This window comes from Pinus tabuliformis, chromosome 4_1 (genome assembly GCF_031772625.1).
Source record: "Pinus tabuliformis cultivar Carrire ecotype Pingquan chromosome 4_1, CPIR1, whole genome shotgun sequence".
NCBI classification, from domain to species: Eukaryota; Viridiplantae; Streptophyta; class Pinopsida; order Pinales; family Pinaceae; genus Pinus; species Pinus tabuliformis.
The window spans coordinates 445,664,070-445,808,248 of record NC_142303.1 but is presented as its reverse complement, the minus strand read 5'-3'; the positions used below and the strand labels follow the sequence as shown (position 1 = coordinate 445,808,248).

At 38.1% G+C, this 144,179-nt stretch overlaps 1 protein-coding gene across 1 annotated transcript; it reads right to left on the bottom strand.

The window, feature by feature from the left end:
- Positions 1-80,400: 80,400 nt before the first annotated feature.
- Positions 80,401-81,012, bottom strand: LOC149176248 (ethylene-responsive transcription factor ERF017-like). The gene has a single exon (XM_089421402.1). The coding sequence runs from the start codon at positions 81,010-81,012 to the stop codon at positions 80,401-80,403; it is 612 nt and encodes a 203-aa protein (XP_089277528.1).
- Positions 81,013-144,179: the final 63,167 nt, after the last annotated feature.

Here is a 144,179-nt window from a genome sequence, read left to right as displayed (position 1 = left end):
GGAGGAACCTTGCTTCCTTTATTGGTTTTAATTTTGTTCTGCATTCTTCACTATAAGAAGCAATTGATTGGTGGAGTAACGAGAAAGCAATCTGGAGACCTATTCCACAACTAGTTTTTTGGTCAATCTGGAAATGGAGGAATAACACTTTGTTCCAAAACAGAAAGGAATTTTTTAGGTCTTTTTTTGAGAACATTATCACTCTTTATAACTCTATTCCTCCCAAGATTTCACAGCATAAAAAGGAAAAATCAAAGGAGCAAACAACAAGTCACATGAACTTTCCAAGAGCCTATTTTGATGGGGCGGCACAAGATGGTATATGTGCTTGTGGGGCCTACAGAGCCATGGAAGAAGATCCGCAGTTTGCCATCCACTGGAATGGGGGAAAAGGAACAAACAATAAAGCCAAGGCAATGGTTCTATCAAGGTTTCTTTACTTTAGCTTATTCCTAAATATTCAGTCCCTGTAGATCTATGGTGACTCTAAAATCATAATAGATCATGTCACAGCCAAGGGTTCTATAAAAAATCAACACCTTTCAGGTTGGATGAACAGAATTGAGACACTCTGGATGAGGAGGAAGGATTATACTATACATCATGTCAACAGTGATCCAGGTGGATATTGGTGGCCACCTGCCAAGTCCACCTGGACCCCCACCATTGTCTTTCTCAGCATTTTCAGTTTCCTTAATTGTAGCACAACTTACTATTTTTAGCAGTTTTTCGGTTCCTGAACTTCCGGAGCCGTTTTGAGGCCCTAAACGACGTTTTTTGGGGAATCCGGGGGCAACATGGGTCCATGGAATGGACCGATGTTGCCTGTTCCAACAATGATAGTGCTCGGATAGATCTTTCTAATGAGCTATTGTACGCGTCAAACGGAGATCATATGCCAAAGTTACGACCCCGGGAAGTTGATGTACCAATTTACCCCAAACGGGGCCCACAGTTTGGCGTTTCATCTCCTAGGGTTAGGTTTTGGAATGTTAAGGGTTTTCCATTGTTTCTCAACAATAAATAGGCCTTCGAGCCTCATTGTAACACAGTTCAGAGGCATGTAGCCATCACATCTCTTCTCAGAGATAAGCTACCATCGCCCTAGCTGGTTTATTTCCATTTCTGGTTGTAAGCATATTTCAGTATTTTCCATTAATGAAATGAAGTATTATTTCCGCTGCATCTTTGTGTATATGGTTATCTCTGTAATTTGTTGCGTTCCTGTTTAAATCCGGATCAGTGGTATCAGAGCGGTCTGCTTTTTTCTCTGTTTTTCTTTGCATGTCCCCAACAAGGTCGGGATATAAGGAGTTAGGGCTTGAACTGGTTGAACCTTTGCAAGACCAGCCTCGCAAATCCCGACGGCCTCCCATGGCGGACGAGAAGAAAGACGAGGGGGCAGGAGATCCCATCAAAATCTTGCTCGAAGAAGCCCTCGAGCGACAACGGAACGCGATGATGGACAGCTTTGCCCAGATCCTTCAGCGGCTACCCAGAAGCAACGCATCGGCTTCCCGCAGCTACTTTGGAAACGCCACACCCTTTAAGGTACAAGTTAATTTTGAAATCCCCATATTCGAGGGTCAGATAGACGCAGATGCCGTAGATAAATGGTTAAATCTGCTAGAGGGTTATTTTTCTGTTCATGAATTTTCGAGTCGGGAAAAGATTGTTTTTGCTCTTCTCAAAGCAGCCCCCCACGTCAAGGACTGGTGGGAAACCTACTGCGAGCAGAAGGATGAAAGTACTGGCTCACTATTTTCAGCCGCACCCACCTGGGATTCGTTCCGGGATGCCATCAAGGAGCAGTACTACCCTGTCGGAAGCTATGAGGATGAATACATAAAGTGGACCACGCTGCGGCAGGGAAGGGACCAAGACGTGCCGGAGTTCACCAATCTTTTCCATACCCTTCGCACAAAGTTGGGTATCAAGGATTCAGAGCAACATTTGATACTCAAATACCGTGGCTGCCTGCACAAGTACATCCAGGAAGAAATACAATTCCTAAACATCCCCTCGCTCGGCGCAGCATACCGATACGCCGTCAAGGTCGAGCAGAAGTTTAAACAAAAGAAGCGAGACTTTGGATCTGCGAATCCAAAGGGGAAAGGTGCCCCTAAACCACAAAACAAAGGACAAAGCCAAGGCAGGACAACCCAAGACAACCAGCCGAAGCTGCAAGCAAAGAACAGCGCCGCGAAGCCGAGAAAGGACACTGGAAAATGGTGCGAGTTCCATAAGAGCTCCACTCACAACACAAGTGAGTGTCGGGCCAAGCAGTCACTGGTGGTTGAGCTAAAGGTTTCAGAATCAGATGCATGTTCCGACTCTGAGTCAGAACCCGATAAGGGGTATGAAAAAGGGAAGCAGATCATTGATGCGGATCCCAGCGCCACTGTTTCTACCGCAAAGATCCAGAAAAATGAACCCGAAGATCCAGAGGAGGAGGAGCGTCTCTTCCACTCCCAGATGTGGGTAAAGGGCTCCCCGATACAGTTCATTGTTGATAGCGGGAGTCAAAAGAACCTCATTTCGGCAGAGGTCGTGAAGCGGTTGGGCTTACCGACCACAGCACATCCACAACCATACACCATTGGGTGGCTTCACCAAGGACGAGATCTTCGCGTGAGCCAGCAGTGTCGCCTTCCATACAACATCAAGCCCTTCACGGATGAGGTATTGTGTGACATTGCTCCCCTTGAAGTTTGTGATGTATTACTAGGACAACCATACTTGTGGAAGCGACATGATGTGTATGAATCAAGGCCCCGTGCTGTTATTATTACATTGGGAAATAAGTTGTTCAGGATACCAGAGGTAGCACCACCTGCCGCCATCTCTTTGATTACTGCAAAACAATGCAGTAAGATCATTTCCAAAACCAAGAAATTTGTTTTCCTGATGATACGCCCTCAAGGAAAGAAGAAGACAGTGGCTGCGGCCTCCAAACGGGGTCCCTCTGCACGACAACTACAGATGGACAAGATTGTGGAGGAGTACGAGGACATCTTCACCTCCCCGGCAGGGGTTCCTCTGCACTGTCAAGTCAAGCACTCCATTGATCTGACCCCAGGTGCACCGCTACCCAATGGACCAATTTATCGGCGCTCCGTTCTGGAGAACGATGAAATCAAGAGGCAGATTCAGGAGCTCCTGCAGAAAGGTCACATCCGTCCGAGTTCATCGCCCTGTGGGAGTCCGATCGTGTTGGTACAGAAGAAGGATGGGACGTGGAGACTCTGTATTGACTATCGGGCGCTGAACAAGATCACTGTCCGTAATAGGTACCCGATCCCGCGGATTGATGACCTCCTAGACCAACTAAAGGGGGTGAAATATTTCAGCAAGATCGATCTGAAGTCAGGATATCACCAGGTACCAATCGAACCCTCCGATGTGTGGAAGACTGCCTTCAAATCCAAGGAGGGCCTCTTCGAATGGTTGGTCATGCCTTTCGGATTGACGAATGCTCCTGCAACCTTTATGAGGCTAATGGATGACATCTTGCGGCCATTCACCAACTCCTTTGTAGTAGTATACTTGGATGACATTCTGATCTTCAGCCAGAGTTGGGAAGAGCACCTCCACCACATCCGACAGGTTCTCCAAACACTTCGGCAACACAAGCTATGTGCCAATTTGGAGAAATGCACTTTTGGCATGACCCAGGTTCAGTATCTGGGATACATCATTGATGAACAGGGGGTGCATGTCGATCCAGCCAAGATCCAAGTCATTCGGGATTGGCCCTCTCCAACCACTCTAACAGAGCTCCGCAGCTTTCTAGGTCTTGCCAACTTCTACCGCAGGTTTGTGTTGGGGTTTTCTCATATTTCTTGGCCCTTGAGTCAAGTCACCAAGGGCGGGGCGAAAGCAAAATTCTTTTGGTCTGAATCTCAACAGAAGGCATTCAGGGAGTTGAAGGATCGCCTCTGCACGGCACCAGTGCTCACGTTACTAGATTTACAACAACCATTTGAGGTCGAGACAGATGCCTCTGACTATGCTATTGGGGCAGTCCTTACTCAACATGGACATCCAGTGGCATATCACAGTGAAACACTTTCAGACACAGTCCGGAAGTACCCCACTTATGATAAAGAGATGTATTCCATTGTACAGGCCTGCCGACAATGGAAGCATTACATTTTGGGGAGGAAACGGTCATCCACACAGACCACCGACCTCTGCAGTTCATACAGACCCAAGGGAAATTGCAGAATGATCGCCATCAGAAGTGGTCTACATACCTGCAACAGTTTCACTTGAATATCAAGTATAAAAAGGGCAGCACCAATAATGTTGCAGATTGCCTCAGTCGACCACCGATCATGGTGCTAACCACCGTGCTCAACTCTTGTGGGCACGAGACTTCTGATTGGCCACTTCTCTACAAAAGCGACCCAGAATTCGGCCACACATACCAGACACTCTTGGAGGGTCGGCATGTTGCAGATTTTCACCTCCAGGATGCCCTATTATGCCACCTCGGTCACCTTTTTGTTCCTTCAAGCGAGCGTGCCAAGATGATTTGGGAAGCACACTACAGTCGGGCTGCTGGGCATTTCGGGGTCGAGAAAACAGTGGCAGTACTGCAAAATTATTTCTATTGGCCGAATCTTCGACAGGATGTTGGGAAGTACATCCGATCATGTACTGCCTGTGCCATTGCCAAACCGACCATTAAGAAGCACGGCCTCTATACCCCGTTGCCTACCCCTAGTCGACCTTGGGAATCCATCTCCATGGATTACATGTCAGGCCTTCCTTCCACTAAACATGGAAATGACTGTGTTTTTGTGGTCGTCGACAGGTTCTCGAAAATGGCCATTATGATGGCTTGCAAGAAGAATATCACAGCAGAAGCCACTGCTAAACTCTTCTTTGAACGAGTGTGGGTGCACTTTGGGATCCCACAGTCTATCATCTCAGATCGGGACAGTCGGTTTCTCAGCACATTTTGGTCCAGTCTCTGGTCAATGCTGGACACCAAACTCACGAAGTCCATGGCCTTCCATCCTCAAACTGATGGCCAGACAGAGGTTGTCAATAGGATGATTGTGCACATTCTGCGCATGTATAACTCAAAGCATCCACGCACATGGGACGAGAGCCTCCCCTATGTTCAACACAGCTACAACCGAGCTCTTCACAGCTCCACTGGCCATAGCCCTTTTCAGGTGGGTTTGGGATTCCAGCCACTATGCCCCATTGATGTGGCCATGCCACTTGCAGCTACTCACATGAATTCAGCTCATGTCCAGTCCGAAACAGATAAGGCCACCAGCTTCATTGAGTGCATCCAACATATTCGCCAGCAGGTCCATGACATTCTTGAGAAATCAAATGCCAAGTACAAGCAGCGACATGATCAACATCGGGTGCCACACAAGTTTCAGGTGGGCGACAAAGTCTGGTTGCATTTGCAAAAGGAACGCCTTACTGGAGCCTATCGGAAATTGAGACCACTCCGATATGGTCCTTACACCATTACTAAGGCCATGGGAGACAATGCATTTGAGCTCAGCATTCCCCCATTCCTTGGCCTGCACCCAGTGTTCAATGTGGACCGCCTTCGGCCATACTTTCCACCATTACTAGACACATCCGACATTGCAGAACAACTCAAACCCACAGAATTAAATCTAGATTGCATGGAACAAGCTGCAACTGATCGAATCATGGACACAGAGATCAAGAACACTCGCCAACAGAATATCCAACTGTATCGAGTTGTCAAAGAAGGCCAACTCCTTCAGCAGGGCAAGTGGCTCACCAGGGAACAAGTTCAGCAGAAGTTTCCTCATCTCATGGAGGAGCTCAACGCAATGGGGACCATTGCTTCCTAAGGGGGGAGGAATGATCCAGGTGGATATTGGTGGCCACCTGCCAGGTCCACCTGGACCCCCACCATTGTCTTTCTCAGCATTTTCAGTTTCCTTAATTGTAGCACAACTTACTATTTTTAGCAGTTTTTCGGGTCCTGAACTTCCGGAGCCATTTTGAGGCCCTAAACGATGTTTTTTGGGGAATCCGGGGGCAACATGGGTCCATGGAATGGACTGATGTTGCCCGTTCCAACAATGATAGTGCTCGGATAGATCTTTCTAATGAGCTATTGTACGCGTCAAACGGACATCATATGCCAAAGTTACAACCCCGGGAAGTTGATGTACCAATTTACCCCAAACGGGGCCCACAGTTTGGCGTTTCATCTCCTAGGGTTAGGTTTTGGAATGTTAAGGGTTTTCCATTGTTTCTCAACAATAAATAGGCCTTCGAGCCTCATTGTAACACAGTTCAGAGGCATGTAGCCATCACATCTCTTCTCAGAGATAAGCTACCATCGCCCTAGCTTGTTTATTTCCATTTCTGGTTGTAAGCATATTTCAGTATTTTCCATTAATGAAATGAAGTATTATATCCGCTGCATCTTTGTGTATATGGTTATCTCTGTAATTTGTTGCGTTCTTGTTTAAATCCGGATCAAACAGATCTCAAAATACTCAAGCAGATGAATTTTCGAAGAAAGGGCTCCTAACTCAAATGGGAAAATGGAAAATTGACATAAAAATGGAAGCCGAAACGTACTCGATTCAGGATTTTTCTCTACCTGACTCATAATTTTACTTGTTCATATCAATTTCCCAGGTATGTTCCCTGCAACTGTTTTTTCTTGCTCATATTGCATACTTTATCCCCGCTGGCAGATGACGCTCCCAAAAGGGGTTTTTACCTATCTAGGCAATCTACAACTGTTTTTTCTTGCTCATATTGCATACTTTTTGCCAACTAGTAGATGACGCTCCCAAAAGGGGTTTTTACCTATCTAGGCAATCTATCTGGTAAAAGTTTTGTTTTTCCTCAGGTATACCGCACATATACATCTTTTCTTTTTCTGGTACCTTTTGGTATAATAGTCTTTCAGACATTTTTGCATTACACTGTTCCCCTACAGTGTGTATTGTCAAGGAATCTCTCTCATTTCAGTCTATAAAGATGTATTGGGCATTATCTGATTTTAATACAATAAAGCTTTTTTCGTATTGAAAAAAAAAAAAAAAAAAAGATTGATTGTAAATGGTTACCCCAGTTGGAAATAATTGACTTTCAAGCCCCAAATGTACTGTGCCTTGGATATTTATTAGATTTATAGAAAGATCAATTATTCCTAAACATCAATCCTGAATAAGTAGTTCTGGATATTGAAAAGTTCTAAAGTTGGCAATCCATGAATATCAAAACAAAAGAATCAATATCCACGCACAATTATCACACTTTCAATATTTAAAAAAAAAATCTAACATTTTCGTAATTGGCAACTAAATATTCGCAATGAATATTAAATTGGATCTAAACATTGGAATAAATTCGTTACAAACGTGGTAAAGAAATTTTCAGATGGTATATTTGACGGTAATTAGCAAACATATTTCGACATATCAGGCAAGATTTACAATAATAATAACAACTCAAACAAAAACATATTTTAGCATCTCAAACAAGATTTACAATAGCAACTCAAACAAAAATAACTCAGAAATATGTTCTTCTGCATGTAGAGAACAACAATATTGCAAAATATTTCAAATTTCATGAAAAAAATTACAGGTAAACTCAATAACAACACATAATCTAGAACCTTAACATAGGAGATTAGCCATGTGAACAAAAATTAGTAATTTTGTCAAATATTGATTCCTTTGAGTGCAAAGGTAAAAAATAATGTAACTATGACAAAAACCACACACTTCATGGAATTACATGGCAGTTACATACACGTTATCCATGGTCAAGATGGATGTTAAGCTAAATTACGGGATAGTGTACTAATTATTATTATTATTTTTTCTTGAAAAAAAAACAATGCCAATTAGGGCAATGGCGTACATTAAATGTATTCCTTGTTTACTGAAACCATGTATGGGTCTGCAATTTTGATTAGATTATACATGCAACCTCATTCAGTTCTAGAGTGTTCATTTATGTGTGCACATTATCTAAGTTAATTCATATAACTATACTAGTATAATAATATAATTCATATAACTATACTAGTATAGTTATAACTATACTAGTATAATAATATTTGAAATTTTCCTCGATGGGGTGTTACTATTGTGGTGATAAATTTATAGCAAGATGTGCCTTCCTCCTTCTAAGCATACCATTTTCATTAAAGAGGCGTTTTTCATTGGAGATGCTAGACGATGGATGTATGCAGGGTTACAATTGGTGTAGTCTCCTTTAAGTGGCATTTCCAAGATTATTTTTTACATATGAAGTGGTGAGGGTGAATGGAGGTGAGGGCAGGGCCTTAGCCTCCCTCTGTTGGTTTTTCTTTGTTGGATTGTAATCTTTACTAATATGAAGAATCATTGTTGAGGAATAGTTTTTTTGTTGGTCTATGCTTACAAGTGTGTGATTTCAGTCTTAGTCCTATTATGGTGAGAAAGATAGTGCCCGTTTCTTATATAATTTTTCAATTTCTAGTCTTGAGATATTATTTTAATGGGTCTGCTCAATTTCTAAGTTTTTGGTTTGTTTTCGTGGCTCATTGCCTAGTCCTTTTGCGACTGGGTGTCCTTGAGTCCTACTTATGGCAAGTACATGAGATGTAAAGCACTTGTTGCTTTGAGCATGAGTAAGTTTGTTTTGTTGAGATATTATTGTATTTTTCTAGGTTTTGTATTATCTGGTGGTACTATAACGATGTTTCTTTGTATCTGCTTATCTAGATTTCATCAGAGCATAAGTAAATTTCATTATTTTATTAGGGTGTTGTAGAGTCTTGTCTGGTATGGTTCTCGGTTGCAGGGAGTTTGAAAATTAGGTGGATTTTGAAAGATTGAGGGAAAATATATAGGGGATCGCCCATATCATTCAGATTTTAAATTGATTGATGAAGATTTGAAATGGGTTCTTGCTCCTAGAAAATTGAAGGGTAAGATGGACATTTTCTAAATTTTATTGCTTTGCATCAATAAATGGCAACCTCTTTGCTGCTGGTCTTCAAAGACAAGCAGGTGGAAACTTGTAATGTCTTCTCCTCACTGGAGGACATTAACCACATGCTCCATATTCAAAGGTTTTGTTTAGATAATCTAAATTCTCATTTGGCTCAAGTAGAGGGCTATCTTGTGAACAATTATGCTTTTTGAGACCTCACGGATCCTCCAGTTTCTAGTTCTCAGGCACTGGCTATAATATCATCTTCTGATCATGACTAGATATGGTGAGCTTTCATGTACTTTTGAGGGTCAATTTTAGTGTGTGGTTAGTAAGACTGGTTTGTAATGTGGAGATTTGTTTCACTTGTACACTTTTTGAACATGGTGTTACACTAAAAAATGTCACCTTGACTACTTACAGTTAGTATGGCTCAAATCAACAAGTCATGCTACCCTCTTAGGCAAGTCTCATGCCTCTGTTATCCATCTCAAACTCAAAGAAGAGAGAAAGTCTTGTAAAAATCATGTTTATCTCTGGGGTCGCAGGTTCTCTCTAGCCTTACCTGCGGGGACGCTGACCATGTTCACAAAATCCGCGTCCATAGACGCTCTGTATGTTAAGGGACAGGTGCGTCCCTCTGTAAAAGGCAAAATGCGCGAGTTTTATCTTGAAAAAGTTACTTGTGGTTACTTCTAGAACATTCTAGAGGTCGGTTTGATGAAATGGATGCGCCTCCAGTTGGTTCATGTATCTCTATTAAGGGGGAACTTATCCCATCAATAAGGGAGCTATCCCACCCATAGAGGGGGATGATCCCATTGATAGTGGACCTGAATAACCTCTTTACAGCACTATAAATGAAGGCATTGAGCCAGAAGGAGAAGAGGTTGGAGCTATACATTTTCTTTGGGTAAATGCTGCAGGATTTAGGTCTTCCATTAGAGCCCTTGTGAGGAGAGATTGTCTTCACTTGATTCTACTTGGGAGAGGGTGAGCTTTGTCAAAGTAGAGGAAAACCCTTGATGGACCCTGGGAGGAACTTGCACAACACCAAGGCCAGGTTGTAAGAGTTTCTTTGTTTCGTTATTAATACAAACTGGTTTATTTTTCTCAATAGCTTGTGTTAATGAGTTATTTCATGTGTTCCTTGGTCTGCATGTTGAATATATGTTTTATTATATGAAATGCAAGTGCTTGGTAATTGTTTGATTGTTTGTGGTTGCAGGAATTGACTTGAAGGAGGAGCTCATCCGGATCGTCAAGAACGGACTTCAACAACAGCGTTTTGGAATAAGGTAAGCCTAAACACTTGTAGTTTTCATGTTGTAAAAGGTGTATTTAGAGAAAGATCACTCCATTTTGTCTTGTTTGTCATTAGAATGTCTTAGACTTCTAGGAAGGTCAGTCGTGTCCGCACCCTTGACAGATTCCGTGTGACAAATTGGCGACTCCGCTGGGGAATCCATTAATGAGAGAGTCTTTTCCTTTATATGAACTTTGCTTTGAGAAAATCATTTTTATTTTCTGGTTTTTGACTGTGAGAATTAGTATTTGGGTGGCTTAGCTGTAGCTTTAGTTGGCTTTAGTTTTTCTTCTTTTTCCAGAAAGACGCAGTCTCTGTGTGCTGCACAGTGCGTCCTTGGACGCGCTGTTGTCGACTGCACAGTGCGGGGCCGCACCTGTGACAACGGCTGGCCTGCGTCTTCCTGTAAAAGTTAAGAAAATTCCATTTTTGCCTTAAATTACTTTTAGATTTTGTTTTTTCTTAGTGTTTTCTGCCCAGATCCTTTAGTACCCTGTCAAGAATTCTCACCTGAACTCGTTTTGTGAGCTTTGAGTGTTTTAGTGGTTTTCAACGAAGTTTAGACCTAGGGTTTGATTTTTGGAAAGGCTTTGTAGTGACTTTGAGCTTAGAAAGTTGTCCAGCCTTAGATATCTCTGGTTAGTCAACCTTCTTAGAAGTTGAGCCTGCCGTAAAGTCTCCTTGTTTGAGCAACTTGTCATTTGAGTTGTTTTGGGTCAAATTTCGAATTGCTTGTTTTTAAAGTATTGATTTCCATTTTCAAAAAGGACAAAAAGATTAGAATTTTGTTTTGACTAGTTTTTGGTTCTGCAATAAGCTAGTCCTTGATTTGATTGTGATCAAGTAAAACACCTTAGAAATAATCATTGTTAGTTTTGGCCTCGTTAAGATTGCTTAGAGTAAATTTGCCTTTAGTTTGCTTATGAGTGCATTTTCATAGATTTTAAGAGTTTTAAGATTGTTTTTTTGGTTATATTAGATTTATTTGCTTTATTAAAAGAAAAATACAAAAACATCTTCTTAAAAGTCTTGTTTCAAGTAGCTTTTTGTTTTCAAAAGAAGAAAAGAGTTTTTTCGTGCATGTAAAGAGAAGTTATGTTTTTATGCTTGGAAAAGAAAAACGAATTGTTTCTTTGATTGTCTTCAATTAAGAAGTTGCTTTTATAAGGATTGCATTCTCTCAACTTTTTAGTTAAGCAATTCATCGAAAAAGTAAAGTAGTGGATAAATCATTTTAGGTGCATTTTGTAGTGGTTTCGAGTCGAGTCAACATACCACTAGTTTCACTTCCATCACCTTTTGACTTAAGAAACAACCTTAAAAGTAACGCTTAAATTAAAATCAATCTAGTAATCTTTATTTTTCTAGGGCTCTGAAGCACCAACATAGCTTAGGCTAGGGTCTTGGAGTAGGTGAGTACTTAACTCTCCAAGACTACAAAACCAAACAGATAGTCTATCTTGAGTAGAACAAATCCAATTGTTTCAGTTACATTCTGGGAAAGCTCCTCTTAAAGGAGAAACACGAGCTCGTGTCCGAACCAGTGAGGGGATCATTCCTCCCTCGTTGGGAACGACGCCAGGCAGTACGTATTACAAACGGTAAACCTCGGATTAACCATTGTCGAGGAGCCAGGGGTCACTTATCGGTAAACCTTGGATTGTTGTCAAGGAGCCGGTAAGGGGATTGGAGCTTGCTACTCTGCCCTTGCGTGCTGTCGGAGTTTAGACTGTTCCCCCAGGTGTAATTGTTGTGATTGGTAACCTTAGTGGCCATAATATCTAGGATTCTACCCAAGGTGACGGTGGAGGGAAGGTCCCACTGTACCTGGAGCAGACGTCGGTTATACTCACTTGGATTTTCTGGGGGGTTCGCTTCACTTCGAGACGGTTAAAGTGGAGGAACTTGGTCCAGTCTATTCATTAAGCAGGTTGCCGGGGTAACTGTTCCACCCACTATTTCTGTACTGAATCCTGCGAGGTTGGGCCTAATCACCAACTAGCGCTTTTGGTCCGGAAGACTACTGTTTGTGTGTGGTTTGACGCTCTAGATTATTTAGGCGTGTGCTTCAAATTTGATTGGTTCTTTAGAAGACTTTAGGTGGTTTGATTTGAAATTTTTTACTTTGATTTCGTGTGTTGTAGTTAAAATCTTTAATTGTGGCGGAATTACCGAGAAGGTCCCGTCGCATTGCGGGCCAGTCTCCTGAAGTTGTTTCTGTGGCCGAATTGTTGAGAAGATCCCGTGAACTTAGGGGTTCACCTCCTCGAGACGACCCCAGTTATTTAGAGGGTTTAAAGGTCCTTGTAACTCCTCCTAGTGGCAGTAGAGTAGGTTCACCTGAAGAAGGAGAATCTTCTTTGGTAGTCCATCCAGATTACCAAAGATTAGAAACAGGTTACAATCCCGAAGCTGTTACAGTTTCCGAGCTTGCTGGTAGTTTTTCATCTGCCAGTGAAACAGGCGAAGAACCTGAAATTTCAGAACCTGTTACTCCAACTCCTAGTGTTCCTGATTCACCAAGAATAGAAAGAATTATCACCGAAAATCTTCCTGTTGGATTAATTGCTATAGAAGAACTTGTTCCAGAGGAAGAAATAGGCGTTTCTGATTCTGAAGATCTAATTACCCTTGATCTAAGGGAGCGTGAATCCATCTTTTACAGTCCTCCTAGAAGTGAGTCTTGGTACCTTGCATTAACCAATTTTTTAGACAACTCAGTAGGTTTTTCTACACCTCGTACTCCGGTTCCACCTAGAGGAATTCATTCTCCTGTAAATATGTCTGGTCAGTCGTCTGTGTTTTCACAAAGTCCTGAATCATTTTTACATGGCGGTCCTTCTGTTCCTACTGGGTATCAGTCACTTTCTGGTACCTTTGCGGGAGCATCTCCTCAACCTGTTGATCATGGGTTATTAGTTGGAAACAGTGGTAATGTACCATTGAGTATAGGTGAAGTTTATATGATGTCAGGTTCAACTCCCATTAACCAACCTCAAGGTGGCCAATTACCGCCTGGGGGGCAACCTTCGTTAATGCCTGGGGGGCAACCTCAAGGTACTTCATTTGTGACTGGGGGGCAACCTCAAGGGTATCAACCCCAAGGGTATCAACCCCAGCCTCAATACGTACCCCAAAGTCAACCTCAGTATCAGTATCAACCTCAAGGATGGCAACCTCAAGGATGGCAACCCCAAGGGTATCAACCCCAAGGGTATCAACCTCAAGGATACCAACCTCAAGGTCAAGGTCAACCCCAGTATTCGTATTTACCTCAAGGTTATCAACCTACGGGTCAATACCCTGGTCAAGGTTATCAACCACCTCAAGGGCAATCATATGGGACTACACCTTACAGTTATCAACCCTATCCTCAATACGGCTATGGATCTCAGTATCCTCAACCTGTTACGAGTCAATACCCTGGAATGTTAACATGGGATCCGTCACAGGGTCAACAGATGTCGCAACCAAGTATACAGTCGGTACCTCAAGCAGGACAACCTGCAGTTCCTGGTCCACCCCAGCAACCGCAACCTGTCCAGTCAAGTGTTCAGACCCCTGTAACTTCTGTAGTTACTCAGCCGCCAATTGCACCGAGTACTCCACCTCACACGGCTGCAGCAACTACCGCTTCATCTACCATGCTTACATCTGGAGTATCGGCAGCTCCGGTTTCTACTGTCCCTGTAACCGCTCCTCAGACATCTGTACCGTTGTCTGGACCCACGGTTCAAACCACAGTCCAGATGCCTGCAGGTCAACCTGGTACAAGTACGGTTGTTACTACTCAACCTCAATTTGTTCAACCTCCGTACCAGGGACAGTATCAACCTGGGCAAGCTGCCCAACAACCGGTTTACCAGTATCAACCGTATCCTGGGTACAATTATCAACCACCTCAACAACCCCAGTACGGTCCGGTTAATCCTGGTTTTCCAGGAGGATATAATATCCCCAATGCGAATCCTGTTCCTAGTTATCCTGGATATCCTCCTCCTGGGGCTGGTATTGTGACTCAGAGTTTCAGAGATCCTAACCGGCAGTTACCATTTATTGCGACTTTAGATTTACCCGACTTGACGCGCCTAACGAACGATCCAATTCAATATCTTCCGTTCTGGCCGCCAATGCCAAATAAGTTGCCCAGCGATATACCCAAGTTCGAAGGTAAGTCTGGAGAGGATCCGTCTAATCACGTGATGACTTACCACCTCTGGTGTGCATCAAATTCCATCTCAGATGATTCTATCCGCTTACGTCTTTTCCAGCGTACACTCATTGGTCTCGCAGCCAAGTGGTACATTGAGTTGCCACGGGCTTCTTTTTACAACTTTAGCCAGTTAGCTACTTCATTCTTAACTCATTTTCAGTTACCAGTCAGATACGATAATGGTACGGAATTATTAACTTCGCTAAAACAATCGACATCCACGTACATTTCTGATCACATCCATGAGTGGAGACGTCGAAGGAGATTAGTGAAAGTTTTTATCCCGGACCAAATTTTAGCTGAATGGTTTGTAAAATCATTATTACCAAGAATTACTGAAGATGTAGCTAAGGCCGGCGTAGTTACTGAGGAGCAAGTCATTGCTCAGGCACAATACCTTGACTTAGTTTACACTCAGTCGGGTACGTTACACGAGAAAATTCCGGATCTTCCAAAGTCAAACCAAATCGCTGCTGCTCCTTCGGGATCTCATGCCGCTGATGGTATGATCGGTATCGTGACTACGAAGAGTAAGAAGAAGTCTTCCAAGACCTCCAATACTCCAATTATCACTTTGCCTGATTCTCCGACAGGAGAGTCTTCTCCTCCTGAACTTACCGCCGACATTCACGCTGTAGAGTCATCTACGGCCAAATCCAAAAACGGTGGAAAGAAGAAAGGAAAGAAGAAGGCTAAAGCAGACAAGGCTCCAAAGGAGAAAACGGAAAAGTCGGAAACCAATGACGAAAAGCGCAAACCTCGTTATCCTTGTCTCATTTGTGAAGAAGATCATTTTACGAGAGACTGCCCTCATCGGGCCGAGGTAGTGAAAATAGTTAAAGGTTCTCCGACTCCTGCTGTGTTAAAGAATCCATTCCCCGAGCAGGAAAATAAGATGATAGGTTCTTCTTCGAATGCCAGTGAAGAACCCATTTTGATGATGTCTCATGTCAGGATTGCGACTCGATCGCAAGATTATGGTAGTAAGGCTCCTGTTGATGGTAAAGAAGCAGAATCTTCTAACTCTAACCCATCAACCTCAGCTCCTGGTTCCGATCCACTACAGATCGAAAAACCTAACCCAGACTTAGTGATTAAGCCGCCCGCCAAGGGTGTACTTCGAAGGTCTGCTTTCAATCCACATGCGAGAGCAGCCCAGAATTACAACATTGTTGAAGACTTAGCTGTTTCACCTTCAGCAATGTCGGCACTCGAAGTGCTGCAATCATGTCCAGCGCAACGAAAATTGCTTTTGTCGGCTATTGGAGCTGTCGATGTTCAGGACCCGAACCTAATGATCTTTGATCTAGAAAGTAGTACACCGCGTCTCCCCCATCAAATGGCTTTCCAAATTCCAGTGATAGTCAAAAACAGGCCTATTCATCGGACTGTGATTGATGAGGGAGCTTCTACGTGTATTATGTCGATTCAATGTTGGAGATCGCTTGGTTCTCCTTCGTTGAACCAATCCCCCACCATCCTTAAGGCCTTTGATGGCCGTGGGTTCCGTCCGTTTGGTATTCTACAAGAATTGCCTATAGGGGTCGAAGGTAAAACCGTTAGTCTGGATGTGGAAGTGGTTGATGCCCCTCTAGACTACAACCTTCTTTTGGGTCGAAGTTGGTCATATGCTATGACAGCGGTCGTTTCATCGGTCTTCAGAGTCATTAAGTTTCCACATAACGGTAAGATCGTGACTATTGATCAGCTGACATACTTTTCATCCGACCCAACCTCTTTAGAAACTATCCAGCATGTTGGTAAAACGACAATCCCTTATAGGGACATTGGTGTAGGTTTAGTTAAGGATTCCGGTTTACTGGGAACTTTTCCTCTCCCTCCACTCAATGCAGACCCTTCGTTCGCAACAATTCATATGATCACGTCAGAAAACATTATTTATGATGATCCTTGGTATGTTCCCTCTGACTCTGAGCTAGACTCACTCGGTGATGTTATGCCGTTGAGTCCGTATGAGATTGCTTATGAAGCTCTTATGTCTTTTACCGACTTTCATTCAACCGACCAAATGAATGTGGTCAGTGAAGAGTCACTTTTCACCTCACCCTTAGAACGGATAACGTTTCCCGAAGAAGTGTCATCTGACGAACAACTTCGCGAAATCCTAAGTGTAGATGATCTACCATGGGACGATCTCCATCACAGATCTTCGTTTTTACCTAAGGATGATGCATTTGAAAATGATTTTTCATCTATCTTTACCGCTGAATATGTCAAAGACGCTCAGGATCCAACGAAACATTCTGATTCAGAGCTGAATTTAGGGAATATTTCTCGTACTATTCCCATTGATATTTCAGTGAAGCCCGGAATCAAGGAGAACATTCATATAGGTGCCGCATGTACTGACGAAGAAATTGAAACTTACAAGGCCCTATTCCAAGAATTCCGCGACGTGTTTGCCTGGTCCTACGAAGAAATGCCAGGAATCGATCCTGCCATTGTTGTTCATGAAATCAAAACCTACCCGGATGCTAAACCCATTCGGCAACGGTTGCGTCAGATTCACCCTCGAAAAGCAGCTGCAATCAAAGCCGAAGTCGAAAAGCTGTTGAAAGCAGGTTTCATTTATCCGATCCCGTTAACGGATTGGGTATCGAATATTGTTCCCGTCAATAAAAAACAAGGAACAATAAGAATCTGTATCGATTATAGGGATATCAATCGAGCTTGTCCAAAAGACAACTATCCTACGCCTTATATCGATCAAATTATTGATGATTGTGCCGGAAGTGAGATGTTTTCCTTCATGGATGGTTTCTCAGGGTATAATCAAATCAATATTCTACCTGCCGATCAACCAAAAACGGCATTCATTTGTCCATGGGGGACATTTGCTTATTGCAAATTACCTTTTGGCCTTAAGAATGCCGGTGCTACTTTTCAACGGGCCATGTCTTATGCATTTCATGACATCAAGCACATTGTGCAACCCTATCTCGATGATTTGCCTGCTCATTCTTTACACCGAGCTGATCACCTTGTCCATTTACGAGCAATCTTTATGAGGTGTAGGCATTATCGAATTCGGTTGAATCCCCACAAGTGTGTTTTCTGTATAGAAACAGGTCGATTGCTGGGATTTGTTGTTTCCAAAACCGGCATTCGCGTCGATCCCTCGAAAGTCGAGGCTATCATCAATTGCCTCCTCCTTCGAGTTTGCGCCAACTCCAAAGTTTGCAAGGGAAAGCAAACTTTTTACGCCGATTCATCCCTAACTACGCCGAGGTCACTAAAGGTTTTACACGGTTGTTGAAACAGAACGTACAATTCTTTTGGGACGAGATTGCTCAACAATCTTTTGATGCACTGAAACACGCGTTGACCCATGCACCGTTATTGCATCCTCCCAACTACAACCAGGACTACTTCTTATACCTCGCAGCTTCGCATTCCACCATTGGAATGGTGTTAGTTCAAGAAGATGAATTCAAGGCAGAGCATGTGATATATTACCTTAGCAGAACCTTAAATCCAACTGAGTTAAAATATTCGCATGTGGAGAAATTGGCCCTGGCAGCCGTTCAAGCTGTCCAGCGTTTTCGTCACTACATTCTTCTCCGCAAAACTACTGTTATTTCGGATTGCAACCCTATGATTTATATCTTGACAAAACAACTGCTAGGGGGCAAGTACTCTAAATGGATCGTCATCCTGCAAGAGTTCGACTTGGAGTTTGAGAAGTCCAAGTCTAAGAAATCTTTAGTCTTCGCGGAATTGATGTGTGATTTCCCGAGTGCTGACACAGAGACTGTGGCAGAGGAGTCCATTGCGGACGAATCTTTGTTTCTTATTAGCACTGTAGATCCGTGGTATGGGGATATAATCATCTATCTCCAAACCCAAACCTTTCGGCCTGAAACTTCCAAGGAAAACCGTCGAAAAATTCGGTTTCAATCCCAGCAATACAGAATTATTGGAGATACACTTTATCGCCTGGGGGCAGACTTAGTTTTTCGACGTTGTTTAACTCACGATGAGGCTGAGAGAGTTTTGAATGATTGTCACTCTGGAGCATGTGGCGGTCATATGTCTGGGTATGCCACAGCTCAGAAGGTGTTGCGCGCTGGCTATTTCTGGCCGTCTATGTTTAAAGATTGTATCCTTGCCGTCAGAAAATGCCACAACTGTCAAGTGTTTGATCGCAAGATGCGCGCTCCACCTGCTCCTCTCCACCCTATAATTGCCGCTGGTCCATTCGCCAAATGGGGCATTGACTTTATTACTTGTAACCCTCACTCGGCCGGGGGGCATGCGTATATCATCCTTGCGGTTGATTATTTTACTAAGTGGGCCGAGGCGATGCCTACATTCGACGCAAGCGGCAAGACAGCTGCACTTTTCGTATTCAATCATATCATAACTAGGTTTGGTGTCCCACAAGCAATCATTACGGACCATGGAAGCCATTTTCGAAATGTCATGATGACTGAACTTACAAGCCAGCTTGGTTTGCGCCACGATAGCTCTACACCTTATTATCCGCAAGCCAACGGTTTGGTTGAGTCAATCAACAAAGTTCTAGTCGTCATGATTCGACGGATCATTGGTATCCATCGAACGAATTGGCATAACATGTTATTTTCGGCACTATGGGCATATCGAACTTCAGTGAAAAATTCAACAGGTTTCACCCCTTTTCAGCTAGTTTATGGCTTAGAAGCTGTGTTACCTATTGAGTGCGAAATCCCATCACTTCAAATGGCTGTCGAATTACTTCCAGCTACTTCCGAAGAGGAGAAACGGTTGTTATACTTAGCTAAATTAGATGAGACTCGACGTGACGCTACTTTAGCTATCGAGACTCACGCGAAACGAATGAAAGCTCAGTACGATAAAAATGTAACCCCTCGAAGTTTTTCGGAAGGAGACCTAGTACTATTATATGATCAAGCGAACGATAAGCTAGGTGCTGGAAAATTCGTTCCCATGTGGCATGGGCCCTACATTGTAAAGCGAAAGCTAGCAAAAGGGGCTTATGAGTTAGTTGATTTTGATGGGGACTCTTTGGGCAAACCCAGAAATGGACTTTACCTAAAGAGGTATTATGCTTAAAATGATGGATGGAGAAATTTTTAGATAGGTTAGATTTCCTTTCTAGCTAGCAAGTGTGTTAGTTTAGTCAGTGTGCTTAGCTTAGCAAGTGTGGTTTTTCGTCATTATTTTGGCTCATCTTGGTTTTACTCTTGATATTGTAGATGTCGACGCCTCTCCAAACATACATTGGATTTGCTGATGGTGCTTGTCGTAGTACACGGAATATCTCTTCCGCAGCTTGGGTTATCTATTCGCCCTCTGACGAGTTAGTTTCTATGCATGGGGTAAGCCTCGGTCAAACAACGAATAACATTGCAGAATACAGTGCAGTGGTTGAATTATTATCCGAATCTATTTCATTTGGAATTCGACGTTTGATAGTGAGGTTAGATTCTGAACTTGTTGTATTACAGCTTAATAGAGTTTATGCCATTAGAAATCCTGTGTTATTAAGGTTGTTTTTGAGAGTGCGTCTCTTGGAACGTGAATTTGATTACATTGAATATCAACATATTCCAAGGTCTTTGAATACATTAGCAGATGCAATTGCTTCTCAAGTGTTGGACAGACATTTATAATAATCATGCAAGTAAATTTAAAGACATTTCATCATACATGTTAAACAAGATAAGCCGATAATAGTGATATATAGATATAGATAGAAGTGTGTCCAAAAATATATACATCGTCTTCGATCATAGGTTTAACACACCTTATGATCGGCAAAATGATAGTGCAAAAAGTCAAAAATGTCACATGTGACTACAAAAGTGACTAGTCAATCACTGGTGGTGCTCTCTGTACGACACCACTGCGCGGGCTATCTTGCGCAGAAATCTCCTAAACGGTCCAGGGACCGCAACCACGAAGCGCTGAAGCCTCATTGGAATATCATCCATAGTAGTCTCAGGTATATCTGCCGTGAGACGCTCTAGATCATGCTCCAAATCGGCTAGTACTTCTGCTGTCGCATCCTGTAAGGCCGGTGCCGGTGCAGCTGGATGTCGTCTGTCGTAAGGCCGGAGATTGGCTGGACGCTGTGGTCCAACATCTGCATTTTTAAAATTTTACTGTTACTTTGAGACGATATATATGAAAAATAAAAAATACATAATTAGAAAACTTGTGAAAATGAAAGTACCTCTGTCATCCCATTGTTCTCCCTGTGGAAGAACCATGTCCGGATCACCTCTGAAATCCATTCCGGCATATGGAAAGTCTTGTATCACAAAAAGCTGGCCCTCTAGCCAGTCGAAGTAACTGTCTGAGAATCGAACCACTGCAGCACCCTCGTCAGGATGCCGGGCCATCACCGCAACCCATCGAACAAGCTTTGGCTCCCGAGGACCCAAGTCATCAACAGTGAGTTGCTGAGGGATCAGCATAGGAACTCTCTCCAAGGCAAAGCTCACGACTAGAGGCCCATATCCAAAAGTCTTTAGTCGTCCGTTCTTTGCCTTGGTTAGTTGGCTCTTCATATGAGCCGACACAGCTTCGCACCAGTTGAAGATGGTGCCTTGGTAACAGTCAACTGCCATCCGCATTTGGGATCCGGAGGCAATGTGCAAGGCGGCCGCGCCACAAATCCTAGTGACCGTAAATGCAATAACTCTAAGTTCCGCCAGAGCGATGTGCTTTATCTCCACGCCTTTTTTATGGCGAGTCCCTGGTCTGCACCACTCCTCGCGGAGATCATCAAGGGATTGGCCACCCGGCCTGGTCCCCGCAAGGTTGAGTTGCTCACCTCTGTTTGGCAAGCCAGTGAGAAAGTATACATCCGAGGGCTCTATCTCGAGCTGGTGCCCTCCAATGTAAAAGCATTGATCTTGAACGTTCCATCGCTCAACTAGCCATTCCAAAAATCTTACCTGGCCCCTCATGCCCGGTATGGTCCAATATTTGTACAATCCACATGTTCTTAAGGCATCCAGAGAGGGTTGGTGGTTAATCGCAGCTTCATCGTCTTCTACGTGCTCTCTCTCTCTCCAGTCTAACATGTTTTGGGCCCTGCACATCAAAAGAGTCAATTAGAAATTAATTTGAGAAAATTTGGTGGTTTTTTGAGAGAGTTAGGGTTTTGAAATGCGCCCTTTGCGGAAGACGCACCCCGGCTTTTTAGCACAGGGCGTCCGGACGCAGCTCGCCTGAAGGCGGACTGCGTCCCCAGACCTTTTTCCCGTGTGAGAAAAAGTCGGGGGACGCGGCTCACCCGAAGGGCACCTGCGTCCGCCGAGGGGCGCATTTTGAACCCAAAACCCCCCAAAAAATGAAACAGAGACCAAAAACAAAAAACTAAACGGATAAAAATGAAGAGTGGGATGTGTAAAATACCTCGGTGAAGCGGCGTTCGATTCCGACGGTCAGATTTTCCGCAGCAACCACGGGAAGTTTCTTGTCAAAAGCTCCTTTTTCAACCTCAACAGTGAAACGGTAAAAATGACATGGTAAAAGGTCTTTTTATAGGTTTTTTGGATGAATTAGTTCATTTTTTACCATGAAAAGATGTTTTCAAATGTATTTTTGCCTATTTTAAACAGGTATGAGTAATGTGTCGCTTTTGTGCAGGACGAAGGGATTTCAAGGGAAATTGTAATTTTTCACAAACAAAATTTCAGAGTCATCTTTTAAGCCCTTTTCTGACTCCTAAAACATGAAAAGATCGCCGAGTGTTTCTTTTTCACTCGTTAAAACGGAATTAAAAGACGGTCCCCTTTTAGCTCTTTTCTGACCGCAAAATCAGGAAAAGATTGCCGGGTTTTTGTCGTTTCAAACTCGATAAGGAAATAAAACGACGTGTCTTTGATCGCTTTTTACTTTTCAGGTCAACGATACTATTATGAAAGTACTCCTTGGTCGCAAGATCAAGCGGTTCCCCCAGGTATTATTTTATACTTTTTCGGGCTTGAGGGACACAAATATACGAAAAAGTTCAACGTGGAGTTTCCTTAAGTTTTTCAGACTCTCTAAAATTGAAAAACGCCGAGTTTCTCCTATACTGGGCTCGTTAAACTTTTACAGTAAAGGACCTGTTCAATTACAAACAGGAACGAACCACTCCTTCCTAGGGTTCGCATTTAAACTAGGTTGGACTCGTCCGAAGGATGAGCTTATAATCAAGCATATGTTATCCTCCTCAAGCTTGTTAAAAATAAAGAGGTACTTGCCAGAAATGGTGGGGGAAAAAGAGAAGAATGAACCTATTTGTCACCTTTTGCCTCAGAAGAAACTTTATTACCGCTCTTGAACACGACACTTTTCATTCACCTGGGTTGGGAAATCTTTTACCTCACAGTTGACTAAATCACTTTGAAAATCTTTAACCGGGTTCAGGGATCAACTTTGAGTTATTCGTCACCAAACCATCTGTTGTGTCGTTATGTGTTCAAGAGGTCTGCAAGCAAAACTTTCATCTGCAAAATACTTGTCATCCATTGACCATCCCTGAGTCAGTCCTTACAGCAACATTTCTTCAACTTGAACAATGATTTCGTGTTGCGGGCTTGCCTGCAACGGGTCGCTTTCTATCGACATCGACACATTATCTAGAAAGATGACTTAGGAATCGACAGTACCTTGAAGTCTGCATGCATCAATGGCAGGTTTCTCGCCTTTGACGTCAGTTTACATCATTGACTTTCGATCAGAGGATTCCGTGAAGTGTTCGACATCAAAACATCTATTCACATTTCACGGGTTGTGCTTGGTACTTTGAGAACCATTGACATTACTGGTGGTTTCTCTCACGCTTGTTAACAGTTTACATCATTGACTGGTAATCAAGTGGTTTCTACCATGTTCGACATCGAATCATTTAATCACATGGCTAGAATCGTACCAATTCGGGAAGTAGAAGTGAAGACCCTGGATCTAGTTTCTACCATCCAGGCTGCGAGGAGTTTTGTATTCATTGTCTATGTAGACTTATCATAAACAGATGGCTGCGTCCATACTGTGTCTACAAAAGTCTATAAAAATGATGTACTGCAAGATCATTCCTGTATCAGAATAGTTAGTCCATTAGTTAAAGTTTTGAATCTGAGTATGGGAATGCCTACCTCAGTGATGATATAATCTTATCCATGTATTTTGTGTTGAAAATTGCAGGTTCCAACCAGGCCATCCACAAGGCAATCCTTGAAATGATAAAGCGCTTCACCCTTCCTAGAATTACAAAACCCTATTCTATTCCAGGCTTCGCACTTTAGGGGGCAATCTGTTACACTAAAAAATGTCACCTTGACTACTTACAGTTAGTATGGCTCAAATCAACAAGTCATGCTACCCTCTTAGGCAAGTCTCATGCCTCTGTTATCCATCTCAAACTCAAAGAAGAGAGAAAGTCTTGTAAAAATCATGTTTATCTCTGGGGTCGCAGGTTCTCTCTAGCCTTACCTGCGGGGACGCTGACCATGTTCACAAAATCCGCGTCCATAGACGCTCTGTATGTTAAGGGACAGGTGCGTCCCTCTGTAAAAGGCAAAATGCGCGAGTTTTATCTTGAAAAAGTTACTTGTGGTTACTTCTAGAACATTCTAGAGGTCGGTTTGATGAAATGGATGCGCCTCCAGTTGGTTCATGTATCTCTATTAAGGGGGAACTTATCCCATCAATAAGGGAGCTATCCCACCCATAGAGGGGGATGATCCCATTGATAGTGGACCTGAATAACCTCTTTACAGCACTATAAATGAAGGCATTGAGCCAGAAGGAGAAGAGGTTGGAGCTATACATTTTCTTTGGGTAAATGCTGCAGGATTTAGGTCTTCCATTAGAGCCTTTGTGAGGAGAGATTGTCTTCACTTGATTCTACTTGGGAGAGGGTGAGCTTTGTCAAAGTAGAGGAAAACCCTTGATGGACCCTGGGAGGAACTTGCACAACACCAAGGCCAGGTTGTAAGAGTTTCTTTGTTTCGTTATTAATACAAACTGGTTTATTTTTCTCAATAGCTTGTGTTAATGAGTTATTTCATGTGTTCCTTGGTCTGCATGTTGAATATATGTTTTATTATATGAAATGCAAGTGCTTGGTAATTGTTTGATTGTTTGTGGTTGCAGGAATTGACTTGAAGGAGGAGCTCATCCGGATCGTCAAGAACGGACTTCAACAACAGCGTTTTGGAATAAGGTAAGCCTAAACACTTGTAGTTTTCATGTTGTAAAAGGTGTATTTAGAGAAAGATCACTCCATTTTGTCTTGTTTGTCATTAGAATGTCTTAGACTTCTAGGAAGGTCAGTCGTGTCCGCACCCTTGACAGATTCCGTGTGACACATGGATGTGAATTTGATGATAATCCTAATGGAAATATGCAGTTATGGATGGGTCTATGTTCTTATGGTTGGTTCTGAGTTTGGGAGGCGTGGTTATTGCTCTCTCTAATGTTTCGTAATACAAATGGAGGTTAATTGCTATTATATATGGCTCTGCGCGTACATGGTTGACTTTGTGTTTTATGGTTGGCTATTTGTCCATACTATTTACTATGGATTCAAAATTTGTCAGTGGATGGTTTTATGTCTAGCTCTCTGAGAATTATGGTGTCTTCTTGCTTATTAGTTTTCGCTCTGTGTAGATTATGTTGTCTTCCATCATGAGAACTAGAGGTTTTGTTGTTCTCCAAGTTATAATCATGGACAATGATGATATATGCTCTTCGTGGCATGATCAACATTGGTTAATTGAAGATTATGTTGATTTCAATTCGATATTTCTGCATATCAGCTCTACAGCTTACAACTTTGTGATCAGAGAAGAGATGTCTTCTGTGAATCTGGTTTCATTGTGCTACTTATGTCTCTATGGCGATAATAGTCTGGTGGTGTTATGCTTTGATAATTTGGATTGAGTATTCTACTATGTGTTTTTTTGTTATACTTGGTTTTCCTAGGTTATTCAATTTTATGATATGTAACTGAAAGTAAGATCAAAAAACTCTATAATCTTGTTTCGTAAGTGAAATACAAATATTCTAATTTATAAAATTAATATATATACACACACACACACACACAAAAATATATATATCTATATATATATATATATATATAATGGATTGATGATATTACATGTTTGCTTTGAGTGGCTTAACTATACATCACAACTTTATTCGAAAAATAATATAAATAACGTGGTTCTTATTGTTTGTACCGTACTAATTATATTGTAAAATTTGGTGCAGTACTTACGTGGATATGTATAAAGATATAATGAATGTTGATATATAAAGTTATAATGAATGATGATGGTGGGAGGTTTTCTTTGAGCTGCATAAAATAAGACAAAAACGAAACATTATCATAATATTTGAGACATAACCTCGAGGATGTGGTTGTTATTGTTCGTAAGGTATTTACCTATATTGTGTGATCCAGGTGGATATTGGTGGCCACCCACCAACCCATTTGCACCCCCACAACTGTCTCTTTCAGTCTTTTCAGTTTCCTTAATTGTAGCACAGTTTACTATTTTTAGCAGCTTTTCGGGTCCTGAACTTCCGGAGCCGTTTTGAGGCCCTAAACGACGTTTTTTTGGAATTCTGGGGCGCCCGAGCCCTATGTTGCCTCCCAAAGTGGTAGTACTCGGATAGATCTTTCTAACGAGCTATCGTACGCGTCAAACGGAGATCGTATGCCAAAGTTACGACCCCGGGAAATTGATGTACCAATTTACCCAAACGGGGCCCACAATTTGGCGTTTCATCTTCTAGGGTTAGGTTTCGGGATATGAAGGGTTTTCCATTGTTTCTCAACAATAAATAGGCCTTCGAGCCTCATTGTAATACAGTTCGGAACAGTTCAGAGGCATGTAGCCGCACATCTCTTCTCAGAGATAGCTACCATCGCCCTAGCTGGTTTCTTTCCATTTCTGTTTGTAAGCATATTTCAGTATTTTACAGTAATGAAATGAAGTATTATTTCCGCTGCATCTCTGTATTTATGGTTATCGCATCTCTGTATTTATGGTTATCTCTGTAATTTGTTGCGTTCCTGTTTAAATCCGGATCATTGTGAAACTTGTTGCAGGTATTGTGTTAGAAATGTGTAATTGGTGATGATTTGTGATGATGATCTTGAACAGCAGATTGGAAATAAAATATAGATGATTTAGATATTCTTGCCATCTTGTAGTGTATATAAAAGTAGTTGAAATGGTATGATGAATCAGTGATATATTTCCAAACGTCGCTCTAAAAAGTGAAAGATACAGGAAAATTGTGTAGGCCCCTTGTTGGGGATATATTTCTTGTTAGTGGGCACTCATTTATTTGAACTCCTTAGAAGTTACACAAGTCCAGCGAGATGTACTCGTCCTGCTCATCCTGTCGAGTTAGGCATGAAGTCCAACGTCAAAATGTTGTCAATGGATGGGAAGTTCTGGAAGTTGAGGCACCCAATGCTCTCCAACTAAGACGTCGAGAAAACCCGCTCCTTTGAAATCTGCTCGCTGTTGCACCACAACTCAGTTTCTAAAACAAAAGATGATCACAAGGAGGAGGCGAGGGAGACTCCATTATTGATATTATTAATGTGTTGAGAGGGCGAAGGGGAAGGCAGTTCGTCCCAAGCATATCTAGTGGCGGCGAGCTGAATCTGTAGCCGTGAAAGAGAAAACACCGACAGAATGGAAGGCACAGAGTTGGGAACGTTGAATTTGGTGTTGGGTCCTCTCAAGCAATACACGATTGTATTGTAAGCATGGGCTACTTGCTCTACTGTTTCATAGGAGCCAAGCCATATCTTCATTCCGGTTTTGGGCATCTGGATTTCAGACCCCCAACTCCCCCATTTTTGCATCGTAATTCCCATAAACTTGGTGTGTTTTTCTCTGTCTTCATTACATGGAAGAGCATCGGTATCGTGTTACTATGAGACTTTCTCAATATCCATCAACGGAAAAAATTGTGGTACTAGCTAAAACTAGTGAGTAATTGAGGATTTCAATTTGGCAGGTCACAATTGGTGCAAATTTCTAGACAGTGTAGAGTATGTCGATTGGAAGGGTATATATAGGTGTCGGAGTGAATGCGTATCAAAAGAGCGTCTTGCTGGGGAAAATTTTATAGTGCCACGCTTAGAAGAAAGGAGACCAGGAGAGAAAGTGTGGATGCACTGATTGGATTTTTGAGTGACTAATATACAGAAAGTCAAGTCCATACGTGTCTTCAATTATATATATATATATATATATATATATATATATATATATATATATTGAAATTATAAATAAATACAATGTTATTAAATATTGTTATATAAAATATAATATAATTTATTTTACCATTTCCAATATATTTTTATTAATTTTAAAACTAATATTTAAAATATTGCTAAATTATTTTTCCATTTGGTATTAAAATTAAATTAAATTTACAAAGAATTATTATACAATCATAATTATAATAAAAATAACATAAAATCTTTTTTTTTTAAGATAGAAAAATAGTTTTATATTATAGAAATAAAAAGTACATTTGGAGAAGAATATAGACCAAACAACCAGAAAATGTAGAAATGTTGTGTCATGACAGTCTAAAAAGCTAGCAGTGTCAGGCCAGATCTAAAAAGCCTTCATAACACAAAGATGATGAAGGAAAATCAAAATAGAAGAGAAAACAATAATTAGAGGGGAATAGATTGAAGCAAAGAATAACAGAAAATAGAGTCACCCTGTCAGAGCATGATCTGCCTAGATTGAAGCATATCATCCGAGCCAAAATCTTGGAAATGGATTGAGCTCGGGGCCACGCTGCATCTTACCTTGGACAAAATGTTTGCCTCTTTGTTTTTCTCTCAGAGGATGTGAGAGAAGGAGAGCTTCCTGAAGGTTAGATACAAATCCTTAATCCTATACTACCAATTGAGGAGGGTGGGGGTCTATAAATTGCAGCTATCGTTCGCCCAATAAACTATTGATTTGGAGTCCCCAAAGATGGAAATCTCCTTCAATCCAAGTCATTTAGCTCCGAAAAGGACACCCCATAAAGCCAAAATTTCATCCCTAATATTCGAGTCAGAGGCACTATTCTAGAAAAACCTATAAAAATGGGCAGGGACCAAGTGTATCACCATACTGCTACAATAGGATCCAAAAGAGTTTGGCTTCATCAAAGAAACCAATGGGTAAGACTGACCATAGGTCCATATGTGAGCGAGGAGGTTTGGGAGACTTTTGGTTCTCAAGAGAGAATTCTTTGTAATATGCCACAATAGAAAATAAAGTATGGTTAATATCTGACATGAATGTGTCAAAGATGAGAGCATTGTGGGCCCTCAAAATGCCCCGAAGGACAAAGAAGGGGAGAGATTTGTGTGTTTGAATGTCCGCAAAGCACAATTGGAGGCAAGTGGCGATATCTATCCAGTCTGAGACAAAATTGGAGTCTAGAAGATGCATCACACCAAAGCAGACAGATCTAGAGAAAGAGAAATGTAGGAATAGGTGAGAGATGTCTTCTCCCTTATTTCTACAAAGGTTGCAACAACCCGGACCTTAGAAAACACCGTTTTATGAGTTTTTACCAAGTTAAGATTTGGTTATGAGCCACCAACCATAGGAAGCATTTGAGCTTCTAAGGGACATTCCAACACCACAACCTGGACAACTAAGAGTTATGTTCTTCTGGATCCATGACCTGATCAATAATGGAGTATGCCTCTCGAACTATGACCTGTCCTTTATGTAATGCACCATTCCACTGCAACATGTCCTCTAATTGAGAAAATGAAATATTGGCTAGCTGCAAATTTAGAATATAATATGACCATTCTTAGACAAGATGAGCTAGTAGATCTAGCATACAAGTGTCTTTCCAGCGAGTGAAGTGAGAGGATTAAGCATTTGTGACCGCAATGTCTTTAAGCACATGAATATCTAAGTTATGTAAGAAAGATATAAGAGGAAAGGAAAGGGAGTGTGTACCATCCTTCCCTGAGAAAATGTATCGAATGATTTTAGTAGTTGATCCAAAGCTAATTTTCCAAGACAATTTTCCTAGGAACCATGGTTTAGTTATGAGCATGCTCCTCCAAGATTGGGAAATCCACCTTGTGACTAAAACACTCGCACAAATCCACCCCGGAAGATCTATGTTAAAGAGGTATTTGACTTTGATGATCCTGCTCCACACACCATCACCAATTGCAACCCGACAAACGCTCTTGAGCAGTAAGGCCAAGTTGAAAACTTCTGTGTTTTTGAGGCCCCAACCACCTACGACAACATGCAATGTCAGCCTTTCCAGCTGGACAAGATGAATTTTCCTTTTCTCCACCCAAGAACAAACCCATAGAAATCGGGAAGTAGTAAGATTGATCTTGCTAATGCCACCCTTGGGCAGTTTAAAAGTGTGGATTCAATATATGGATATGCTTTGCAGGTGTGATTTGGCTAGAATAAGCCTACCATGTAATGATAACCATTTATTTGACCACAGAAAGATCCTCTTCTCCAACTTGTTTATCTTCTAGGTCCAATCCTTGTTGTCATACCATTTTGATTTCATGAAAAACCCTACGTATTTAAAATTCCCATCTGAATTAATGGACTGAATGCAAAACAATGTAGTGATATCCTTCATCTTGTCCCCATCATGGTCCAAGGAGATCAATACTGATTTATATTTATTTACGAGAAGACCAGAAACTTGTCCAAAATCTTGTAGAATTTCATAAAACACCACCTAATCCCTTATGTGGGCGTTCATGATGGCCATAAAGTCATCTAAAAACATCAGGTGGGAGAGAGAGATATCTTTTTTGATTTTGCAACTAGAAATTTCTGCCAGTAGCCTGTGCTTCCAACTGTCTTTTGTTGAGAGCATCTATTATTATGAAGAATATGAGAGGTGAGAGGGCGCATCCTTGTCGTAGGCCTCTTGAAGCTGAGAAGAAATTTGTTGTGATTCTATTGACTATAATGGCAGAATTGGCTCAAGATATTTGCATGATTTGATCCAGTCTACTATTATTAGGCCAAGACCAATCTTTTTCGAAATCATCCATAGAAATTCCCAGTCAACATAGTCAAATCTTTGTAGAGTTCTATCCTCATCAGACAAGCATCCAAACCTCTAGATTTAATGGAGTGGATGCATTCTTGAGTGATGGCTACAACATCGTGAATCTTTCACTTCTCAAGAAATCCAAACTGTTTTGATGTGATGTGTTGAGAAAGGAGGGGATTTATCTGATTAGAAATAGTTTTGGAGATGATTTTACAAAGAATGTTGCATAATGAGATTGGACAATAGTCTGAGAAGGTTTTGGGAATTAGGGTGATGAATGTTTCCTTGACCGCACCAGAAACCTAACCAAGTCTTCGAGACTCTTCCACTATCTCTATTATCTCATCGATCATGATCTCTTAGAATTGTAGAAACAATTCAATTTTCCAACCGTCTTGGCTATGATTTTTCCCCTCGCCATTTCTTTAAAGGCCTCTAGGACCTCCTCTTTGGAAACCGGGTGCTCCAAATGGATTTTGTTCCTTTCTTCGGCCATCTGAGGGTGACGAGACACGTATTCCATTGTCTTATGGAAAGGAGAATTGACACTTTCACTGAGTGATGATTGAAATTATCTGAGGCCCTCTCCCACTATATCTTGTTGGCTTCTTAAAGTTTCACCAACGGCATTCCTAATTTTCCATATAGAGTTCTTCTTTCTACAGAGGTTCACCTACCTATGAAATTATCTAGTGTTTTTATCTCCTGCGACAACCCACATGAGTTGGCTCTTATGTTGTCATTCTTCCGCGTGAAGCAATATAATCTCTTTTCTTTGATTCCATATCAACGAGCTTCTTTTTGGACAATTCATAGAAGTAGCCCATAGATCGTGGGTCCTCGAGGATCTTAATTTATGTATGAATTTGAATTAATTCTCTTACCTTTGATTTCTTCTGATTCTAGGCCCATTTCTAAACCACCTCTTTGATATTTTTTAGCTTTTTGTAGATTGTGTCCATTGAAGAGTCCCTAGAGGTAGATTTGTGTTGAAGCCAGAAGTCACAAAATAACGAGTTGAAATCTGGCTCCTTGAGCCAGAAGTGATTGAATTTAAAGGGTACATATTTCCTTTGTGTTGTGCCTTTCTAGCTCAAAAATATTGGGAAGTGGTCTAAAATTAGAAATGGAAGGTTCCACGAACACAACTTTGAGAGGTGATTTCAATAGCCTTCTTTGACAAAGAATTGGTCAAGCCTTTTCGAAATGCCATGAGAGCCCCATCAACCATTTTTCCATGTGGGGTCAATTGGATTAGGTTTGATGTCTGTGAGAGAGTTTCGATTGAAAAATTATTTTAAATATGATCCCAAAGAGTTTCGTTTTCTTTTTTCTCCCCAGAACTCGAAAGGCTCTAGAGAGAGATTGAAGTCTCCTACGATAATTAATGATTCAAGGTCAATAATACCACTATTTTCAACCTTGAGCCAATGATCTGTTATGTTTTGATATGGAGCGTATACATTGATTATCCTCAGTCTAGAAGAGGATCCTCTATGATTGCATGTAGGGAGACTACATGTTATTGAGTTAAATATTGAGTTAAATGCTTTCAAATGGAATATATATGGATTACATAATGCAACCAGACCTCCAGCGAATCCAAAGGTATTGATGGCACAAACAAACCAATCTGGGCATATTTCAAATATATGCTCCCATGACTTCTCCTTGCAGAGCATTATTTCTTGAATAAGGACAATTTGTGGGTTATGAATCTAAATAATTATTTTAAGAGATCTTCTTTTGTGGGTTGATCCCAAGACCTTGATATTTAGAGACATAATAGTCATTCTGGATAGGACTAAACATGGTCTTTGCTCTAAAGACCCGGGGCTCGAGAAGGGAAACATCAAGGTATCCAACCTTGAAATAAGAAGTCTCTGTGTCTATAGGCACATTTCCTTTCGAGGGATATTGGAAATGTTCCAAGAGTTCGAAGGAGCAATGGTGTAGTTAGATATATCTTTCAACTTGGCCCCTCTTTTTTTCCTATTGGTAATGTTAACACCCAGGTTGTTCCCTATGACACCCAAGGGAATACGGCCGGGGTAACCACTAACCAATCTTTGGATCACAGTTTCTAGCCAAACTGTAATCAGAGAGGGCTCTCTCTTTATGATTTGTCTCTGTTATGATGGTGTTTTAGGCTAGGTATTATGCTCAGGTTTTGGTTTATGTTTTGGTTGAAGGATTTCTTTCAGGGCTTAAGATGTAGTGTTTAGAGAGTAAAATATCATTGGGCAATGGAGTCTGGAGTTATGAAATGCTTTGAAATGCAAGATTGGTGGTGTTCAAACTGCAGGGCCGATTGTGTATCTCAGACAAACAAATTTAACATGAATGGTGAGGCATGTCAGCCAACAGAAAGCAATTAAGAAATTCTCTATTAAGCTGGTGAGGTGAAAATGAAACACGTTGCACAGGAGCAAACTTGAATTCCTGAGACAAAGGTCACTGTGAAAGATGTATTCTGAAAGTGCAGCAATTAAGAATTACACTTATCAAGATTACAGCTGAAGAAAACATTCATTAACAACACAGATTGAACTCAGGGTATTTCTTGAATAAATCCTGAAAGTTATTCTTTTTCCTTGTTGCTAAATATTCAAAAATTAGAAACATATATGGATTTTAACAAATCAAAAATACATAACAGAGAGAGTTACAGAGACTTATTATATTGTGTAATACATAGGAATCCAACAGTTTTCAACAGACACCAGAACGCATTCAACACTTCAGAAATCCGAGAAATTCCATCACTTTCTTTATTAACCTTTTGAAAGGATTACAACATAAGAACTTCTTCAGGAGAAATCAACAACAACCCTTGCAAAACTCATGCGAAGGGGACTTTATAGAAGTGTTTATACAAAATATCTCAGGCATTGAGTCATCTGAGAGAGAAAATATCTTCATTACTTCGTACAGAAAAGTAGAAAAGAAGTTATTACAGCTTTGAATGCAGTATAACTGCTCTTTAAGTCTGTCAGAGGATATTTTGACCTTTGGAGGTCAGTGAGTCGGTTGAACCGCTTTGCTTTAATGCTGGAAAATGTGCCTTTAAGTTTGCTGCGCTGTATTTTCTCGGCTCTGCCACCTGTGGTTTCCTACTTTTGCTTCGTTGGCCGAAATTTCTGCTGAGTTGGCTCAGCTCTAATCTTTAATGCATGCTGATTTTGTAAACTGTGCTTTACATAACAATTCATATTTTAAAAACAAAATTTGGTGAATGACTCACTGTCTATAAAATTTTCTGTATTGTATTTGTCCACCAGTCTTGTGTAGGGAGTTGATGCCTGAGAATTGCATCCATGGTCTCCTCTGCCTCTGTATACTTGTAAAAATTGGGAACCACCTCAAACAGGTGATTGATCTCATTCATTATAAAAAATAGACTTTCCACCTTGTTGTAGATAGTCTGTCCTGTAGCTGGCCCTGTTTCTTCTGAGTTGCTGGGCTTCTCATTGATTTCGTTTGTGGCAAATGCATTCACTCTTTTGGCATACTGCTCATGAATGAGCAATCTCCCTGCGCTGTTCAGTAAGCTAGGGAGTCCTCTGTTTTGTAGCACCAGGAATTTATCCATGAACCTTCTCACCTCGGTCTGCATGTCCTGGGTTCTTCTCTCCAATGTCTGCACCAAATTTCTCAATGTGAGAACCCTTTTGATCAACTGAATGGTCTCAGTTCTATTGGGAATTCCCATGTTTGCCAGCTGAGTACTTGTTCTATTATTCAGCACATTGATCATCCTGGTGGCAACTTCAGGCATGTTGCCTAGAGCAGCCCTTGACTTGTGAATTTCAGCTTGTGCTTTTGGGATGAGCTCTAGCTGCTCATGGATTGTCTCTATATACTGCCATTGGTCAGTAATAGACTGGCCAATGTTGGCCCATAGCATTGCCTTAAGCCCAGCTATAACTTTATCTAATTTGAGCTCATTTTCTAGCTCTTTTATCCTGTCTTTGAGGGCTTTCACCTCCCTGCCCTTTTCTGCCACTGCTTGCTTGGATTTATCATATCTGTCATTCACCTTGGCCAATTTATCCCTGGTCTCATTCAGCTCTGCCATTTGAGCTTCCAGGGCTTGAATCTCATTTTTTAGCTTTTGCATGTCCAAGCTAGGGGCCTGTTCTGTTGGTGGAGGTGCTGAAGTAGGTGGTGCAGCTTGATCAGTCTGTTGGGGGGGAGGAACAGTAGTTGGGGCAGCTTCTCAAGGTTTATGATTTGAGGAGGAGGCTGAGAGGTCTACCCTTCTTCTCTTTGTTTTAAGGCTGCCTGTAGTGTTGTTTTTGCAGCCTCCGATTCTCCCAGCTTTTCCTGAGTTTGGATTAGCTGCTTATACAGAGATATCAACAAGGTTGTGGCCTGTTGATCATGTCTTTGCTGGGCAACATCATCTGTTTGAGGGTGAATTGTGGCTGGGAGTTTGATCTTTCTCCTCAAGGCTGCCATGTCTGCATCCCTCAATTTTAATATCTCTTGTATGCCTTTGATATCTTTGGGATCATGCCCCATCTCTATGATGATGTCCTCTAAGGACCTTATTCTGTTGCCCTTTGCCTGGGATGATGCTCTCTCCAACTCTAGCTGAGAGGCTGTATTGTTAAGGCTATTTTGTAGCCTGTAGTTATCCAATGTTTGGTCTGCCAAGGACGCATAGACCATCTCACCCGTTTGCTTATGCAGTTCTATCTTATCCATAGGGTGGATATCCTTGGCAAGGACTTCCAGGTTAGTCCTCAAGTAGTCAGAGGCAGATTGGGGCTGCACTGCTGTTGGCATAAAATGACTCATGATCATTTTGCCTTCCTGCACATCATATGCAGACATGAGTCTTTGTTGATTGGTGGGAGCTATGTTCAACAGATGGTTATACAGCTGTATCTTGATGGGCTCATTTCTCCTCTTAATGTCGATGAACTGTTGTTTAATGCTGGGTCCACCTTCTCTTTGCTGATTTGAGGAACTTACTTCTCCTCCCATTGCTCTATCCTGTTCCTGTTGAAAGGAACTTGCTGATGCTTCCCTGCTGGGTGGGACCATACCAAAAGACTGTCCTATTGGCATTTCTTCCTCTGAGAAGGGATTAATTCTCTGTCTTTTCTCCCCATGAGATGCTGATGTTGTAAGGGGAGTCTCTCTGTCCCTTTTCCTGCTTGTGTCCTCCTTTTGTGGAGTCTGGAGGATTGATGCCTCAGCTGAAGTTTCTTGCCTTGGAGGCACAGTTTGTTCAGTGGATTTAGGGGCTTCCCCTGTTTGCTCTTGCTGGACGGGCTGTTCCTTCCTTTGTTCTTCCTGTTGTTGCTGTTCTTCTTGCTGCTGCCCTTCTCCCTGCTGTTCATCTCTTCTTGTTGCTGCACTAGTGTTTCCATTTGCTCTTCAGTCATAGGAGGTGGCTGTTCCACCTGCTTTTCTTTGCCTTTGCTGGTTGTCTGTGGAGTATTCATGGCAGCTTGCTGATGTGTGGTTGAGGATGAGGCAGCTGCTCCAAGTTGTCTTTTGTATGAGAGGGGGACCTGTCCACAAGTTTCTAAGTCAGTTTCCTTTTGAATATTTCTGGCCTCTCTTTCTAGCAGCTCTTCACTAGTGATTTCCTCTTCTAGGGTGCCCTCTTCCCAGCTCAATGCATTGGCATACTGCTCAATCTCAGGCTGCCTCACATGTGAATAGGTACCCAATTTGTATCTTATCCTCCTGAGGGAAACAAAATGATTAGGGTCATAGGGTATCCACTCAAAACTAGTTTGCAGTTTGAGAGCCTCTAGGATACTATTTGCCTCTTTCCATCCCTCTTCTTTTTTGTTATATAGGAAGGGGCCCAGCTGGCTCCTTACCTTCAACTGTGCCTTCTTGTTCTTACTTTGGAAGTGGAGGTAGTCGGCATTCCCAAATTGCCTGAAGTATTCTAGGGCAAAAAGCCTCATGGGGACATACCTTGGCAGCCTAAAAGGCTTCAACTCACAGCCATATACTCTGATGACTGTGTGGTCTCGGTAAAGGTACCAATTACCAATGCTGTAGGTTTTGTTTAGATGGAGAATTCTCCTCATGTCATCAGTTAACCTTGGAGGAGGAACACCATACAATAATGTCATAGCTGGATGTATGAATAAGTCTATGAACTCACAATATGTGTATGGTGACACAGAGGTGCAATGAAAAACAGAGGTCCAAAACACAACTGACCTTGGATTCCCCTGGGCATTAACTTGTTTTAGGGGAATGAGGAAGCTGCCTGGTTGATTAAACAAGAATAGATGATAAATGTAGGAAGTATATCTGAACAATCTTTCCCTTTGCAGATTCATCAGCTGGTCATGGATCCTATCTGCAATATATGTGGCATAGTCATAATGTACAGCTGGAGGCTTTCCAGGAGAGAATATAGACAGCATTGCCATTATAATTTCATCCACATCCTCCATTCCCTTGAACCCTAGGACATAGCTGATCAAATCCACTAGCATTCTGCCCAATTCATTTAAGTAAGCATATCCAATAGGAGGAGTTCTGATGGTTTCAGAGCCTGATTGTACAAACAACTGGTTGATTTTGATGATCTGGTCATTTGACAACTTATTCCCCTTCTTTATCAAGTTCTGCATGTAGAGGGGGGTCAATGGTTTTGCAGTGTGGAAATGCAGCATCTCATTTATGCTCTCTGGGGTGATATGGAACAGAATTGAGCCTGTAGGGCTGAGGACAGCTCTTTGGCATGGATCATAGCACTCCTGGCATCTGTGGATCAATCCAGGCATAGGATTTACCTGGGGGAGGTTGTAGATGGGCAAGTTTGAGTCCCAAATCCCTAGGATATCAGCTCCACTAAGGTGCTGGGCTTTCAACTCATTTATCATCTGAATATTATATTTAGAGCCTAATGGAAACCAGTCTAACATTTGATAATCCATATCTCCCAGAGCTTTCCATTCTAACTCCCTGTGAGGGGCATTGAGAGGCTTGATGTTCAGTGCAATTGGAGTTTCCATGGTCTATTAAGCTTCTGACTTGTAGGTGAACTGGTTGAAGTAGGCAGAACAACACAGCGGTGATTACTTGCAATAAAAGTGTGAATTTCAGGGACCAGAGGGTAAAGTGGGCATACAGCAATTGAAATACTGTTTGAATTATGAATAAGACCAATGTCTGGTCTTACTTTGTCTTTTGTGGCAGGTTTTTGATGGATTGACCAACTGTTTCACGATTGCGCGAGCAGTTTACAGTTTTTTTTATAAGAACTCGGGAAATCAAGGCTCAGCTGGTGGTTTTCGGGCTCACAGTTGTAAATGGGGGCTAGGCATCAAGATTCACCGGTGAATTTTGAGAGTTTTATGTCGCTTAAGCTCTTTCGAGGGAAATCACAGACAGAGTAGGTATATGAAGGATTTTAATGGAGAATACCTGGTAAAGAGCGAGCAATGGTCACGGATGACTGTGGAAATGGCGCGCTGGACGTCTCCAAGTTGGCTTCAGCAAAGGTGGTGTAACTTGGACGTAACAATCATGCAGAGAAAGCAACAGTTCTGGCAGCAAAAGTACGAAAAAACGCAAAAATTGGCCTAAATATGGACTTTTGGCATTTTGGCGCGTTTTCTCGGATGACGTCAGCATGACGTCATAGGGTGGGGTCAAGCTCAGATGACGTCAGCATGACATCATCGGGTGAGGTGGCGAGCTACTATTGGTCCATGGGGATGATGCGGTGGCAGACACGTTGGCACAGGGGTGGACAAGAGTAGTGATGCGATGGCAGGGTGGCGATGACGTGGGTCTGACGCGGGACCAGTGAACCGGGCGGTAAGTGACATAGCGGTTACGGTTAAGTGCCATAGCGGTTACGGTCTCCCGGAGCGGTTACGATACGGCCCTGGTTTTGTCAGAGGCCGCTCCGAGAGACCCGAGAGGGTGACGCGTGGCCGCGCCATGATGTATCCCTTCGTCATTTTCTCGGGCGCTAATCGTCTGTCGAGGGGGCCGCTCCGATATCAATGAGGGCCGTCGGATCCCACGGGTCCGATCCGACGGTGGACGGGAGGGCGATGTGATCGGTGGATACGGACGCGGGCGAAGGAATAAACAAATATTTCTTTTGGGACACGTGCTCAGCGAGAAAGGTTTAGATATGGTACTTTTCAATGTTTTCAATATATTTCGAAAAATCAAATATATGCGCCAACTTTGGTTAAGCGGCAAAAGTGGGTTTTTTGGTTTTTTTCATAATTTCAAAGGGGTTATGGGTAGGAGGGGTTTTTATAGGGTTTTTCTTTGCAAATGAAGGTTTAATGAGTGGAATGACTTGAAACAAGGGAGAGAGATGAGGTATAGGTTCATCAAAGTGACCAGATGTCATTTTGATTCCTTTTTAGAAAACATATGGCTATAATGCCAAGGGGAGGGATACTTATACAAAATTTGGGGTTTATACACCATGGTGTTAATACTAGTAGGGGAAAGGTAATATAGGGGATTTACATAGTAAAGTTAGAGTTAATATGGGGGGGAAGATGTGAATGAGGGGGGAAAATCACTAAGTTTATTTGAAACTTACTTAGTTTGGGGAGTAGATCAAAATGAAAAGAGTTTAGACAAGAAATGTGGCTTCTAAAAAGATTAAGAACCACCATGAAACCATAATCTCTTCCATGAATCTCAGCTGATGAGGGAGTGTTAGTAATGAAATGGAGAGGGGAGGAAGGGAGGTTAGACATGCTTCCTGCTTGCTGCAACTTGATGAAGAATGACACCTTCTCAATTCATTGATTTTGCTTTGGTAGACAAAGTTAGCACGCATGCAACTGATAAGAAATGGCCCTTCTGCAACCCCAACTGCCTACCCATCTATTTGCCTAGCATTTTTTATTTCTTCTTGGGGGGTGCACTTGGACTTGCAGACCCTTACTTGCCTTTTCTTTTCTTTGGCTTTTCTTTTGTTTTTCTATCTACTTCTGCCCTTATTTCTTCCAAGGTCCCAGATTAAGCTGTTGGGAGCCTTTTTTCTCTACCTAAGCTACTTGTCTGCCAAGATTAAACAGTTTGGACAGACTCCTTTCTCTATTCTACAACTGAAAATTTAAAACATGACATGGTCCAGATTAGACTGTTGGACCATCCATCAAAATTTGAGTCCATACCAAGCTTATAAGCACAACTTGTATTCTTATGGAAATATGTGATCTTTGCATCATCAAAGCAGAGCATATTTGGACCTTTTCATAGCCAATCATGAAATATGAAACCTATTGGTATAGGTAGCTAACAGTGGCTCCACATGGGGATGGTGTTTCATTTGAAAGACCAAGAACAGCAGGTCAGATTGCCTTGCTCCTTGACTGCTCTTGCCAATCTTGAAGTTTTCTGCTTTGAAATGCCAAAATTGTGTGCTTCTCTTCTTGGTAGACCTCTGATTCTATTTACCTTTTGCTGGCAGTTTTAAGAAAACTTTGAGAAATTTCATATTTACATGTTACCAGAAAGTAATATATACATTTGGGTATGTACAATGGAAGCTCATGCTCTACTTATGGGTGGTAGTCAAAATAGTGCTTCAGCATCCTACCATTCACAGGACCTTCATCCAAGTCAGTTTCAGTTAGACTTTTAAGGAAATAGGTATTGTTTTCTTGCACTGCTTGGACAGCAAATGGTCCTCTCCAAAGGGAGTCAAATTTTCCATGTTTTCCTTTATCCTCTCTTCTTTCATCCCACTTGAGGACTTTGTCACCAATGTTGAAATCTTCTGCCTTAGTTCTTCTATCAAAGGCCTTCTTTAATTTTTCTTGTAGAACTTGAACTCTGCTGAAAACTTGGTCTCTAGTTTGCTGTAAACATATGATCTGATTGATTCTTCTTTGCATATCATTTGGTTCAGCTTGGCTTTCTTGAAGAAGTTTCATAACAGGCACTCCTAGTGATGAGGGAAATTTGGCCTCTAATCCATAAACCAACTCATATGGGCTGGTCCCAATTGATCTTTTGGTTGTTAGTCTATCTGCCCATAGGGCATTCACCAGCTTCTTATGCCAATTCTTTTTGTTCTCTTCAAGTACTTTCTTTATGATATTTACCAGACTTTTATTTGATGACTCAGCAAGGCCATTTCCTTGGGGATAGTATGCAGTAGAATGGCCCAAAGTGATGTGAAATTTATGGCAGAAGTTCACCATTTTCTTGGATCTGAAAGCAGCAGCATTGTCTGTTATTATCTTGTCAGGACAGCCAAATCTAGCCAATATGTTGTTCTCCAAGAACTGAATGATAGTGGAATCATTTGCTTGTCTGCATGGAACAGCTTCAATCCACTTGGTGAAGTAGTCTGTGGCTGTTAAGATCCATCTATGTTGGCCTGAAGATGAGGGATGAATTTCCCCAATGAAGTCCAAGCCCCATTGCTGAAAAGGTCTTTCTGTTGCAATAGGCCTTAAGGGAAGTGGCAGCAACTGTCTCTTTCCCTCAAACACTTGACATTTATGACATGAGGTGGTGAATTTCTTGACATCAGAGAACATGGTGGGCCAGTAGTACCCAGCCCTTAGTATTTTATCCACAGTGGACTTCCAGTACAAGTGTCCACCACAGTCACCTGCATGAAATTCCTTTATGATTTTGTCAGTTTCATTCTCAATTAGGCAGTTTAGCAATATTCCTTCATGATTTTTCCATAATAAATTTCCATCCATAACACAAAATTTAGAAGCTTTCATTTTTAAAAACCTACATTTAGTTCTGGACAATCCTGGAGGAGCACACAGGTTTTGCAATACATAACATATATCAGAGTACCAAGGGGATTGTTCAAAGGCTACATTGATCTTTGGAGTCGCCAGCTCCTGTTCATTGTCCAGTTGGTTAATGTCTAAGGCTTGGAAATTTGCTTCTGTCATTAATTTAGCCAAGCCTTGCCCTTTTATTAGTTTTGTAGGTTTTATCTCAATGTCAAATTCCAAGATGTTGGCAATCCACTTTCCTCTTCTGCCTTCTAAATTTTCTTGGGTGAGAATTTCTTTGACAATAGGACTTGGCACATATGCTATAACATGGGAATAAAGGATGTAAATCCTAAAGTCTTTAATGGCTTTGACCAAAGCATAAGCTTGTTTTTCCATGATTTGATACTTTAAAGGTGCATCTCTAAGAGCTTTGCTAAAGAAAGCAATTGGCTTCTCATTTCCTTGGTCATCTTTTTGCAATAAAACAGCAGCAATAGTATGCTGGGAGGCAAAAGAGAAAATGATAAAGTCCCTGTCAAACTGAGGATTGGTCAACACCGGGGTTTGGGTAAGGGCCAATTTTATACCTTCAAAGGCTTGATTGGCTTCAATAGTCCATTTGACTTTTGAATCCTTTTTTAGCATGTTATTTAATAATCTGATTAGTTCTGCTAAGTTTGGGATAAACCTTCTTAAGAAATTGATTTTTCCCAAGAATCCTTGCAACTCTTTGACATTTCTTGGGTGGGGCATTTGTAGGATAGCTTGTATCCTATCTGGGTCAATTCTAATGCCATCTTTAGAAATGATGTGGCCCAACAGCTTACCTTCCTCTAAACCAAACAGGGATTTCTTGGGATTTAAGGAAATTCCATATTTTCTGCATTTAAGGAAGATCTGTCTCAAATGTTTTATATGTTCTTGGTCTGATTTTGAGAAAGGTGTAAGGTCATCTAGGTAAATGACTAAAAAGTCATGAATCTCTTTGGAAAAAGCAATGTCCATTGCTCTTTGAAAAGTTGCCCCTGCATTTTTCAATCCAAAAGGCATCTTTACATATTTGAAAGTTCCCCATGGGGTTGTAAATGTTGTTTTGTCCTGATCATCAGGGTGAACTAAGATTTGGTTGAAACCTGAGAATCCATCAAGTAGAGAAATTCTGGAAGCCCCCACTACTCTCTGCAAAATGTGATCCATCTTGGGTAAGGGGTAATTGTCTTTGAGGGATACTTGGTTCAGATTCCTCAAATCCACACACAGCCTAATTTCACCAGTCTTCTTTCTTGTAGGGACTAAGTTGGAGATCCATTCAGAGAACCTGATTGGTGCTATGATGCCTGCCTTGAACATTTTCTGCACCTCTTGTTCCATTGCTGGGAGAAGCATAGGATTGATTCTCCTCAATTTTTGTTTAAAGGGCTTTTGATCAGGCTTGAGAGGGATTGTATGCTGGATAACAGAGGTGTCATAGGATTTTAGGTCCTCATAACTCCATGCAAAGACATCCTGGAACTCTTTAAAGAGGTCAATGTATTTAGGCTTTTGGTCAGGAGGTAAAGAAGCAGACAATTTGATTATTTTGGGTTTGTCAAGTGTACCTATGTTGCATTCTTCTATGGCTGCGTTTAAGGGCTGCATTTTTGGTTTTCTGGGAATATCATTTGAGTCAAAGATGTCTTCTAGTGGAGTTAGGCCTGTTGGAAGAAAATTGTCTTTCAGCTCTATGATTTCAGTTTCAGCATTGGACACTTCCTCACAATTGATTGATTGAATTTGCTGAATGTTGTCTATGTTGAAAATAGTTGGATTTAGTATTTGTTTTGCTGTTCTGGGTGATATTGGGTGAGCCATCTGTTGAAACTGTATTTGTGATGGACTTGCTCCATCAAGTATTTGTGATTGACTTGCTGTCTCAAGTATTTGTGATTGACTTGCTGTCTCAGTGTCAATATTTAATCCTGCAAATTCTTGTTGCAGGGTTAAAAACTGGTTTATTTGCTTGTCATCCTCAAATACTTGCCAATCATTAACATTGTTTGGAATGGAGGGTCTGTGTTTTACCTCAGCTGTAAAACAATGATGGGGCTCAAAAGGCAGTTTGCAGGTACTTGCAAAGGTGGCTAAACTATGAGCATGTAGATTGTGGGTTCTAGGAATTTTAGTGATTTGGAATTCAGAGAAAAAGTTTAGTACCTCAGCAACAGCAGACCTATAAGTCCTTAGTCTTTTGTCATTGGTGACAAAGTTTCCCTTCACTTGTTGAATAACCAAATCTGAATCACCCATGATTGAAACCCTGGCAGCTTGTAAGAACTTTACTAACTTGAGGCCTAGTAAAAGAGCTTCATATTCTGCCATGTTATTAGTACATCTTAAGTTTAATCTATAGGCTCTGCCTTCTGCATGACTATTTTCTTTATTGTGTACCCAAACTCCAGCTCCTGCCCCTAATTTGTTGACTGAGCCATCAAATTCAAGGAACCATAGAATATCCTGTTGGGAAGGAGATTTAATGATCTGTTCATGGGCTGGCAATGTGAGTAGCAGTTGTGGTTTTTCCTCTAGCTTGTCTTCTAGGACAGTCTCATCGTTTGATTGGGTGTTCTTGACATTTAGAACAGCAGCAGTATCTAGTGTTTGATTGACTGTTGTCTCATAGGTGATAATTCTTTCATTTGAGTCTTCCTCTTGTATGAGTATCTTGGTGTCAACCTTACCCTTTAAGGGAGTTGTGGTGTTATTGAAGAGGATGTATGAGTCTATGTCTGAATGGACAGCATATATGGGAAAATTTTGAGGCTTTTCTTCACTGCTGACCATGTACTTCATTAGTGTTTCTCTGTACAGTCTTTTTGGTTGCCCAAAAACAGAGATGGTGGCATATGACATGTCTAATTGCAGGGAACCTTGGAGTTTAGCTCCCCATGATCTTGATAACAGCATCCCATACTTAGGTGGAATATCAGCAACTACCACATCCATTAGGATTGTCTTGTTTGGGTATTGGACCAGAGATACACATAAATCTTTTATGAGACCTAGACACTTGACTTGGCTGGAGTCAAAGGAAAACAGGTCCTTGTATGGTCTTGTTACATCTAGATTCAATCTTTCCATGACTGCTTTTGGCATGAGATTGTGAGAGGCACCTGAGTCAAACATTGCATTATGTAATATTTTATCATGAATATGTAAACTGACATAGAAAGGTAATACCCCTGTTACTACTGTTTTTCCATCCACTTCTGGGCCAAACAGGAGTTCTGGGGTGTCATCCAGCACATTGACATCATCTTTGTTGCTAGTGAGTTGAAGGGACTTCTTGATCTGTAGTTTATAGATGTCATGCTTGGCTAGTTCCAAGAGAGGAATAGCTATCTTTATTTTGCCAATTTCAGTTTCTAGATCAAAAGATTTTTCAGATTGGGTCTTGGGGTTATAGGTGACAGTCCTCTCCTTATTCATTAAATCTTCTTCTTGATTTTTATCTTGACTTTGGGACTTATCCTTTTTACTCATCTCTTGAGGAGAAATAGTTGAATAAGGATGAGAAGGGGGAGTGACCATAGGCTGCTGTTTTAAGGACAGTGGTTCAGTGATCTCCTCAACAATCACTTCTTCTGTATGTGAATTTATTTTGTCATTAGGTTCTGTGACTATGACTCTTTCAGGCTGCTGATTATCCTTTTTCTTTTCAGGCTGGTTAACATTCACAGTTCTGCTCCTCAGCTTGTATTGTTTATGGACTTCATAAACAGCAGTGTCATAGCCTTGTTTGAAGTCAAAGGATTCACCTGATTTAGTTTGGAACAGTTTGATTTCATCATCCTCATGATCTTCTTGTGTTAAGAAAACTTGACTTTCACCATCTAGACCCATCAAGTTAATCTCAGGATCTTCATTGGCCTCCATTGATGTGGAAGTTTCTGCATAATTTTCCTGGAAAGGGGGTCTTATGTCTTGGTCAGCACTGGTCTTGCCGACATTTGGGTTTTGAGTTCTCCTAAAATTTGGATTCCTAGGAGGGTTATTTTGTGGTGCTTCCCATGATGACTTTCTTTCAACCGATTCCACTCTATCACCCAATCTTTTCATTCCACTGAGAATTGCATCTAGCTTTTGATCAAAGGCAGAGGGTTCCTCTTTGAAAGCAGTCCTCTTTTCCAACCTTGCCCTGTTCCTTTTGGCAATAAGGTTGGCTTCTACTGTGACAGCAACCCTTTGGGCCTCTGCAAGGGATTGAGGATCTCTTTCCTTCAACTGATAGGCCATGTCAGGGTCAAAACCATCAGGGAATTTGTACAAAGCTAAATCAGGAGGAGGTCTTAGATTTTGTGGAATCGCGTTATATACATTGTTAAATCTTGCACAATACTCCAAAACAGTCTCTTGGGGACCTCTCTTGATAGTGTCATATTCCCCAAGTATGTGCAGAGGATCTTTCTTCTTCTCCCATCTGCTAGTAAAGGCTTGATACAGTTCATCAGGAGTTGTGATGGAGTTTGCGTTCAGGGATCTAAACCAAGTTCTTACATCCCCAGTTAGGCTTTGAACAAACATCCTCATTCTGACACTGTCATCATCTATTTCATAGGTCTCAAAATGGTCCTGCATCCTCTTAGCATGCTGGACAGCTGTCAGAGGACCATTGGAGTCAAAATATGAGATTTTGGTTTGGTAATCTTGGGGTAGAGCTGCAGCATTAGCTGGTATCTGCAGAGGTGCATATCTGTTAGCCATATTTACAGGATTTAGAGGATTAACAGGGGCAGCTGGGATAATAGGAGCAGTGGGTACCACAGGGGTGACAAGTAGGGGTGAACCTAGAGTGTTGGTAGAGGGGATATGTGCAGTGGATGAAGATGTGAGAGGAGGACTCTGAGATGTGGATGGTGAACTAGGGGAATTAGGGGTAGACCGGAAGAGGACCTTGCATGGGGTAGAGATAAGGCTAGGATGATCTGAATCTGAGGTTAAATCAGCAGGCTGCTCCTGCTTTTGCTGCCTCCTAATGTTTCTTGGGATGGTATTTGGATTATCAACAATGATGGGTGGATTAGGGTCAGGATTTGCCCTAGTGTGCCGTGGATTTTTCTTAGGAGCCAGTTTCTAACTGTTTTTTAGGATTTTATAGGAAGTTTTTATATTTGTAAGGACTGGATAAAGATTTTAGAATGGCTATATATATTTCAAACTAAGATGAAGATTCCCTAAAAAGCTCTTCCCTAAAGCTGTTAATGTGATACAGAAACAGATTAAAGGCCTCTTGACTGATTTCAGGCTTGATAGTAGCTATGGAAGATATATAGTAATTAAAAAATCTCAAGCACTCCCCAGCGGAGTCGCCAATTATGTTAACACCCAGGTTGTTCCCTATGACTCCCAAGGGAATACGGCCGGGGTAACCACTAACCAATCTTTGGATCACAGTTTCTAGCCAAACTGTAATCAGAGAGGGCTCTCTCTTTATGATTTGTCTCTGTTATGATGGTGTTTTAGGCTAGGTATTATGCTCAGGTTTTGGTTTATGTTTTGGTTGAAGGATTTCTTTCAGGGCTTAAGATGTAGTGTTTAGAGAGTAAAATATCATTGGGCAATGGAGTCTGGAGTTGTGAAATGCTTTGAAATGCAAGATTGGTGGTGTTCAAACTGCAGGGCCGATTGTGTATCTCAGACAAACAAATTTAACTTGAATGGTGAGGCATGTCAGCCAACAGAAAGCAATTAAGAAATTCTCTATTAAGCTGGTGAGGTGAAAATGAAACACGTTGCACAGGAGCAAACTTGAATTCCTGAGACAAAGGTCACTGTGAAAGATGTATTCTGAAAGTGCAGCAATTAAGAATTACACTTATCAAGATTACAGCTGAAGAAAACATTCATTAACAACACAGATTGAACTCAGGGTATTTCTTGAATAAATCCTGAAAGTTATTCTTTTTCCTTGTTGCTAAATATTCAAAAATTAGAAACATATATGGATTTTAACAAATCAAAAATACATAACAGAGAGAGTTACAGAGACTTATTATATTGTGTAATACACAGGAATCCAGCAGTTTTCAACAGACACCAGAACGCATTCAACACTTCAAAAATCCGAGAAATTCCATTACTTTCTTTATTAACCTTCTGAAAGGATTACAGCATAAGAACTTCTTCAGGAGAAATCAACAACAACCCTTGCAAAACTCATGCGAAGGGGACTTTATAGAAGTGTTTATACAAAATATCTCAGGCATTGAGTCATCTGAGAGAGAAAATATCTTCATTACTTCGTACAGAAAAGTAGAAAAGAAGTTATTACAGCTTTGAATGCAGTATAACTGCTCTTTAAGTCTGTCAGAGGATATTTTGACCTTTGGAGGTCAGTGAGTCGGTTGAACCGCTTTGCTTTAATGCTGGAAAATGTGCCTTTAAGTTTGTTGCGCTGTATTTTCTCGGCTCTGCCACCTGTGGTTTCCTACTTTTGCTTCCTTGGACGAAATTTCTGCTGAGTTGGCTCAGCTCTAATCTTTAATGCATGCTGATTTTGTAAATTGTGCTTTACATAACAATTCATATTTTAAAAACAAAATTTGGTGAATGACTCACTGTCTATAAAATTTTCTGTATTGTATTTGTCCACCAGTCTTGTGTAGGGAGTTGATGCCTGAGAATTGCATCCATGGTCTCCTCTGCCTCTGTATACTTGTAAAAATTGGGAACCACCTCAAACAGGTGATTGATCTCATTCATTATAAAAAATAGACTTTCCACCTTGTTGTAGATAGTCTGTCCTGTAGCTGGCCCTGTTTCTTCTGAGTTGCTGGGCTTCTCATTGATTTCGTTTATGGCAAATGCATTCACTCTTTTGGCATACTGCTCATGAATGAGCAGTCTCCCTGCGCTGTTCAGTAAGCTAGGGAGTCCTCTGTTTTGCAGCACCAGGAATTTATCCATGAATCTTTTCACCTCGGTCTGCATGTCCTGGGTTCTTCTCTCCAATGTCTGCACCAAATTTCTCAATGTGAGAACCCTTTTGATCAACTGAATGGTCTCAGTTCTATTGGGAATTCCCATGTTTGCCAGCTGAGTACTTGTTCTATTATTCAGCGCATTGATCATCCTGGTGGCAACTTCAGGCATGTTGCCTAGAGCAGCCCTTGACTTGTGAATTTCAGCTTGTGCTTTTGGGATGAGCTCTAGCTGCTCATGGATTGTCTCTATATACTGCCATTGGTCAGTAATAGACTGGCCAATGTTGGCCCATAGCATTGCCTTAAGCCCAGCTATAACTTTATCTAATTTGAGCTCATTTTCTAGCTCTTTTATCCTGTCTTTGAGGGCTTTCACCTCCCTGCCCTTTTCTGCCACCACTTGCTTGGATTTATCATATCTGTCATTCACCTTGGCCAATTTATCCCTGGTCTCATTCAGCTCTGCCATTTGAGCTTCCAGGGCTTGAATCTCATTTTTTAGCTTTTGCATGTCCAAGCTAGGGGCCTGTTCTGTTGGTGGAGGTGCTGAAGTAGGTGGTGCAGCTTGATCAGTCTGTTGGGGGGGAGGAACAGTAGTTGGGGCAGCTTCCTCAAGGTTTATGATTTGAGGAGGAGGCTGAGAGGTCTGCCCTTCTTCTCTTTGTTTTAAGGCTGCCTGTAGTGCTGTTTTTGCAGCCTCCGATTCTCCCAGCTTTTCCTGAGTTTGGATTAGCTGCTTATACAGAGATATCAACAAGGTTGTGGCCTGTTGATCATGTCTTTGCTGGGCAACATCATCTGTTTGAGGGTGAATTGTGGCTGGGAGTTTGATCTTTCTCCTCAATGTTGCCATGTCTGCATCCCTCAATTTTAATATCTCTTGTATGCCTTTGATATCTTTGGGATCATGCCCCATCTCTATGATGATGTCCTCTAAGGACCTTATTCTGTTGTCCTTTGCCTGGGATGATGCTCTCTCCAACTCTAGCTGAGAGGCTGTATTGTTAAGGCTATTTTGTAGCCTGTAGTTATCCAATGTTTGGTCTGCCAAGGAAGCATAGACCATCTCACCCGTTTGCTTATGCAGTTCTATCTTATCCATAGGGTGGATATCCTTGGCAAGGACTTCCAGGTTAGTCCTCAAGTAGTCAGAGGCAGATTGGGGCTGCACTGCTGTTGGCATAAAATGACTCATGATCATTTTGCCTTCCTGCACATCATATGCAGACATGAGTCTTTGTTGATTGGTGGGAGCCATGTTCAACAGATGGTTATACAGCTGTATCTTGATGGGCTCATTTCTCCTCTTAATGTCGATGAACTGTTGTTTAATGCTGGGTCCACCTTCTCTTTGCTGATTTGAGGAACTTACTTCTCCTCCCATTGCTCTATCCTATTCCTGTTGAAAGGAACTTGCTGATGCTTCCCTGCCGGGTGGGACCATAACAAAAGACTGTCCTATTGGCATTTCTTCCTCTGAGAAGGGATTAATTCTCTGTCTTTTCTCCCCATGAGATGCTGATGTTGTAAGGGGAGTCTCTCTGTCCCTTTTCCTGCTTGTGTCCTCCTTTTGTGGAGTTTGGAGGATTGATGCCTCAGCTGAAGTTTCTTACCTTGGAGGCACAGTTTGTTCAGTGGATTTAGGGGCTTCCCCTGTTTGCTCTTGCTAGACAGGCTGTTCCTGCCTTTGTTCTTCGTGTTGTTGCTGTTCTTCTTGCTGCTGCCCTTCTCCTTGCTGCTCCATCTCTTCTTGTTGCTGCACTAGTGTTTCCATTTGCTCTTCAGTCATAGGAGGTGGCTGTTCCACCTGCTTTTCTTTGCCTTTGCTGGTTGTCTGTGGAGTATTCATGGCAGCTTGCTGATGTGTGGTTGAGGATGAGGCAGCTGCTCCAAGTTGTCTTTTGTATGAGAGGGGGACCTGTCCACAAGTTTCTAAGTCAGTTTCCTTTTGAATATTTCTGGCCTCTCTTTCTAGCAGCTCTTCACTAGTGATTTCCTCTTCTAGGGTGCCCTCTTCCCAGCTCAATGCATTGGCATACTGCTCAATCTCAGGCTGCCTCACATGTGAATAGGTACCCAATTTGTATCTTATCCTCCTGAGGGAAACAAAATGATTAGGGTCATAGGGTATCCACTCAAAACTAGTTTGCAGTTTGAGAGCCTCTAGGATACTATTTGCCTCTTTCCATCCCTCTTCTTTTTTGTTATATAGGAAGGGGCCCAACTGGCTCCTTACCTTCAACTGTGCCTTCTTGTTCTTACTTTGGAAGTGGAGGTAGTCGGCATTCCCAAATTGCCTGAAGTATTCTAGGGCAAAAAGCCTCATGGGGACATACCTTGGCAGCCTAAAAGGCTTCAACTCACAGCCATATACTCTGATGACTGTGTGGTCTCGGTAAAGGTACCAATTACCAATGCTGTAGGTTTTGTTTAGATGGAGAATTCTCCTCATGTCATCAGTTAACCTTGGAGGAGGAACACCATACAATAATGTCATAGCTGGATGTATGAATAAGTCTATGAACTCACAATATGTGTATGGTGACACAGAGGTGCAATGAAAAACAGAGGTCCAAAACACAACTGACCTTGGATTCCCTTGGGCATTAACTTGTTTTAGGGGAATGAGGAAGCTGCCTGGTTGATTAAACAAGAATAGATGATAAATGTAGGAAGTATATCTGAACAGTCTTTCCCTTTGCAGATTCATCAGCTGGTCATGGATCCTATCTGCAATATATGTGGCATAGTCATAATGTACAGCTGGAGGCTTTCCAGGAGAGAATATAGACAGCATTGCCATTATAATTTCATCCACATCCTCCATTCCCTTGAACCCTAGGACATAGCCGATCAAATCCATTAGCATTCTGCCCAATTCATTTAAGTAAGCATATCCAATAGGAGGAGTTCTGATGGTTTCAGAGCCTGATTGTACAAACAACTGGTTGATTTTGATGATCTGGTCATTTGACAACTTATTCCCCTTCTTTATCAAGTTCTGCATGTAGAGGGGGGTCAATGGTTTTGCAGTGTGGAAATGCAGCATCTCATTTATGCTCTCTGGGGTGATATGGAACAGAATTGAGCCTGTAGGGCTGAGGACAGCTCTTTGGCATGGATCATAGCACTCCTGGCATCTGTGGATCAATTCAGGCATAGGATTTACCTGGGGGAGGTTGTAGATGGGCAAGTTTGAGTCCCAAATCCCTAGGATATCAGCTCCACTAAGGTGCTGGGCTTTCAACTCATTTATCATCTGAATATTATATTTAGAGCCTAATGGAAACCAGTCTAACATTTGATAGTCCATATCTCCCAGAGCTTTCCATTCTAACTCCCTGTGAGGGGCATTGAGAGGCTTGATGTTCAGTGCAATTGGAGTTTCCATGGTCTATTAAGCTTCTGACTTGTAGGTGAACTGGTTGAAGTAGGCGGAACAACACAGCGGTGATTACTTGCAATAAAAGTGTGAATTTCAGGGACCAGAGGGTAAAGTGGGCATACAGCAATTGAAATACTGTTTGAATTATGAATAAGACCAATGTCTGGTCTTACTTTGTCTTTTGTGGCAGGTTTTTGATGGATTGACCAACTGTTTCACGATTGCGCGAGCAGTTTACAGTTTTTTTTATAAAAACTCGGGAAATCAAGGCTCAGCTGGTGGTTTTCGGGCTCACAGTTGTAAATGGGGGCTAGGCATCAAGATTCACCGGTGAATTTTGAGAGTTTTATGTCGCTTAAGCTCTTTCGAGGGAAATCACAGACATAGTAGGTATATGAAGGATTTTAATGGAGAATACCTGGTAAAGAGCGAGCAATGGTCACGGATGACTGTGGAAATGGCGCGCTGGACGTCTCCAAGTTGGCTTCAGCAAAGGTGGTGTAACTTGGACGTAACAATCATGCAGAGAAAGCAACAGTTCTGGCAGCAAAAGTACGAAAAAACGCAAAAATTGGCGTAAATATGGACTTTTGGCATTTTGGCGCATTTTCTCGGATGACGTCAGCATGACGTCATAGGGTGGGGTCAAGCTCAGATGACGTCAGCATGACGTCATCGGGTGAGGTGGCGAGCTACTATTGGTCCATGGGGATGATGCGGTGGCAGACACGTTGGCACAGGGGCGGACAAGAGTACTGATGCGATGGCAGGGTGGCGATGACGTGGGTCTGACGCGGGACCAGCGAACCGGGCGGTAAGTGACATAGCGGTTACGGTTAAGTGCCATAGCGGTTACGGTCTCCCGGAGCGGTTACGATACGGCCCTGGTTTTGTCAGAGGCCGCTCCGAGAGACCCGAGAGGGTGACGCGTGGCCGCGCCATGACGTATCCCTTCGTCATTTTCTCGGGCGCTAATCGTCTGTCGAGGGGGCCGCTCCGATATCAATGAGGGCCGTCGGATCCCACGGGTCCGATCCGACGGTGGACGGGAGGGCGATGTGATCGGTGGATACGGATGCGGGCGGAGGAATAAACAAATATTTCTTTTGGGACACGTGCTCAGCGGGAAAGGTTTAGATATGGTATTTTTCAATGTTTTCAATATATTTCGAAAAATCAAATATATGCGCCAACTTTGGTTAAGCGGCAAAAGTGGGTTTTTTGGTTTTTTTCATAATTTCAAAGGGGTTATGGGTAGGAGGGGTTTTTATAGGGTTTTTCTTTGCAAATGAAGGTTTAATGAGTGGAATGACTTGAAACAAGGGAGAGAGATGAGGTATAGGTTCATCAAAGTGACCAGATGTCATTTTGATTCCTTTTTAGAAAACATATGGCTATAATGCCAAGGGGAGGGATATTTATACAAAATTTGGGGTTTATACACCATGGTGTTAATACTAGTAGGGGAAAGGTAATATAGGGGATTTACATAGTAAAGTTAGAGTTAATATGGGGGGGAAGATGTGAATGAGGGGGGAAAATCACTAAGTTTATTTGAAACTTACTTAGTTTGGGGAGTAGATCAAAATGAAAAGAGTTTAGACAAGAAATGTGGCTTCTAAAAAGATTAAGAACCACCATGAAACCATAATCTCTTCCATGAATCTCAGCTGATGAGGGAGTGTTAGTAATGAAATGGAGAGGGGAGGAAGGGAGGTTAGACATGCTTCCTGCTTGCTGCAACTTGATGAAGAATGACACCTTCTCAATTCATTGATTTTGCTTTGGTAGACAAAGTTAGCACACATGCAACTGATAAGAAATGGCCCTTCTGCAACCCCAACTGCCTACCCATCTATTTGCCTAGCATTTTTTATTTCTTCTTGGGGGTGCACTTGGACTTGCAGACCCTTACTTGCCTTTTCTTTTCTTTGGCTTTTCTTTTGTTTTTCTATCTACTTCTGCCCTTATTTCTTCCAAGGTCCCAGATTAAGCTGTTGGGAGCCTTTTTTCTCTACCTAAGCTACTTGTCTGCCAAGATTAAACAGTTTGGACAGACTACTTTCTCTATTCTACAACTGAAAATTTAAAACATGACATGGTCCAGATTAGACTGTTGGACCATCCATCAAAATTTGAGTCCATACCAAGCTTATAAGCACAGCTTGTATTCTTATGGAAATATGTGATCTTTGCATCATCAAAGCAGAGCATATTTGGACCTTTTCATAGCCAATCATGAAATATGAAACCTATTGGTATAGGTAGCTAACAGGTAACACGCTTCCTATTCATCAGGATTTTGTTAGCATTTTCATCCGCAAAGAAGGATTTCTTGGTTGATAGTGGTTTTATACTACTAATTGAAACCCTGGCTAGATCCTCGAGCTCCACATCCTCTATGAAAAAAAAGGAAGTCTTTCCCAAAGGGGCCCCAAATTTAATTGGGAACTTGTAATATTGCAGGGAAGCCTCCTCTTCTGGAGATCTTAGGACTCTTAAGTTTTGAGCTATATTTTTGTTGGAGGGGCTCTTATGGAAGATAGAGTGGAAGATATTATAGGATTTGCAACTCTGGAGAATGATTTGATTATGGGTTTGGGGTGAAGAGGAGCATAAATGGGGTAGGTGTCCAAGGTCAAGAGAGAAGCATTGGGGATTTTAAGAGATTTTAATCTGGGAGAGGTTGTAATTGTTGGTGTGGTGGGATGATTGTGTATAATATCACCACAAGAAATGATCAGAGAGGGAGAGAAGTTACCCAAATCTGTGTTGATAATTGTGTAATGGCATTAGTGCCCTTTCTGTGGTCTTCCATGTAGAATTTCCTGCAAATTCTTTACAAATCTACCTCTGAGATCTCTGTAGAAAATCTGACTGTAGATTAACTCGATAATGGAATATACCAAAGCAAAATAATATGATCTACTTTTACTATCAAACTTGCGGAAGCTTAAAGATCGAGCTGAATCAGAGCTGAACACATATAACCATAAGAAGAATCAATGCACATGAAACACATAAGAATACTTAGGGGAAAGCCTCAACTAAAAACCCCATTATCTGTATTATCATACAAGGTGGAAATACATCAAGATTACACAAAGCTTTAGCTCCCACAACTAACCAGCTCTCAGTACAATCCTCTTGGATGCTCATAGGCAAACAAGGCTTCTCACAAACCTTCTCCTTTGCCCTCCAAGCCTCCTATTTCCTTGAACATTTTCTCTTGGGTGATCCTCCTGTTACCAAGTGTAACACTAATCTCACACCCTGTAAAACTGTGCAATCCTCAAGGAACTTTGTTCCTTTTGCATGGATGAGTTTCCTTTATAGGAAATTTCCTCCAGTTGATAGTACATTGTCCCTATCTTTAATATCAACTAGGTCTTTCTTTAAATAGACATGCATGAGTTATTTATGAGAGAATCTTCAGTTATCTGGAGTACACTAGTTGGATGCATGCATGCATTAACTGACTGAACTCACAATTAGTTCCTCAAACAGTTTGGAACTAATCTAACTGGACTTAACTCAGTAAACTGAACTAACTAATTACAACTCAAATACAACTCAACCTTATCTCCTTAATTATGGAATAATCTCCTTAATTTAAGGGATAATTGTTGCATGACTTCACAAACACTTCTAACTTGAATTTCTCCAACTAATTAACTCAAGATGAATTAATTAATTATTTCTCAAGCAACAGGTGAGACTAAATTCGAATTTTAATTCAAGGACAAATTAAAATTGGAATATTTTGAATGCTATTTTTAGCATTTCTTGTTTCTATTCTCAACACTCTCTCTCAATGAGAAAGTAATTCAACTCAATCTCGATCCTGAACCTTTGGAATGTTCTGCATGCAACACTTCTCCCTTATTTTGTTGCTCCAACACTCTAGAAAGAAAAAATATACAACCTGAATTAGAATGATGCCTCTATCATCAAAATCTCTCACTTTTATTACCTCTCTTGACTGAAAACTATGCACTTCTGCTAACTCTGCCTTTCTGCACTGTTGTCAGTCCTTCTCTGCACTCTTCAGTATCTGACTGCTCTTGCCTCTATCACTTTGATCTCTGACTGCATCAATCCTACTGATTCCTCCCGTTACTATGTACGTTGGGCTCCTGTAGCAAGCTATGACCCATGAGATAAAACCTCTAAATGGACCCTGCCCAATTTCATCCTTCTTGAGACTATCACTTCACATCGCCCCACCTCACACTTGGAGGTATGGTTGCATGTGCTCCCTCTGCCCACTTGGCTCGAAATTTCCCCCTACTGGAGGTCTCTGCATGAGTGGATGTCTCCTCTAAACATCTCCAATTGTGGCTCCTCCACAATTGTCTGAGACTTCTTTTGGGTCTGCATGTTGAGAGGTAATTTACTCTCCCTCTCAACCACCAAGTCTCTAACATTTTCCTTGCTCCTCAAAGCTTTGCATGCATCTTGAACCTCAAGAGCATACAGGCTCTTGGCTAGCACATCAATTTGTTTCATCTTTCCCGCCGTCACAAAATTTTCTAGAAAAAGAGCTATTTTTAAATCAGCGATATCTCCCTCATCCGAACTCTGATTCGGCCGACTTTTTTTTTTTTTGGTATTTTTCGCAAGGAATCTAGATCTGCTATTTGTTTCTAAAAATTTTGCACAAAAATTTTCAAATCTGCTATGCAAACTCATGACCCAATTTTATTTATTTATTTATTTATTTATTTTTACTTCGAATTCTCTTCTTCGTATACTGTTCACTGCTCTAATAAACTTGGCTCTAATACCACGTAGAATTTACTACAAATTCAATACAATCTACCTCTGAGATATATGTAGAAAATCTAACTGTAGATTAACTCGATAATGCAATATACCAAAGCAAAATACTATGATCTACTTCTACTATCAAACTTGCAAAAGCTTAAAGATCGAGCTGAATCAGAGCTGAACACATATAACCAAAAGAAGAATCAATTCACATAAAACATAGAAGAATACTCAGGGGAAAGCCTCAGCTAAAATCCCCACTATCTGTGTTATCATACAAGGTGGAAATACATCAAGATTACACAAAGCCTTAGCTCCCACAACTAACCAACTCTTAGTACAATCCTCCTGGATGCTCACAGGCAAACAAGGCTTCTCACAAACCTTCTCCTCTGCCCTCCAGGCCTCCTACTTACTTGTGAAATTTCTCTTGGGTGATCCTCTTGTTACCAAGTGTAACACTGATCTCTCACACCCAGTAAAACTGCACAATCCTCAAGGAACCTTGTTCCTTCTGCATGGAGGAGTTTCCTTTATAGGGAAATTCCTCCAATTGATAGTACATTGTCCCTATCTTTAATCTCAATTGGGTCTTTCTCTGAATATACATGCATGAGTTATTTATGAGAGAATATTCAGTTATCTCGAGCACACTAGTTGAATGCATGCATGCGTTAATTGACTGAACTCACAATTAGTTCCTCAAATAGTTTGAAACTAATCTAATTGGAATTAACTCAATAAACTGAGCTAACTAATTACAACTAAAATACAACTCGAACTTATCTCCTTAATTAAGGGATAATCTCCTTAATTTAAGGGATAACTATTGCATGACTTCACAAAGACTTCTAAGTTGAATTTGTCCAACTAATTAACTTAAGATGAATTAATTAATTATTTTTCAAGCAGCTGGTGAGACTAAATTTGAATTTTAATTGAAGGACAAATTAAAATTGGAATATTCTGAATGTTATTTTTGGCATTTCTATTTTTAGCATTTCTTATTGCTATTCTCAACATTCCACCCATTTTATCCCAATGGTGCTGGCCAAGACAGTCTACCAAGAGATGACCAATTTTATGGCAACAAAGACATCAAAACATAACTCCCTAGTAGTCAACCATCTATCTTCGAGAATAAGGACCCTAGTATATGTTGATTTCTTCTAGAAGGCCCATAGTTAGATTCCTTTCAATCAGGACCCATGTTGTTCTCTTGTCAAGAACAACTATATTTCCATCATCTCGGTAATATAGTTTCCCAATTTTTCTTGCAATTGCAAAGATTTCCTCCTTTGTCCATAGTTCCAATGGTAATCCAGGTAGTTTGACCCAAAGTATGTTTCGTCATGGCTTGTCTTTAGCAGGATCAAAACCAAATTTCCACCTCTAAAAGGAGAGGAATCCCCTTCCTTTGACCTATGGTGATAGAAAGATATTTTTTGCATCTTTAGAATGAGTGAAATGAAAAGCGATCCATCCATTTTGGAGCATGCTAATCTTAGGTTTGATTTAAGAATAGGGAGCCACTGGGATTCCAGCTAGCCCTTCATTTTCTCAGCAGACATCCTACATAAGACCCACCTTCCTACCAACGCCTTTTTTTTGAATTTGTCAACCTCATCCCAATATCCCTTTGTACCTAAAACAATGCTCTAAACCTGTTCAACATATTTTATTACCTTATGACTATGGGAATGTGCCCTTCATTTTACAATAACATCGATAGTTGTGCCCTCACTATCACCTAAAAATCCTTGAGTGATAAAGTCCCGATGCACACCTGCTTTTTGAATTTTTCATGGATCATTAATCTATTCAGGTCTAATGCCCCCCTGTGGACCAGTCGTCTTTTTTGTCTATTTCTTCAGGCCTTCTAGAGAGGGACCTTGATGCATGTCACATTATGATTCAACAACAATTGTAACTTTGATGAGTTTGTCTATGTCAATGATCGTCTAAGGTTAAACAATGAACCCCCATGTCTGTAACAACCTCGGGTTAAAAATTCATGTAATAAAGTTGATAAAGGAAAAATAAGACCAAGGTCATGGGACACACATTGCAAGCCGAATGTTGGAAAAAACATCCTAGTGTGAGTGTTCATTTGGTTTATTATCGCTAATGAAATTGGAAAAGGCAATGACAAAGGCTTTGGAAAGGCATGAGGCATTAATTGACATTTTATTTATGAAAATAAAAGAAATTAGGAGAAAATGAAGGTGAAAGGTAACAGGTTGCATGTGAGGAGGAAAATGAAGGAAAATAATGGAAATTGAAGAAAATAAAGGCATCATTGATAAAAATACTTATGAGGATCATTTCACAACCTTTTTCTCAATTCATTTTTGGAGCTCTCTCTCTATTCTCTCTCTCTCATACTCTTGGACACTTAGATTTTTCTTGGAGAGTTCTTAGAGGAGTGTGGCATACTTGGGATTTGGAGCAAGAAAGAAAAGGGAAGCAAATATCAAGCAAAAAAACGTGGGATCAAGTGGCTAGAACGAGATTTCTTGTAGGTATCAAGTTGCAAGTATTATTTCCTTACTATTTTTGGCATGCATTGTGCATGCATGTGTGTTTTTCGTTCTCTTGTTGTCATTGGCATGTATTTTGCTAGGTGTGACAGTGGTTTTCATCTTTGCCTTGCCATTTTTGGATAGCCATGGTGTGATGGGGTGTCTCTTACTTGGTTGAGCTAGATTGCGATATGGTTTCGAAACTGAGTCGGGTGGTCTCAGGATGAGACACATCGCCTAGGAATCCCTTGACTAGTGAAGGTGGGATTGCAGTAAAGCTTGATTTTGTATGCCCTCATTAAGCCTAGGAATCCTCGACTAGTGAATAGAGGGATATATGCTAAAGCCTACAGGGTGGATCCTTGTTGGGCCTAAGATTCCTCAACCAATGAATGGCAAGATATACGATAAAGCCTAGAGGTGGAGATGGACAAATTCCTCACAGTTTAGGTGAAGATATCCTGAGGCATACATGCTTGTATAGGCTTAGTGATCCTTGGACTGGTATATTGTGGGATTGTGATAAATCTTGGTAGTGTGTGTTTCTTGTTTGGGCCTAGGAATCCCTTGGAGGGAGTGCAGTATAACTTGGTTTTAAAGACTAGGGCTTGGGCCCAAGAATCCCTTTGTGAATTGTAGTAAAGTCCTTGTTCAATTTTTTGCATTGGTAGCCTTATTTCAATGTTATTTATCATTTATGAAAGTTTCATGAAGTTTTAGGCAGAGGACTAACTCCTATCCTAAAACGGTGGCTCATTATCTGGGGTCGCTGACAGAGAACTGCCTCAAAAAGGCCATAGTCACATGGAGGCCTTGATGTGGGAGTGACTAGAGGGTCTAAGCCGCATGTAAGGCTTGTCACAGGAGTGACTAGGGGTATAATTCAACAAAACATCAAATTCTCTCAGGAGTTGGACACCTGGAGGGGTTGGTTGGCTCCTGAAGGTTCTCTAGCTCTCGAGGAAGGTCAGTTTGGTTTTGGTTTGTCAATTCCATTTCCTTAATTGTACTTGTGGAGTTGAATCACATCATAGTAACTCTTTGTCACATGTTTACCCCGATGGAACAGTTAGCTTAGGTAAATGTGGGAGAAGGGTGTTATAATGTCATCAGGAATGGTTGTGCCCACCTGTCTTGAACATTTTTTGAGTGGTTTATTTAGTCCATCTAGATATTGTTAGATTGGAAAGTTTTAAATTCAAGGAGAATATTATTAAGATGTTATTTTGGACCCGATCTAGGGGATCACATGCCAACCAACCAATTTCTCTAGATCCAAAACAAGTTCAGGGATTGCTTCACCAACCCAAAATCCAATCAGCGTAAGTTTCAACATCAAGAAGGAATCATCGGCTTCAGTGGGATGTCTTATTGGCTACCAGGGCACTTCCACTGTCAAGAGGAGTTGTTGCACATTGGGTTTTCTTGTGATCCAAATATGACACACAATCATTTTATGGATTACTACCTAATCAGGTGTCTCTTACATCCATTATGAGCCAATTACAATACAATTTGGTTGTTTAATGTTGTGTTGCCAATCAATTAATGATGCCCACAACTAATGTGCTCCGTCACCAGTGAATATTGGGATAATGTTTGTTAAAAGAATCTAATGTATCCTGATGTATCTACTCCAGGTGTATTTTTGTCTTTCCATGACCACCTTTCTTTAATTACTTGAGCTAATGTTTAGTTGGCTTCAATAACCAACACCAACTCTCAGCTACCAAATTAATGTCAAAGAATTTGAAATTGGGGGGATAGCATGGCTCTGTCCTTTTAGGGAATGTTCAAAAACCAACAACCATGGATTGGGGTCTAATCTAATGGATGTGTGCCTACACTGTATTGGAAGAGGAACTTCCATGTGGCCACTTTTCCTTGTCAAACCTCAATCAATCTAATGAAAATTCTTAATATCCTTCCAATAATTTGTTCGCACAACAATGTCATATTCAACACCATCATAGATTTATCTAGAGCCAACAACAATAAGAATTCCATCCAAAACATTATTTACTAATCTCTACATGATTATCAGGTAACTATTCCCCCCAAATGAGAAACATTTTGGTTATGTTACAACTTAATTATAAAATGTTTCTCACCTCATTTTGAGGCTCTGTGACTTCTTCTCTTTGTTGCTATTAGTGCATCCTGACCGAGGATAAAGAGTAAGAGAAAAGCTACTAAAATAAATCCCAACAATTGAAGGAATTATGATATGGAAAAGAGAGACATCTAGCGATCATCATGGTTCCCCTCCACCGAACTCTAAGCAATGCCAAAGCCTAATATCTGTAGCTACCCATTCGCCTTGAGATAACCTTGTAGTAGGATGCTTGACATTTATTTGCTTCCTTGATGTAATCTACAATGGCCACAATGCCATGAAAACCATTGAAAATATTGATAATAACCAATTTCCAAATTTCTATATTCTTTATTAAATATATTTTGATTATAAAATGTATTTTATAATTCATTCACCTTTATTTCAAAAGTTTTATGAAAGATGGAATAGAAAATATAACATAAAAAATTTTGAAATATTTTATTAAAAGGAAGAATAACAAGTGTAATATAAAATATTGCTACTTAATTTTTTTTATTTTTTTTTATTTTTTATTTTAAACAATTTTTAATTAATAAAAGCAAATGTTAAAAAAAAAAGGAACCTTTACCTCCCAAATATATTAGGTGTCCTTATGATATTTACTATACTAAAGATTAATATTGGAACCTTAATCATAGTTCATGAACAGTCATGTTTAACTCAATAGCTGAGAATTGGTATTAGTACTTTAACTATAGTCCAAGGAAAATCACTAATGTGTCAACCATAACCACTTAAATGATTGTTATAGATAAATATAATATAATGATTAAAGGACTAGATTATATTATGATAAGATAAGGTTGACGGGTGTGTTGATTTGAAGGGGATATATGTTTGGGTCCATATCAAAAGCGTCTATGTGGGTGGAAGATTTTATAGTTCCATGCGTCAAAAGAAAGGAGACCATGAGAGAAAATGTGGACTCACGGATTGTAGGTTTGACTGACTTATATAAAGAAAGTCCATCGTGTCTTTACCTCTTTCTAGAAAGAAAGTGATGGAGTGATGGAGTGCACGACACTATTATTTTAAAGCTTTGTTTAATTATGCAAGAATTGATGCGGTTGCACGTTGTTTGCATAGGGCTTGGGGGGGTTGGGCTACGAAAATGTCAAATTAATATTATTATGTTTTCTTGTGCATAGTACAGAGTACGTGCAGGAGAGTTGAGGTCCTTTGAGTAGTGAGAACTAGGGTCGATGTGCGGAACGTTTACTGTGCGGAGGACAAAGTATGTGCGAGAGAATATAGACCTTTTTGCATAGAGAGAATAGAGTTATTTTGAAGAATAAGTGTTGTGCAATAAAACAAATGTACATAAGGTTTTGTCTTTTTGAATTATTATTTAAGAACATTTTTCAGAAATACAAAAGTACGTGTACGAAGGTGGTTGTGTCAAGCTAGTTATTCAAAGGTATCGTGTGTGGAGTTTCGAATGTCAATTAAGGGCATTATTGAGTGCAGAAGTAGCTGTGCGGATGAAGGTTTGGAGAGGCTATTGTGCACGTGCTGACGTTATGCAAATGTTTTGTGCAAAGTTTCCTAAGATAATAAATATATAAATATTATTTTTTAATTCTTATTTAGGGACGCATTCCACAATGTATAATCATTAATTAATATCAATTTCGAATGTCAATGATTGAGGGCATTATTGAGTGTGAAAGTAGTTGCACATACGAATTTGTGCGAAGATGGTTATGCATGTGCAGATGTTATGCAGAGAACAAATGCATGTGCATAAGTGTGGAATGAGGGAAGTGCAAAGGGATCTTTTAATTGTAATGTGTTTTGATATTAGTTTTATTATTAATAGATATTTTGGGATGTAGAAGTGAATACAATAACAACTTGAAAGTATTTTGTACATAATGTACTGGCTTATTCTTAGCTAGCGTGTGTAGCAAACAAATTCTTCCTACCCACGATATCTAGGTCCCACATTTATTAATATCAGTTTCAAATGTCAATGAATGACGAAACGTCGTTGTTGAGTCCAGAGGTGGTTGCAAATAAGGGAATTTCTTTGTAATTCTACACATGTGCATTTGTGTAATGTTGAAAGTGTACGAAATTAGGTGGTGAATTGAATGCTAAAACGACTTGTATTTGCCTACATTTATGTTTTCTATTAATCAAAGGGTGGACATCGAGATGATGAAAACTATGAATGGAGGTTTTATCTTTGTACCATGATTTAGATGCAAAATAGTCGCAGGTGGTGATTTCTAAGGAAACGAGACTGCAATATTTGAAATAGCTAGTATAGTTAGGGGAGAAATGTTATTTGTAGTGATAGAGAAAACAGTGGGGCATGTAGCATTTTCTCTTTGAAAATTGCATTTAAGAGCTCAGAGTATTGCCTGAGCTTTTGTTGCCTTACATAAACTATTATCTACGAAGCTATGCTCGAACAATAATAGTAGTGTAGATATACAAAAGTTGTACAATACTACAAGCTTCTAAATCGATTTACCTTTGTCAGTTTTCTGTTTGCATTTGGAAATACTGCAAGTTTTGTTAGAAAATTATATATTACAGAGCAATGGAACACATATAATATTGCAGAAATATAAACACAGAAAATGCATAAAACAAGCGAGACACAGATATACATGGTTCACCTAGTTTGGGCTACGTCCACGGAGAAACATCCAGTCCTTCTTTTATTATGTTATCCAACAAACTGAAGAGATACAACCGACAACAAATCCGTTGTAACTCCCTCTTTGCTCTCAATCTCCTCACTTTTCCTCACTCCGAATACATATATATATAGATGCAATACAATTCCCTCATACATAGCGAGGGGTTGCCTTCTAGGGGTATACATTCGACTAAAACCTTTGAATACAAAAGATAATCAGGCTCCACACCCAACAAGTTTTGGGTTCACTAAGAATTTCTCTATATTACTATGCAATCTATGGTTTACTGTACAATATTCTGCAAGTTTTTATGTACAATACTATGAAAAATGAACGTATAAAATTATTCGTAAATCAAATTTTGTTCGGTTTTGTAGACTAATGGGGAGCAACTATCAAGTCGATTGGTCATAGAAGGTAACTTTACTATTTTTGTGGCTATTATTGATAGTTTTACGAGTTCAGTTTTATAGAGTAGTGTGGAGTATTTGTTAATTTGATTCATCATAGAAGGTAACTTTACTATTTTGTGGCTATTATTGATAATTTTATGAGTTTTAAGTTTCAGTAATTAAATTATTTTCGCGTTGGAAAAAATGAAAGATTTTAAAATTATATGCATATTTGTGGAATAATGTTTTCCCTACATCGTAAATGTGTGTCAAATTTTGCAAGAAATACCTCTGTCAGGTTATTCGTAAACCAAATTTGGTTTGGTTTCACAAAGTAGTGGGACCAACTATCAATTTGTTTGTCACAAAGAGTAGTTGAATGCATGTTGGCATAATATATATTTGTGAATGTCATTGTGCACTTTACTATTTGTAGCTATCAATGATGCCATTCTCTACGAAGGTTACAATTCTATCTAGATAACAAATTTATTTTTGGGATTAAGTTATTGGGATTAAATTGTTGAATGGGGTATGTGTGGGTTATTGTTATTGTGGGTGTTTCAATATATATATATATATATATATATATATATATATATATATATATATATATATATATATATGGTGGATATGGATTCCACACAATGAAGAATCTTTGGGGCACCAAAAATTCTGAAGCTTGACAACTTTTTTGAGGTGAATTTTTGGTATTGTTAAATTATGACATTGTTGATAGATCATGAAAACAAAGGGAATTCGAGCACATTTCTATTAAAATAAGGCGGTGTCTTTTTGTAATTCGAGGTTACAATTGTCAATTTTCATGATATTGGGTATCAATTGGGTGTAAAAAGAAGAAAACAAAATAATAAAAAAGAGGACAAGAAGAATTGGTTTGCAACGACTCTTTGTAGTGTCAGAAAATTTTCCGATGTGGTTTTGATGACGCTAAATCCATTTTCACTATTACAAAAAATGATTCAAACACTTGTGCTTTCGGGTGTTTAATAATTGAACAAAAAAAACTAATGATTTTTTACTGTGGACAAACTTACAGATTTGATAGACAATGTCTATTATTGCGCATTTTCAATTTTCATTTCTTATGACATGTATACCAATGATCTTGAAGTGGGAGAAAAGTGTGAAGTAAATGCACAAGATGCTCTTCAAATTTCGAAATTTTTTCCTACTACTCTCCACAAAATTTTTATTTTCTATCTTTAATTATTATTTATTTATAGCCCCGTTTGTAAAAAAATTTCATACGAGTAATAGTAATAGTGAGTGTTTGTGAAGAAAATAGAGAATCGAAAAGTTAAACGAGATTTGAATACGTTATTCATTGGCAAAGTTTTTTTCCCATACAAACAAAAAATGGGTAGCAAGTGAGGAAAATATATTATTTGCAATGATACAGTTAACTTGCTGAGATCGACCAACAGGTGATAATATTTGGAGTATTGTATTAGCGAATGCTGGGTGTGTTTTGGAGGTCTTTGATTTAAGAGAAATTGTTGATCTGATTGCAGATAATTTGGATTTTAGAAGGAGGGCAATTAAGATGGGAGCGATAAAGATTTCCCTTAATCCTAATGTATTGATATTTTTATTCAAGTTTCTGGAACTGAAAAACCATTTAGAATTGTACATTGCGGATAGTTTCCTAGAGGCAGAAGGGCGTGGGGTTGACATTGTTCAGGAATTCATTTGTGCAAGTTCTAAGGTTCCTTCTGATCTTTTTCTTGTAGATATTTCTTATTTAGGAAATTTTTTGGGTATTTTTGTTGGCTCTTTGCATGTGTAGTAGGGTTAGAAAGTACATCACATGTCCCAAAATGCATTTCCTATGGCTTTATGAGACATACAAAAATAATTGTATGTTTGATTTGGCTTATGCCATTTCAAATGAATTAGTTGTTCAGTTACATAGATTACCCAAGAACAATGGGTTCTTTATGATATCATATCTGATAAGACTTCTCGTATCAAGGCATCTGTTTGATGACTTTCCATGTAATCCTATATTCACTTTTTGTAAGGAACCAATGCAGTTCTGGTATCCTATATTATGGAAGCATGAAGCTTCTTTAAATTTTTTCATAATTCAAGATGTGTTTGTGAGGCAAGTATATTGCATGGTAACTAGACATGAGCCTTCTCAAATATCTGCAAATGCTGAGGCTTTTTTCCTTCACAAGGCGGAATATGGGAAAGAGAAAGTAATACGGTTATACAAATTTATGGTTTTGAAGATAGGCCATTGTTTTTGCCAATATTTTTTCTAGATAGGTATTTTGTTGCTGAACTCTATAGGAAATATTGTCTTTGGATGTCTATATTTGAACAGAAAAAGAAGAGATAATTTATTTCTTTTTTGTTTATTGTTGCAAAACTGACTATGAAGAATATGATTCACGTTTTCATTTTTGTAAAGTCTTTGGATGCTTTCAACTTAAGTGAAGCTGAAGATATTAAAGGCTTTGATAGAGGAATAGTTTTCACAAAACACCTTGAGTCGATGGGATATGGGAACTTGTTTCCGAGAAGTGGAGAGCAGGGTGAGGAAAGTCACAGTGTATCAACAAAAGATCAAAAAAAATCTTGTAGATGCTAAACAAATTGTTGAAAAAAGAGATCATATTGATGGGAGAAAGATCTAAGTAAAGAGGTGCTAACCTATAGGAAAATCTCAATCTTGCAGATGCACTGCTGGTGTGACTTCATCTGCCAGCAAAAAAGAAAAAGCACTATTAGAAGAGAAAAAGTGGTAGCTGATAGGCTATCAAGTGGTGGGGATAACTGAGGGAATACTTGTAGATTAACTTGAGAACATGATTGAATTATTTATATCCAAGAGTGCACCTAAAACATAGAGCATTGAAGAAATGGTGGACATGGAAGTTGATAGTGTTGTACTACTTGACTAGGTTATTACTTGGTCATAAGAAAATCAAAGAATAATGGAGGAAATTGTTGAAAAGGAAATTAGTTTTGATGACCATTTTGTCACATTGCAGAATGAAAATTATGACAGAGGAAGTAAGAGATTAAAGATTGAAAGGATACAACCTTTTGACAAAAACGTTGTTGATAAGAGAGAATTGAATGTTGATCTATCTTTGGTTGTAATTCCTGGGTTGATAAAATTACATAAAGTTGGTGGTGAATTTGTTGTGAATTTTGTTGGTCATCAAAAAACAAAAAATCAAAAGCTGAAGGAAAAAATAAAAGAGCTAGAAGGTGCTCTAAGTGCAGGTCTTTTGCTGAATAATCCACTAGCAATAAGGAGATCGTCATTGGAAATTTATAATAATGGCGGAACTAATAGATTTGAGAAACCTATCAATCTTCTGAGTGCAGTGAAATAATTTATCACTAATATTGTATCCAAAAGATTGCACATTATTAAATATGCATGGAAAGTTTCTTTTGATCTAAGACATTTAAAGTAGAGAACTAGGTCTTTTGTCAAATTGGTTAAAAGTGAGTTGTAGGGAAATAGGGAATTCGTGGACAATGACCTATTAACTTTTCTTCAAAAGCTTGATTCACTATCCAAACTAGAAAGAGATAAAATGATGATCAGATGAGGCCGATCAAAGCTACATGGGTTCGGAAAATGAGAACATTGGAAGACATTATTTTTGAGTGTGGAAACATAGAGAATAAAAGAGAAGATGTGTATCTCAAGGCGATAACGATTATTCATGGTTTAAATGATTCGTGTATTACATATGAATCTGGATTAATTGCAAAGGAGAGGTTGATGGTTGATTTGAAGAAGCTTAAACAATCAGAGGAAATGAAGTTCGATGATATAAATAATTTTAGTCCAGACAAAATTAGAAAATGGATAATTACTTTTGTTGGTCTCAACAATGAGTACTCTTCCTCGGTTTTGTAATTGAAAAAAGAAGCAAAAGAAATTGAGGAGGAAATATTAAATGAACGTGTTAATCAGGACATTACCATTTCTCCAATGAAAGAATTCATCGAAGCTAAAGTGGTGGAATTTGTTGTAGGAAGCCTGACTGTGAGAGATAGTTGAAGGCTAAAGAATATCAAAGTTTTCTTTTGCATATTGTAAGTATTTTAATACATTGGAACATTTTTTTATCGTCAAATCATTTTACTATTTTAAATCTTATGTGTGCGTTATGATGGAATAGTCAAACTCCTAAATGCAATTCTTTGTTACCTCTTGCAGATGACTTTTGGAGATTACAGTTGACAGGATTGCAATTACAGTTGTCGTTGAGACAAATGTGTTTAAATTTGTGATTAAAATATTAGAATTTTCATAAATTCTATATGCAACAGAGGCTATTTCCTGAACCATGGATGTGTAGTCATAACTTATTTGAATTTTGATTACTATTTTTTCTATCTCTTAGATGTTTACTAATTATGCAAACAATTGTGAGATATTGTTTGACATGGAATGTTGTATGGACCTAGGTTCTGGAACGTTATACTGAAAATAGTAATTGAACAACTATTTTCTAGCATTTTATTTGTGCTTTTATATATTCATTAATGTTCTGTAATGAATAATAATTAAAATGCATTGATGTTTACTCTTTTCTAATACTAAAAATTTTTACTAGTTATTTCAATAATTCTTAGATAATGTTTTACATGTGAAGTTGTATCTATTGCATATGTTGTGACTAGCATTTGAATCTATGTCTGAGGAAGTGAAATTAACCGTCAGACTCTCCCATGCTATGGGCATGCTAGTGTTCAGAGGTCTTTCAATGCTCCCACAACATGGCATGCCAGCATCCAGGGACTATTTTTCTCAGTATTGTACCAGCATCTTCGAGATTTGAGCCACTCTTTTAGACCCTGAGCCCAAGTCACTACCCATAATTGAATGACACCTTTAAAATATAAAGATAACAAGAAAATGATGATGAAAATTAAATTACTTAAATAAGCCCTTGAATGGACCCCTACTAGCCATGACAAGCATTTCATCAAAAATGTCACAAATATGTAATATTCAGGTGTAAACAACAGATTTAAGCACAAGTGTCTCATACTCATATGAGAATCGCTAAGAAGCATTGATGCCTCAGCATATTAGCCGCAATTTCATCTATTATGCCATAGATACATTGTTCATTCATTTACAAGTAAAAACATTATGAGAGCCATACACAACTGCTATCATAATACATGTTCATAACCAGCATAATACCAACATAAATACCAAGGAAAAAATAACCATATAATCCACATATAAATTAGTACAATACTCATGAAATAATAAGGAGAAATAACCTCATATTAATGATGCAAAGGCCAACCAGTTGTGGGACTTCCATGAACCACCTAACTGTAGACTTGGCTGAGATAAATCTCTCTTTAGCCAGTCTGGCCCCGTGCCATATTCCAAGCATGAATGTGGGATCTCATAAAACACATCAATCCAAAACCATCCAGGGTTTCTAGAGGGAAACTACCTCAACCAATCAAACAGTGATTCCACCTCACATTCGGGCATAACAAATTCATAATCAGATTGGTCTGTACCTAATCCTTCTAGGTCTCCAAATAATTTGTTCCAACCAAGGCTCCAGGGCTAGTAACTCAACCCACAACTTATACAGGGCTCCAAAGCATTTTTTCCAACTAAGGCTCCAGGAGTAGTAACCCAACCCACCAAGGGCTCTAGAGAGTTTTTCCAACCAAGGCTCTAGGACTAATAACTCAAATTAAGTTGTTGCAAGGCTCCAAGAACTAGTAACTCAACCCAAGCTAAAGGAAACATGAGAACAAACCAAAACAAAACAAAGAAATAAACCCACAATCACCATGGTTATCCAGGAAATGGCAAGCTTAGGCAAATCCATTATCAATCTAGGAAATCCTCCATGTCAGTGACAACTCATGACCAATAAGCCACATGCATATTTCATACATTCCAAAACTAGTGAGTAAAACATATATGCAACTCGGTACCTGGAAGAAAAACCCATTGTAACTATTGATCTCGATGTCCTCTTGTGCTTTCATGCTCTTTATTTGCCTTTTTTCTCCAAAACACCAAGTATGCAACACTCCTCCAAGAGTGCTACAAGAAAACTCTTAGTTTCCAAGAGTATGAGAGAGAGAGAGAATGGAAAGAGCTCCAAAACTGAACTGACAAAAGCCTGTGTATTGATCCTCATAAGCCTTTTTATTAATGAGGCCTCTATTTTCTTCATTTTTCCATTATTTTTCTTCAATTTCCTCCTCACATGCAACCTGTGACCTTTCACCTCCCTTTTCTCCTAATTTCCATTATTTTCATAAATAAATGTGATGGAAATGCCATTTTTTCTTTCCAAAGCCTTTTTTGTTACGTTTTCCAATTTCCTCAGCCATTAATCAACCACCAAGAATCCCCATCACTATGCTTTTGCCCAACATTCAGCTTGGAATAATTGTCCCATTAAACATGGTTATTATTTTTCCTTCATTAACTTTTATTACATGGAATTTTCACCAGGGCTATTACAGAACCTTGGCCCTTGGGGGAACATCATCCTCGGTGTTCAACAACACCTACAACCAATAATGTTGTTGTAAGAAAAACATACTGCCCATGGAGCTTTATAACTTACCTTGTTGCAATATTTATAATGATCATCCTGTTGAGAAGAAAACTAACATGACAACATAATAAATATAACATCATAATGACATGACACCCATATTGCTTATTGGAGATTTATAACATAGCTCATGGCGGTATTTACATCCATATACATGTGTACATATACCAAACATCACCCAAAACACATACCAAAATATATGCCAAAGAAATATACCAAAATATCTGCTCAACCAACACACAAGGAAGGATACATAGACCGCATGTGATCTCCCATGTAGCTTCATTGGGCCCAAAGTGCTTCCACTGTACTTTAACTTTCTTGATTTCTAGGTTCTGGAGCATGAGCACCTTTTTCTGCAATATACACTAAGACTCCGACTGGGATTCTCCATCTGGCTCCATCTGCAATACAAACCATTCAATCACATGATCAACATCTTTAACATTCTTCTTAAGCAATGACACATGGAAAACATCATGGGATTTCACTGTTGGAGGTAGTGAAATTCGATAGGATACTAACCCAATCCTCTCAACACCATTTTTAACAACTCACTCCAACTGATGGGAGTATTGTAACTCCACCCATAGAATGCCTCAAATAGACTCATCTTCAAAGATTCATGATACCCATTGTTGTAAGTGAACTCTACTAGTGGAAGGTACTTTTCCCATTTTCGCTGCTGATGCATCATGTACATCCTCAATATTTCCTACAATATCATGTTGACCCTCTCAATCTCCCCATCTTTCTACTGATGATAAGTTGTACTGAAGGCCAACTCTATGCCCAAACTCACAAATAACTCCTTCCAAAACTTGGAAGTGAACTTTTCACCCCTATCTGACACAATATTCCTTGTAAATCCATGCAATATAACCACATCTCTAATGAATACTTGTGCTACATTGCTAGATGAGAATGTAGGCTTCACTGGAATGAACTGCGCTACCTTTGTCAAGCTGTCCACCACTACCATGATTGAATCATGTTGTCTCACTATCCTCGACAACCCTGTGATAAAATCATGGAAATAACCTCCCATTTCCATTCAAGAATCAAAATTGGCTATCGTAATCCACCTGGATGCTTACAATCTGCCTTCAGCGCCGCCAGTGTCTTCTGATATCTTGGTTGACCTGAATATGGTTTCACATGAAACTCCCTAAAGATCACCTTCTTGAGCTCACTGCTATCTGACACATATATCCTGTCTCTAAATATAAACAATACGTATGACATGAGATGATAGTCCACATTTGATGCAACTGCATCTGTACCTGTACAACCACATGTAACTATACATGTAACTATGCCTGTACCACTACTTGAACTCTGCTACAACTTATGCACAATCTCCATATACCATACATCCTGTTGACATAACTGCAAGATCCTATCCTGTAGATACGTCCCATAGGAACTCATAGTTGTTATATGATTTACCTATATCAACCTATTAAGAGCATTTTCCACCTTGTTTTCTTTACCTTTGATATACCTGATCTCAAAATCGAACTCATTGATCGTGGCCAACCACCGAGTTTGCCTACCATTTAGATTTGGTTGTTCAAATAAATACCGCAAAGCATTGTGATCACTCATCAATACAAACCTCATGCCTAGAAGATAGTGCCTCCACATCTTCAATGCATAAATGATCGCTGCCAACTCAAGTTCATGTGTGGGGTAGTTTTGCGTTTTCTCATTCGGTTTTCGGGACTCATAGCATACCACCTGTCCATCCTGCATAATGACTCTACCAATTCCTCTCTTAAAAATATTTGTACATACTACAAACTCTTTGTCTGGATTTGCAATATTTAACATTGGTGCATGTGTCAACAACTGCTTGAGCTCCTCAAAACTAGCCACACACTCCTCTGCCCATTAAAACTCCTTACCTTTCCTCTTTAATGATGTAATAGGATAAGAAATCCGTGAGAAGTTCCTGATGAACTCCTATAGTAACCTTCCAATCCCATGAAGGATCTCACCTCATCTACATTTCTAGGAGATGCCCACTCCATGATGGCCCTTATCTTTTCTAGATCTACTGTTATTCCCTCCCTGGAAACAACATGTCCCAAGTAATGTACCTCATTCTGAAAGAAGTTGCACTTGCTGAGCTTAGCATACAACTGATTCTCTCTTGATAATATCAACATTGCTGCTAAATGCTCGACATGCGCTTCTTCATTTTTTGAATATACCAATATATCATTAATTAATATGATAACAAACTTCTCCAAATATAGACACAACACACTATTCATCAGGCACTTAAAGTTAGTTGGAGAATTAGTTAAGCCAAATGGAACTACAACAAACCAATAATGCCCATACCTGGTCCAGAAATTTGTCTTGTAGATGTCCTATTCTTTAATGCATACCTGATGATATCTAGATCTCATATCAATCTTCGAGAATACTATTGCTCCCTTTAATTGATCAAAAGTGTTGTCAATCCTCGGTAACAAGTACCTATTCTTGATGGTCACTTTGTTCAACTACCTGTAATTAATGCATAATCTGAGAATACCATCCTTCTTCTTCACAAACATTATCGGTGAACCCCAAGATGATACACTTGGCCTAATGTATCCCTTGTCCAACATTTCCATCAACTACAAATTAAACTCTACCAAATTAGGTGTGCTCATCTTGTAAGGTGCTTTTGATGTTGGAGCTACCCTTGGCACTAACTAAATAGAAAAGTCTACTTCCCTATGAGCTGGAAACTCTGAAATCAGGGAATACATCCTAAAACTATTGTAGAACTAGGTACTTTCTCAAAACATTTGCATCCTCAACTTCCTTACTTTTTTCAATAGAAATGTGCACTGCAAATAACACACACCCTTTTCTATGACTACGTTTTTCCTGCATAATTGTCACTATCCTAACTGATGTCGCTTTCTTCTTACCTTGCAAAACTCTTTGTTCCCCATTGTCATCCAAGCACTCAATGGATTTGTCATAACAATCCACCTTGGTTCTATCAAGGTACAACCAATCCATGCCCAAAAACATACTATATGATCTCAATAGTAATACATTCAAATATGTTGTGGTAGTCGTACCAGTCAAATAATATTCACAAGATCTTAACCAATCGTGAACTTGCTTCTTTGTGCATGTAGCCAACTACACTAACCAATACTTTGCGTGCACTTCTTTGTTTAAACCACTCTTATCCACCAGGTAAGGATTAACATAACTATAGTTAGATCCAGGGTTAATCAAAATAGAAACATCTTGATCACAAAGCTTAGATTCCATCTCAATGATAGATGCCTAATGGTTTTCTTGTCTGTTATCCAGTGTTGCACAGATACGAGGAACACTTTAACCAACATCCCCAATAGTCTACTCCTCCTGTGCACTATATATCTAAGGCCTACCACCCTGATATTGTGGAAAATCTCTCCTACGATGATCTCCTCCACAAGTCCAACATCGCACGGGCTCATTATTCTGCTCCTCAGGTCGAATTCTGTGTCCTTTGTCAGATACATTAAAAGTCTTAGGTGGTGCAACATTCTCTTTATTACCTGAATCTTGAGGTCATGCTCACTTCTTGTCCTATTTTCCCTTGTTCTTTGCATTACCCTTCCATTTCAGCTTAGTCTCAGACCTGCGCTTCGATTGTTCATAGAAATGTTTTAGCTTTCAGATGGCCTCCTCCAATGATTTAGGCTCATCAAACTCAATCCTGTCTTTGAATGTAATCGGTAACCGACTAGTGAATCTTTTAATCTTGGCCTTCTCCTCCTTGAGGTAAGGCACATACCTCAATAGCTCTAAGAACTTTCTAGTTTACTCCTCATATGTCATCGTTCCCAACTTTATCTCATAAAATTCTTTTGGCCTCTCATCAAAGCATCTCTCCGATAGATACTTATTCTAGAATAATCTCTCAAACTCACTCCAAGTCAATTCCTCCTCATGAATACCTCTGACATTCTTGACATCTTCCCACCAAATGTCTGCTTTACCTTTAAGACTGAGTATATCTATTATGGATTTCATGTTCTTGGAGTAATCATGCAACATGAAGAACTTTCTCATACCAAGTAGCCATGCTTCTCAATCCTATGATTTCTTCATCTCTCCATCAAATGTAGGTGCCTTTGATTTCTTAAACTCATCTGGAAAATACCCCCTATAACTCCTCTTGTAAGGATGATAGCAATGCCAATCATCATGCCTGTCAAAATCAGAACTAGAATAGTACCTATGTCTATCATCTCTCATATCCGGAGTATCCAGCAGTCTATCGTCTCTAATCGTGTCATATCTATTTGACCTGTGATTACCATGTGTGACCTATTGCCATATGCCCCATTCGTCTTTTCCTTCTACTCATGGCTGATTTGAAGTGGTCCTTATCACTGCAATTATGTCCAAATCTGAAGTATCTTTGCATTTACCTCTACTTGTTTCTCTTGTGCTTGTATGATTATGTCATTGTCTTCCTTAAAACTCCTTATTTCCTCCTTTAAGCTTCCCAATGTATCTTCCAAATCAGAAGAGTTCCCCAGACCACGTTGGTCATCTGATCCATAGGGAGAGTCTCAAGGATTGTAGTCTACCATATTACTAGTCATCAATGATATTCTTCTTGCAAGGTATATGATGTTAGATAAACCAAATCACAATAAACCAATGTACCTTAGTATATTTCAGGGAGGATACCTCGTCTGCAAGGTAAAAAAATCAGAGTAATACATGTATAACATAATCATGGAAACATATAGAAATATAGCACATAAGCATATAACTATATAACCATCATTCTAGCTAGAGTCTAGTCATCATGCATGACAATATCAATTACACATACCATGACCTCATGCATGACAACAACTACCACATCATTGTTCGCTTGACCACATGTGAGCAATAATGTGCATGAAAAAACCATAATCAACCATACACTCATGACGACAAAATCGACAACAACACCATCAACCATTTGTCAAACTTCCATGAACCACCTGATCGTAGACATGGCTGAGCCAAATATCTCTTCAACCATTCACCCCCATGCCACATTCCAGGCATGAATGTGGGATCTCATAAAACACATCAATCCAAAACCATCCAGGGCTTCCAGAGGCCAACCACCTCAACCCATCAAACAATGATTGCACCTCATGGTCGGACATCACAAAACCATCATTAGATTGGTATCTACCCAAGCCTTCTAGAGGTCCAAAGTGTTTGTTCCAACCAAGGCTCCAAGACTAGTAATTCAACCCACAACTTATATAGGCCTCCTGAGCGTTTGTTCCAACCAAGGCTCTAGGAATAATAACTTAACCCACCAAGGGCTCTAGAGAATTTTTACCACCAAGGCTCCAGGACTAATAACTCAACCCAAGTTGTTACAGAGATCCAGAGTGTTTGTCCAACCAAGGCTCCAGGAATAGGTAACTCAACCCAAGCTAAAGGAAACATGAGAACCAACCAAAACAAAAACAAAGAAATAAACCCACAATCACCATGGTTATCTAGGAAAGCCCTCCTTGTTTTCAATGAGTGTATGTGTAACAACAAGGCATATACCAGAGCTTGTACAAGGAACCAACAAATGGTACAACCATTAGTTTTACTAATTAGTCGTCTTTAAGAACCATGCCAGATAGGAAAAGTATTAAGATAATGAGGTTCATAACTCTGTCTTAGTCCCAAAGCATCATGAATATATATATATATATATATATATATATATATATATATATATATATATATATATATATATATATATATATATATATATATATATATACATATACATATACATATACATATACATATACATATATATACATATACATATACATATACATATACATATACATATATAGTGAAAAAGAAATATACAACTAGAGAGAATGAGACCATTCAGCTAAAAAATACTCCTTCATGTTACCAATTTTAAATAAGGAAGTGATGTTGTCTTTTCAGGGTGCCAATATCAAGGAGGTTTTGGTGATATTTGTTTAAGGCATGTAGGCCAACCAATTAGTGTCTACATACAACACTCATAACATACCACATTTTGTTTGATCAAATCTTATTGATTGACAATAGTGCCTACACAACCATGCAATCTTGTGTCCTGGTGCAATTAGGTATGTTAGAAACAACACATACCCAATAATACACTCATCAACGTGTGAATTAGACTAGAAAAAGGCACTAGGCTCACAAATTTCCTCCCATCCACTGAAAAACCGTCAGTAATGAAGTTGTCAACCCTAAGCAAGAGAAACATGTCCCACTGACCAGGCCACCAAATGTTTTAGGGATTCCATAGGTTTTCTTCTTTATTCAACACCTCAACCCTTATGGATTTAGATTACAAATATATTTCAGGATTCAAGGGGAGATCTTCATTCACCCAATAGCCATGATGGATTCCACAAGTTTTATTTCCTCAGCTCCACCCTTATAGACTCATCTTGCAGCCATTTTACAGGATTCTAGTGGAGCTCTTCCTCCACTCAATAGCAGTGAGGGATTCCATAGGTTTTATTTCCTCACCTCCACCCTTCTAGATTCAATTTGCATAGATATTATGGGATTCCAAAGGAGCTCTTCCTCCACCTAATAGCCACGAGGGATTCCAGAGGTATTATTTCCTCACCTCCACCCTTCTAGATTCAACTTGCAGACATATTCCATGATTCTAGGGGATATCTTCCTTCGTCCAATATCCATGAAGGATTCTAGAGGAGCTCTTCCTCCATCCAATATCCATGAGGGATTCCAGAGGTTTTATTTACGCCCTCCACCCAATAATCAGGAGGGATTCTAGAGGTACAACCTCCAGCCTCACTTGACTCCAAAACCTCAAAGAGTTAAGAAATCACTATTTGTTACACCGCATTATGACACATAATCATTTTAGGTGTGCTCATACTACACCTGCTGGAAGGTAGCTAAGGCACATATAGACCTATGAGCTACATATCCTCTAGAAGGTAAGGTCAACCATGCAATGATTTGCTGAAGAATATGCCTAGCAACTCTATAAGAGGGAAAATTTATAGAGTCCTTACCTTCCAAAGGGCAAGGGTAATCAGGTCAATAGCCTTACTGGAAGGTCACTCTACATGCAGATGGTGTAAAAACCCCCACCGCCCATTTGACATGGATATATGTGGAATAGTAGAAGATAGCGATAAAAATTCATTCTCGAGTTCTAGAAATTCATTTGCATCATGGGTCTACACCCTAGAATTGAAACTTTAGCTGGATGTGGAGAATTATGATGCAACCTTCGTTATTGATACTATTTAGTATTGTCATAGAGACTCAACTTTAATAGAGCAACCTTGACCTGCTATCCTCATGGTGTAGATCCCACAAATTCTCAAGTGTGTGTGCTTTGAGTAAAATTCCCTCGAGTTTTTTTTCCAATTCCTCTCTCGTTTTTTATCTTGTTTTCTCCTCCATTTTTTCCTCCCTTTTTCCTCCCTTCACATCTCTCCCACACTGTCCTCTCCCGCTTCTCGTTCTTGCTCTCCTTTCCAACTACTCCAAGTTAGTTAGGGCTCAACCCCTCTGGACCAACCAAATATTTCCCCTTGTCCCTATTGGTGTTGTTACTATTGTTCGGATTTGTAGGTGAACTAGTTACCTGGAATTGGCTCCTCCTTCCCTCCTCGTCTGTCACATTCCATCTTCTTAGGGCTCATTCTAGAATCACTAAGGTGTGCAAAAGGAACTTCTCCACCATGTGCCAGTATTTTATAAATATTTGTGAATGTCCCTCCATCACAATCTCCTTCACTTTCCATCCTCAAGACACCCTCTCCAATGTTTGTGCACAATTATTCCTCCAAAGAAAAAAAAATGGTCGATGATTAACACCTTCATTTAAATGACATGTTAATATGATCCAAATTCAAATGACAAGGTGCATGCTTTATACAAGGCCTTTTATAACATCCACTCCTACCTACATTAGAGGGATTGTCTCATACATGTTAGATTTAAAAGGCGGGCGTCTAGAGTTATACTAAATTTCATAAGTCGATCTACTAATCCTAACAAGTATTATAAGTAAAACACCATTTGTTAGTCATCAATCTTTAACAATATCAATATTTCAAGCTATAAGAACACCAATGCTTGCTAATAGTATCCAACATGCATTCACCAATTATAATGACTGATAAAAGGGTTGGCTTATGACACTTATTTGTCATGCACAATATAAAAGAGAAAGGTTTATTGATTTTTGCATGTTTCTCAAATAGGATCATACCCTAAATCTCCTTTTATATTGTTATCAACATTCCCCTTGTTCCTTTTTGTTTATAGTACTTCCATCATTGTAATTACAGCCACACAAAGCATAAGTACTTTTATTTTTTTTCCACATGTATATAAAGACAACTAAGGGGTATTTACAATAACTATATAAGTGAAAAGTGACCAAGATAATGTTTACATTATATATATCAATGTACCTGAGACCATTAACAATGTCTCTACATACTTTACAAGATGATCGATTCATTACAAACATTGCCCTCATACTAACTTGTAAAATGCATGTCTCAATAAAATAATGTAGTTCTACTAAAGATTAACAAGTTAGTGTTAAATTATTGATTTTATTTCAATTTCAATTTCTATATAGTTCTACTAAAGATTAGCAAGTTAGTGTTAGATTATTGATTTTGTTTCAAATTCAATTTTTATCACAAGAAAATTTAAAATAGGTACAATTTTAAAATTTATAATAATTTACATATTTATTAAATGAGATATACAAAATTTACATTATTTACTAATTATAGTTAACAATTTCAATCTACCACTTGATATTCCGTTTTGCCTAAAAGATGCATTATTGTTTTGAATTTAATTGCATTTTAAAAAATATTTTGAACTTAGATTCTCTATAATAATTTACATGTTTATTAAATGAGATATACAAAATTTACATTATTTATTGATTATAGTTAACAATTTTAATCTACCACTTGATATTCCATTTTCTTTAATAGATGTATTATTGTTTTGAATTTAAGTATATTTTAAAAAATAGTTTGATTTAAAATTTTCTATAATAATTTAAATATTTATTAATTGTGATATATAAAATGTACATTATTTATTAATTATAATTAATAATTTCAATCTACCACTTGATATTCCATTTTGTCTAAAAGATAGATTATTGTTTTGAATTTAATCGCAATTTAAAAGATATTTTGAGCTGAGATTTTCTAGCAATGCAATGTGCGGCTGGAGAGTGACCACTCTAACACGCACTTAGCTTTCACAATATGGTAGCTATGGAGCTTTGACAATCTTCTTTTATCGTTATGGAATTACGTATTGACATAGGTCAAAACACATGTTTGTATGTCAAAATATATTTTGAAGTAGTTGGCACAAGATGTTTTATAATTTTAATATTAAAAAGATTATTTATGACTAGTTGTGGAGTGAGTCAATATGTGATTAAAATATAATTTAAAATGTATTAACCTTTAATATTATTTATTTTGTTTAAATATTAATAATATATATATATTAAATTTTGGTATCTTAATAGGACTAATACTATAACAATCACTATTCCCTGCACAACCATAAATATCTCTCCCCTACCATAATCATAATCACAAAATATACTGCCAAAACGTTCCGAACTTGAAAGCGAAAGATACCAAGAAAAAAAAGTGAGTGGCCACGATTCCATTTATCTCAACTTGTCAGAAGTTCCACAAGTCGAGAGAAATGTAGCCATCCTGCTCCTCCTCCTCCTGCAAAGTCGGAATGAAGTCCAACGCAGGGGTGTCGTCAATGGACGGGAAATTCTGGAATTTAGGGCACCCACTGCTGTCGAACAGACACATCCAGAAATTTCGCTGCTCCGAAATCTGCTCGCTGTTGCTGCACAACGCCGTTTCTGAAACCAAAGATGATTGCGACGGGGAGACGAGGGAGCCGCCATTATTGTTATTATTAGTGTCTGGACAAAGGCAAGTGGATGGGAGTTCGTCCCGGGCATATTTAGCGGCCGCGACCTGAATCTGGCTGGGGCAAAGAGAAGACGCCGACGGAATGGAGGGTACAGAATCGGGAAAGTTGAATTTGGCGTCGGGCCCTCTTAGGCAATACACTGCAGCATCATAAGCGCGGGCGGCTTGTTCTGCCGTTTTGTAGGAGCCGAGCCATATCTTCGCTCTGGTTTTGGGCGTACGGATTTCGGCCCCCCAACTTCCCCATTTTCTCATTCGAACTCCCTTAAATTGGTGGCAATTTTGTCCAAGACATTTGTCTGTTGGGTATGGCGAATTGTGTTCTCGGGAGGGTTTCCCCATATTTGGCTACGCAATGCCAACGATGTCTGTGGAAGGTAAACAGTGAACCACAATTTCTATATGAGGCGTAGAGCTTGGTAATCGCTGAACTGCAAATCTCAAATGAAATGAAGATGCATTGTGGAGGCGAGTTTTTATATGTATGGTTCAAGCGCGTATGCGCGTATGGTTGTGATTCCGGGAAGAAATGCCAGAGGGGGGAGTGTCCCTGAGATATATTCAAAACGTGAGAGAGCTGTCTCTACGCACGCTGTGGCCCACCACAACTCACGAAACAACAATTCATGTTGGAAGGTGTGACGTTGACGTATATAAAGCGCAAGTCTAAATTCACAATGGCGAATGCTATTTCCAACCCTATAGCAATATAAATGCCCTCTCCCTCGTCCTTTCTCTCCACGCTCCATTCATTTGTTCACGCGCTGTCACTCAGAGGGCGAGCGCTATTTCCCTAGCATGTCAAAGGGCATTTATATTGCTATAGGGTTGGAAATAGCATTTGCCACAATATACACCGTAACATGTGACGTCAATGTAACAAGTTTACCAGATTAACCCTTTAAATACAGTAATAAAAGAAGAAGAAGAAAAAGAAACACACCAATACCTAGTAAAAATGCAAATAGTTGCAACATTGTGTTGTGGGTTCAAAGAACTTTGATAATGAGACAAGTGTGCAATAGGATACACCCACCCCCCATTGAAACTCCTTGGCAAGATAAGGTGGGTCATCCTTAGGGGTTGGCTAAAGATCCACTAACTAATAAGAATTACATAATCAATGAGATGCCACTTCTTTTCAATTGTCTTCTAAGTGAACAAAAGTATTTACCAAATTTTCCATCAATGAAGTAAAAATAAGGGAAGTGGACAAAAATTAGAAAACAAAGCAAAAAGGAAGGAGATTGGGCATAAATTACAAAATCAAACAGAAAAATAGTAACATTCTTATAAATACTATTGAAAATAAATTCCTTCAAGATCAAAAGATGAACACAACTAAAATTTAATGTTTTGAAAAATAGTAACATTCTTATAAATGTTATTGAAAATAAATTCCTTCAAGGTCAAAAGATAAACACAACTAAAATTTAATGTTTTGAAAAATAGTAACATTTTTATAAATGCTATTGAAAATAAATTCCTTCAAGGTCAAAAGATAAACATAACTAAAATTTAATGTTGTTGTTTTTGTTTTCGTTTTTTTCTGTGTGTGGTAATTGAGGGATTTCAAGTAACCACTCTACAAAAAAGAGAATTACACTTTCAAGAGGTTATTAGATAGATTATTCTCTAAAAATAAGAAATTTTAGAAACATAAAAGAATTGAGATTAAACCATATATATTAAGGTTATATTTGGAATTTTATTATATTTATATATTGTTGAGCCTACATATATTTGTCTTTTCCTTCTGCTCATGGCTTATTTGAAGTGGCCCTTATCGCTGCAATTCTGTCAAAATTTGATGTATCGTTGCATTTACCTCTACTTGTTTCTCTTGTGCTTGTATGATTTTGTCATTGTCTTCCTTAAAAATCCTTATTTATTCCTTTAAGCTTCTCAATGTATCTACCAAATCAGAAGGGTTCCCCAGGCCACGTTGGTCATCTAATCCATAGGGAGAGTCTCAGGGATTGTAGTCTACCATATTACTAGTCATCTTTGATATTCTTCTTGCAATGTATATGATGTTAGCTAAACCAAATCACAATAAACCAATGTACCTTAGTATAGTTCAGGGAGGATACCTCGCCTGCAAGGTAAAAAAATCAGAGTAATACATGTATAACATAATCATGGAAACATATAGAAATATAGCACATAAGCATATAACTATATAACCATCATTCTAGCTAGAGTCTAGTCATCATGCATGACCATATCAATTACACATACCATGACCACATGCATGACAACAACTACCACATCATTATTTGCTTGACCACATGTGAGCAATAATGTGCATGAAAAATGCATAATCAACCATACACTCATGATGACAAAATCGACAACAACACCATCAACTTCACATGGCGACATTACTAAAACCATGACCCATACCATACAAATGCAAAAAGCACATGGTATCCCAACATAAGAAACACATATGCAACTGACATGAATTCATGACCAACACACATCCCATCTAGTTTGAAGGGTGAACCATGCTCTGATATGATTTTGTAACACCCTCCTCCCACATCTACTCAAGTAACTAGCCATGTGGGGTAAACATGTGACGAGAAGTTACTATGATATGAGTCGACCTCCTAAGTCATGTTAAGAAAGTGGAATCGTTGGAAACCAACCATACAGAGCTTCCACAACAGAAACAAGGACCTCAGGAACCATCCTCACCACTCAGGTAAACACTCCCTTAGTCCCACTGAGTTTTTTGACCAATTAACCCTCGGACTCTCCCATGATATCAGCATGCTAGCATCCAAAGGGATATGGACGCTCCCACAGTATGGCATGCCAACGTCTAGGGACAATTTTGCTCAGTTCCATGCCAGCATCCCCAATATTTGAGCCACTTTTTTAGGCCCAGTGCCCAAGTCACTGCCTAGAATTGAATGACACTTTCAGAATATAAATATAACAAGGGAATGATGATGAAAATGCAGTTACTTAAACAAGCCCTTTACTGGACCCCTACTAGCCATGACAAGAATTTTGTCAGACATGTCACAAATATGTAATCTACAGGTGTAAACAACATATTTAAGCACATGGGTCTCATACGCATCTGAAAATAACTAAGAAGCATTGTTGCCTCAGCATATTAGCTGAATTTTCATCCATTAGGCCATAGATATAGTGTTCATTCATTTACAAGTAAAAACATGATGAATCCATACATAGCTACTCTCATAATGCATGTTCATAACTAGCATAATAACAAGATAAATACGAAGGAAACAACAACCATATAATCCACATATAAACCAATACAATACTCATGAAATAACGTCATATTAATGATGCAAAGGCCAACCATCTGTGGGACTTCCACGAACCACCTAATCATAGACATGGCTGAGCCAAATACCTCTTCAACCATTCACCCCCATGCCAAATTTGAGGCATGAATGTGGGTTCTCATAAAACACATCAATCCAAAACCATCTAGGGCTTCCAGAGGCCAACCACCTCAACCCATCAAACAATGATTCCACCTCATGATCAAACATCACAAAACCATCATCAGATTGGTATCTACCCAAGCCTTCTAGAGGTCCAAAGTGTTTGTTCCAACCAAGGCTCCAAGACTAGCAACTCAACCCACAACTTATATAGGCCTCTCAAGCGTTTGTTCCAACCAAGGCTCTGGGACTAGTAACTTAACCCACCAAGGGCTCTAGAGCATTTTTACAACCAAGTCTCCAGGGCTAATAACTCAACCCAAGTTGTTACAGGGCTCCAGAGTGTTTGTCCAACCAAGGCTCCAAGAATAGGTAACTCAACCAAAGCTAAAGGAAACATGAGAACCAACCAAAACAAAACAAAGAAATAAACCCACAATCACCATGGTTATCTAGAAAAGCCCTCCTTGTTTTCAATGAGTGTATATGTAACAACAAGGCATATATCAGAGCTTGTACAAGGAACCAACAAATGGTACAACCATCAATTTTACTAATTAGGTGTCTTTAAGAACCATACCAGATAGGATAAGTATTAAGATAATAAGGATCATAACTCTGTCTTAGTCCCCAAGCATCATGAATATATATATATATATATATATATATATATATATATATATATATATATATATATAGTACAAAAGCAATATACAACTAGAGAACATGAGACCATTCAGCTAAAAAATACTCCTTCATGTTACCAATTTTAAATAAGGAAGTGATGTTGTCTTTTGAGGGTGCCAATATCAAGGAGGTTTTCCTGATATTTTTTTAAGGCATGTAGGTCAACCAATTAGTGTCTACATACAACACTCATAACATACCACATTTTGTTTGATCAAATCTTATTGATTGACAATAGTGCCTACACAACCATGCAATCTTGTGTCCTGGTGCAATTAGGTATGTTAGAAACAACACATACCCAATAATACACTCATCAACGTGTGAATTAGACTGGAAAAAGGGACTAGGCTCACAAATTTCCTCCCATCCACTAAAAAACAGTCAGTAATGAAGTTGTCACCCCTAAGTAAGAGAAACATGTCCCACTGACCAGGCCACCAGATGCTTTAGGGATTCCATAGGTTTTCCTTTTTATTCCACACCTCCACCCTTATGGATTTAGATTACAAATATATTTCAGGGTTCAAGAGGAGATCTTCATTCACCCAATAGCCATTATGGATTCCACAAGTTTTATTTCCTCAACTCCACCCTTATAGACTCATCTTGCAACAATTTTACAGGATTCCAGTGGAGCTCTTCCTCCACTCAATAGTAGTGAAGGATTCCATAGGTTTTATTTCCTCGCCTCCACCCTTCTAGATTCAATTTGCATAGATATTATGGGATTCTAGAGGAGCTCTTCCTCCACCTAATAGCCACGAGGGATTCCAAAGGTATTATTTCCTCACCTCCACCCTTCTAGATTCAACTTGCAGACATATTCCAAGATTCCAGGGGATCTCTTCCTCTGTCCAATATCCATGAAGGATTCTAGAGGAGCTCTTCCTCCATCTAATATCCATGAGGGATTCCAGAGGTTTTATTTACACCCTCCACCCAATAGCCAGGAGGGATTCTAGAGGTAAAACCTCCACCCTCACTTGACTCCAAAACCTCAAAGAGTTAAGAAATCACTATTTGTTACACCGTATTATGACACATAATTATTTTAGGTGTGCTCATAGTAAACCTGCTGAAAGGTAGCTAAGGCACATATAGACCTATGAGCTACATATCCTCTAGAAGGTAAGGTCAACCATGCAATGATTTGTTGAATAATATGCCTAGAAACTCTATAAGAGGGAAAATTTATAGAGTCCTTACCTTCCAAAGGGCAAGGGTAATCAGGTCAATAGCCTTACTAGAAGGTCACTTTGCATGCAAATGATGTAAAAACCCCCACCGCCCATTTGACATGGATGTATGTGGAATAGTAGAAGATAGGGATAAAAATTCATTCTCAAGTTCTAGAAATTCAATTGCATCATGGGTCTACACCCTAAAATTGAAACTTTAGCTGGATGTGGAGAATTATGATGCAACCTTCGTTAACGATACTATTTAGTATCGTCATAGAGACTCAACTTTAATGTTGCAACCTTGACCTGCTATCCTCATGGTGTAGATCCCATGAATTCTCAAGTCTGTGTGCTTTGAGTAAAATTCCCTCGAGTTTGTTTTCCAATTCCTCTCTCGTTTCTGATCAGGTTTTCTCCTCCCTTTTTTCTCCCTTCACATCTCTCCCACACTATCCTCTCCCACTTCTTGTTCTTGCTCTCCTTTCCAACTACACCAGGTTAGTTAGGGCTCAACCCCTATGGACCAACCAAATATTTCCCCTTGTCCCTATTGGTGTTGTTACTATTGATCAGATTTGTAGGTGAACCAGTTACCTGGAATTGGCTCCTCCTTCCCTCCTCGTCTGTCATATTCCATCTTCTTAGGGCTCATTCTAGAATAACTAAGGTGTGCAAAAGGAACTTCTCCACCATGTGCCAATATTTTATAAATATTTGTGAATGTCCCTCCATCACAATCTCCTTCACTTTCCATCCTCAAAACACCCTCTCCAATGTTTGTGCACAATTCTTCCTCTAAAGAAAAAAAATGGTCGATGATTAACACCTTCATTTAAATGACAGGTTAATATGATCCAAATTCAAATGACAAGGTGCATGCTTTATACAAGGCCTTTTATAACTTCCACTCCTACTTACATTAGAGGGATTGTCTCATACATGTTAGATTTAAAAGGCGGGCCTCTACAGTTATATAAATTTCATAAGTCGATCTACTAATCCTTACAAGTATTATAAGTAAAACACCATTTGTTAGTCATATATCTTTAACAATATCAATATTTCGAGCTATAAGAATGCCAATGCTTGCTAATAGTATCCAACAAGCTTTCACCAATTATAATGTCTAATAAAAGGGTTGGCTTATGACACTTATTCGCCATGCACAATATAAAAGAGAAAGGTTTGTTGATTTTTGCGTGTTTCTCAAATAGGATCATACCCTAAATCTCCTTTTATATTGTTATCAACATTCCCCTTGTTCCTTTTTGTTTATAGTACTTCCATCATTGTAATTACAACCACACAAAGCATAAGTACTTTTATTATTTTCCACATGTATATAAAGACAACTAAGGAGGTATTTACAATAACCATATAAGTGAAAAGTGACTAAGATAATGTTTACATTATATATATGAATGTACCAGGACTCAAACCATTAACAATGTATTTACATACTTTACAAGATGATCGATTCATTACAAACATTGCCCTCATACTAACTTGTAAAATGCATGTCTCAATAAAATAATGTAGTTCTACTAAAGGTTAACAAGTTAGTGTTAAATTATTGATTTTATTTCAATTTCTATTTCTATATAGTTCTACTAAAGATTAGCAAGTTAGCGTTAGGTTATTGATTTTATTTCTATTTCAATTTCAATTTTTATCATAAGTTAAAATTTAAAATAGGTAAAATTTTAAAATTTATAATAATTTATATATTTATTAAATGAGATATACAAAATTTACATTATTTACTAATTATAGTTAACAATTTCAATCTACCACTTGATATTCTGTTTCGCCTAAAAGATGCATTATTGTTTTGAATTTAAGTGCATTTTAAAAAATATTTTGAACTGAGATTCTCTATAATAATTTACATATTTATTAAATGAGATATACAAAATTTACATTATTTATTGATTATAGTTAACAATTTTTATCTACCACTTGATATTCCATTTTCTTTAAGAGATGTATTATTGTTTTAAATTTAAGTATATTTTAAAAATAGATTCATTTAAAATTTTCTATAATAATTTAGATATTTATTAATTGTGATATACAAAATGTACATTATTTATTAACTATAGTTAATAATTTCAATGTGCCACTTGATATTCCATTTTGTCTAGAAGATGGATTATTATTTTGAATTTAAGCGCAATTTAAAAGATATTTTAAGCTGAAATTTTCTAACAATGCAATGTGCCGCTTGAAGTGACCACTCTAACACGCACTTAGCTTTCACAATCTTCGTCTAAAATAATGGTAGTTATGGAGCTTTGACAATTTTCTTTTATCGTTATGGAATTATGTATCAACATAGGCCAAAACACATGTTTGTATGTCAAAATATGTTTTGAAGTAGTTGGGACAAGATGTTTTATAATTTTAATATTAAAAAAAGACTATTTATGATTAGTTGTGGGCTCACTCAATATGTGGTTAAGACATAATTTAAAATATATTAGCACTTAATATTATTTATTTTGTTTAAATATTAATAATATATATATCAAAGTCTTGGTATCTTGATGGGACTAATACTATAACAATCACTATTCTCTGCACAACCATAAATATCTCTCCCCTGCCCATAAGCATAAAATATACTGCCAAAACATTCCAAACTTAAAAGTGAAAGATACATTTCTTAAAATATTCGAAATCACCTAGGGATCACACCAAGCCTTAGCCAGGCCACCTTAAACATGGCTAGATTTGTTGTACCACTCAGTTTCAAACCAGTGATCTTCACATAAGAAGTGCTTAGTAAAACACCTTGTTTTTAATCTTTCTATGTTGGTTTTAATAATTGAAGGAGATGGAATTTTGATACGTATGTGTGCAGGAGTCACAAGACCATTTAATATGATATCTCTAGGTGCAGCCACACATTCAACCACTACGTCAAGTTGTCCCATGGATCTAGGCTAGAAGTTCATGGAAATTGAACCTTTCCTAATGATGAAATAATATTCACCTTCCACCATTAGATCCAATAACATTGTGATATTTTACCAGCCTAGATACATCTTAACCTGGATCTATCAAGGTGTCCCATGGATCTAGGCTAGACGTTCATGCAAATTGAACCTTTCCCAATGATGAAATACTCTTCACCTTCCACCATTAGACCCAATCCCGTTGTGATATTTTACCAGCCTAGATACATTTTAACCTCGGATCTATCAAGCGTCTAAAGTGATCAAATCTCTCGAGGTGCAAATCTCTTTTTTGAGTGCTAAACTTGAGGAAAGGCTTGCACCTCGAGAGATTTGATCCCTCTCGGTGCTTGATAGATTCAAGGTCAAGATGGATCTAGGCTAGTTTAAATATTATAAACTATCAATTTTATTTAAAATTTTAAAATTGTAAAGTATAAATTTACTAAAGATTAAAACTAAATTTAATAACACTAAATCTTATGTTACCATCCATTTTTTAGAAAGAAAAAACCAAAGGTTTATTATGTAAACTTTTAAATGAGTATTTAAAAGAGAAAACCTGTGTCTAAATTAAATCCCTCATGCATGAGATCATTTATCCATTAGCTTCATAAAAGCTCATTTTACATTTTGAAGTCATGTTTTGGTAGTTTATTATTTTTACCATTTTATTTGTTGGTCACATTATTTTATTTGTTTATATTATCTATATGGGAGTAGTTGAGAAAAATATTTGATGATTTTAAAATATACTTTCTTTAGTGGAGCATTGTTAGTATAATATTACTTTAAAAAAATCCGGTTATTTCTTAATATCTCTAGTATTAAAGGAACAATATCTCTAGCCATTAAAGAAAGAGAAAGCTAATTGTCTATGTAAATAGAGTACAACATTAAAATTTAAAATTTAAATTTAAAATTCACATGGTCCATAATGGAAAAAATACAAAGATAGATCAACCTTCCAAATCGAACCTACTCTGATATATTCTTGATTGGTATTAAGCATTTTCATTCTTTCTCGGATAATGTTATTGTGAATACACTTTGAAATCTTGATTCCATAATTTATAAGGAATAAATGTCCAGAAATTTTATTATATTGACCGATATTTCAAAAGGATAACTGGATGGGAATACAAATGTCTCTCTATGGCAGGAAGAGCAGTTTTAGCACAATCAGTGCTGGCCCAGCTATCAGTGTTTTGGGCCCATCTTTTTTACATTCCGGCGAGTGTAATGCTTTTGCTGAATAGAATGACAACAAATTTTATATGGGGAGGAAATAAGGAGAAAAGTAAATATCATTTGTCAAAACTATCAGACCTTACCCTTCCAAAGAAGCATGGGAGTTGGGGAATCATGGATCTTCGGATCTTCGGGATGGCCTTGCTATGCAAGTCTCTATGGAAAGGTGTTTTTAGGGACAGCATATGGAGCAGATCCTTTAGGAAGAAGTATATGGCTAGCAGTGATATCTCTTTTTGGTATAGGAAGGGGACGATAGGGTCTCCTAAAGGCTCAGCCATCTGGATGAGTTTTCGTAAAATTGAATCATTTTTCCTCCAAAACCTTTCCTGGAGCTTTCAAACAGGTAATAAGGTAATCATAGGTCTTAACCCTATATTAGGTGGGGGAGATGGTATTAATATATCACGGCAATTAATAGAGTTCTTCCATCGGAAAGGGATTTTTACCCGGCATCAGGTCATCGCAGAATGGCAAGGCCCTTTCCCCATTTGGAAAAATGCTTCGACTTTGGGTTTAAAAGATTTTTTTAGCACAATAGTGCACACAGATTCATATGAAGGAACAGGGGCATATGTCTAACTGAAGCAGAGGATGTCCTCATCTGGAAGGGGAATAATGGAAAGGACAATGCAAGTGTAAAAGATATATATTCTCCCTTATCAGCTTTCACTCTTCTCAATCAGTTAACATATTTTCTTTATCATTATGGAAAACTAAGAGCCCTCATAAAATCATCATATTCTCCTGGTTAGTTTTCCATAACAAAAATATTACTTGGGAAAACTTGCAAAAGAGGAACTGGTCCGGACCTGGAATATGTTTAATATGTAAATCAGAGGGAGAAAATAACTTACACATGTTCTTGCAATGTATTCAAACCCTTCAGCTTTGGAGGAACCTTGATTCCTTTTTTGGTTTTAATTTTGTTCTGCATTCTTCACTAAAAGAAGCACTTGATTGGTGGAGTAATCAGAAAGCAATCTGGAGACCTATTCCACAACTAGTTTTTTGGTCAATCTGGAAATGGAGGAATAACACTTTGTTCCAAAACAGAAAGGAAGTTTTTAGGTCTGTTTTTGAGAACATTATCACTCTTTATAACTCTATTCCTCCCAAGATTTCATAGCATAAAAAGGAAAAATCAAAGGAGCAAACAACAAGTCACATGAACTTTCCAAGAGCCTATTTTGATGGGGCGGCACAAAACGATATATGTGCTTGTGGGGTCTACATAGCCATGGAAGAAGATCAACAGTTTGCCATCCACTGGAATGGGGGAAAAGGAACAAACAACAAAGCCGAGGCAATGGCTCTATCAGGGCTTCTTTACTTCAGCTTATTCCTAAATATTCGGTCCCTGCAGATCTATGGTGACTCTAAAATCATAATAGATCATGTCACAACCAAGAGTTCTATAAAAAATCAACACCTTTTAGGTTGGATGAACATAATTGACACACTTTGGAGGAGGAGGAAGGATTATACTATACATCATGTCAACAGATCTCAAAATACTCAAGCAGATGATTTGTCGAAGAAAGGGCTCCTAACTCAAATGGGCAAATGGAAAACTGACATAAAAATGGAAGCCGAAATGTACTTGATTCAGGATTTTTCTCTACCTGGTTCATAATTTTACTTGTTCATATCAATTTCCCAGGTATGCTCCCTGCAACTATTTTTTCTTTCTCATATTGCATACTTTCTCACCGCTGGCAGATGATGCTCCCATAAGGGGTTTTAACCTATCTAGGCAATCTACAATTGTTTTTTCTTGCTCATATTGCATACTTTCTTCCAACTGGCAGATGACGCTCCCAAAAGGGGTTTTTATCTATCTAGGCAATCTATCTGGTAAAAGTTTTGTTTTTCCTCAGGTATACCACACATATACATCTTTTCTTATTCTGGTACCTTTTGGTATAATAGGCTTTCAAACATTTTTGCACTACATTGTTCCCCTACAGTCTGTATTGTCAATGAATCTCTCTCATTTTAGTCTATAAAGATGTATTGGGCATTATCTGATTTTAATACAATCAAGCTTTTTTCGTACTAAAAAAAAGAAGATTGTAAATGGTTACAACAGTTGGAAATAATTGACTTTCAAGCCCCAAACGTACTGTGGCTTGGATATTTATTAGATTTATAGAAAGATAAATTATTCATAAACATCAATTGTGAATAAGTAGTTCTGGATATTGAAAAGCTCTGAAGTTGGAAATCCATGAATATCAAAACAAAAGAATCAATATCCACGCATAATTATCACACTTACAATATTTTAAAAAAAATCTAACATTTTCAAAATTGGCAACTAAATATTTGCAATGAATATTAAATTGGATCTAAACATTGGAGTAAATTCATTACAACTGTGGTAAAGAAATTTTCAGATGGTATATTTGACGGTAATTGGCAAACATATTTCAACATCTCAGGCAAGATTTACAATAATAATAGGAACTCAAACAAAAACATATTTTAGCATCTCAAACAAGATTTACAATAACAACTCAAACAAAAACAACTCAGAAATATGTTCTTGTGCATGTAGAGAACGACAATATTGAAAAATATTTCAAATTTGGTCAAAGAAATTATAGGTAAACTCAACAACAACGTATAATCTAGAACCTTAACATAGGAGATTAGCCATGTGAACAAAAATCAGTAATTTTTTCAAATGTAACTATGACAAAAACCACACACTTCATGGAATTACATGGCAATTACATACACGTTATCCATGGTCAAGATCGATGTTAAGCTAAATTACAGGATAGTGTACTAATTTTATTATTATTTTTTCTAGAAAAGAAAACAATGCCGATTAGGGCAATGGCATACATCAAATGTATTCCTTGTTTACTGAAACCATGTATAGGTCTACAATTTCGATTAGATTGTCCATGCAACCTAATTCAGTTCCAGAGTTTTCATTTCTGCATGCACATTATCTAAGTTAATTCATATAACTATACTAGTATAATAATATAATTCATATAACTATACTAATACTTATATAGTTATAACTATATTAGTATAATAGTATTTGAAATTTTCCTGGATGGGGGTGTTACTATTGTGGTGATAAATTTATAGCAAGATGTGCCTTCCTCCTTCTAAGCATATTGTTTCATTAAAGAGGCGTTGTTCATTGGAGATCCCAGACGATGGATGCATGCAGGGTTACAATTGGTGTAGTCTTCTTTAAGTGGCATTTCCAAGATTATTTTTTACATATGAAGTGGTGAGGGCAAATGAAGGTGAGGGCAGGGCCTTAGCCTCCATCTGTTGGTTTTTCTTTGTTGGATTGTAATCTTTACTAATATGAAGAATCATTGTTGAAGAATAGTTTTTCTATTGGTCTATGCTTACAAGTGTGTGATTTCAGTCTTAGTCCTATTATGGTGAGAAAGATAGTTCCTGTTTCTTATATAATTTTTCAATTTCTAGTCTTGAGATATTATTTTAATGGGTCTGCTCAATTTCTGAGTTTTTGTTTTGTTTTCATGGTTCATTCCCCAGTGCTTTTGCAAATGGGTGTCCTTGAGTCCTACTTATGGCAAGGACATGAGGTGTAAAGCACTTGTTGCTTTGATCATGAGTAAGTTTGTTCTGTTGAGATATTATTGTATTTTTCTATGTTTTGTATTATCTGGTGGTACTATAACGATGTTTCTTTGTATCTGCTTATCTATATTTCATCGAAGCATAAGTAAATTTCACTATTTTATCAGGGTGTTGTAGAGTCTTGTCTGGTATGGTTCTCGGTTGCAGGGAGTTTGAAAATTAGGTGGATTTTGAAAGATTGAGGTGGAAGATATAGGGGATCACCCATATCATTCGGATTTTAAATTGATTGATGAAGATTTGAAATGGGTTCTTGCCCCTAGAAAATTGAAGGGTAAGACGGACATTTTCTAAATTTTTTTGATTTGCATCAATAAATGGCAACCTCTTTGCGGCTGGTCTTCAAAGACAAGCAGGTGGAAACTTGCAATGTCTTCTCCTCACTGGAGGATATTAACCACATGCTCCATATTCAAAGGTTTTGTTTAGATAATCTAAATTCTCATTTGGCCCGAGTAGAGGGCTATCTTGTAAACAATTATGCTTTTGGAGACCTCACGGATCCTCCAGTTTCTAGTTCTTAGGCACTGGCTATAATATCATCTTCCGATCATGACTAGAGATGGTGGGCTTTCATGTACTTTTGAGGGTCAATTTTAGTGTGTGGTTAGTAAGACTGGTTTGTAATGTGGAGATTTGTTCCACTCATACACTTTTTGAACATGGATGTGCATTTGATGAAAATCGTGATGGAAATATGCGGTTATGGATGGGTCTATGTTCTTATGGTTGGTTCTGAGTTTGGGAGGTGTGGTTATTGCTCTCTCTTATGTTTTGTAATAAAAATGGAGGTTAATTGCTATTATATATGGCTCTGTGCGTAGATGGTTGACTTTGTGTTTTATGGTTGGCTATTTGTCCATACTGTTTACTATGGATTCAAAATTTGTCAGTGGATGGTTTTATATCTAGCTCTCTGAGAATTATGGTGTCTTCTTGCTTATTAGTTTTCAGTCTGTGCACATTATGTTGTCTTCCATCATGAGGACTAGAGGTTCTGTTGTTCTCCAGGTTATAATCATGGACAATGATGATATATGCTCTTCGCAGCGTGATCAACATTGGTTAACTGAAGATTATGTTTTATTATGTTGATTTCAATTCGATATGTCTGCATATCAGCTCCACAGTTTACAACTTTGTGATCAGAGAAGAGATGTCTTCTGTGAATCTGGTTTCATTGTGCTACTTATGTCTCTATGGCAATAATAGTCTGGTGGTGTTATGCTTTGATAATTTGGATTGAGCATTCTACTATGTGTTTTTTTGTTATACTTGGTTTTCCTAGGTTATTCAATTTTATGATATGTAACTATGAGTAAGATCAAAAAACTCTATAATCTTGTTTTGTAAATGAAATACAAATATTCTAATTTATAAAAAATATATGTAAATATAATGGATTGATGATATTACATGTTCGCTTTGAGTGGCTTAACTAGACATCACAATTTTATTCAACAAATAATATAAATGACGTGGTTCTTATTGTTTGTACCGTACTAATTATATTGTAAAATTTGGTGCAGTACTTACGTGGATATGTATACAGATATAATGAATGTTGATATATAAAGTTATAATGAATGATGATGATGGGAGGTTTTCTTTGAGCTACATAGAATAAGACAAAAACAAAACGTTATCGTAATATTTGAGAGGTAACTTCGAGGATGTGGTTGTTATTGTTTGTAAGGTATTTACCTATATTGTGAAACTTGTTGCAGGTATTGTGTTAGAAATGTGTAATTGGTGATGATTTGTGATGATGATCTTGAACAACAGATTGGAAATAAAATATAGATGATTTAATTGAGGATTTCAATTTGGCAGGTCACAATTGGTGCGATTTCTAGACAGTGTAGAGTATGTTGATTGGAAGGGTATATATAGGTGTCGGAGTGAATGCGTATCAAAAGAGCGTATTGCCGGGGAAGATTTTATAGTGCCACACTTAGAAGAAAGGAGACTAGGAGAGAAAGTGTGGACGCACTGATTAGAGTTTTGAGTGACTAATATACAAAAAGTCAAGTCCATATGTGTCTTCAATTCTATATATATATATATATATATATATCGAAATTATAAATAAATATAATGTTATTAAATATTATTATATAAAATATAATATAATTTATTTTACCATTTCCGATATATTTTTTATTAATTTTAAAACTAATATTTAAAATATTGATAAATTATTTTTCCATTTGGTATTAAAATTAAATTAAATTTACAAAGAATTATTTTACAATCATAATTATAATAAAAACAACATAAAAAGCATTTTTTTTAAGATGGAAAAATAGTTTTATATTATAGAAATAGAAAGTACATTTGGAGAAGAATATAGACCAAACAGCGAGAAAATGCAGAAATGTTGTGTCATGACGATCTAAAAGGCCAGCAGTGCCAGGGCAGATCTAAAAATTCTTCATAACACAAACATGATGAAGGAAAATCAAAATAGAAGAGAAAAACAATAATTAGAGGGGAATAGATTGAAGCAAAGAACAACAGAAAACAAAGTCACCTTGTGAGAGCATGATCTGCCCAGATCGAAGCATACCATCCGAGCCAAAATCTTGGAAATGGATTGAGCCACAGGTTGTGTTGCATCTTACCTTGGACAAAATGTTCGCCTCTTTGTTTTTCTCTGAGAGGATGTGAGAGAAGGAGAGCTTCCTGAAGGTTAGATACAAATCCTTAATCCTATGCTACCAATTGAGGAGGGTGGGGGTCTGTAAATTGCAGCGATCGTTTGCCCAATAAACTACTGACTTGGAGTCCCCAAAGATGGAAATCTCCTGTAATCCAAGCCATTTAGCTCTGAAAAGGACACCCTATAAAGCCAAAATTTCATCCCTAATATTCAAGTCAGAGTCACTATTCTAGAAAAACCTATAAAAATGGGCAGGGACCAAGTGTATCACCATACTGCTACAACAGGATCCAAAAGAGTTTGGTTTCATCAAAGAAACCAAAAGGTAAGACTGACCATAGGTCCACATGTAAGTGAGGAGGTTTGGGAGACTTTTGGTTCTCAAGAGAGAATTCTTTGTAATATGCCACAATAGAAAATAAAGTATGGTTAATATCTAACATGAATGCGTCAAAGATGAGAGCATTGTGGGCCCTCAAAATGCCTCGAAGGACAAAGAAGGGGAGAGATTTGTGTGCTTGAATGTCCGCAAAGCACAATTGGAGGCAAGTGGCAATATCTGTCCAGTCTAAGACAACATTGGAGTCTAGAAGATGCATCACACCAAACCAAATGGATCTAGAGAAAGAGAAATGTAGGAATAGGTGAGAGATGTCTTCTCCCTTATTTCTACAAAGGTTGCAACAACTTGGACCTTAGAAAAAACTGTTTGATGAGTTTTTCCCAAGTTAAGATTTGGTTATGAGCCACCAGCCATAGGAAGCATTTGAGCTTCTAAGGGACATTCCAACACCACAACCTGGACAACCAAGAGTTATGTTATTCCGGATCCATGACCTGATCAATAATGGATTATGCCTCTCGAACTATGACCCGTCCTTTATGTAGTGCACCATTCCACTACAACATGTCCTCTAATTGAGACAATGAAATATCGGCTAGCTGCAAATTTAGAATATAATTTGACCATTCTTAGACAAGATGAGCTAGTAGATCTAGCATACAAGTGCCTTTCCAGTGAGTGAAGTGAGAGGATTAAGCATTTGTGACTACAATGTCTTTAAGCGCATGAATATCTAAGTTATGTAAGAAAGATATAAGAGGAAAGGAAAGGGAGTGCGTACCATCCTTCCCTGAGAAAATGTATAGACCAATTTTAGTAGTTGATCCAAAGCTAATTTTCCAAGACAAGTTTCCTAGGAACCATGGTTTAGTTATGAGCATGCTCTTCCAAGATTGGGAAATCCACCTTGTGACTAAAAAACTCGCACAAATCCACCCTGGAAGATCCATGTCAAAGAGGTATTTGACTTTGATGATCCTGCTCCACACACCATCACCAATTGAAACTTGACAAAAACTCTTGAGCAGTAAGGCCAAGTTGAAAGCTTCTTTGTTTTTGAGGCCCCAACCACCTACGACAACATGCAATGTCAGCCTTTCCAGCTGGACAAGATGAATTTTCATTTTTTGCCCACAAGAAAAAACCCACAGAAATTAGGAAGTAGTAAGATTGATCTTTCTAATGCCACCCTTGGGCAATTTAAAAGTGCAGATTCAATATATGGATATGCTTTGCAGGTGTGATTTGGCTAGAATAAGCCTGCCACGTAATGATAACCATTTATTTGACCATAGAAAGATCCTCTTCTACAACTTGTTTATCTTCCAGGTCCAGTCCTTGTTGTCATACCATTTCGGTTTCATGAAAAACCCTACGTATTTAAAAATGTCGTTCCAAATTGATGGACTGAATGCCAAATAATGTAGTAAAATCCTTCATCTTGTCCCCATCATGGTCCAGGGGGATCAATACTAATTTATATTTCTTTATGAGAAGACTAGAAACTTGTCCAAAATCTTGTAGAATTTCATAAAACACCACCCAATCCCTTATGTAAGCATTCATGATGGCCATAAAGTCATCTACAAACATTAGGTGGGAGAGAGAGATATCTTTTTTGATTCTGCAACCAGAAATTTCTACTAGTAGCCCGTGCTTCCAACTGTCTTTTGTTGAGACCATCTATTACTATGAAGAACATGAGAGGTGAGAGGGCGCATCCTTGTCGTAGGCCTCTTGAAGCTGAGAATAATTTTTTGTGATTCTATTGACTATAACGGTAGAATTGGCCAACAATATTTGCATGATTTGATCCAGTCTACTATTATTAGGCCAAGACCGATCTTTTCCGAAATCATCCATAGAAATTCCCAGTCAACATAGTCAAAGCTTTGGAGAGTTCTATCCTCATCAGACAAGCATCCAAACCTCTAGATTTAATGGAGTGGATGCATTCTTGAGTGATGGCTACAACATCATGAATCTTTCGCTGCTCAAGAAATCCAAACTGTTTCAATGTGATGTGTTGAGAAAGGAGGGGATTTATCTGATTAGAAATAGTTTTGGAGATGATTTTACAAAGAATTTTGCATAATGAGATTGGACAATAGTCTGAGAAGGTTTTTGGAATGAGGGTGATGAATGTTTCATTTACCGCACCAGAAACCTAACCAAGTCTTCGAGACTCTTCCACTATCTCTATTATCTCATCGATCATGATATTTTAGAACTGTAGAAACAATTCCATTTTCCAACCGTCTTGGCTATGATTTTTCCCCTCTCCATTTCTTTAAGGGCCTCCGAGACCTCCTCTTTGGAAACTAGGTGCTCCAAATGGATTTTGTTCCTTTCTTCGGCCATCTGAGGGTGACGAGACACGTATTCCCTTGTATTATGGAAAGGAGAATTGACACTTTCACTGAGTGATGATTGAAATTATCTGAGGGCCTCTCCCACTATATCTTGTTGGCTACTTAAAGTTTCACCAACGCCATTCCTAATTTTCCATATAGAGTTCTTCTTTCTATAGAGGGTCGCCTACCTATGAAATTATCTAGTGTTTTTATCTCCTGTGACAACCCACATCAGTTGGCTCTTATGTTGTCATTCTTCTGCCTAAAACAATATAATCTCTTTTCTTTGATTCCATATCAATGAGTTTCTTATTGGACAATTCATAGAAGTAGCCCATAGATCGTGGGTCCTCGAGGATATTGATTTATGTATGAATTTGAATTAATTCTCTTACCTTTGATTTCTTCTGATTCTAGGCCCATTTCTAAACCACCTCTTTGATATTTTTTAGCTTTTTGTAGATTGTGTCCATTGACGAGTCCCTAGAGGTCGATTTGTGTTGAAGCCAGAAGTCACGGAATAACGAGTTGAAATCTGGCTCCTTAAGCCAGAAGTGATTGAATTTAAAGGGTACATATTTCCTTTGTGTTGTGCCTTTCTAGCTCGAAAATATTGGGAAGTGGTCTGAAATTAGAAATGGAAGGTTCCACGAACACAACTTTGAAAGGCGATTTCCAAAGCCTTCTTTGACAAAGAATTGGTCAAGCCTTTTCGAAATTCCATGGGAACCCCATCAACCATTTTTCCATGTGGGGTCAATTGGATTAGGTTTGATGTCTGTGAGAGAGTGACGATTGAAAAATTATTTTTAAATATGATCCCAAAGAGTTTGGTTTTCTTTTTTCTCCCCAGAACTCGAAAGGCTCCAGAGAGAGATTGAAGTCTCCTACGATAATTAATGATTCAAGGTCAATAATACCACCATTTTCAACCTTGAGCCAATGATCTCTTATGTTTTGATATGAAGCGTATACATTGATTATCGTCAGTCTAGAAGAGGGTCCTCTATGAGTGCATGTAAGGAGACTACATGTTATTGAGTTAAATGCTTTCAAATGGAATATATATGGATTCCATAATGTAGCTAGATCTCTAGTGAATCTAAAGGTATTTGTGGCAAAAACAAACCAATTTGGGCATATTTCAAATATATGCTCCCATGAATTCTCCTTGCAGAGCATTATTTCTTGAATAAGGATGATTTGTGGGTTATGAATCTAAATAATTATTTTAAGAGATCTTCTTTTGTGGGCTGATCCCAAGACCCTAATATTTAGAGACATAATAGTCATTCTAGATAGGACTAAACATGGGTCTCTGCTCTAAAGACCCAGGGCTCGAGAAGGGAAACATCAAGGTATCCAACCTTGAAATAAGAAGTCTCTATGTCTATAGGAACAGTTCCTTTCGAGGGATATTTGAAATGTTCTAAGAGGTTCGAAGGAGCAATGGTGTAGTTAGATATATTTTTGAACTTGGCCCCTCTTTTTTTCCTGTTGGTAACATGCTTCCTATTCATCAGTATTTTGTTAGCATTTTCATCCGCAAAGAAGGATTTCTTGGTTGATAGTGGTTCTATACTACTAATTGAAACCTTGGCTAGATCCTTGAGCTCCACATCCTCTATGAAAAAAAAGGGAATCTTTCCCAAAGGGGCCCCAAATTTAATTGGGAAGTTGTAATATTGCAGGGAGGCCTCCTCTTTCGAAGTTCTTAGGACTCTTAAGTTTTGAGCTAGATTTTTGTTGGAGGGGCTCTTATGGGAAGATAGAGTGGAAGATATTAGAGGATGTGTGACTCTGGAGGATGATTTGATTATGGGTTTGGGGTGAAGAGGAGCATAAATGGGTTAGGTGTCCAAGGTTAAGAAAGAAGCATTGGGGAATTTAAGAGATTTTATTTTGGGAGAGGTTGTAATTGTTGGTGTGGTGGGATGATCGTGTATAATATCACCACAAGAAATGATCAGAGAGGGAGAGATGTTACCCAAATCTTTGTTGAGAATTGTGTAATGGTATTGGTGCCCTTTCTGTGGTCTTCCATGTAGAATTTCCTGCAAATTCTTTACAAATCTACCTCTGAGATCTATGTAGAAAATCTAACTATAGATTAACTCGATAATGCAATATACCACAGCAAAATACTATGATCTACTTCTACTATCAAACTTGCGGAAACTTAAAGATCGAGCTGAATCAGAGTTGAACACATATAACCAGAATAAGAATCAATGCACATGAAACACAGAAGAATACTTAGGGGAAGGCCTCAGCTAAAAACCCCACTATCTGTATTATCATACAAGGTGGAAATACATCAAGATTACACAAAGCCTTAGCTCCCACAGCTAACCAGCTCTCAGTACAATCCTCCTAGATGCTCACAGGCAAACAAGGCTTCTCACAAACCTTCTCCTCTGCCCTCCAAGCCTCCTATTTCCTTGAACAATTTCTCTTGGGTGATCCTCCTGTTACCAAGTGTAACACTAATCTTTCACACTAATCTCACACCCTGTAAAACTGCACAATCCTCAAGTAACTTTGTTCCTTTTGCATGGATGAGTTTCCTTTATAAGAAAATTCCTCCAGCCGATAGTACACTGTCCCTGTCTTTAATCTCAACTGGATCTTTCTCTGAATAGACATGGATGAGTTATTTATGAGAGAATCTTCAGTTATCTAGAGTACATTAGTTGGATGCATGCATGCATTAACTGACTGAACTCACAATTAGTTCCTCAAACAGTTTGGAACTAATCTAACTAGACTTAACTTGGTAAACTGAGCTAACTAATTACAACTCAAATACAACTCAACCTTATCTCCTTAATTAAGAAATAATCTCCTTAATTTAAGGGATAATTGTTGCATGGCTTCACAAAGACTTCTAACTTGAATTTCTCCAACTAATTAACTCAAGATGAATTAATTAATTATTTTTCAAGCAGTAGGTGAGACTAAATTCGAATTTTAATTCAAGGACAAATTAAACTTGGAATATTCTGTATGTTATTTCTAGCATTTCTATTTTTAGCATTTCTATTTTTAGCATTTCTTGTTTCTATTCTCAACACTCTCTCTCAACGAGAAAGGAATTCAACTCGATCTTGATCGTGAACCTTTGGAATGTTCTGCACGCAACACTTCTCCCTTGTGTTGTTGCTCCAACAACTCTAGAAACAAAAAATATCCAACCTGAATCACAATGATGCCTCTGTCATCAAAATCTCTAACTTTTATTGCCTCTCTTGACTAAAAACTCTGTGCTTCTGCTAACTCTGCCTTTCTGCACTGTTGTCAGTCCTTCTATGCACTCTTTAGTATCTGACTGCTCTAGCCTCCATCACTTTGATCTTTGACTGTGTCAATCCTATTGATTCCTCCCACTACTATGTACTTTGGGCTCCTGTAGCAAGGTATGATCCATGAGATAAAACCTCTAAATGGACCCTGCCCAATTTCATCCTTCTTGAGACTATTACTTCACATTGCCCCACCTCACACCTGGAGGTATGGCTGCATGTGCTCACTCTGCCCACTTGGCTCGAAATTTCCCCCTACTGGAAGCCTCTGCATGAGTGGATGTCTCCACTCAGTCTCCTCTCAACATCTCCAATTGTGGCTCCTCCATAATTGTCTGAGACTTCTTCTGGGTCTGCATGTTGAGAGGTAATTTACTCTCCCTCTCAACCACCAAGTCTCTAACATTTTCCTTGATCCTCAAAGCTTTGCATGCACGTTGAACCTCAAGAGCATACAAGTTCTTGGCTAGCACACCAATTTGTTTCATCTTTCCCGCCATCACAAAATTTTCTGGAAAAAGAGCTGATTTCAAATTAGCGATATCTCCCTCATCCGAACTCCGATTTGGCCGAATATTTATTTATTTATTTTATTTTGGGTATTTTTTTGCAAGGAATCTAGATCTTCTAAAAATTTTGCATAAAAATTTTCAGATCTGCTCTACAAGCTCGCGACCCTTTTTTTTTTTTCGAATTCTCTTCTTCGTATACTGTTCACTGCTCTGATAAACTTGGCTCTGATACCATGTAGAATTTCCTACAAATTCTCTACAAATCTACCACTGAGATATATGTAGAAACTTTGACTGGAGATTAACTCGATAATGCAATATACCAAAGGAAAATACTATGATCTACTTCTACTATCAAACTTGTGGAAGCTTAAAGATCGAGCTGAATCAGAGCTGAACACATATAACCAAAAGAAGAATCAATGCACATGAAACACAAAGGAATACTCAGGGGAAAGCCTCAGCTAAAAACCCCACTATCTGTATTATCATACAAGGTGGAAATATATCAATATTACACAAAGTCTTAGCTCCCACAACTAACCAACTCTTAGTACAATCCTCCTGGATGCTCACAAGAAAACAAGGCTTCTCACAAACCTTCTCCTCTGCCCTCCAAGCCTCCTATTTACTCGTGCAGTTTCTCCTGGGTGATCCTCCTATTACCAAGTGTAACACTGATCTCTCACACCCAGTAAAATTGCGCAATCCTCAAGGAACCTTGTTTCTTCTGCATGGATGAGTTTCCTTTATAGGAAAATTCCTCCAATTGATAGTACATTGTCTCTGTCTTTAATCTCAACTAGGTCTTTCTTTGAATAGACATGCATGAGTTATTTATGAGAGAATATTTAGTTATCTCGAGTACACTAGTTGGATGCATGAATGCATTAACTGACTGAATTCACAATTAGTTCCTCAAACAGTTTGGAACTAATCTAACTAGAATTAACTTAGTAAACTGAGCTAACTAATTACAACTCAAATAAAACTCAACCTTATCTCCTTAATTAAGGGATAATCTCCTTAATTTAAGGGATAACTGCTGCATGACTTCACAAAGACTTCTAACTTGAATTTCTCCAGCTAATTAACTTAAGATGAATTAATTAATTATTTTTCAAGCAGCTGGTGAGACTAAATTCGAATTTTAATTGAAGGACAAATTAAAATTGGAATATTCTGAATGCTATTTTTAGCATTTCTTGTTGCTATTCTCAACATTCCACCCATTTTATCCCAATGGTGTTGGCCAAGACAGTCTACCAAGAGATGACCAATTTTATGGCAACAAAGACATCGAAACATAACTCCCCAGTAGTCAACCATCTATCTCCGAGAATAAGGACCCTAGTATATGTTGATTTATTCTAGAAGGTCTGTAGTTAGATTCCTTTCAATCAGGACCCATGTTGTTCTCTTTTCAAGAGCACCTATATTTCCATCATCTCGGTAATATAGTTTCCCAATTTTTCTTGCAATTGCAAAGATTTCCTCCTTTGTCCATAGCTCCAATGGTAATCTAGGTAGCTTGACCCAATGTATGTTTCGTCATGGCTTGTCTTTAGCAGGATCAAAACCAAATTTCCACCTCTAAAAGGAGAGGAATCCCCTTCCTTTGACCCATGGTGATAGAAAAATATTTTTTGCATCTTTAGAATGAGTGAAATGAAAAGTGATCCATCCATTTTGGAGCATGCTAATCTTAGGTTTGATTTAAGAATAGGGAGCCACCGGGATTCCAGCTAGCCCTTCATTTTCTCAGCAGACATCCTACATAAGACCCACCTTCCCACCAACGCCTTGTTTTTCAATCTGTCAACCTCATCCCAATATCCCTTTGTACCTAAAACAATGCTCTAAACCTGTTCAACATAATTTATTACCTTATGACTGTGGGAATGTGCCCTTCATTTTACACTAACATCGATATTTGTGCCCTCACTATCACCTAAAATCATTGAGTGACAAAGTCCCGATGCGCACCTGCTTTTTGAATTTTTCATGGATCATTAATCTATTCAGGTCTAATGCCCCCCTGTGGATCAGTCATCTTTTTTGTCTATTTCTTCTAGCCTACTAGAGAGGGACCTTGACGCATGTCACTCTATGATTCAACAACAATTGTAACTTTGAAGAGTTTGTCTAAGTCAATGAAATCGTCTAAGGTTAAACGTTGAACCCCCATGTCTGTAACAACCTCGGGTTAAAAATTCATGTAATAAAGTTAATAAAGGAAATAAGACCAAGGTCATGGGATGCGCATTGCAAGCCAAATGTTGGAAAAAACATCCTTGTGAGTGTTCATTTGGTTTATTATGGCTAAGGAAATTGGAAAAGGCAATGACAAAGGCTTTGGAAAGGCATGAGGTATTAATTGACATTTTATTTATGAAAATAAAAGAAATTAGGAGAAGATGAAGGTGAAAGGTAACAGGTTGCATGCAAGGAGGAAAATGAAGGAAAATAATGGAAATTGAAGAAAATAAAGGCATAATTGATAAAAATACTTATGAGGATCATTTCACAACCTTTTTCTCAGTTCATTTTTTGAGCTCTCTCTTTATTCTCTCTCTCATACTCTTGGACACTTAGAGTTTTCTTGGAGAGCTCTTGGAGGAGTGTGGCATACTTGGGATTTGGAGCAAGAAAGCAAAGGGAAGCAAATATCAAGCAAAAAAACGTGGGATCAAGTGGCTAGAACGAGATTACTTGTAGGTATCAAGTTGCATGTATGATTTCCTTACTATTTTTGGCATGCATTGTGCATGCATGTGTGCTTTTGGTTCTCTTGTTGTCATTGGCATGAATTTTGCCAGGTGTGACAGTGGTTTTCATCCTTGCCTTGCCATTTTTGGATAGCCATGGTGTGATGAGGTGTCTCTTACTTTGTTGAGCTGGACTGTGATATGGTTTTGAAACTGAGTCGGGTGGTCTCAGGATGAGACACATGGCCTAGGAATCCCTTGACTAGTGAGGGTGGGATTGCAGTAAATCTTGATTTTGTATGCCCTCATTAAGCCTAGGAATCCTCGACTAGTGAATAGAGGGATATATGCTAAAGCCTACAGGGTGGATCCATGTTGGGCCTAAGATTCCTCGACCAGTGAATGGCAAGATATACGATAAAGCCTAGAGGTGGAGATGGACAAATTCCTCACAGTTTAGGTGGAGATATCCAGAGGCATCCATGCTTGTATAGGCTTAGTGATCCTTGGACCGGTATATTGTGGGATTGCGATAAATCTTGATAGTGTGTGTTTCTTATTTGGGCCTAGTAATACCTTGGCGGGAATGCAGTATAACTTGGTTGTAAAGATTAGGGCTTGGGCCCAAGAATCCCTTTATGGATTGCGGTAAAGTCCTTGTTCAAATTTTTGCATTGGTAGCCTTATTTCAATGTTATTTATCATTTATGAAAGTTTCATGAAGTTTTGGGCAGAGGACTGACTCTTAGCCTAAAAAAGTGGCTCATTATCTGGGGTCACTAATAGAGAACTGCCTCAAAAAGTCCATAGTCACATGGAGGCCTTGATGTGGGAGTTACTAGAGGGTCTAAGGTGCATGTAAGGCTTGTCATGGGAGTGACTAGGGGTATAATTCAACAAAACATCAAATTCTCTCAGGAGTTGGATACCTGGAGGGGTTGGCTGGCTCTTGAAGGTTCTTTAGCTCCTGAGGAAGGTCAATTTGGTTTTGGTTTGTCAATTCCACTTCCTTAATTGTACCTAAGGAGTTGAATCACATCATAGTAACTCTTTGTCACATGTTTACCCCGATGGAACAATTAGCTTAGGTAAATGTGGCAGGAGGGTGTTATAATGTCATGAGGAATGGTTGTGCTTATTTAGTCGATCCAGATATTGTTAGATTGGAAAGTTTTAAATTCAAGGAGAATATTATTAAGATGTTATTTTGGACCCGATCTAGGGGATCACATGCCAACCAACCAATTTCTCTAGATCAAAAACAAGTTCAGGGATTGCTTCACCAAACCAAAATCCAATCAGCTTAAGTTTCAGCATCAAGAAGGAATCATCAGCTTCAGTGGGATGTTTTATTGGCTACCAGGGCACTTCCACTGTCAAGAGGAGTTGTTGCGCATTGGGTTTTCTTGTGATCCAAATATGACACACACAATCATTTTATGGATTACTACCTAATCAAGTGTATATTACTTCCATTATGAGCCAATTAAAATACAATTTGGTTGCTTAATGTTGTGCTGCAAATCAATTAATGATGCCCGCAACTAATGTGCTCTGTAACCGGTGAATATTGGGATAATGTTTGTCAAAAGAATCTAATGTATGTCGATGTATGTACTCTAGGTGTATTTTTGTCTTTCCATGACCACCTTTCTTTAATTACTTGAGCTAATGTTTAATTGGCTTCAACAACCAACAACAACTCTCAGCTACCAAATTAATGTCAAAGAATTTGAAACTGGGGAGATAGCATGGCTCTACCCTTTCAGGGAATGTTCAAAAACCAACAACCATGGATTGAGGTCTAATCCAATGGTTGTGTGCCTACACTGTATTGGAAGAGGAACTTCCATGTGCCCACTTTTCCTTGTCAACCCTCAGTCAATCTAACGAAAATTCTTAATATCCTTCCAATAATTTGTCCGCACAACAATGTTATATTCAACACCATCATAGATTTATCCAGAGCCAACAACAATAAGAATTCCATCCAAAACATTATTTACTAATCTCTACATGATTATCAGGCAATTATCCCCCCCCCAAATGAAAAACATTTTGGTTGTGTTACAACTTAATTATAAAATGTTTCTCACCTCATGTTGAGGCTCTGCGACTTCTCCTCTTTATTGCTATTAGTGCATCCTTACCGAGGATAAAGAGGAAGAGAAAAGCTACTAAAATAAATCCCAACAATTGAAGGAATTATGATATGGAAAAGAGAGACATCTAGCGATCATCATGGATGCAAGCGTTCCCCTCTACCCAACTCTGAGCAATGTCAAAGCCTAATATATGTAGCTACCCATTTGCCTTGAGATAACCTTGTAGTAGGATGCTTGACATTTATCTGCTTCCTTGATGTAATCTACAATGGCCACAATGCCATGAAAACCATTGATAATATTGATAATAACCAATTTCCAAATTTCTATATTCTTTTTTTTTTTCAGGACGAAAAAGCTAGATATTATATTATATGAGAGATATAAGAGGCAATATGTTTACATCTGTAGTTGACCCATAACATCAGCATGGAAGCATATCCAGATAACAAAACTGGTTCCTACCAGGAGAGACAGATCTGGGAGATCCCCATTGTATAAAGATCCAAAGATCATAGAGGGCGCAAATCAAAAGCAGAATCGACTATCTGAAGCAAAATATATACATGAGAAAAGACAAAGGAAGAGGATTCTGCTGAGAAAGAAATCATGAAGCAGCATCATAAAACCAAAATGATCCAAGGAGAACCTGTGAAACAAAGTTATACAACCTAGAAGTCCGGGAGAGAAAACTCTTGGATATAAAAGATTTCCCCTTCAGAAAAAACCTGCAAAAACCATAATCCTGGAGCTGATTGAAGACCCATTTTTGACAGAGAGTCGGCCTGCAAATTTTTGTCCCTACTGATATGGTGAATTGTGCCTCCAACCAAACAACCCCAGAAGAAATTGATCCTATCCATCCAGCCAATCAGGTGAGGCATTAATATATGATTTTTTCTTGAGACGAAATCTACCATTACTTTCGAATCTCCAAATACTGAGACATGCTGAATATCAAGAAAGAGGCAAAATTTTAATAGTCCAGCGAGAGCCATAGCCTCCGCTTTACTGTTGGAGCCTTTCCCCCCATTCCAGTGAATGGAAAAATGAGTGTTTTCATTAATCATAATGAGTATACCACAGCCACAAGAGCCTTTCTGCTCAGCTCCGTCGAAGAACGCCTTAGGGAAAGATGAGAGCTCCTTTGATTGATCAGTACAGGTGACCTTTTTTTGATTGATAGGCTTCTGCGGAAGGGCTTCAAAGGAAGCGACAATTTTAAAGAAGATTTCCGAGCAAGTAGATTTGATGCCATTGAATATATTGCTGTTACGCCACTTCCAAATGCTCCACAGAGAAAAGATGAAGATCCTTCTCCATGATTCCTTCTGCTCGCTGCACCATAGAAACATTTCAGAAATTGAAGCATGCGTCATATGCTGAATTCCATAACTGATCTCCAAAGCCTACCATATTTGTTGCGATTTTTTGCATTTTAAAAACAAGTGAACATTACTTTCCCCCTCTGACCTACATAATGAACATAGACCTGGCCCGTGCCATCCTCTTTTCATTAAATTTTCCCAGGTTAAATTCTTGTTGTGGAAGGTTAGCCAAGCAAAAAAGAATCATTTTTGAAGGGCAACCATCCTTCCAGAAAATTCGAGGGAAAACAGGATTGTGCGCAAGAAGCTTCGAGCCAATTAAATGCTGATATACATCTTTAACTCTTACTACGTTCATCTCTTTCGAAAGATTCCATATAAGATAATTAGAATCCACAGAACGAAAAATGCCACAGTTTCTAAGGCCCGCCCTGATGTAGTCCCATTGAAGTGCGATCGCCTGAGGCATTTCCAGAACGTCTGCATCTTTCCACAGAGGAATGGGTCCCTGCCAGCCATCTATCAAACTATCCCAATAGAAATGACCTCTTCTATGAAAGAAATTCAATAAAGACTCTGGTATATTGACCTCCTTAGCGCCACTCTTGAACTGATCCTTACCAATAAGAATCTTACTACCAGATTTAAAATGCTAGATTAAGTTCTTCAAAAAATAGTTTTCAAAATTGAAGAACCATATGAGGCACCGATATTTCCTTTTCTGAACCAGAACGGTAAGCCCTTCCTTCCTAAGTATTTCGACTGAATCATGTTACTCCATGGACCTTCACCATGAACAACTCTCCACAACGAATTGCATAAAAGGGCCTTTCCGAAGGAGCGCATATCGATCAAACCCCAACCTCCCATGCTCTTTGGTAAAGAGATACTGGCTAGCTTTGTGAGATGGTATTTCCTCCTATCCACTTGACCACCCCAAATGAAGTTAGTTGTTAATCTATTCATGCTATTAATAATACTCGCAGGAAGAAAAAATAAATGCGCCCAGTAAACCGCGAGTTGATTTAATACTGATTGCACCAGAATCACTCTTCCCACCAAAGAGAGGCATCTGAATTCCCAAGCTGAAATCCTCCTGTAGAATCTATCCAGGATCCATTTCCAATCAGTTTTTGAGTAACCATTAGCTTTTATCTGAAAACCCAAGTACTTAATACCACAACTGATAGATTGCGCATTAATTCCAAAAAGATCAGATAACCATGCAACAGCTTCTTGATTTATATCATTGTGATAGATTGTTGACTTCTCATTGTTAACTTGCAAACCTGTAGCCTTTTGGAAATTTTTTATGATTTCATAGAAGCATATCCAAGTGAACCTGCAAAACAAGCCGAATAAGATGATATCATCTACAAATAAATTGTGTGAGATTGAGATATTTCTGCAGATTTTTAGGGGGCGGCACATGTTTTCCTTGACAGCCTTATTGATATGCAGGCTAAGAGAGTTCATTGCCAGAATAAATAAAAGCGGGGAGAGGGAGCATCCTTGACGAAGACCCCTTTCTGCACGGAAGAAAGGGGATGGAATCCCATTGATGATGATCGCATAGTCCACTGGTTCAACGCAGGCCATGATCCAGTTGATCATGTTGGTTCTCAACCCAATCTTTGCGAGCAAACACCTGATGAAGCCCCAATCCAGGCAGTCGTATGCCTTCCAGAGATCGATCTTGAGAATAATCGCATCACATTTTTTTGAATGAATAGCATACAGACCCTCTTGAGTACTTGCAACTGCATCATGAATGTTTCTTCCTTTTAGAAAACCGTGCTGCTCCTTTGTTAGGAACTCTGAAAAAACTCCTTTGATTCTCTCAGCTATGATCTTCGAAACAATCTTGAAGGAGATGTTACATAGTGAAATCGGCCTAAAATCCTTGAAAGATTGAGCATCCCCCTTTTTGGGAATGAGCGCTATGTTAGTGGAGGAGATTTTTTGATTGATACTACCCGACATTCTGGTACCCTCTACCATCCTCAATAGATCAGCTTTGATGATTTCGAAGAAATGAATGAGGAACTCTATCGTCCAACCATCTGGACCAGGACTCTTGTCCCTTTTGAAGGATTTCATAGTAGCAAGCAGCTCCTCCTCTGAAACTGGCTGGAAGATTTGATCATTTAAATCACCATCAAACATCCGTGGGAACAAATCAATTCCCCATAGAATATCCTGGATTTTGCATTTATTCGATCTTTTATACTGATTTTTGAAATATGCCACCGCCTCATTTGTTATATCCTGTTGGGAATAAAGGAAGCCCCCTTTTCCGTCACTGATTTTCCATATAGAATTCTTTTCTCTTCTGGAATTGGCGAAATTATGGAAAAATTTTGAATTCCTGTCTCCTTCTTTCATCCATATCGCTCTGCTTTTTAACCTCCAGAATGCTTCTTCTTGTTTCAAAATCATCAATTTTTTCTTTTGAAGACCCTTTATTCGACATCTCATTTCAAAAGATAAGGAATTATAAGCCATGGAATCCGCAGCACTGTCTAGCTCCTTTTGAATTTCCCGGAGGTCTTTTTTATTCGCTTGCCTTTTTTGAAACTGCCACTCTTTTACAACCTTTCGGATTGATTCCATCTTATCTCTGAAAGTCATTAAAGTAGGAAAAGATTTTGAAGACGACATCTCGTTCCAAGCTTTTGAAATAATGTTATTAAACTCTGGATCTTCTAAACATTGCCTGTTGAATTTAAAAGAGTAGCCTTTTCTGAAGCCCTTATCCCTCCATCCTAGTATAATCGGTCTATGATCAGAAATGAAGACATTCTCGATTGTTGAAAAAGGCATGCCTAGGATGTCAATTAGACTGACATGAAGGATAAATCTGTCGATTCTCTTAGCAATATATGCCTTCTCGACCCTTCCATTTTCCCAAGTTGGTAGAATTTTGGGAGGGAGAATGTCAACAAAATTTCTACTTAGAAGCTCATTTTTAATCTTGTTCGCAATAGGATCCTGTTTCTTATTGATGCCCCAGATTTCGTCCATATTAAGAGTGATATTTAGGTCACCTGCAATCAATAAAGATTCAACATCAAATATTTATGAAGCAAAGAGACTTTCCGAAAAACACGATCTGTTCTTGTATGGAGAATATATATTCAGAATATTTATAGGACATTTATGCCCCCTTATCTGAGCTGAAATGAGAATGCCTGCAATGCAGCTATAAGCTTTAGCATTGATCCAGTGTGGATCCCATAACACCGCTAAACCGCCAGATAGGCCGATAGCTTCTACAACAGAAATGTGCCAGAGGGGAAACATTTTCCTGAAGTAAGACACTGTTACAGATGCTGCATGCATGGTCTCTTGTATTAATATGATTTTGGGACTTGCCGACAAAAAGAAATTCTTTAAGGCCAAAAATTTCAGGTCTGCTCCCAGACCTCTAATGTTAACCGATAAGATGAAATTCATTTCGAAAGTGATCCAGCCCTACTTGCTCTAAGAGGCCTATCATCAGACATATCAATGATTGGAATGTCGATCAGGGAAAGATTACTGATTCCTCTGCCTGTACCGTCTCCCCTCCCCCTGAAATGCCTACTGCCCCTATTATTCTTTCTCCTCACTGTGATATTACTTGCAGAATTGGGGTTGATCTTAGGAGAGCTACGATTTCCGGGTTTATGAACGGTGAGCGGCCTGAGGTCAAGAGATTTTTTCGACAAAAGGTAGTCTAGATCACTACCGATAGAGTTTGAAGGCGAAGAAATAGGGGAGTTTACAGGAGTGGGAGCAATCAATGGTTCTTTTCCTTTGCCTGTTGGAGAATCCGCCTGTTTAGGGGGCGACGATGAAGATTGAATGTGGAGGACTTCCTTGCTTATTACGGGCCGAGTAATAGGAAGAGGATTAGGGACAGCATGATCGGAGGATGGTTCCAAAGGAGATTTTGGAGGACGTGGAATCTCATAATCAGAGGCAGTCTCCAATGGGGGCATGGAAGGAGAAATTCTATACAAGGGATCCGAGACTTTGAGCGGCGGGGGAGATTTCAGATAGTCACCATCAAAATCCTCTTGATGAAAAGACCGAGATTGGCTTTTTGGAGATGCCGATTTCTCCGAATCCAAGGAAGAGGCTTTTAATCTATGAGGCATTTCCGTGAATTTGGTTAGACCATAATGTTTTCGGCCTTTTATAGGACGCCGCGGGCAATTCTTGATAAGGTGACCAGTGAGATGGCAAGCAGTGCACCTAAAGGGCACACCCCATAAGTCTAACCTCTGTCTAATATTTTGCTCATTCCAACAGATATCGATGTGCTCCGGAAAGCCTCCTCTGTAGGCTTTTTCTATCAGTATCCAGGCCATTCTTTTGTCTTTCTCCCCTAAACACCATGGATCAACATAAACACACCTGCCTATAGCATTTCCGATTTCTGTTAAAGTCTCTTTCGACCATAATTCCAGAGGCAACCCTGGAAGTTTAACCCAAATCAGGTTATTAGAAGGCGTGTTTTTTAAAGGGTTGTAACCCAAGTACCACCTATGCAAGGCCAGAAAACTACGACCATAGACCCATTGATGTTTCAGAATGGATTCCAGGTCAACCGCGCTAAGAAAGTGAAAGCAATACCACTCTTTTAATAACCTGGCCACGATTAGAACATATCCTATTAAAGGCTTCCACCACAATTCAAGCTAGTCTCTCATATGTTGGTCATCCATCTCCGGGAAATGCCACCGACCTACCAGTGCATTATCTTGAAGGCTTCCAATGCGGTCTGCCAAGTGGACGCTGTCAATTTTTATGGCAGCAGGAGGAGGTATAGATTTAACAGGCTTTTGACTCTTCTGAGATCAATCTCCAACATAAGCCTTTCCTTTTAGCTCTTTCTCGAATATATTATCCCCTTGAGGGCCCGAAGGACGAATCATCATTTCATCCAAAGTGGACTGCCAATCGTTAGACAGCTTGGCCTTTCCTTGGAGGGACTCCACCTGGATGGCCGCGTGGACCATTGCCTCCATGGCGGATGTGTCCGACAGAAACTCCATTCATAAATAGACCACCTAATCCTTATCCCATAAGTACAGGAGAAAATCCAAGGGGGATGTGAGTCGGACACTGCAAACAGACTGGACAGGGGATGTCTGAACAAAAATCCTGGAGAGAGAAAGATCAAATACTTCCCAGCTGACCAAAGTACATGCTAAAGGAAACCTCGGGAAGCAAAAGGCACATTCTCGATGGGATATATTTCAAAAACAAGGCCAGCTGTCCCCCTATTAATAGATGGATGACAGAATCATGAGCTGGATTGCGTCATGATGGAGAGATATTTGAAATATGACGGCTCCATTTGATTCAAGCATTTACTCTCGTCTTGAAATAGACTTAAATGATCTGTAAGGCAATAGATAAGCATCTTGAAAGATCTACCTGAGAAAGCCCTGAAAAGTTAAGGGAAATTCAAACCTTGAACCGAAAACCAGAAACCGGCAACCTAGGGAGAAACCAGATCGGGAAAACCAGGATGGAAGACAGGAGAGAAGTAGGAGCCGAATACTCTACTGCAGTTCATAGGACCATCGAGACATGTTCCAGAACCAAAGAAATCCAATTGCTCACCCCTAACCATGAAGAATATCCTCATGAAACCTCTTCTGGGCAAACTATACAACAACAGAAAAAATCCTCACATACACACCACCATGGTCCTAGCTTAAAACGAAAGTCAGTGCATGGCTTTGAGATGACACAAAAATTTTGAAATCTTAAGACCCGAAACCATGACCAGCAAGTGAATGGCTTTTCAGACATGAGAAGATTTTCATATAGCAGAGAAAGAAACTCATTTCCTCTATAAATGATTCTGTCTATTTGGAATAAAATTCACGTAATTCCTTAGTAATCGATAATCACTCCCTGATATTGCTAAATCATGTAAACTGTTCCTTTCCTTTTAATCCAAAGCCATTTAAAAGCAGTAAAAACATATTAAAAGATCAGAAGACCAACCTGGAGTCGCAGATGAACCGAAGCCGAGGTGCATTCAGTAAAACAAAGAGAATGTCTCAATCGAAAATAGCCGGAAGATACAACTGAGGGGATATACACACCACTGCATCTTAAGGACGCAGGGAGAAGGCAGTGAATATCAGGGAGCATATGAGAATTAAGGCAGTATATATCAGAGGACAGAAGATAAGGCACAACTGACAAGGAAATGAGAAAAGAGCTAAGTCTACGGGACGAGCTCTTTTAAGGATAGGGATGAAGGTATGCAGGTCTAGAACAGATGTCGACTGGAGAGAATGCATGAGATGGACTCCATATAAACTAAGGAGACGATTCTGGGATATTGAGCTCTTGCAAAGTTTTACGCACCTGGATAAAGATATGGCCTGTCATACCACAAAACCCAACTCTGGTTGGTTTCCATTATCGAAACACCTCCGCTCGGCCGTCGCGCTCCTTCCTCACCTACTCTTGGTTCTCCAAATCAAATTTCTATATTCTTTATGATAATATACTTTGATTATAAAATATATTTTGTAATTCATTCACCTTTATTTTGAAAAATTTATGAAAAATGGAATAGAAAATATAACATAATTTTTTTTGAAATATTTTATTAAAAAGAAGAATAACAAGTGTAATATAAAATATTGCTACTTAATTTTTGTTTTTTTGTTGTAAACAATTTTTAGTTAATAAAACCAAATGTAAAACAAAAGATGAATCTTTACCTCCCAAATATATTAGGTGTCCTTATGATATTTACTATACTGAAGATTAATATTGGAACCTTAATCATAGTTCATGAACAGTCATGTTTAACTCAATAGCTAAGAATTGGTATTAGTAATTTAACTATAGTCCAAGGAAAATCACTAATGTGTCAACCATAACCACTTAAATGTTCGTTATAGATAAATATAATATAATGATTAAAGGACTAGATTATATTATGATAAGATAAGGTTGACGGGTGTGTTGATTGGAAGGGGATATATGTCTGGGTCCGTATCAAAAGAATCTATGTCAGTGGAAGATTTTATAGTGCCACGCGTCAAAAGAAAGGAGACCATGAGAGAAAATGTGGACTCACAGATTGCAGGTTTGAGTGACTTATATAAAGAAAGTTCATCGTGTCTTTACCTCTTTCTAGAAAGAAAGTGATGGAGTGTACTAATTTTTATTTTTTATTTTTTGTTGGGTCAAAATCAACAATATGTCAGTTCCTACGAGGCACCAACTCTGAGAAGTGTGGAATTAACCCCGACGTTGATTTTATTCCTTATTCCTCCTGCCCACTTTGAGAAGTGTGGAATTAGCCCTGACGTGGATTTTGTTTTTAAATATTTAGAGGAGTTGTATTTAGAAATATGTTAAGTTGGTATTTGTATTTTGTATATTTAGAATATTAGATTTTAGGTTTTTGTGATTTATAATACTGATGTTATTAATCCGAAAGACATGCTTAATATATTTCAAATATGTATTAGTGAAATTGAAGAACATTCAAATTATTGTTTTATATTATAAAGTAGTGCAAAGTAAATGTGCTAAAAATATTTTATTTTTATTTTTAGATATAAATAAACTATTTTGATTTTCATGTTAAACAACATAATATTTTATTAATATATCAATTTTAGAAAAAAATTACATATAAAAAAATTATATTTTCATTTTTGAAAGTGAAGAAAATGTATAATAAAAAAAAAACAAAAAGGAAACATAATGTTAATCATAATAAAATATTTCAATGCTCAAATTAAAAATTAATTAGCATAGAAAGAATTGAATTAATTTATGAAGATGTGCAATTCATTTATTCTTTAATATAAAAATAATATTCAAATTGTAATTCATTTATTCTTTAATATAAAAATAAAATATAAAATGTGCATCAGTAGGTTTTGTCTTTTTAAATTATTATTTAGAAACATTTTTTGCAACTAAGGAAGTAGTTGTACGAAGATGGTCATGCGAAGCTAGCTGTTGATGCGGTTGCACAACACTATTATTTTAATGCTTTGTTTAATGATGCAAGAATTGATGCGGTTGCACGTTGTTTGCATAGGGCTCAGGGGGGTTGGGCTAAACAAATGTCAAATTAATATTATGTTTGCTTGTGCAGAGTACAAAGTATGTGCACGAGAGTTGAGGTCCTTTGAGTAGTGAGAACCAGGGTCGATGTGTGGAACGTTTATTGTGCGGAGGACAAAGGATGTGCGAGAGAATATAGGTCTTTTTGCATAGAGAGAATAAAGGTATTTTGAAGAATAAGTGTTGTGCAATAAAACAGATGTACATAAGGTTTTGTCTTTTTGAATTATTATTTAAGAACATTTTTTGAAAATACAAAAGTACTTGTACGAAGGTGGTTGTGTCAAGCTAGTTGTTCGGAGGTATCGTCTGTGGAGTTTCGAATGTCAATTAAGGGCATTATTGAGTGCAGAAGTAGCTGTGCGGACGAAGGTTTGGAGAGGTTGTTGTGCACGTGCTGACGTTATGCAAATGTTTTGTGCAAAGTTTCCTAAGATAATAAATATATAAATATTATTTTTTAATTCTTATTTAGGGACACATTCCACAACGTATAATCATTAATTAATATCAATTTCGAATGTCAATGATTGAGGGCGCTATTGAGTGTGAAAGTAGTTGTGCATATGAATTTGTGTGAAGATGATTGTGCGTGTGCAGATGTTATGCAGAGAACAAACACATGTGCATAATCTGTGTGGAATGAGGGAAGTGCAAAAGGATCTTTTAATTGTAATGTGTTTTGATATTAGTTTTATTATTAATAAATATTTTGGGATGCAAAAGTGAATACAATAACAACTTGAAAGTTTTTTGTAAATAATGTACTGTGTTATTCTTAGGTAGTGTGTGTAGCGAACAAATTCTTCCTACCCACGCTATCTAGGTCCCACATTTATTAATATCAGTTTGAAATGTCAATGAATGACGAAAGGTTGTTGTTGAGTCTAGAGGTGGTTGCACATAAGGGAATTTCTTTGTAGTTTCACACATGTGTGTTTGTGTAATGTTGAAAGTGTATGAAATTAGGTGGTGAATTGAATGCTAAAACGACTTGTATTTGTCTATAGTTATATTTTCTATTAATCAGAGGGTGGACATCGAGATGATGAAAAATATGAATGGAGGTTTTATCTTTGCACCATGATTCAGATGCAAAATAGTCGTAGGTGGTGATTTCTAAGGAAACGAGACTGCAAATATTTGAAATAGCTAGTATAGTTAGGGGAGAAATGTTATTTGTAGTGATAGAGAAAACAGTGGGGCGTGTAGCATTTTCTCTTTGAAAATTGCATTCAAGAGCTCACAGTATTGTCTATGCTTTTGTTGCCTTACATAAACTATTATCTGCGAAGCTATGCTTGAACAATAATAGTAGTGTAGAGATACAAAAGTTGTACAATACTGCAAGCTTCTAAACCGATTTACCTTTGTCAGTTTTCTGTTTGCATTTGGAAATACTGGAAGTTTTTGGTTCGCTAAGCTTTTCTCTATATTACTCTGTAATCTATGGTTTACTGTACAATATTCTGCAAGTTTTTATGTACAATACTGTGAAAAATGTACGTATAAAATTATTCGTAAATCAAATTTTGTTCAGTTTTATAGACTAGTGGGGAGCAACTGTAAAGTCGATTTGTCATAGAAGGTAACTTTGCTATTTTTGTGGCTATTATTGATAGTTTTACGAGTTCGGTTTTATAGAGTAGTGACGAGCATTTGTTAATTTGATTCGTCATAGAAGGTAACTTTACTATTTTGTGGCTATTATTGATAGTTTTATGAGTTTTAAGTTTCAGTAATTAAATTATTTTCACATTGGAAAAAATGAAAGAGTTTAAAATTATATGCGTATTTGTGGAATAATGTTTTCCCTACATCATAAATGCGTGTCAAATTTTGCAAGAAATACCTCTGTCACGTTATTCGTAAACCAAATTTGGTTTGGTTTCACAAAGTAGTGGGACTCGCTATCAATTTGTTTGTCGCAGAGAGTAGCTGAATACATGTTGGCATAATATATATTTGTGAATGTCATTGTGCACTTTACTATTTGTAGCTATCATTGATGGCATTCTCTACGAAGGCTACAATTCTATCTAGATAACAAATTTATGTTTGGGATTAAGGTATTGGGATTAAATTGTTGAACGGGGTATGTGCGGGTTATTGTTATTGTGGGTGTTTCAATCTATATATATATATATATATATATATATATATATATATATATATATATATATATATATATATATATATATATATATATATATATATATATATATATATATATATATATATATATATATATATATATATATATATATATATATATATGTGGTGGATATGGATTCAACACCATGAAGAATTTCCGGGGCACCAAAAATTCTGAAGCTTGACAACTTTTTTGAGGCGAATTTTTGATATTGTTAAATTATGACATTGATGATAGATCATCAAAACAAAGGGAATTTGAGCACATTTCTGATAAAATATGGCAGTTTTTTTTTGTAATTTGAGGTTACAACTGTCAATTTTCATGATATTGGGTATCAATTGGGTGTAAAAAGAAGAAAAAAAATAATGAAAAAAAGGACAAGAAAAATTGGTTTGCAACGATTCTTTGCAGTGTCAGCAAATTTTCCGATGTGGTTTTTGATGATGTTGAATCCATTTTCACTATTACAAAAAATGATTCAAACAATTGTGCTTTCGGGTGTTTAATAAATGAACAAAAAAATACTAATGATTTTTGGTTGTGGACGAACTTACCGGTTTGATAGACAATGTCTATTATTGTGTATTGTCAATTTTCATTTCTTACGACACATATATCAATGATATTTAAGTGGGAGAAAAGTGTGAAGTAAATGCACAAGATGCTCTTGGAATTTTGAAATTTTTTCCTACTACTCTCCGTAAAACGTGTCTTTGCTATCTTTAATTATTATTTATTTATAGCCCTGTTTGTAACAATTTTTCATACGAGTAATAGTAATAGTGAGTGTTTGTGAAGAAAATAGACAATCGTAAAGTTAAACGAGATTTGAATACGATATTCATTGGCAAAGTTTTCTTCCCCTGCAAACTAAAAATGGGTAGCAGGCAAGGAAAATATATTATTTGCAATGATATGGTTAACCTACTTGCTAAGATCGATCAACAAGTGATAATATTTGGAGTATCGGATTAGCGAATGCTGGGTGTGTTTTGGAGGCCTTTGATTTAAGAGAAATTGTTGATCTGATTGCAGATAATTTGGATTTTAGAAATAGGGGAATTAAGATGGGAGCGATAAAGATTTCCCTTAATCCAAATGTATTAATATTTTTATTCAAGTTTCTAGAACTGAAAAAGCAATTAGAATTGTACATTGCGGATAGTTTCCTAGAGGCAGAAGGGAGTTGGGTTGACATTGTTCAGGAATTCATTTGTGCAAGTTCTAAGGTTCCTTCTGATCTTTTTCTTGTAGATATTTCTTATTTATGAAATTGTTTGGGTATTTTTGTTGGCTCTTTGCATGTGTAGTAGGGTTAGAAAGTACATCACATGTCCCAAAATGCATTTTCTATGGCTTTATGAGACATACAAAAATAATTGTATGTTCTATTTGGCTTATGCCATTTCAAATGAATTAGTTGTTCAATTACATAGATTACCCAAGAACAATGGGTTCTTTATGATATCATATCTGATAACACTTCTCGTATCAAGGCATGTGTTTGATGACTTTCCATGTAATCCTATATTCACTTTTCATGAGGAACCAATGCAGTTCTAGTAGCCTATATTGTGGATGCATGAAGCTTCTTTAAATTTTTTCTTAATTCAAGATGTGTTTGTGAAGCAAGTTTATTGCATGGTAACTAGACATGATCCTTCTCAAATATCTACAAATGCGGAGGCTTTTTTACTTCACAAGGGGGAATATGAGGAAAGAGAAAGTAATACGGTTATACAATTTTATGGTTTTGAAGATAGGCCATTGTTTTGGCCAATATTTGTTCTAGATAGGTATTTTGTTGCTGAAGTCTATAGGAAATATTGTCGATGGATGTCTATATTTGAATAGAAAAAGAAGAGATAATTTATTTATTTTCTTTTTATTGTTGCAAAAGTGACCATGAAGAATACGACTCACGTTCTCATTTTTGTAAAGTCTTTGGATGCTTTCAACTTAAGTGAAGTTGAAGATATCAAATGCTTTGATAGAGGAATAATTTTCATGGAACACCTTGAGTCTATGGGATATGGGAACTTGTTTCCGAGAAGTGGAGAGTAGGGTGAGGAAAGTCACAATGTATCAACAAAAGATCAAAAAAATCTTGTAGATGCTAAACAAATTGTTGAAAAAGAGATCATATTGATGGGAGAAAGATCTATGTAAAGAGGTGCTAACCTATAGGAAAATCTCAATCTTGCAGATGCACTATTGGCGTGACTTCATCTGCTAGCAAAAAAGAAAAAGCATTATTAGAGAGAGAAAAAGTGGTAGCTGATAGGCTATCAAGTGGTGGGGATGACTGAGGGAATACTTGTAGATTAACTTGAGAACACGATTTGAATCATTTATATCCAAGAGTTCGCCTAAAACATAGAGCATTGAAGAAATGGTGGACATGGAAGCTGATAGCTTTGTGCTACTTGACTAGGTTATTACTTGGTCATAAGAAAATCAAAGAATAATGGAGGAACTTGTTGAAAAGGAAATTAGTTTTGATGACCATTTTGTCACATTGCAGAATGAAAATTATGACAGGGGAAGTAACAGATTAAAGATTGAAAGGATACAACTTTCTGACAAAAAGGTTGTTGATAAGAGAGAATTGAATGTTGATCTATCTCTGGTTGTAATTCCTGGGCTAATGAAATTACATCAAGTTGGTGGTGAAGTGCTTGTGAATTTTGTTGGTCATCAACAAACAAATAATCAAAAGCTAAAGGAAAAAATAAAAGAGCTAGAAGGTGCTCTAAGTGCGGGTCCTTTGCTGAATAATCCACTAGCAATAAGGAGATCGTCATTGGAAATTTCTGCTTATGGCGGAACTAATAGATTTGAGAAACCTGTCAATCTTCTGAGTGTAGTGAAATAGTTTATCACTAATATTGTATCCGAAAGATTGCACATTATTAAATATGCATGGAAAGTTTCTTTTGATCTACGACATTTAAAGTAGAGAACTAGGTCTTTTGTCAAACTGGTTAAAAGTGAGTTGTAGGGAAATAGGGAATTCATTGACAATGACCTATTAACTTTTTGTCAAAAGCTTGATTCACTATCCAAACTAGAAAGAGATAAAATGTTGATCGGATGAGGCTGATCAAAGATGCATGGTTTGGGAAAATGAGAACATTGGAAGACATTATTTCTGAGTGTGGAAACATAGAGAATAAAAGAGAAGATGTGTATCTCAAGGCGGTAGTGATTATTCATGGTTTAAATGGTTCGTGTATTACATATGAATCTGGATTAATTACAAAGGAGAGGTTGATGGTTGATTTGGAGAAGCTTAAACAATCACAGGAAATTAAGTTCAATGATATAAATAATTTTAGTGCAGACAAAATTAGCAAATGGATAATTACTTTTGTTGGTCTCAACAATGAGTACTCTTCCCGTTTTTGTAATTGAAAAAAGAAGCAAAAGAAATTGAGGAGGAAATATTAAATGAACGTGTTAATCAAGACATTTCCATTTCTCTGATGAAAGAATTCATTGAAGCTAAAGTGATGGAATTCGTTGCAGGAAGCCTGATTGCGAGAGATTGTTGAAGGCTGAAGAATATCAAAGTCTTGTTTTGCATATTGTAAGTATTTTAATACATTGGAATATTTTTTTATCGTCAAATCATTTTACTATTTAAATCTTATGTGTGCGCTATGATGGAATAGTCAAACTCCTAAATGCAATTCCTTGTTACCTCTTGTAGATGACTTATGGAGATTACAGTTGATGAGATTGCAATTACAGTCGTTGTTGTGACAAATGCGTTTAGATTTGTGATTAAAGTATTAGAATTTTCATAAATTCTATGTGAAACAGAGGCTATTTCCTAAACCATGGATGTCTAGTCATAACTTATTTGAATTTTCATTACTGTTTTTTCTATCTCTTAGATGTTTACTAATTATGTAAACAATTGTGAGATAATGTTTGACATGGAATGTTGTATGGACCCAAGTTCTGGAACGTTATACTAAAAATAGTAATTGAACAACTATTTTCCAACGTTTTCTTTGTGCTTTTATATATTCATTAATGTTCTATAATGAATAATAATTAAAATGCATTGATGTTTACTCTGTTCTAATATTGAAACTTTTTACTAGTTATTTCAATAATTCTTAGATAATGTTTTACATGTGAAGTTGTATCTATTGCATTTGTTGTGACTAACATTTGAATCTATGTCTGAGGAAGTGAAATTAACCCTCAGACTCTCCCATACAATGGGCATGCCAGCGTTCAAAGGGCTTTCAACGCTCCCACAGCATGGCATGCCAGCATCCAGGGACTATTTTTCTCAGTGTTGTACCAGCGTCTCCGAGATTTCAGCCACTTTTTCAGGCCCTGAGCCCAGGTCACTACCCATAATTGAATGACACCTTGAGAATATAAAGATAACAAGGGAATGATGATGAAAATTCAATTACTTAAATAAGCCCTTGAATGGACCCCTACTAGCCATGACAAGCATTTCGTCAAACATGTCACAAATATGTAATCTTCAGGTGTAAACAACAGATTTAAGGACATGTGTCTCATACTCATATGAGAATCGCTAAGAAGCATTGATGCCTCAACATATTAGCCGCAATTTCATCCATTATGCCATAGATACACTGTTCATTCATTTACAAGTAAAAACATTATGAGAGCCATACATAGCTACTATCATAATACATGTTCATAACCAGCATAATACCATCATAAATACCAAGGAAACAATAACCATATAATCCACATATAAATCAGTACAATACTCATGAAATAATAAGGAGAAATAACCTCATATTAATGATGCAATGGCCAACCAGTTGTGGGACTTCCACGAACCACCTAACTGTAGACTTGGCTGAGCTAAATCTCTCTTCAGCCAGTCTGGCCCCGTGCCATATTCCAAGCATGAATGTGGGATCTCATAAAACACATCAATCTAAAACCATCCAGGGTTTCCAGAGGGCAACCACCTCAACCAATCAAATAGTGATTCCACCTCACATTCGGACATAACAAAACCATCATCAGATTGGTCTGTACCTAAGCCTTCTAGGTCTCCAAATAATTTGTTCCAACCAAGGCTCCAGGACTAGTAACTCAACCCACAACTTATACAAGGCTCTAAAGAATTTTTTCCAACCAAGGCTCCAGGACTAATAACTCAACCCAACTTGGTGCAAGGCTCCAGAGAATTTGTCCAACCAAGGCTCTAGGAACTAGTAACTCAACCCAAGCTAAAGGAAACATGAGAACAAACCAAAATAAAACAAAGAAATAAACCCACAATCACCATGGTTATCCAGGAAATGGAAAGCTTAGGCAAATCCACTGTTAATCTAGGAAATCCTCCATGTCAGTGACAACTCATGACCAATAAGCCACATGCATATTCCATACATTCCAAAAATAGTGAGGAAAACATATATGCAACTTGGTACCTGGAAGAAAAACCCATTATAGTTGTTGATCCCAATGTCCTCTTATGCTTTCATGCTCTTTATTTGCCTTCTTTCTCCAAAATGCCAAGTATGCCACACTCCTCCAAGAGTGCTCCAAGAAAACTCTAAGTTTCCAAGAGTATGAAAGAGAGAGAATGGAGAGAGCTCCAAAACTGAACTAACAAAAGTCTGTGTATTGATCCTTGGAAGCCTTTTTATTAATGAGGCCTTTATTTTCTTCATTTTTCCATTATTTTCCTTCAATTTCCTCCTCACATGCAACCTGTGACCTTTCACCTCCCTTTTTTCTTTCCAAAGCCTTTTCCAATTTCCTTAGCCATTTATCAACCACCAGTGATCCCCATCACTATGCTTTTGCCCAACATTTAGCTTGGAATAATTGTCCCATCAAACATGGTTATTATTTTTCCTTTATTAACTTTTATTACATGGAATTTTCACTAGGGTTGTTACAGGACCTTGGCCCTTGGGGGAACATCGTCCTCAATGTTCAACAACACCTACAACCAATAATGTTGTTGTAAGAAAAACATATTGGCCATGGAGCTTTATAACTTAGCCTGTTGCAATATTTATAATGATCATCCTGTTGAGAAGAAAACTAACATGACAACATAATAAATATAACATCATAATGACATGACACCCACGTCACTTATTGGAGATTTATAACATAGCTCATGGCGGTATTTACATCCATATACATGTGTACATATACCAAACATCACCCAAAACACATACCAAAACATATGCCAAAGAAATATACCAAAATATTCTCTCAACCAACAAACAAGGAAGGATACATAGCCCACATGTGATCTTCTGTCTCCCATGTAGCTTCATTGGGTCCAACGTGCTTCCACTACACTTTAACTTTCTTGATTTCTCGGTTCTAGAGCATGAGCACCTTTTTCTGCAATATACACTAAGACTCTGACTGGGATTCTCCATCTGGCTCCATCTGCAATACAAACCATTCAATCACATGATCAACATCTTTAACATTCTTCTTAAGCAATGACACATGGCAAACATCATGGGATTTCACTGTTGGAGGCAGTGAAATTCGATAGGATACTAACCCAATCCTCTCAACACTGTTTTTAACAACTCACTCCAACTGATGGGAGTATTGCAACTCCACCCATAAAATGCCTCAAACAAACTCATCTTCAAAGATTCATGATACCCATTGTTGTAAGTGAACCCTACTAGTGGAAGATACTCTTCCCACTTTCGTTGCTGATGCATCATGTACATCTTCAACATGTCCTACAATATCCTGTTGACCCTCTCAATCTCTCCATCCTTCTACGGATGATAAGTTGTACTGAAGGCCAACTCTGTTCCCAAACCCGCAAATAACTCCCTCCAAAATTTGGAAGTGAACTTTTCACCCTTGTCTCACACAATATTCCTTGTAAATCCATGCAATCTAACCACATCTCTAATGAATACCTGTGCTACACCGCTAGATGATAATGTAGGCTTCAGTGGAATGAAGTGCGCTACCTTTGTCAACCTGTCCACCACTACCATCATGGAATCATGTCGTCTCACTGTCCTCGACAACCCTGTGATAAAATCATGGAAATAACCTCCCATTTACATTCAAGAATCACAATTGGCTATAGTAATCCATCTGGATGCTTACAGTCTGCCTTCACCCACTGACAATTAAAACACCTAGCCAAAAACTCTGCTACATCCTTCTTCAGATTCAGCCAATAATAGAATTTCTTCACCGCTGCCAATGTCTTCTGATATCTTGGTTGACCTGAATATGGTTTCACATGAAACTCCCTAAAGATTACCTTCTTGAGCTCACTGCTATCCGACGCATATATCCTGTCTCTAAATCTAACCGATACATATGACGTGAGATGATAGTCTACATTTGATGCACCTGCATCTGTACCTATACCACCACATGTAACTATACATGTACCACCACATGTAACTATGCCTGTATCACTACTTGAACTCTGTTGCAACTTATGCACAATCTCCATATACCATACATCCTGTTGACATGCCTGTAAGATCCTATCCTGTAGATATGTCCCATAGGAACTCATAGTTGTTATATGATTTACCTATATCAACCTATTAAGAGCATTTTCGACCCTATTCTATTTACCTTTGATATACCTGATCTCAAAATCGAACTCATTGATCGTGGCCAACCACCGAGCCTGCCTGCCATTTAGATTTGGTTGTTCAAATAAATACCGCAAACCACTATGATCACTCATCAATACAAACCTCATGCCTAGAAGATAGTGTCTCCACATCTTCAATGCATGTATGGTTGCTGCCAACTCAAGTGCATGTGTCAACAACTGCTTGAGCTCCTCAAAACTAGCCACACACTCCTCTGCCCATTAAAACTCCTTTCCTTTCCTCTGTAATGATGTAATAGGATAAGAAATCCGTGAGAAGTTCCTGATGAACTCCTGTAGTAACCTTCCAATCCCATGAAGGATCTCACCTCATCTACATTTCTAGGAGATGCCCACTCCATGATGGCCCTTATCTTTTCTAGATCTACTGCTATTCCCTCCCTGGAAACAACATGTCCCAAGTAATGTACCTCATTATGAAAGAAGTTGCACTTGCTGAGCTTAGCATACAACTGATTCTCTCTCAATAATCTCAACACTGCTACTAAATGCTCGACATGCTCTTCTTCATTTATTGAATATACCAATATATCATTAATGAATACGATAACAAACTTCTCCAAATACAGACATAACACACTATTCATCAGGAACTTAAAGTTAGTTGGAGAATTAGTTAAACCAAATGGAACTACAACAAACCAATAATGCCCGTACCTGGTCCAGAAAGTTGTCTTGTAGATGTCCTCTTCTTTAATGCATACCCGGTGATATCTAGATCCCATATCAATCTTCGAGAATACTATTGCTCCCTTTAATTGATCAAAAGTGTTGTCAATCCTAGGTAATGAGTACCTATTCTTGATGGTCACTTTGTTCAACTCCCTGTAGTTAATGCATAATCTGAGTGTACCATCCTTCTTCTTCAAAAACAATATTGGTGCACCCCAAGATGATACACTTGGCTTAATGTATCCCTTGTCCAACATTTCCATCAAATACAAATTAAACTCTACCAAATTAGGTGTGCTCATCTTGTAAGGTGCTTTTGATGCTGGAGCTACCCTTGGCACTAACTCAATAGAAAAGTCTACTTCCCTATCAACTGGAAACTCTGAAATCAGGGAACACATCCTAAAACTATTGTAGAACTAGGTACTTTCTCAAAACATTTGCATCCTCAACTTCCTTACTTTTTTCAATAGAAATGTGCACTGAGAATAACACACACCTTTTTCTGTGACTACATTTTTCCTGCATAATTGTCACCATCCTAACTAATGTTGCTTTCTTCTTACCTTGCAAAACTCTTTGTTCCCCATTATCATCGAAGCACTCAATGGATTTGTCATAAAAATCCACCTTGGTTCTATGAAGGTACAACCAATTCATGCACAAAAACATACTATATGATCCCAACAGTAATACATTCAAATTTGTTGCGGTAGGCATACCATTCAAATCATATGCACAAGATCTTACCCAATGGTGAACTTTCTTCTTTCTACATGTAGCCAACTACACTAACCAATACTTTGCATGCACTTCTTTGTTCAAACCAAACTTATCCACCGGGTAAGGATTAACTTAACTATAGTTAGATCCAGGGTTAATCAAAATAGAAACATCTTGATCACAAAGCTTAGATTCCATCTCAATGATAGATGCCTCATGATTTTCCTGTCTGTTATCCAGTGTTGCACTGATACGAGGAACACTCTAACCAACATCCCCAACAGTCTACTCCTCCTGTGAACTATATATATAAGGCCTACCACCCTGATACTATGGAAAATCTCTCCTACGATGATCTCCTCCACAAGTCCAACACCGCACAGGCTCGTTATTCTGCTCCTCAGGTCAAATTCTATGTCCTCTGTCAGATACATTAAAATTCTTAGGTGGTGCAACATTCTCTTTATTACCTAAATCCTGAGGTTGTGCTCGCTTCTTGTCCCATTTTCCCTTGTTCTTTGCATTACCCTTCCATTTCGGCTTAGTCTCAGACCTACGCTTCGATTGTTCATAGAAATGTTTTAGCTTTCAGATGGACTCGTCCAATGATATAGGCTCATCAGACTCAATCCTTTCTTTGAATGTAATCGGTAACTAACTAGTGAATCTTTGAATCTTGGCCTTCTCCTCCTTGAGGTAAGGCACATACCTTAGTAGCTCTAAGAACTTGCTAGTTTGTTCCTCATATGTCATCGATGCCATCTTTATCTCATAAAATTCTTTTGCCCTCTCATAAAAGTATCTCTCCAATAGATACTTCTTCTTGAATAATCTCTCAAACTCACTCCAGGTCAAGTCCTCCTCATGAATACCTCTGACATTCTTGACATCTTCCCACCAAATGTCTGCTTTACCTTTAAGACTGAGTATATCTATTATGGCTTTCATGTTCTTTGAGTGATCATGCAACATGAAGAACTTTCTCATACCAAGCAGCCATGCCTCGGCATCCTATGATTTCTTCATCTCTCCATCAAATGTAGGTGTGTTTGATTTCTTAAACTCATCCAGAAAATACCCCCTATCACTCCTGTTGTAAGGATGATAGCAATGCCAATCATCATGCTTGTCAGAATCAGAACTAGAATAGTACCTATGTCTATCACCTCTCAAATCCGGAGCATCCAACTGTCTATCATCTCTAATCATGTCATATCTATTTGACCTGTGACTACCATGTGTGACCTATTGCCATATGCCCCATTAGTTTTTTCCTTCTGCTCATGGCTGATTTGAAGTGGTCCTTATCATTGCAATTCTATCAAAATTTGAAGTATCATTGCATCTACCTCTACTTGTTTCTCTTGTGCTTCTATGATTATGTCATTGTCTTCCTTAAAACTCCTTATTTCTTCCTTTAAGCTTCTCAGTGTATCTGCCAAATCAGAAGAGTTCCCCATACCACGTTGGTCATCTGATCCATAGGGAGAGTCTCAGGGATTGTAGTCTACCATATTACTAGTCATCTTTGATATTCTTCTTGCAAGGTATATGATGTTAGCTAAACTAAATCAAAATAAACCAATGTACCTTAGTATAGTTCAAGGAGGATACCTCGTCTGCAAGGTAAAAAAATCAAGTAATACATGTATAACATAATCATGGAAACATATAGAAATATAGCACATAAGCATATAACTATATAACTATCATTCTAGCTAGAGTCTAGTCATCATGCATGACCATATCAATTACACATACCATGACTCATGCATGACAACAACTACCACATCATTGTTCACTTGACCACATGTGAGCAATAATGTGCATGAAAAATGCATAATCAACCATACACTCATGACGACAAAATCGACAACAACACCATCGACTTCACATGGCGACATTACTACAACCATGACCCATACCATACAAATGCGACAAGCACATGGTATCCCAACATAAGAAAAACATATGCATCTGACATGAATGCATGACCAACACACATCCCATCTAGTTTGAGGGGTGAACCATGCTCTGATACCATTTTGTAACACCCTCCTCCCACATCTAATCAAGTAACTAGCCAACTGGGGTAAACATGTGACGAGAAGTTACTATGATACGAGTCAACCTCCTAAGTCATGTTAAGAGATTGGAATCATTGGAAACACACCATACAGACCTTCCACAACAAAAACAAGACCCTAAGGAACCATCCTCACCACTCAGGTAACCATTCCCTTAGTCCCACTGAGTTTTTTGACCAAATAACCCCCGAACTCTCCCATGATATGGGCATGCCAGCGTCCAAAGGGATCTGGACACTCCCATAGTATGGCATGCCAGTGTCTAGGGACAATTTTTCTTAGTTCCGTGCCAGCATCCCCAATATTTGAGCCACTTTTTTACACCCAGTGCCCAGGTCACTGCCTAGAATTAAATGACACCTTCAGAATAGAAATATAACAAGGGAATGATGATGAAAATGTAATTACTTAAACAAGCGCTTTACTAGACCCCTACTAGCCATGACAAGAATTTTGTCAAACATGTCACAAATATGTAATCTACAGGTGTAAACAACAGATTTAAGCACATGGGTCTCATACGCATCTGAGAATCACTAAGAAGTATTTTGCCTCAGCATATTAGCTTAATTTTTATCCATTAGGCCATAGATATAGTGTTCATTCATTTACAAGTAAAAACATGATGAGATCCATACATAGCTACTCCCATAATACATGTTCATAACTAGCATAATAACAACATTAATACGAAGGAAACAACAACCATATAATCCACATATAAATCAATATAATACTCATGAAATAACGTCATATTAACGATGCAAAGGCCAACCATTTGTGGGACTTACACAAACCACCCGATCGTAGACATGGCTGAGCCAAATATCTCTTCAACCATTCACCCCCATGCCACATTCCAGGCATGAATGTGGGATCTCATAAAACACATCAATCCAAAACCATCCAGGGCTTCCAGAGGCCAACCACCTCAACCCATCAAACAATGATTCCACCTCATGGTCGGACATCACAAAACCATCATCAGACTGGTATCTACCCAAGCGTTCCAAAGGTCCAAAGTGTTTGTTCCAACCAAGGCTCCATGACTAGTAACTCAACCCACAAATTATATAGGCCTCCCGATCATTTGTTCCAACCAAGGCTCTAGGACTAGTAACTTAACCCACCAAGGGCTCTAGAGCATTTTTACAGCCAAGGCTCCAGGACTAATAACTCAACCCAAGCTGTTACAGGGCTCTAGATTGTTTGTCCAACCAAGGCTCCAGGAATAGGTAACTCAACCCAAGATAAAGGAAACATGAGAACCAACCAAAATAAAACAAAGAAATAAACCCACAATCACCATGGTTATTGAGGAAAACCTCCTTGTTTTCAATGAGTGTATATGTAACAACAAGGCATATAGCAGAGTTTGTACAAGGAACCAACAAATGGTATGACCATCAATTTTACTAATTAGGTGTCTTTAAGAACCATGCCAGATAGGAAAAGTATTAAGATAATAAGGATCATAACACTGTGTTAGTCCCCAAGCATCATGCAAATATATATATATATATATATATATATATATATATATATATATATATATATATATATATATATAGCGCAAAAGCAATATACTCCTAGAGAGCATGAGACCATTCAGCTAAAAAATACTGCTTCATGTTACCAATTTGAAATAAGGAAGTGATGTTGTCTTTTTAGGGTGCCAATATCAAGGAGGTTTTCCTGATATTTGTTTAAGGCATGTAGGCCAACCAATTAGTGTCTACATACAACACTCATAACATAACACATTTTGTTTGATCTATCTTATTGATTGACAATAGTGCCTACACAACCATGCAATATTGTGTCCTGGTGCAATTAGGCATGTTAGAAACAACATATACCCAATAATACACTCATCAACATATGAATTAGACTTGAAAAAGGGACTAGGCTCACAAATTTCCTCCCATCCACTGAAAAACCATGAGTAATGCAGTTGTCACCCCTAAGCAAGAGAAACATGTCCCACTGACCAAGCCACCAGTTGCTTTAGGGATTCCATAGGTTTTCTTTTTTATTCCACACCTCCACCCTTAAGGATTTAGATTACAGATATATTTCAAGATTCAAGAGGAGATCTTCGTTCACCCAATAGCCATGATGGATTCCACAAGTTTTATTTCCTCAGCTCCACCCTTATAGACTCATCTTGCAGCCATTTACAGGATTCCAGTGGAGCTCTTCCTCCACTCAATAGCAGTGAGGGATTCCATAGGTTTTATTTCCTTGCCTCCAACCTTCTAGATTCAATTTGCATAGATACTATGGGATTATAGAGGAGCTCTTCCTCCACCTAATAGCCACGAGGGATTCCAGAGGTATTATTTCCTCACCTCCACCCTTCTAGATTCAACTTGCAGACATATTCCAGGATTCCAAGGGATCTCTTCCTCTGTCCAATATCCATGAAGGATTCTAGAGGAGCTCATCCTCCATCCAATATCCATGAGGGATTCTAGAGGATTTATTTACACCCTCCAACCAATATCCAAGAGGGATTCTAGAGGTAAAACATCCACCCTCACTTGACTCCAAAACCTTAATGAGTTAAGCAATCACTTTGTTACACCGTATTATGACACATAATTATTTTAGGTGTGCTCATACTACACCTGTTGGAAGGTAGCTATGGCACATATAGACCTATGAGCTACATATCCTCTAGAAGGTAAGGTCAACCATGCAATGATTTGCTGAAGAATATGCCTAGCAACTCTATAAGAGGGAAAATTTATAGAGTCCTTACCTTCCAAAGGGCAAGGGTAATAAGGTCAATAGCCTCACTAGAAGGTCGCTCTGCATGCAGATGGTGCAAAAACCCCCACCGCCCATTTGACATGGATGTATGTGGAATAATAGAAGATAGGGATAAAAATTCATTCTCGAGTTCTAGAAATTCATTTGCATCATGGGTCTACACCCTAGAATTGATACTTTAGCTGGATGTGGAGAATTATGAAGCAACCTTCATTAATGATACTATTTAGTATTGTCATAGAGACTCAACTTTAATGTTGCAACCTTGACCTGCTATCCTCATGGTGTAGATCCCACGAATTCTCAAGTCTGTGTGCTTTGAGTAAAATTCCCTCGAGTTTGTTTTCCAATTCCTCTCTCGTTTCTAATCTGGTTTTCTCCTCCATTTTCTCCTCCCTTTTTTCTCCCTTCACATCTCTCCCACACTGTCCTCTCCCACTTCTCGTTCTTGCTCTGCTTTCCAACTACTCCAGGTTAGTTACGGCTCAACCCCTCTGGACCAACCAAATATTTCCCCTTGTCCCTATTGGTGTTGTTACTATTGATCGGATTTGTAGGTGAACCAGTTACCTGGAATTGGCTCCTCCTTCCCTCCTTGTCTGTCATATTCCATCTTCTTAGGGCTCATTCTAGAATCACTAAGGTGTGCAAAAGGAACTTCTCCACCATGTGCGAGTATTTTATAAATATTTGTGAATGTCCCTCCATCACAATCTCCTTCACTTTCCATCCTCAAAACACCCTCTCCAATGTTTGTGCACAATTTTTCCTCCAAAGAAAAAAAAATGGTCGATGATTAACACCTTCATTTAAATGACAGGTTAATATGATCCAAATTCAAATGACAAGGTGCATGCTTTATACAAGGCCTTTTATAACATCCACTCCTACCTACATTAGAGGGATTGTCTCATACATGTTAGATTTAAAAGGCGGGCCTCTGGAGTTATACTAAATTTCATAAGTTGATCTACTAATCCTTACAAGTATTATGAGTAAAACACCATTTGTTAGTGATATATCTTTAACAATATCAATATTTCGAGCTATAAGAACACCAATGCTTGCTAATAGCATCCAACATGCATTCACCAATTATAATGACTGATAAAAGGGTTGGCTTATGACACTTATTTGTCATGCACAATATAAAAGAGAAAGGTTTGTTGATTTTTGCGTGTTTCTCAAATAGGATCATACCCTAAGTCTCCTTTTATAATGTTATCAACATTCTCCTTGTTCCTTTTTGTTTATAGTACTTCCATCATTGTAATTACAACCACACAAAGCATAAGTACTTTTATTATTTTCCACATGTATATAAAGACAACTAAGGGGGTATTTACAATAACCATATAAGTGAAAAGTGACCAAGATAATGTTTACATTATATATATGAATGTACTAGGACCGAGACCATTAACAATGTATCTACATACTTTACAAGATGATCGATTCATTACAAACATTGCCCTCATACTAACTTGTAAAATGCACGTCTCAATAAAATAATGTAGTTCTACTAAAGATTAACAACTTAGTGTTAAATTAATGATTTTATTTCAATTTCAATTTCTATATTGTTCTACTAAAGATTAGCAAGTTAGTGTTAGATTATTGATTTTATTTCAATTTCAATTTTTATCATAAGTTAAAATTTCATTCAAATAGGTAAAATTTTAAAATTTATAATAATTTACATATTTATTAAATGAGATATACAAAATTTGCATTATTTACTAATTATAGTTAACAATTTCAATCTACCACTTGATATTCTGTTTTGCCTAAACGATGCATTATTGTTTTGAATTTAAGTGCATTTTAAAAAATATTTTGAACTAAGGTTCTCTATAATAATTTACATATTTATTAAATGAGATATACAAAATTTACATTATTTATTGATTATAGTTAATAATTTTTATCTACCACTTGATATTCCATTTTCTTTAAAAGATATATTATTGTTTTGAATTTAAATATATTTTAAAAAATAGTTTGATTTAAAATTTTCTATAATAATTTAGATATTTATTAATTGTGATATACAAAATGTACATTATTTATTAATTATAGTTAATAATTTCAATCTACCAGTTGATATTCCAATTTGTCTAGAAAATGGATCATTGTTTTGAATTTAAACGCAATTTAAAAGATATTTTGAGCTGAGATTTTCTAGCAATGCAATGTGCGGCTTGAGAGTGACCACTTTAACACGCACTTAGCTTTCACAATCTTCATCCAAAATAATGGTAGTTATGGAGCTTTGACAATCTTCTTTTATCATTATGGAGTTCTGTATCAACATAGGTCAAAACAGATGTTTGTATGTCAAAATATATTTTGAAGTAGTTTGGATAAGATGTTTTATAATTTTAATATTAAAAAAGAGTATTTATGATTAGTTGTGGACTCAGTCAATATGTATCTAAGACATAATTTAAAATATATTAGCAATTAATATTATTTATTTTGTTTAAATATTAATTAGGGCGATAGGCCTTCCTATGAATCAATTCAATCGTCAACCTTTTCAACCTACGCGTGACATCTGTACACCTCACATCACATCTTACGCTGAGATTTTATGTTTCGACATACCGTGACATCTGTACATCTTCCGCTGGTTGCAGCTGTCATGGACATTACGCTTGACATCTGTACACCTCACATCACATCTTACGCTGAAATTTTATGTTTCGACATACCGTGACATCTGTACATCTTCCGCTGGTTGCAGCTGTCATGGACATCCAGCGGGCTGAGGACAAAGAGGGTGGAGGAGATCATGGGATCCATTCGCGTCCGGTCCACAACTGGAGGAATGCTTTGCATCTCCAACCCAGCGGCGAAGGGAACAGTGAAAGTCAGGTTCTTAAGGTAAGCGTGTGATATTATCGATTTAGTTTTCTGTATTTTGTACGAAGCCCATGGTGCAATTGGGTGCAAACTGGGTTTCTGTGTGTGTGCTTCCCCAAACCCTCGAGTTCATCTTACACCTGAGACACCCATATGAATCTGAGCAGATTTCTTTTATTTTCATGGACTTTTTTGAAAAAGAAACCCTCAGACACTCCCTCACATTCAGCGAAAGTAAATGTGATCAATCTACTTTAGCCAACCCAGAAGCTTATTTGTGGGCATATATACCTGTATGCATTATCAGTATTTATATATAGCTGCGCTATAGAGACATTAAGGGGATAACAGAAGACATGGACAAATGTTGAGGGCTTTGGTCCTATTATACTGTTCATCTACGGACTAAGTTCCTCCCTCGAGCCATCATTCCCCCTCGAACCTCGTCTATCTTCTGTATTTAGATTCGATATGAGTCAATAAACTCCCACCAGATGCATCTGAAACACGGCGTACCGGGGGAAGAAACACTGCAGGCGCAAAATGCAGGTTAAAATGGTACAGATTCATTAGGGGATGTTGGTGCATTGTCACCACATATTATATTATAATTTATACTCATACCTGGAATTTTGGGACTTCATCTTTTGCTTATGAATTGATCGATCAGACTCTTGCAAAGTAGTCTCATCAGCCGGCCTCTGGTAAAGGATATTCGTTTTTTTTAATTAGGCTGATAGCAGTTAGTCTCGATGTTGGATGGAAGAATCATTATCATTTCTTCACTTATAAGATACTATTATCAGTAGGATTGTTCAAAGCTTGTCCAAACATGAATGATCTTGCCAGATCCTGCCAACTTTAATGTTGAATGGAAAAATCATTTGCAAATTATTTACTCACTTATAGAATATTATCATCGCCAAAATTATTCAAAACTTGTCTAAACTTGAATGGTCCTTGCATGATCTTGCGAACTCCAACTCCAATTTTGAATAGAAAAACTAATTTAGCCACCCTATAAAATACTATTACCAAATAAACGAATTTACGCACCCATAAAATACTATCACCAAAATTATGCCAAACTTGGTCATGATCTTGCGAACTTAAACTTCAATGGTCCTTGCATGATCTTGCGAACTCCAACTCCAATGTTGAATAGAAAAACTAATTTAGCCACCCCATAAAATACTATTACCAAATAAACAAATTTACCCACCCATAAAATACTATCGCCAAAATTATGCCAAACTTGGTCTGAAATTCACAGTTTGTGGTAACTACTGCAAATTTATTTTCAGTGAAATGTTTTTAGCTTTGCTTTATCATAATGCATCCAAATAGTACTGTTAGAATTATGGAAGAAGGAAATAAACTTATGTTCTTGTGGTCAACCAAGGAATGGAAAATGATATAGTGTCTATTAGAATTAGATACTGCTTTAAGGTAATTGTGTCATCTAAGTAAATTTTGATAATATACTGACATGCAATAGATCTAACACATGAAATTTATGATGACTGTGTAAAAGAAACTATATATGTGATGTTTAACATTCTTATTAAAATATATAGAGAATGTTTAATACAAAATGAGGTTGAAATTTGTCTATGAATAAAAGAAAGATATTGTGAGATTGTTGAGCTTTTTATCTTGGCTCATAGATTGTTGTTTTCCAAGGAAGGGACTATGAAGTTTTCTTTGTTCAATTACAATTGTGAAACTTGGAAAAATTAGTCAACTTGAACACATGTTGAAAGGTAATACGAGGTTGACATGTGAGAGGAAGCCAATTATTTTAGTGTGTGGTCATTTATTTTTTATTTTTAAAATTTACAATAAATTTTTGATAAAATTAATTACTATTTCTTTCTTAATAATAATAATAATAAATTAGGCATTTGTGCACCATATAACCTCACATTTCTATGCACCATATGAAATCACATTTTATGACTAACCTCACATTTTAATGCCAAGAATATCATTATGGAACTCCACAATCCGGATGATTACCCGAGGAATCTCATTATGGAACTCCACAATGGCAGATGACTGGAACTTGCAAAGATTTTGTATATTGGTTAAAGCAAAATTTGTACATTATATTATGAAAAAATAAAAATCAATTTTTATGTATGTGATAGACAATATTGATTTTTGGATGTTATTATTGACTTTTTCATCAGGCCAACCTTACTTTTTGTTGTAGATCTGATTTCAACTAATTTATTTACATTTTATGAATAAGGTCAATAATAGAAATTCATAATTTAATAATAATAATAATAATAATAATAATATAATATAATATTTTTAGGCCGATAATAATAAAATTAATATTTTTAGTTAAGTTGATAGGTCTTTCTTTTAAATCAGTTCATCTCATTTTCTTCTACATGTTTCTTTTGAATCAATTCATCTCAATTTTTCTTCTACCTTTTTAGTCTACATGTTTCTTTTGAATCAATTCATCTCATATTTTCTTCTACCTTTTTAGTTACTCCACAAATGCATATGTAGAATGCTATGCACTATGATAGAACCTATGGCAACTAATTGTGGTACATTAAGCAAATATCTCTTTAAGCAAACAATATCATCCAAAAACTACTATTGAAGCAACCAATATACAACAATAATAGGATTCTTCTAATTTGTCATCCTCTAGGCCGAGTTCAACTTGATGTAGAGTAATTATACATTGTCTTGATTTACAAGAATTATAGATAATTTCCTAAATGAGATAATCACCAATAATAGAAAATATAAATGAGAATAAGAATACAACACACATTTTGAATGCCACCATATCAGACATTTACAAAAAAAGAAAAGAAATAATAACCCAAAATGACGCAAAAGTAATATTTACCTACGGTTTCCTCTTAGTAGAAATTGCCCATTCTACAAAATCAATATTTATTCATAATGACTTTAAATTTTTCATTGATAAAATAAGTGATAAATTATATGTCAATCAACTTTCATCATCTTAATATTTTAATTATTAGTTTTATTTTGTATTACCAACTTAACACAAATATAACAATATAACAATTATTATTTCAAAACAAAGTACAAATTTTCCAATTCAATAATTTCAATTTAACAATCTTATCAGCCTCTCTTTGCACCTTTTTTTGAAATGTAGTAGTTTTTTTTGTAAAATAATGTTGTAAACTCCTTTTCACTGCATCAGGTATGAGAGGTTTGTATTTAGATATTATTAATATTTTGGTTTATAGAATCTATGTAATCAAAATATATAATGTTTGGTTCAGTCTCTCCGGGCTGTTCAACGACAATGCCATTAAGGAGGAGGAAGAATCGAGGTTCACTTCGACTCAGTCGGCTCCGACCATAACGTCGAAGCTGGAGCAGGCTACCAAGATTTTCGGATTCAACTTTAACAAGGCGAAGGAGTTTAAGGCACAATTGCAGAGGTTCGAGCAGGGGCGGAAGGGACATTTTAGTATTGATGCCGAGATTTTTGAAGTCACGAACTCGGTGCTTCTGGTGGAGTTTCGTAAGATCGTTGGGGATACGCTAGAATACAGTGAGTTCTTGAACCATGAGCTCAGGCCCCATCTGAAGGACATCATATCGGCATGAGTCGGTGACACTCAGCACGATGGCGAGCAGATATTGACTAGAGACACATTTATTGTGATTCGTGAGCATAATCATGAGAAGAGTATTTTTGGTTTCAACGTGATGTTGTAATGTACTCTATACATATCTCTAACTTCGATATATTTGTGAGCTTATAATATGTTACAATGTTAATTTTTTTATCCTTTTCATCTAAACGTGTATTTACATTAAGAATGTTTTGGATTTATTAACATAGCGAATCATGAGTTTCCATAAATTAAAAATGAAAATTCCTTCTTCATTTTAGTGGCGCTTCTTCTTAAGTTGATGTTGTAAATTTGAGGGAGTTAGTGTTTTTTTAGGTTTGTTCAAAAATAATTTGATTTGAGGCTAATAACCTTTCATATATAATGCAAATTTCATTATATATTTTCAAACAAAAAAATTATATTATGTCAAATTGTAAGAGGCATATGTTTTTAAATAAAAAACCACATTAACATGAACAAAACAACCATGATAATTAACAATCTTACACATGTAGGACATTTATACAAAGAAAAAAACAACCATGATAATTAACAATCTTACACATGTAGGATATCTATACAACTAGTGTTCACCAATTCTAGTAAGTGATGATACTTACCATGATATTACACCAACTAAATGATCCCATAAATGTCCAAATGATCATTACCAATTGTAATATGGTGTATTGTAAATCATTAAATAATCATCGTCAGTTGTATTATGGTATATTGCAACTCATTTTAATTTACGAGTAAAGTGCTCAATCCTTATTACAAAATGGGACTAGATTTATGTCATTAAACTTAGAAATCCCTCTCATTTATATTTTAGTAATTCACAAAACTAAAAAATTCCTTCTCATCTATATTTAAGTTATTCATCGAGTCCAAGAAAACAAGGTTTTCCACAAACCAATTAAGCCTTTCAACCTTTTAGGATTATTTTCTTATATCAAACATTTGTGCAGGGTTTCAACCAATTATCATTTCATTGAGTATATATCTACAAATCAATGATTTTGGGATCAAATCCCATAAAGCAATTCTATACCTGATCTTTAAATTCCTTCAAGCTTTTGAAAGTAAAACCAATGAATTATCAATATAATTTTACAATAATAAAAAACAATCATCTGTTAGGCTTGAACCAACATCTCTTCTAGAGAAATTCAACAATTCTAATTTAATAATCCTATCGGCCTCTCTTTGTGCCTTTTGGGACAATTGCTAGTAATATATATATCAAATCTTGACGTATTGATGACACTAATACTATAACCATCACTAGTGTCTGCACAACAATAAATATCTCTCCCCTTCCATAAGCACAAAATATACTGCCAAAATGTTCCGAACTTAAAAATTGAAGATACCAAGAAAAAAAATGTGAGTGCCACGATTCCATTTATCTCAACTTCTTAGAAGTTCCACAAGTCGAGAGAAATGTAGTCATCCTGCTTCTCCTCCTCCTGCAAAGTCGAAATGAAGTCCAACATAGGGGTATCGTCAATGGACGGGAAATTCTGGAATTTAGGGCACCCACTGCTGTCGAACAGAGACATCCAGAAATTCCGCTCCTCCGAAATCTGCTCACTGTTGCTGCACAACGCCATTTCTGAAACCAAAGATGATTGCGATGGGGAGATGAGGGAGACGCCATTATTGTTATTATTAGTGTCTGGAGAAAGGCAAGTGGATGGGAGTTCGTCCCGGGAATATTTAGCGGCCGTGACTGAATCTGGCGGGCGGAAAGAGAAGACGCCGACGGAATGGAGGGTACAGAATCGAGAAAGTTGAATTTGGCATTGGGGCCTCTTAGGCAATACACTACAGCATCATAAGCGCGGGCGGCTTGCTCTGCCGTTATGTAGGAGCCGAGCCATATCTTCGCTCTAGTTTTGGGCATCCGGATTTCGGCCCCCCAACTTCCCCATTTTCTCATTCGAACTCCCTTAAATTAGTGGTAATTTTGTCTAAGACATTTGTCTGTTGCGTATGGCGAATTTTTTCTCCGGAGGGTTTCCCCATATTTGGCTACGCAATGCCAACGATGTCTGTGGAAGGTAAACAATGAACCACAATTTATATATGAGGCATAGAGCTTGGTAATCGCTGAACTGCAAATCTCAAATCAAATGAAGATGCATTGTGGTGGCGAGTTTTATATGTATGGTTGAAGCGCGTATGTTTTGGGAATTTTTGATAATTCCAAACAAAGTGAAACTGAACAAAACAGAGAATAGTGCTCTGTTTTTAACATAGGAAACAGATATTTTTGAGGCACCAAAAAAAACTTTGCATTCAGTAACAAAACTGTTGTTACAAAAAAAAATTCTTCCTCTCACAGAGGGATTCTTCTAAATGAAACTGAAAAACTTTGACCAACAAATGAAACCAAATCCTCTGTTTTCATGGAAGTGGCAAATAAAAAAAAATTAGAGTGTTGTAGGCCTGTAAAGAAATTCATACAATCACTAGAGAATATACTGCTCTGTTCCCTTACTTTGCACTGCTGTACATTACATTATCTGGGTTACTAATTTTTGGGCCTGCGTATTACATTTCATTCTTCAACAAAAACAGGGCATTCGTGCTGCTGCGTCTATTACATTACATATTACATTGCATACATTTTTCTTCTTCTACAGAAAGAAAAATGGCAGCCAAATGATGCGTGCCTCAAAGGGCTTATGGAATTCTTCCTCTTTTTACTTCACACTGCTACTGCATATTGCCCTCTTTCATATTCAACGAACAACATTACATTCGCGCTGCTTGTTGCGCATTACATATCATATGTGCAACAAAAATAGAATATAACCATTTGTTTTACTTGTGCCGTAAAAACAAAACTACACTTGTAAAAAAAAAAAAATTAAATTCTTTACCTACATTCTCCTACTGCAGTAAATTGTAATGAATTTACATTAATTCCGAACTAGATACGGCTTTTCAATCAGCGTACTTCAATGTACATTGCAGTAAATAAAAATGAAACGTGCTGCCGCAACCATAACAGTAGATCTGCCCCAAGTTAATCGGACCACTGACGGCAATATCGCACAGCCAAACCAAATGATCTTTACGCACCGGGGAATGGTGGTTTTGGCAAGGACTGCCCAGACATGTGTCCATCGTTGATTGCGATAACTGCCCTTTGAAAATTACCAGCGTTCGATGATAAGCGGTGCGGGGAAGTAACTGGCGGTTTTGACCTGCACGGCAGTTGAAATTAGCATTTCAACACTCCCCTTTAATTTCAACTACTGGGTTATCAGTCATACCCAGACATTTCCTCAAAAACTCAAAACTTTTATGCCCCAATGGTTTGGTCAGAATGTTTGCAACCTGCTCCTGAGTTCTGCAGTGTACTAAAACAATTTCTCCATTGTTTACTAATTCCCTGATGTAATGAAACTTTGTGTCAATGTGTTTCGTTCTCTTATGAAACACATAATTCTTGGATAATGCAATAGCTGAGCTATTGTCACAAAAAATCACAGTTCCTTTTGTTTGCTCTTGGCATAAGCTCCTTAACATCCTTCTCATCCAAATTGCTTGACACGCTGCTGCTGTAGCTGCCACATATTCTGCTTCTGTTGTAGACAATGCTACAATAGGCTGTTTTTTAGAAGCCCATGAAATGACTCTTGAACCCATGTGAAAAACATAACCGGATATGCTTTTCTGATCATCTACACTTCCAGCCCAATCACTATCAGTGTATCCAATCAAATCTGAACATTCTGAAGTAGTATATAAAATGCCAAACCTTTTAGTACCTTTAACATACCTCAGAATCCTTTTTGCTGCCTGCCAATGTGCTTCTTTTGGCCTCTCCATGAATATGGAAATTAAACTAACAACATACATTATATCTAGCCTAGTTGCAGTCAAATACATGAGGCTGCCAACTATGCTCTTGTACAAACTAGGATCAAAATCCTTGTTGTTGTCTTCTTTGCTGAGTTTTAATCCCATCACTGTGGGAGTGATTGCTGCTTTGCTCTCCTGCATATTAAATCTTTCCAACACTTCATTAACATATTTCGCTTGTGAGATAAAACTACCATTTCCATTTTGTTCTACTTCTATTCCTAAGAAGTATCTCAGCAAACCCATGTCAGTCATTTCAAATTCTTCTTTCATGACTGTTTTGAAATTTTCAATAAGATAATCATCATTACCTGTGAAAATAACATCATCAAAATATAACACAACAATTAGTAATTTACCATCATTTTCTTTGATGTAGAGGGTGGGTTCTCCCTCACACTTTTCAAATCCATTTTCCAGTAGATAGGAATCTATCCTACTGTACCACGCTCTTGGTGCTTGCTTCAGCCCATAAAGAGCTTTCTTCAATTTGCACACTTTGTGCTCTTG

Bases quoted from the DNA above. Each gene is read 5' to 3' on its own strand.
- LOC149176248 (XM_089421402.1), bottom strand. From the start codon at position 81,012: ATGGGGAAACCCTCCCGAGAACACAATTCGCCATACCCAACAGACAAA.